A 139757-nucleotide genomic window follows, 5' to 3' on the forward strand; every position below is an offset into this window, starting at 1 on the left:
TTGGCTTTATTGGCAATTTTAATTTGGATTAATCGGGATTTCTACTATACTCTGCCTCGAATCTGAATTCATCATTTAACTTCCCTAAATATGGTTTCCAACAAGAATATAAAGGTAAAAAAAACCCACATTTAACAGGACATGTGATTTTTTTTAAAAGCAACAAACAAACAAAAAACCCCAAAACAACCCAACATTTTGATGTGCATATTGAAAAAGGCTCAGTTGTGAATGTCAATTATTCTTTGGTGTTTTCTATAGAATTTATTAATTCTGTATGTATTTAAAGAACTCAGGGTGGACAGTTTCAGTATAGATAATCAGTCCACACAAAATAATTATTGTTCTACAGCCTGTTCATAAATACTTGCACTCATATCTATAGCCTGGCATAGCCTGCATATACTATATGTACATTTGTAATATATTTATATTTGCTAAAGCACTTCTAGATGGATGCAAACTGCATTTCGTTGCTCTGTGCTTGTGACATGTGCAAAGTTGAATTCTAATTCTTGTTCTACTTTTGAGGCAAATTGGAATTGGAACAATCTTCTTGCTTTTTTTTCCCTGAGTCTTTGACGGCTGCATCGAGCTCATTTTTAATCCTCGATGTGTTTACATGCTTGTTTGCTGGATGGTGGTCGAGCCCATGCTGTTGGGTTATATAAGTGCTGGGCTAGGACTGTTTGTTTGAGAAAATCTTTTATTAAATCAAATCAAATCAATCTTTATTTATATAGCGTATACAATCAAAATTGATTCAAGGCGCTTTCCAGAATCCCAGGGCCTGACCCCAGGCAAGCAACAGTGGCAAGGAAAAACTCCCTTTAACAGGAAGAAACCTTGAGCAGGAGAGGAGAGGAGAGGAGAGGAGAGGAGAGGAGAGGAGAGGAGAGGAGAGGAGAGGAGAGGAGAGGGGAGGGGAGGAGAGGAGAGGAGAGGAGGGGATGGGCACAGAGCACAGAAACACATACAAAAATACACTATTTATACAGCGGGTCAGCGGGGCCCTAGTTCCAAATGTTGGGAAATTGTCCCACTTTTAAGATAATATTAACTAATGTTTAATGGTGTGGTGGCTTTTGTAAGGTAGAGCCATACTTGTGCCTCGATGCCCTGTTTCTGCTGTAGAGATATATAGGGGGGGGGGGGGGGTGTTTGACTGGTTCTAAAATTTCTAGTCTTTTGGAGACCCTTCTCTCTCTTTGTTTATACGTGCCCATGTGCACGTCTCTCTCTCTCTCTCTCTCTGACCCCCTCCCCCCCGTCTCTGTTTGGACATGCCCATGTACACGTGACCCTGTCTCGTGTTTGTCCACGCTACGACAACGCGGATGAAAATGGTAGGAAGACCAGCACGTAAGGGACCACAAAATGCTGCAGCGGCCTAATATGGGTGTATTTCTTTACGATTATGGTCCTAAAAGCAAATAAACCACATATAAAACAAAAAAATAATGGCTGTAATCTCCAAAACGCAGGCCGAATGCGCGCCTCATGAGCCAGTTAGCGGCGGCCGCTGCAGCCTGCCAGCCACGCCCACTGGCCCAGCGAGTTTGGTCTGCAGCCTGCCAGCCACGCCCACTGGCCCAGCGAGTTTGGTCTGCAGCCTGCCAGCCACGCCCACTGGCCCAGCGAGTTTGGTCTGCATCCTCCAGGCCCCGCCCACTGTCCCAGCGTCAATTTGCGTTCGGGAACATTTTGTTTATTCCAGCGGAACAGCATGTGGCTCTGCTGAGGTTGTCGGATTAACGCTCATCCGCCGAACCCGCTGGCGAAAGAGGTTAAGGATACACGGCGGGAACCTGCAGTAGTTTAGAGGCTGAGTAATGAGAGATAAACACGGCCTCGATACCTGCTTTCTTTCTACAGAGAAGTATGGACATGAGCAAAGGGAAGCGGAGACCGAGCAGAGGCGCCGTGCGTGGAAGCAGGCGGGCTGCGGTCCCCGGTAAACCCAGACAAGATGTCACGTCGAAGAAAATACTCCGGTCCCGGACGGTGGATGTCATCAATCTCAGGGCGCCTGTTGAGGAAGGCGGCGTAAACAGCTGTTTCGGAACAGGCCCGCTACAGGACGAGGGGCCGGAGCCGCCGTTGGTCATCTCCCCCAGGTACAGCCTCATCCGAGAGGTCGGCCGGGGAAGCTACGGCGTGGTGTTCGAGGCTGTAGCGCGGAAGACCGGGACCAGGGTCGCCATTAAGAGGCTCCAGTGCGACGCCCCGGAAAACGTGGAGCTGGCCCTGGCCGAGTTCTGGGCTCTGACCAGTCTGGCGAACCGGCACCAGAACGTGGTCCAGCTGGAGGAGTGTGTCCTGCAGAAGAACGGACTGGCCCAGAAGATGAGCCACGGCGACAAGAGGTCCAAACAGTACCTGGATTTGGTGGAGATGTCGCTCAAAGGTAAACCGCTTACTTCCGTGTTTCTCTTTATGTTTCTATATTTCCACGCAGGTCATTGCCGCCATTTAGGTCACTTTTTACATAAATGGCTGAGGTGTTGTCATAGTTACGCAACTGTAGAAAATAGGCCATGCAAAAGGTTTCCATTCTGTCTTTTGTTTGCCCGTAAATTCGCCAACCCACGTGTCCTATTAACGTAATTATTTGTTAATTTGCGTCTGTGGTGCCTTTTTGCTCACGGTGTTGCCTTCACGGTCCGCCAGCCAACACGGTAACATGGCCTTCTCCAAAAGAACACAGTGTACTTTCATGTGGCCTAAAGCAGGCTGGCAGAAGCGTCCTAAGCAGGAGCCTCGCACCATCATTGTGAAGAAATCTAACCATCTATAGTATGTTAAAGTATTAAAAACAAACAATACTAAAACGGCTTTTATATTTGCAAAGTGGCCAATGATCTGTTGCCTTTTTAATGAATATTTTACATAAATCAGTGAGTCACAGTGGCGTTTCGGAATGATTCTCTGCTGGCTTTTTATCTCTACATGACAAATTCAATATGATTGTCCGGTTGCTGAAAGTGTAACGTCTGTCTGTCTGTCTGCTGTAGGAGAACGCATCCTGGGCTGCCCGGAGAAGCCGTGCTACCTCTGGTTTGTCATGGAGTTTTGTGAGGGCGGGGACCTCAACCAGTACATCTTGTCCCGCAGGCCTGATCCACAGACCAACAGAAGCTTTATGTGCCAGATGACGAGCGCATTAGCGTTCCTACACAAGAACAACATTGTGCACCGCGATCTGAAGCCAGACAACATTCTGATCTCGCAGAAATCCGGGACACCCATCGTCAAAGTGGCCGACTTTGGCCTCAGTAAAGTTTGCGCCGGCCTGAACAAGAGCAGCAAAGACGTTCCAGCCTTTGACGAGGCCGACAGAGGCAGCAACCAGAACAGGAACATCATTAATCTGAACAGTTTCTGGCTATCGTCAGCTTGCGGATCGGACTTTTTCATGGCTCCGGAGGTGTGGGAAGGCCACTACACGGCCAAGGCCGACATCTTTGCCCTGGGCATCATCATCTGGTCCATGATCGAGCGCATCACTTTCATTGACGCCGGCTCCAAGCGCGAGCTGCTGGGCACTTATGTTCGCCAGGGGACGGAGATTGTACCTGTTGGGGAGGCTCTGTTGGAGAACCCCAAAATGATTCTGCACATTCCGCAGAGAGCTCGAAGCGCCATGTCCGACGGAATGAAGAGACTCCTCTTGGACATGCTGGCGTTCAACCCTCAGGACCGTCCAGATGCCCTGCAGCTGGACGCCAGGATAGGCCAAGTCACATGTGCTGCATGACGCCTTCCTCCGACGTCTGAGACCAGGACGGATGAAGCCATTTCTTTTCAAAGTAAGCCCCTCATTTCTTAACATTTATCTTCGGAAATGGCACCCAAAAGAGCCTCGGATGATTACAGCAGGATACTGGACCCTCCGCTCCAGTAGAAGCCAGGAATGATGGTTAAATTTAGCTGTAATTAGAGAAGGAAGAAAAAAGAACAGTGTTGTAAATGTTTCCTAATCCTGGTTGAACCTCAGACCAAAACCCCAAACTCTGGTTTAACCATCACTTCCTATTTGATATCAGACCTTCTGAGAGCAGAGCCGTGCTGCCGGTGTTTAAGTCTCTGTACTAAATAAGCACAATAGTTTTTACCTGCCTGTGTTGAACAAATATAAGAGTATTCAATTAACTAACCCAAAAAACCCATAAAGGATGTGAAACGTCTGTTTAACCCTTCAGACGTACACATTTTGATGAAATCATCACATTCAGCCCTCTGTGCTTCCCCTGTTAGTTTTAGGGGGGGGGGGGGGGGAGTCAGCTGATTTTCAAGTTGAGATTAAGGCGATTAGCAGAAATTCAAGCACGTGTGTTTTGATGTGTTTTGATCGTGCCCACGTTCTCCTCGCTGTCAGCCTCCAGATCTGAGTTGGGGAGATTCTCTCACCTCTCGGGCCAAATTCAGACTCGTATCGCTAGAACTTTTCCACGGCGTGTGTGCAGCGTACCTTAAAGAATAGTTTCCTGTTGTCACATCAGTGTGGTCCGGATCCGTGCCAGTCTGGTTTCAATTGGGCCCCAGCCAACCATCACATTTAACGAGGGCTGACTCCTCTAGGCATAAGGACGAGTCCAGTTACCAGTTATCTCACACCAGTTTAACGGCGGCCCGGCCCGGCCCAGCCCTGGTGCTGGTGCTGCCCAGAGCAGCGTGCAGTGGTTCAGCGCTGATCAAGTGCTTGTCCTTAGCTCAGGCTGCGGCAGCGTCCATGAGTACGTCCAGCTCTCTTCCCGCTAAGCTGATCCACATGCATGACGTGACATGATGTAACAGGAATAAAGGATAAACGCTGGCCGGAGGAGCAGAACGAACGTGGCCGATGGTCCGGCGCCGCGTTCCTGTCCACGCGAGGCTGGTGGACTCGTCTCCCCGTGCTGACCTGCCTGTGCTTTGTGTCTCTGCAGCTTTATTTACAAAGACTCAAAAGGACCTCGGACAAATTGAACTGTGAAAAATCCCTGTGGGAAGGAACGGACCAGTGCAAGATTCCCACCAAAGGCTGGGAACAGGAAGATTATATGCACATCAGACCAAAGAGCGGTTTCAGTCACTGCAGGGCTGGGGACTGCTCAGAGCTGTCTCACATGTTAGTTCTATTTATTTATTTAGATTTGTTTTTTTTTACCTGTTTATTTTTAAAAATGTACATTTTAATATGTCCTGTTGCTGTGGCACAGTTTATGGCAGTCGTCTACCTTTGTTTTGAGACACTTTCCATCATTACCCCCACCCACGCTATATTGATGACTAGGATCAGATGTCACTTCCAGGGTCCTCTGATGGTGATTGTCTCTCGTGCCTTAAAGACAACATACACAAGTGCAGGAATCTCTTTTGTCCTGCAGGATTCTGTCGGCATGAATGCGTCAGACAGGTCAGATACGGTGACGGTGTGTGTTCCTGTTGGTTTCTCCCTCTTGTCCTGCTGCCGTATGGGGAAAACATTCCGCCGGAGCTGAACTAGACTAGCTGATTCGTGGTTATCTGCACCGCACTCTGAGGACTTCCAGTGTGATATGGGGAACGGGTCAAGAACGCAGTGAAGCAGTCTTTGCTGGAGAAGTTTAAGCAGCCTTTGCACAAAATGCCTTTATGTCACAACCGACCCACTCGCATCCTTAAACTCGCGCACCATCTCTCACCTATAGTTCTTGCACCCTCGCTGCCATTTGGACACTTTCAGTCCTCTCCTTCCCAGGATGTATGGCGGTAACCTGTGTGCCTGACCTCGTCTCTCAGTCTCTCATCACCACACCAAATGCAGGAGCACAGAGTCCACCTCAACACGTGCAGCGTGTGCATATATAATGTTCCATTGCAGTACAGTAGCAAGTATTAGGATGGTGACCCCATGACCTTTCCCACGGTGATCATACATGCGTTGTGGTTTAGCTTTAAAAGCTGACAAGGTTTCACCGCGCTTCCTGCTCCCTGACAACTAGAAATGTCGTGCTGTATTTGTGCATACGGTTTTTCACTTGGCTCTCAGGATGAGCAATGAATCCGAGTTTCTAACACTATGCAAGATTCGCCTCACTGTGAATTGTAGAGCCACACTGTTGACACTGACTGTGCCATGTATAACGTGACTTTTTGCATATTTCCACTGTGCACAAACTGGAATTCAAATCCGTGGCGTCAGCAGGAGCCATTATTTGTTAAGAAAGGTGTCGTGTTTTCTTTTTTTTCGCTGAAAATATATTTGTAGTTTTCTTGGAATAAAAATTAATCCCAAGCAGAGATCTGAACAGGTGTTCTTCTCTTGTTTCCCTCCTGCATGGCGTGTGTGTGTGTGTGTGTGTGTATATGTATATTTGCCTTTAAGTTTTACACACATTGATTCAAATGAATTTCATTAATCAATAGGGTTTAATACGGAAACAGCTTCTTTTTTTTTTTAGAGTGGGGGGATTTCTGACTGCACCGGTGAGGTCAGGCTCTGACATTAGACCAGCAGGCCTGGTACTCAGGTGTTCTGTGCTGGCCAGTCAAGTTCCTGGGCACCAAACTTGCTCATCCGTGTCTTAACGGCTCTTGCTTTGTGCACTGGTGCGCAGCCATGTTGGAACAGGAAGGGGCCATCCACAAAGCCGTTCCCACAAATTTGGGAGCATGAAATTATTCAAAATGTCTGGTGTGCTGAAGCATTAAGAGTTCCTTTCAGCCAAGCCCCACCACTGAAAATCCATCCCACACCATAATTCCCCCAACAGCCTTTACACTTGGTGCACTGCAGGCAGGCACGCACGCTTCTCCTGGCAAAAGACAAACCCAGACTTGTCCTCCAGAGGACACGTCTCCATTGTTCCCTGCTCCAGCATCCAAGGGTCGGATGCAGCTGCTGGGCTGTGGAAATCCATTCCTTCAACCTCTCTATGTCCTTGAGCTAATCTTAAGTCAGCATCAAGTGCAGAGGACTGGACCTGCAGTGCAACAGAGGCTGCCTTCTCCACCGATAGTGTCTGACTGAAGACAGGATGAGTAAAGATGGATGGAGCAACAGGGGCTGATCTCTCCCCAGAGAGAAGTGGAGAAAAGCCCCAACCTGAATTTATTGCCATCATGAATCCAGTTATTGTATCACAATTTAGAATAAGAGTTCTCTTTTTATATTTCCATGGCAGAACATGGACTTGAATATTTCAGACAGTAGTAATGACACAGAACCACCAGCAGGTGCCAGTATTTGCATCACAATTGTCTCCTTAAAACTTTCCAAAAGCAGTTTATGCTGCCAAGAATGATTCCGTCTCTGGTAAATAATGATTGGAAGTTGTATTTTAGTCATTCCTAATTTACCTCTTGCTCCAAAGTCAGTGGAAATAAAGTGTGTGTGTGTGTGTAGGGTCATAGTTTATGCTCAGTGTGAAACATGAGCAAGGTCTTACACCAGTGACCAGACCACCCTCCCTGGTATTGACAGCAGACCATTGTGGTCGGGGATGTCCCTCCTTCAGGGCGCAGACGTCAGGTCTGTCCACTAGTGAAATGGGGGATTGTTCCAGGGGTTCTAGCACAGCACGTCCCAGTGAGACCCTTCACTCGGGTGAAGACAGGGTTAATTAAGATCTTAACCAAAGGTTTTACAGGCGCTTTGGTCAGATCTCTAAACCACCTGAGCCGTAATGATCAGGGTCTGCTCTTGTCAGCCGTCATGTATATTCACATATATATCATACATATATATATATATATATATATGAATATATACATATATATTCACATATGCTCATCTCAAACTGTCTAAAGATTCTCGTATGGAGTTAGATGGATTTCGGTCTCTTTGGCCTCCATAAACTGAAGACCTGTCCTCACCTCTAGCTGAAGGCAGCTGGGACAGGTTTCAGCCTCTCCGTAACCCTGCAAAGGAAGATGCACATACACATACAGTACATGGGCTGCAACCATGCTTAGTTTAGAAGTATATGTCCACATTGATGGCAGGATCCAAGGATCACCCATCCCATAGTGCATCCCGCTGTTGCCCAGGTTACCACCAGGCCACTCCTGGTGTTCCATGACCCAGTTCTGGTGCCTTTGGCAGCAGAGAAGTGGGTCAGAACTGTAAACAATTCCAACTCTTCATTCACAAAAGGCTGCAGGTGACTCACGATGAGCCCAGATCAGCCTGAGGTTTTGGACTCTTTTACTTACTGGGATGCACCTGTTGGGTGTCTCGGAATCATTTATTTATTTTAAAAAAAAAAAAAGCATAAAAATATAATAAAGTCACCCCCGCGTATGGTCACAACTTGCCATTTGTTGTGGATTAAAACTAGATAAAAGAGGCTAGTTTTTAACCGATAAACTTCCTCTGTGCTGCAGGCAAATGCAGCTGTGCCAATCAGGAGACAAATCTTTTTAAAGATTACAACGTTGCAAATGCTGATAAAGTCCTCCTGCTGATGAAGTGCCAACAGTCCTGACCAAATTGAGCAAGGCATTAGCATTTCCTGCTTGTGAAACACGTACAGAGCAAAAGCATAAAAAGTCTATTTAAAAACTCACTCGCAAAATTAAACACATAAACCTAACCAAGAAATAGTGAAGAACATCTCATGAGAAATAAAAGGTTGTTTAAAATGTCCGCTGTTTAAAATCACATTAAAAAAAAAAAAAAATCAAAAAAAAAATCACAAGATTCATTCAGAAAACATTTTATGAAAAGAAGAATGTCGAGTAACAATTATTCTATTCATACAATAGAAACACATTTCAGAAGTTTGCATTTGATCTGCATGTGCGATCACCTGGTGTGTATATATATATATATATAAAAAATATCTGTTTTTTTTAAAATTTATATATATATATATATATATATATATATATATATATATAAATAAAAAAAACAGATTTGCTCCTTCTGCTTCTGTGCAGCTATTAAAAATATTTGGCCTCCATCAAATACACTGTTACTGGGGGGGCTGTTTCCGCCTTGTCTAAATGTGCACGAGTGGGCAGCGGTTAACTAACACACACACACACACACACACACACACACACACACACACACACACACACACACACACACACACACACACACACACACACACACACACACACACACACACACACACACAACCAGTTAAATATTCGGCGTGCGAACGGTATAGAAGACTCAAATATCCAGCCAGTGATGAGGACTTGGTAAAAAGACTTGATAAAGGATCACCAATGCTGAAAAAGCGAGATGAGGAAATTATAAGATTGAGGAAAACACATTGGCAGCAGGTCATTGCAGCCTTTGCTGGTGTTTACACAGATAACGTCTAATAAAAGCTGCAATAGTGAAAATGGAATGGCACTTCTGTGTACATGATTGAAGAGCCTTGCTTAGTGTAAATAACATTAAAGCTGACTGATATTTTAAAACAAGGAATAATGACACGAGGATGCATCTAAAGTTTCCATGACTGGACTGTTAAATAAGTGACAATGGAACAGATGTTGATTTTTGTCACAAGAATCTTCCACCGTGTGTAAAAACCTGCCCATTTGTGTACATTTTGCCATTTCCGCCACACTTTTAAGTAAAGCCAGCAGGAAGAGATGCGTGGTTACTGGCTTCATGGGAATCACAGGATAAGCATCCCATAGGAGGGGAGTGGAAAAGGTCCTGAGATTTGAACTTCGCGTCAGGAAAATGGGTACATAATTACCAACGGTAGAGAAGTGAGATCCTATAAGTTCCCCTCATAGATTTGGGGAGAAACGTGTAAAGAGGGTCAAAATAAAAATCCTGCTGCCTATGACTGTGTCACGAGTGCACGTTAAGACAAGAAGGCAACAGCCCAAGTTCACCTTCAGTCAACAGAAGGCAAAGGCATTAAGTGAGGCGGAGGAGGAAACTTGGTGTGACGAATATGAGGCTCTACAAACACTTGAACCAGTGGAACAAGCATTCCCATCAGCATATTTACTATTGGTAGAGGCACTCGTAGTAACACAAAGACCTGCCTGCAGTAGCTCTCTGGGCCGTTGCCAATAAAAATAGAAACTCCAAGAACTTAATAAGCCCCCACCTAAAACAAACAAACAAAGAAAACAACCCCCCCCCCCGTCCTCACCAGCACAAGAAATTAAAATGCCCTCGACTCCTCAGCATCAGATGCTCGGCCTCAGGCTACTCATTGATACTTAGCTCCAAGGCTAAACATAAGCACATAATAAAATTAGCCATTCACACCGTGGACCTCTCACATCATCTCGTGTACACAGGAACCTCCTAAGACAATCGTGGACTGGAAAGTTTTGGTTTTTGTGGTGGTTCTAAAACGAGTGAAAGGTGTTCATCTCTTGCTTGATTTCATATAGGATGGTATGGCTCCTCGTGCGGTCAACCCTTCAAAGCGCTTGTAGGTGTAGTTGACGAAGACCCAGTCCTTGTTCTTCAGGTCAGCCTCTGGGGCGGCTGAAGAAGAGCAAAGAAAGGTTTTCAGCGTATCCGAGGGGGGAAAAACACACCAACACGCCAGAGTGAGTCTGTACCTGTGGGCGTGAGGATGTCAGAATCTGGGAATTCATCGAAGTTCGACGTGTCGTCAATGCTTTTGATCTCTATGGGAATGGCAGCAGGTCTCTCCCTAAAGAAAAAAGACACGGAAGCAGTTTGTTGGAAGCCTTGTCAGACACTTTTTATTAGCTCTCTTTTGATCTGACATACCTTATATGGTCGTAGTCCACCCCCTCAAAGAAAGGGTTGGCTTTGATCTCCTCCACACCCACAGCACCTATCCTGTGTTCCTCCTCACAGCAAAACCTGTTCACAACATGTCCTCATTTAAGATGGCGCAGGTTTGAAGCTCGTCTACTGTTAGAATGCTTATCATTCATACTATCAAACCCCTTAGCTTTGATCATTGGCAGATGAAATGTCAAAGTCACTCTGGAATCCAGGAGAATCTCCAAAATGTAATTAGCTGATAATCAGCTTTTTCTGAAAATGCCATCAAAATCTGTTGATCACTTTTTGGGTTATCAACAGACGGATACAGACGACGGCTTTCACATAACGTGGTTGAAGGTCATTACAATAACAATCGAGAGGCTGTTTTAAATTTACTTGTGGAACTTGTTCCAACAGTCAGTGGGGACAAAACAGCTGGTGAAGACTGATGTGCAGTTGTGATCAGGTCATTTCAGTTGGAAAAACTGAATCAACGCAGAAAGTTTCACCATTGTCAGAGTTCCTTCAACACGTCAAAGTCTCAGAGTAACCACACACATTTTTTACAGTGCAAACCAGGATTCCCATGTGCCACATTTACCATTTTCCTGAATCCTGCAGGTTTCCATAACGAGAGCACGGCTGACCTGGCTGCAACGTCTCTCCCATTTGCACTAATGTCAAACATACTGTATAAATAGACCATCAGAACCGTAACCCCTGAGAAACCGGCCCACATTCCTGGGCTGCAGAAACCCACAGAGAAGCTCTGGAGTAGGAAGGAGTATTGGTGCCAGCCAGCCAGTCGTACGCCTTCATGAATGTGAATGCAAGCATGCAGACCACTTGAAAGGCTCCCGACTAGAACGGCAAGATTATACTTTGCTGGAGAACATCTAATTAAGATTCTAACAGATCGACTTCTTAACCCAAAATAGAATCTATGCTGGATGTTGCTCAGCATGTAATGCTGGGCGTCAAATTTGAAGTCGTCAAGTCAAAAGTGTCCACGCGAGATTCCGCTCAGGACCCTACCCTATGTGGCGCCAATGCCACATTTGAAAACACTGCGACACAAACGTGATTGTTCCAGTTACTTTAAATAACGGCTAGAAGGGACAGGAGGGGCGAGATGGTAAAAACCAGCGTCACCATCCAGGAGAAGGACCGAGGCCAAAGTGACTCGACAGTTTCAGTGGCACGGACTCGTTTGGGAAGAGTTTAACTCTTTCACAGGCTTGTAGCGACAACCAAATGGGCTCAGTTTATTTATAAACCTGGATTTAGGAACATCCGGGATCATCTGATTGGATAACTGCAGTGCTCTAAGCAGAAAAGGGGCCAAGAGGAGCAGAAGCCACCAGGCTGCCTTCTCAGCTGGTTTACATTAGCACATGAACGATGACGCCGCTGCTCCTAATGGGATTTGTAGCATATATACAGAACTATACAAGGATGGACCAATAATAATAACAGCTCATCATTAACCTGCTATGATGTCACTCAATCAGTACATTTACGTCACTTTAAAACTCATTATCGCTTCAATCCGACCGTGACCGGAGAGCATGTAAACCTGTTAGACTGTTACTGGTGCTCTCCATGCCCAACTAAGACACCCAGATAGTGTGACTGGAGGTCATTTCCTCCTAAATCGGAGTTAAAATAGACAATGCATTTGGGCGCGATCCACAGCCACCATGACAACGAGGGACTTTGAGAATAAGTCAAGCACAGTTTACCTACAAAACGAAAAAAGCCGTACGATGAGCCATCGTTGTCTTATTTATAATGCTCATCTGCCACCTGACTCCCGCGGTTTGTTTTGTAATGCAATAGGTCACCTGGAAAGGGGCCATATTAACCCATTAACCTGAAAGAACACACACATATATATATATATATATATATATATATATCGCCACCTAGTGTTGAGGAGGAGCGTCCTTTCCCGTCTCTCATTCGATTTTCTCTGTTGTACACGCACAATAACAGCATAAACAGTAACAACAGCGTAGCCCATGTATAAGTACACCGCGTCTCGCCTCAAGGCAGCTAGGAGGGGCTCCAACACACCCCCACAAGGCCAAAGCAGCGAGACGATGGATGGATGAAGCGTCCCACTGAAGTCAGTCTCCAGAAATCTAAAGCATATTCTGTGTGCCTTTGACTATGGGAAGCCTGAGGCCTTGGCTCTGCTGCTCTGTTCTACTGGCAGAAGCCGCCATAATAACCGAAGTCTGAATTTCACACAGCAGCACAGGGACATCGAGATTAGGACAGTTAACTTGGCAATAAGCTCCTTTACCTACCAGGATAAGAGGACAGAGAAGATGGTGGATGGATGAAAAAGTCCTACGTATAATTTATAATCCTCCTAAATATTATTATTATTAATTTGCAGGATTAAAGGTCAAAGTCCCTCCAAAATATGGAACATCACCAAGATACAATAATCTCTTCCTTATCATTATATCCTGGAAACATCATTAAAATCCATTCTGTTGCTTACAGAATCAAAAAATGTTGGCATGAAAAGCATCAACAGACAGCCTGGAGGAAGCTCTCCCCCCATTTCATGCAAGTTCACACTTGTTTGGATCAATCTTCACCTTACAAAACACTTGTGATCTTTTTCTCTTTGGCTATTGTGGTGTTTGAATCTTTGCATGGTTTTACCCAGATTTCCAGTTTTCATGGGTATGTGCAACAATAAATGAGGGAAAAGTTGTTCTTTTCCCCCAAATCAAAGGTTTTTCCTGCTTAAAAACAGTCTAAATAGTCTGAACAGTCTAAATCTCTGATCTCTTTGGCTTGAAATGTAGTTTCTTGCAGCGTATGACCATGACTGACAAAACACACACCCACACACACCCAGTAATTATGCTACACAGAAACACAAGAGCAGAAAGTGGGTTCTTGCCTGAGAATAAGGTCTTTGGCCTTCTCTGATATGGGCACTTCTGGAGGAAAGATCAGCGTTTCTCGCCAGTTCATCACTTTTCTGTAGGTTTCTTGAGGAGTTTCAGAGCAAAATGGAGGGTAACCTGCCGAACAGCAGAATCATTCAGAAGATTCAACATCTGCCCACGTCTCACCCAGTCCAACACGCTGCAAGCAATAGCTTGTGTCGGCCTTTACCTATCAACATCTCATACATGATGACACCTAAGCTCCACCAATCACAGAGCTTGTTATATCCATTTTGCATGAAGACCTCTGGTGCAATGTAGTCTGGGGTCCCCACAGTGGAGAATGCCTGAGGAGGGAGAAGAGGGAAAGGAGAGAACCTTTTTACCAAGCTAGATCAGAGTGTTCTGTTCAGGTCTCAAGGCTAAATTTCATCTACTTCATCATCTACTTTAAAAGGAGCTGTTACTACTACTTGCATAGAAAGAGAATAACCCCAAAAGTCAGCGAGTGAGTTGTGAAAAGGCTGAAGGAGTGTAGATGTGTATTCAAGATTACCAGCTGTCTCCTGTTCCTCTTCCAGGTTTCTGCTTTCCTCTTGGAGTTCATATTCTGGAAGGCTGTGAAGAGCAGTCGAGACAGATCAGAAGTAACAAACCACATACATTGTTCTCCTTGTTCTATTTTCAGACTGTGGTTATATCAAGTTAAATCTAAAAGAATGAAGAAGCTGAAATTGAAAAAAATACTGAAATTAAAAAGGGTTGCCTGACTTTGCTTACTGAGGTCACTGGGAAGGCTGTGGTTCAGGTTCTTGTAGAACTCGGTACGATGAGCCCTTTTAAGTCCTGTGCAGAGCCCAAAGTCAGATAACTTCACGTGGCCCTAGAACCCAAGATACAAACCAACCAAGCATTAGTCAAGCACTACTCATGTGCTCACTTTTCACCTTTTCCTTACATGCATCTTTTAAGGTCTTTTATAAATACCCTTAGAAATCATTTACAGTCATTTTAATAGGGCTGACTTGACTATAACGTCAATCCCAAAAAAGAAAATCTGGGCACTCCTACATTCCTAATTTTACTCCTTACTGTGTACCTATTATATGTCTTCCTGATTAAGAGAGTAATCAAAGGTAAATGTAATTCATACCTATTAGACTAAAGCCCGAGTTTAATCTTAAATGAAGTTGCAAACTGTGTCCGGGACACAAGCAGGTGTGAAGACTGAACCGTACCCGTGAGTCCAGGAGCAGATTGTCTGGTTTGATATCTCTGTGAATGAAGCCCAGCTGGTGAATGGAATCAATGGCCAGAACGGTCTCTGCTATATAAAACTGAGTAGCCTCTTCGCTCAGGGTGTCTTTCTTCATCAGCAGGGTCATCATGTCTCCTGCAGCACAGCATCAGTAAACATGACCAGATGCTCAATTTTTTGTAGATACAGACCAAAATATCTCCAAGCACCACCTTCTGGCTTGTGTTTATGGAAAAACAAATGGGCATTTTGAGCCACACCATAACTACATGGTGGGCTGTGCAGACAGTTTGAGGCATGAGGGACAGCAGCTTACTTACAGCAGGACGTGATTAAAGTTGATTTGTACACATTTTTACGGTATCACAGGGTGTACAAAAATATAACATATATTCCATAATAATAAGGTGAATTGTTGCACAACATTTTAAGAGTACAGGAAACAGTTGTGTATCTGCTCTATCACCACACAAACTAATGTCCTATTCAGATGTTGATAAAAGGGATTAATTCAATAAAGGCAAAAGCAGAGGCCAAATTCTGGTGGACCCTCCCAACTAGGGCTGGGGTCTGGTTCTGCCTCCTCCGTACATGACAGCCCTTGAAGAGCCCTGTTGGACTCTCAAATCAACATCACCCCCTCACCAAAGTCAAATTAACGGTACCGTACTAGTTATTAATTAAAAAAGTGGACGGTTAATCAAACAAATAACTGAAATGAAGGTGGTGTGATGACAGAACGTTCCCTCTGGTACTGAAGTCTAATGAAGAAAGAGTCCACAAGAGAAGTTTGTGAACTACTGCCAATTCAACTTGTGAGCTGTAGAGAGGCTTTTCATTCCCAATCTACATGACCTATAAGTGGAATGGAAAGCCCAATGGCAAGATTTATGTCCAAGCGAGTTCAATTTCTTCCACAGACTCCATAATGTACATTAAGACAGCTTGATCCGCGCAGCTGTAGCTGCCGTAAACTGACGTCTGTTCGTTGTTCTGCTTGGCCGTCTGTCCCGCTGGATGCCAGGCCCCTGTGATCTTTTTTTGTTCCCCTCAGGGAAAAATAAAGCAATTCTGGGTACATTGGCTGTTTTACAGAGAAAGCTAATGTGGAGGGACTGACAATGTCAGAAGACAGGGCCACAACAGGGAGCCTGACGAGAGGAGAGAAGCGGATAATGCTGCATATGAGGGGCCGCAGCAGGTGGACCGTCCTCTGGGAGCACTTTCATTTAATAGAACGCAAGCCAGCTTATAGACAGCTCTCCAAAAGGCATAAGCTAAAATGCATCCCAATGCCTTATCTTTACAACATATGCGTCAACTTTCATTTTATGATTTAGTTTGATTTTATATATTTATCACTACAGTGAAAACTCAAACATGAACCCTGGTATTAGTCATGCTGTTCCGTGGATGTTCCCCATAATCAGACTGTTCTCCAAAACCCAACTAGAAATATAGTGGGTCACTTAGAAGTTATGAGATCAATGATTTATACCTCCGGGTAGGAATTCCATGATGAGGTAGAGGTTCATTTTGTCCTGAAAACTGTAGAACATCTTGACCACCCAGAGGCTATCAGCCTCTACCAGGATGTCCCGCTCAGCACGGATATGACCGACCTATGAGGCAGGAAGGGAAGCATGAATATGGATGCAAAGACGTCTGCCTCGTCACTGCCATGCTGTCTGGAGTGTCTTTAGCTGGGTTACCTGTTCTTTTTCGAGCATGTCAGCTTTTCGAAGGATCTTCATTGCATAGACGTGACCGGTGTCTTTTTTCTGAACCAGACGTACCTAGAGTCAAGGACAATCAACCAATTACTACGGTAATTAATGTAACCACCCAACCGTCCATTATGACAGAAGTTAAATCAAAATGGCAGAAAGAGTATCAGGGCAATTTAGAACCACATTATTGTATATTTCACTACAGTATATTGCAATTTATCATAGTTGATGTAGAGGCGAGGAAACAGGAGACCTTCAGGACGCCGACTAAATGTGAGAAACGTGATGAAGAAAATGAAAATAACTCATTCTCCTTGAAGGAGTCGAATGTATACTATTAACGATGTAAGCGACGTACAGATCCATCCATCCATCCGTTATCTAATGATCTCATTTAAAGCAGTCACCTCTCCAAAAGCACCTCGGCCAATCACTTTGAGGGATTCAAAGTCCTCCAGGCCAAGTCGAGTACGCTTCAGCCGCAGAAACTCGGTCTCTTTTCTTGCATGCTGGGAGCGTCGCATACGTTTCTGCAGAGATGGTGACGCACAATCATCTGTAACTGTTGGCAACTACACGGTTTTATACAAAGCATCTGGAACTGACACCTGCTCACAGAAACATTGTAAAGGCTTTATTACTTAATCTCTCGGTATGCAATCCTGTCACTCACCTCTTCATCTGCCAATCCTTCCTGGTCCATCACTTTCTCCAGCTTCTGCTGCCTATAAGGAAGTTTGACCATGATTACTCTCAAGCAATTAAGTGGAACCGTAACATCCCAAATCCTGAAAATATGGCACAAGAGTTTCAAGCACATGCAACTATATTTCCCACACTGTACATCATCTTAACCAGCGACCTATTCAAGGGCTACCTCATAAAATAATAACACCAATAAAATAAGCAAAAATGATTAATAAATCAACTAGTTCACTCAATCATGAAAGAATTTTAAAAATATATCAAAATCCCAATAATTATGGGCCAAAGTTGCAATACAAAAAAACAGACATTAGTACTTTAAAGTTGTTTTACAAGATACACATATATGCATATGATGATATGCTACGTGTGGCATTTAGGATCTATTGCCGTTCATCCATCCCAGGGAGCGGGATCCCTCATCTGTGGCTCTCCTTCAGATTTTCTTCTCCCTAAAAGGGTTTTCTAAGTTTTCCTGACCCAGTTTGTGGGTCTAAGAAGAAAGTGGGTCACAACTGTGCAGATTATAAAGCCCTTCGAGGTGAACAATGTTTGGCTCGAAATAGATTTGAATTGATTCTCTTGTTGATTGTAGCTGCACATTTTCAATGCTAACTCCTAATTACATGACTCTTATGCCCCAGCACAGGTAATCTAAAATGACAACCCTCACTCATTAAAATGTCACCACACTGGAAAATTACCTCATTTCTCGTTCCTCATGCTGAGTGATGAGGTTACTATAAAAGTTCTCCAAGGTCACTTTGGCCATGGTGACCCTCTCCTTAGTGTGGTTACTCATGGAAAAGCAGGAGCTCTGGCTAGTCATTGCCATGATGTACCTGCAAAGGGATGACAATCGGTCGATGCATCTTGTACACTGTGCAGTAAGGTCCCCCAGCTATTTCCCCTAATTATATTTTGTAACTCAAGGAAATTTCGTGTACATATTACGTCAGAGAAATAAGTTGTACATGTAAATCCACAAGTAAAGGCCAGGAGGGGTGTCATTCAAATGAAGCCGATTAAGTTTTATAAGACTTTTAAGAGGTCTCTTTGCATTTGGTAGCTGATAACTGCAATTATCCAAATGATATCCACTCAGGTATGAAAGCAACTGAACGGGCCACCAGAGAAACAAAGACTAGAAAATGTACTTTATAGTAGTGTTGACACTGAGGGATATTAGTCCAACCTAAAGGGTATTTCCACTAGAATTAGTCCGAGTTCCTTCATGCAGACACACCTAGAAGGTGGTGCCTCCAGCAAGCACAGGGCCAAACCCACAGAGCTGAGGGGCTCATTTGTCTGGAGCAACATGCATCAGGAATATGTGCAATGTTTGGATCAGTAGCTAGCGTCTAAAAACTGCAATGGCTCATCCGGGGTTTCAAAACTGTCGCGAAAAAAACTAATACTTATTTTCAAAAGGTGCCATATATTGAGAAACTATGCTTATTTCTGAAATTCACAGTGGACTGAAAGCCTGTTTTTACTCTCAAATCTAAAATGGAAACAAACAACCATTTCCTCTATCTTTACTGGGATGTGTCTTAGTAGAGAAATACTGGATTTTCATTTCAGAGGAATCGGATCCAGTTGTTTACAATGTTCGAAATACTGCGTTTCTTTCCTAAGCCATTGGCGATTCAATTCCAAAATCTAGCAGAAAATCGGGAGATATTATTCTTCGACAAAAGTAACGCCTTGGATTTCCTGTCCGTAAAGTTCTAAGCAAACTTACTTGGTACACTAAACATCGGTTTCACAAAAGCGAGTCCAGTTTTTAAAGTCGCCGTCGGGCACCGGTAAATTAACAATAAAGGTGTCGAAGTTCTTTGAAAAGTCAGCACATTCTCCACAGCTTGGTGGTTTTAATTTCTGTAAATATTGCCGTTTTTTAATCGCTTACCTTTGTCAAAACAGAAACACCTAATCGTCTTCCTTTGCTAAACTTCTTCCTCTTCTTCTGCGTCTTCTTGTTCTTGTTCTTCTTCTTCGCGTAAATGGCGGCTCCCAAACAACTCGCATGGTGCGTAGCGCCACCTACTGTACAAGACTGTGTCTGGTCAGGTCTACCTAATCTGCTGCCTCTACGATGGTCTCCATTTTCTCACTTTCCTTTTTCATCTGAGCTGAAACATTGATGGTACGACAGAAGAATGCACCAAAATCTACTTGATTTGCAAATATGGTGGAATTGTTGACAACACAACCACCTTTCCTGGGCACTTTGTGGTGTGTTTTCCTTCTGTGCTACACTTGGTCCCAACACATTGGCCACCATCAGGTTGTTCTGCTTCCTCTTTAGGGCCTCTGCACAGGACATCTGTTCCATTATTGCAAGTCTTTGCCCCTCTCCGGCTTCTCCATCACCTCAAGTTTTTAATTTGTACCTTTTTTTGTAGTGACCGGCAGTGCATAATAAAAACATACAGTAGGATAAAGCAGATGAATTCAAATGTCAAATATCAAAGCAGCATCCATGTGGAACACACATTTACAGCAAATGAAAATACTCCTTCAAGCCAATACTGAGAAATGGGGTGCAGTTTGTCCTCAACTCACCATGTGTCCTTTATCCAATGACAGTGGAGTTTCAAGGCAATGAAAAAAACTGCTCCATGCAGTCACACTGTCTACGAGCAAACGCATGGGTGCTCCATGTGAGATGTTCACAAAATGAATCGAGCCATTCGAGTTGTGATGGGTTGCTGAGTCGGTGCTAACTCGCTCTCCACCTGAGCATGGTCTTAGTTTGTAGTCAATGTAAACACAACAGCACACATTTGACCGTTTTGTTTCTGACATTTTAGGGGAGGAAGCCAAGGTTATGCAAAATGTTTGGTTGGTTTATGATTAAAGCCCCCAGGCAGGCAGACAGGCAGGCAGACAGACAGACAGACAGACAGGCAGGCAGGCAGGCAGGCAGACGGGCAGGCAGGCAGGCAGGCAGGCAGGCAGGCAGGCAGGCAGACAGGCAGGCAGACAGACAGGCAGGCAGACAGGCAGGCAGGCAGGCAGACAGACAGACAGACAGACAGACAGACAGACAGACAGACAGACAGACAGGCAGGCAGGCAGGCAGGCAGGCAGACAGACAGGCAGGCTTTTGACTGGTTATCTTTATGTCTCTTGTATCAAAGCCTTCTTGTTTGCATAGGTGTATTATTTTTTATTATTATTCCTTTAATTTGGCCTAATTTGATTGTCCTGTAAAATCCTGCAGTGCCGTCACACCTTCCTCTGTGTTTTAATACATTGTTTATAGTCTGTCTCTCTGTCTGGCTCAAGTTTGTCAAACTGTTAAGCACTTTGACCTTTTTTTGCAATCTGGTTAAATTCTGATTTATATGGGTGCGTAAAAACCTGATCACTTGGTAAGCTCAAATAAAAATAACAACCCAATGGAAACACAATTATGTTGATTTATGTTACTGACATAATAAAACTACAATACAATGTTGCAATACTTAAAGAACATCCTGTGATTTACATTTACAAAACATGTATCCTCCCCCCAAAAAAGAAAGCTAAATAAATAAGTAAAAAAAACTGTTCTTTTACTCTCTGTCAGGGTGCAGGTGTCTTGCAGTCTGTTTTCCTTTGATTGCAGAGGCAGGAGTACTTGTGGAGAGGCAGCTATACATCAGATCCAGCCTTAATTGACTTCCATGAGCGGTGGATGACTCCCTGGAGCTCAGATCGCACCAGTTTAAATGCATAGATGTGTACACTGCTTTACAGCTGTCAGACCATTACAACCTGACAGGTCACCCCAGGGACTGATGCATGGACGTTAGAAGGCCTTGTCATCCCAACAGTGAGACAGAGTTTCTGGTGAAGAAATATTGCTAATATTGCTCAACAATTGATTTGCTGAAGAAGCTGTTGGCTCTTCTACATCCCACAGATGACAGCTGAGCACTGTATCCAGGCCTGGCGTCAACATACGTGAAGTCAGCGATGCTTGGACAGAAAGAACCTCATTCTAAATCAAACAGGCTCAAAATATCTTCCAATCAATGCCGTTTGTGTTTTCTGCCTTGCAGTGGAGATATAAGCCAATGAAATGTTGGTTTGTTATCACACAGCTCTACTCGGTTTATATTCATTGTAAATTACATTTGCTAGATCAATTTCCTGATCTTTAAGGTGTAAACAATGCCCATAAAACTTTCTGGACATAATCTGCTCTGTGACAGGATTAATTTTCTTAAACTGTGAGCTCAATCCACCAAGAGGATCACACACACACACACACACACACACACACACACACACACACACACACACACACACACACACACACACACACACACACACACACACACACGTGATTATCCCCCCCCCCCCCTGTATTCCTAACAATTTTTACAAAAATATATTTGAAGAAATATAATTGTAAATTATTCTAAATTGCTTCGTCAGACTGGAACGAGCATCTTGGCATGATGATAGTTAGCAGTCCACCTCATCCCCTGACTGTTGGAGGTGCCATACCAGGCGGGTCAGCCCCTTCCCTGGGTGCCTCGGATGAGCTGTGTGAGCCATGGGTTTGGCGCATCATACACTTCACAAAATGTTCATGTCGATTCAGACTACTGAGTACAAAATATGAACAGCAAATGTCGCCCCCGTGTGGTCAATTTAGATCATAACAGGATATCCACCACCAATGTTCCCTCTAATTTTTCATATGTCTGGGCATACAGACAACTTCCCTGAGCACACTGAGGACCACTGTGAGCAACATCAGAAGTGCTCGCTGTGGCCACACACCAGTATCACACCTGGGATCATAGAAAGTTTCATAGCTCATTAAAAGAATCAAATTACAACTGCAATTTCCATTAGTTTATTTTTAATATAACTCATTTGGCCCACTTAAAATGAAAAAGACAAAACTCATTGATTGAAGATTGTTCGTGAGATCTGTAGTATGTTATGTGAGTGTCCTGCTTTGGCTTAGGTCGGTGAGGTCCAGTTTTGGCCTGGGTGAGGGTCTTGCTCTGGAAGACATGAGACATACACACCTTTTAGACATAACATTTTGTTCACATTAAAACATTCACATTTTCCACAATGACGTGTGCTGTAGCTTGTGATACAGTGTCTTTTATTAGCATTTCTACTACCCATAAATGATCTAGTCACAATAGAATTTAATTATTAATATCCATAAATAAAACATCTTAATAAATGACACTAGAATATGCACAAATCTGACTTAAATTTTACCTTATTTTTCACGTCTGTCCTTCTCACTTCTCCAATGGTTGTACACTTTGTCCAGGTTGATGACTCCGTCTGCTTCTTGCTTTGACTTTATGCGCATCAGCTGGTCCAAATGTGTCAGTGTTTGCCGGTTTTATTATATGGGGAGCTACTAGAACCAACATGACTCCAAATGAAGCTAAGGCTCACGAGGCCCGTGCGGGTCGTCTGTCGTTGGCTGAACATCTTCCTTCAAAGACCTCGATCTTTCTTACCTCGGCACCAACGACGATGCGCCAGAACTCTGCGTCGTGTTCTCCCTGTGTGGAGCCCGGAAAGCAGAAGCAGCTCTGAGCTCTTTCTTCACCAAACGTGTGCTAACGCCTCTGACCGACCGTTGTGGTTCTTCTCTTGCAGAGATAAAGTGCTGCGTATTATTCCAAAGAATGAGGCTCAGCTCTCCTTTCTCAAGAGCATGGAGGACATGCCCGAGGTCATTTATGATCCAGACAAAAGAAAAAAAAGGCACATTTAACAGGTGTGAAACATCCAAAATTGAGCATTTTGCTTTCAGATTGACGTCTGGAGGGGAGTGACAGAAGTGGGAATTCCTGTGGATATCAGAGTTCCCGTCCAGCACCTGCCTGTGGTTAAAGTCCACCTGCAGAGCCAGGACATCCAACACTCCACCATGATCGAGGACTTGCAGGTGCCGACACACTAACAATCTCAATCTCCAGTTTATTTACGGACCAATCTGGATCCGACGTCCTCGGTCGGGAGCGTTCCAGCTGTTTGCAACGGCTGGGGGCTGAGGAGTGACGGTGCTGGACTCTCTGCAGGTGCTGCTGGACGAGGAGCAGGAGGGGATGGAGTCGGCTGCTCGTTTCGCTGAGCCGAGGAACACCGACAGCTTCAACTACTCCAACTATCACACCCTGAGCGAGGTGAGCTCACTCAGTGATCTAGAGGGTCTGGCAGGTGTTTTCATGGGATGTTGGGCTTCACTGGGCGATGCACCAAACGGGCTCCTGGTCTAGAGTGAAAGGCTGTGCAGCCATAGGAAGCAAAAGCCCAGGGCCGTTATGGGGTCTCCACCGCCCACCTGAGCCATCCTCTCCAGGGTTTGCCCTCTCAGCTCCATCAGAACTGCGTTGGGGCTGAACCAGATTCACAAACTGTGGCTTCGTTTCAGATCTACAGTTTCCAGGACATGCTGGTGGCTGAGAATCCCAGACTGGTCAGCAAGATTGTGATCGGTCAGAGCTACCAGGGCCGCGCCCTGAATGTGCTGAAGGTGAGCGAAGCAGGATTCTTGATATCGAGTGTTTGCTCGGAGGTTTGTTTCATCACCCCGTTTGCTCCCTCGTCTTAGTTCAGCACCGGTGGAAGCAAACGTCCCGCTATCTGGATCGACACTGGAATCCACTCCAGGGAGTGGGTGACTCAGGCTAGCGGCACCTGGTTCGCTAAAAAGGTGATTTGATAATTGTGACGCTGCTACTCGGTTATTTTTGCGCTCTTGAGCGGCCCCTGGATATAAATTTGCTCCCTTGACTGTTACATCTTCCTAGATTCCGGCTCTCACTGCCATCCTGAACGAGATGGACATCTTCCTGGAGATTGTAACCAACCCCGATGGCTTCTACTACACCCACAGCAACGTGAGGCCACCGCTGTAGCTTTATTATCATGCCAACGATGAACCTTTAGGATATTTTAAATTCTCCAGGACCGTATGTGGCGTAAGACCAGGAAGCCCAACCCTGGATCCAGCTGTGTGGGAGTCGACCCCAACAGAAACTGGGATGCTGATTTTGGAGGTAATGTCTGCTTCAGCTCGTCCTCCTCCAGAAACGTTCTAAACATTATATACATGATATTGAGTTTTATTTGAATGTGTGTAGGACCCGGTGCAAGTAGCGACCCCTGCTCACAGCGCTACCATGGACCCAGAGCTCACTCAGAGAGTGAAGTCAAATCCATCGTGGATTTTGTGAAGGCTCATGGTAACATCAAGGCATTCATCTCCATCCATTCCTTCTCCCAGTTGCTGCTGTACCCTTACGGCTACACCAGAACTCCAGTGAAGGACCAGGCTGAGCTGGTAATATTCACTTTTTAAAAAAGCCTTTGGTCTCATATTTGACTGCTATCTGTGGATTTAAACATGTGCAGGAATCATACTGGAAACCATTTTGTGTTCACTCTCTTCACAGCATAGCCTGGCTAAGAAAGCTATTACTGACCTGGCCTCCATGTACGGTACTTCCTACAGATACGGCAGCATCATCAATATCATCTGTAAGTTTGAGCGCTTAAATCTAAACGGATTCACTAAATGTAAAATACAAAGTGTCATGAATAACTTCAAATGTGCGACTTTCAGACCAAGCTAGCGGGGGAAGCATTGACTGGACTTACAACCAAGGAATCAAGTACTCCTACGCCTTTGAGCTGAGGGACACTGGTGTATATGGCTTCCTCCTGCCGGCCAATCAGATCCTCCCCACAGCCATGGAGACTTGGCTGGCTCTCATGACCATCATGAATCACACCTTCAAGAACCCCTATTAAGTCAGTGGGTCAGTTCTACTAGAGTCTAGTTAAATAAAAAAATATTATGAAGGCTGCCATTTTTATGTTTTATTTCAAATTTTGTAGCATTGGAGCCACTTAAATCTGTCTCCTAAAGAGGAAGTTTACATGAAATACAGTATAATCAGTAGAGCGCACACGCCGTCACCCGCTATTACACGCATCGGCCACCAGAGGGCACTATAACCATCTCAACCTTTAACATTAAAATAGCCATTTCCAATTATTTCCAAGAATTTTCTTCCTCAAAATGAACTCGAATTTTCCCTCTTATTTAATAAGTATTAACCTTAATATGAGGGAAAAGTAGGATGCTTTCTGCCATAAATTGATTAAGTCTGTAGAGGGGGAATGTTAGATCCATTATATTAAAGTTATCTCTTATTTGCTTTCACCTTGTTATATTCCTTATTCTTGTTATATTGTCTCTCATTACTTAATGTTTCTTATTATTTGCTAATGCTTAATGTTCATGATGCTTGGTATGTCACCTCGAACTTCTCTGGTCGAGGGCGACAGAAATGCGGCGGCTGTTGGAGAAGTGGCATTGACTGGAGACAGAGCTGCAGAGCAAACCCAGGAGATGTTCTCTTAATCTGTCTGATATAGAAGAATGTGCTGTTTGTGAGCTAAGCTAATCAAATCAGTGAAGGTCTACGTATAATCTCACCATTATGATTTACAGTCTCTTGCTCTGTTTGAGACCTGCTATCTTGTGTTTTCCCCCTCCCTTAGACACATTTGACTTCTGTAACTAGGAACCTCCTAATAAAAGAAGGATGGCGGGAGGTGTGCGTCAGAACGTGTTGGAGATCTGTAACTGAGCACATCTCCCCGTTCTCCTTGCAAGTAAAATTCAAAACTGTTGTCTTTGCCTCATTTGTTTTTCTCGTGTTTCAGGTTGTTTGAACCTAACAGGGAAATAAAACATCAAATTTAATATCTAGTCGACACCACATTAGCATTCCAACATTCAAAAAAATTAAATAAAACACAGCAGTCTGTTAAAAATGTGCAACACGACCATCATCATTAAAACAAGCACTTCAAAGATCAAAAATGGGTTAGATTTGAGTGGAAAAACGCAGAAGTGCAATAAATTCACATTTTACAAAGAAGCTAATGTGCTTCACATCTGAGAATGACCCTTACGCATATACATTAAACCATTTTCAGTTGAAATTACGTGTGTGTGTGTGTGTGGGGGGGGATTTGCAGATAGTACACTCTAAATATGAAGTCATTCTCATCAAGCCTTGAGTTCATTAAAGCAGACCTGAAAATTAGCTGAAAATGTCCTCCGTGAAGCAAACAGCATTGTTTCCATGTTGCCAGACATTCAAAACTAGAACTCAAAGTGGTTATTCAGCTCTCCAAAATGTGCATATAAAATGTGCAGTGGGCCCGATCTATTCTGTAGGAGAGAGGAAAACCGCACATCTGACAACATCTCCCTTACCGCTGAGTTTAGGACAAGAGGAAAATGTCAATTATAGTCCAGGGCCTAGTCCTTTGACTCCACCTAGTTAACCCACATGTACGGTGAGGCATCAAAATTCCCCACAGCGTCACAACTGCACCCTCTCACAGACAGTTGCAGTTTTCACAATAAAGCATCTTCATGTTCTTCATGATTTCCTCACGCTTGAGGGGAATGCGCCCTCACAATGTTACCAGCCGGTGGCGCTATATCCACGACTACGAGTTGCAATATAGATTTATTTAGGCTGCAACCAGGAAAAAGATGTCCAGTTGTACAGTTCAAACATGAACACGATCCAATCTACTCCTTAGGAGGAGTTTGTTGGAATACACTTTTTCATTTGGGCCCTCAAAAAGGCAACTGATTTAGGGGAATAATAACAATAAAAATAAAAATAATGAAAAACAAAATAGGGTCTCGTGCCAGTCGGGGTTCCATCCTGCCAGTCGGGGTTCCATCCTACTACTGAAGCAGACGGCGCTTCCATCCAGGTCTGCTTTGACGTTCTATCTCCAGGGTATCCTCTGGACTCTGGTGCAGGGCCTCGCTGATGTCCGAGAGCTGGACGTCAAGTTGGTGGCTGAAGTGTCGCCATAAAACACGAGAACACACACGAGAACATCCTGCGGTAGACACACATGTGGACAAATCTGGCTTTTTCCTGACAGAAATGGTCTTACTGCTGCTGTTGCTGTAGGGGAGGAGCTTGTCCAGTCGCTCCTGGATCTTGACCAGCTCGTCTTCTGTGAACCAACATCTGGTCTCGGCTGCTGCTGGCTGACGCTGCGGCGGCGGCGCGGCGCTTTTCTTCCTCCGAGATGTCGGGGGAGAGGCCCAGCATGAGGCTGGGAAGGTTCCTGTGGTCATACCTTCTGGGAAAGTCTGAGCGACTACCTTCAGGCCTGGGAACAATCAGCAGAGTCTTTGAAACATGCCCGAAGGGTTCAGTCGTGATGCCAGTAGAGATGAACGTCCTAGCTAGAGTGACTCTCACCTCCTGATAGCATGAAGAGATTATCGATTCCGCGCTGACACATGGAGGTGGCTGCCTGCACGGCGATCCTTTTGTCCTCATCATAAATAATGATGATTTTCCCTGGTCTGTTTTTCTAACAAGGTTGTGGGTTAAGTTTGGCCAACTCATTTCAGGATATCCTTAAAAAGGTTTCACGGCAGTAGTTTGCATAAGGATACATATTCCAGTATTTCCTTTGTGAAGGGGTTCATAGTTCGGAGTAACATGACCGAGGGGAAACTGTGAGCTGCCAGAGATAAAAACATTTATCACAAAGGATCATTTTAGAAAATCAGAACCTGTTTAAATGACCCGACACCGAGGCTGTGTCTCATACCGCTGATGATGTGGCAGGAGTCGAACTCCTCCCGGTCCCGTAGATCCAGCAGCAGGTAGGGGCAGTCGGGACAGGGCTTCTCGGGGGGCATGTTTTTGTAGACCGCCTTGATTCCTAAATTGTCATCCTTCAGCTTGAGGTCCATCTCTCCCACGCCATTAATGACGCTGCCAAACGCAAAACAACTGTTGGCTACGGCATGAAGGCTTCGCTGTTGTCTCACAGGGTTCCAAAGTACCTGATTAGCAGCGACCTCTCAGTGGAGCAGACGTCAGAATCTTCCACAGCTGGAGAACACAATGGAGATGAGGCCTTCGAGGACTCTTCAGAGGGAGACTGTGTGTCTGACTCAGATGCCAATGACAGACTCTCTGCAAGTCAGTGAAAAAGAAATTACAGCCAGTAATAATCTGCTATGAGCACTCCCACAAATCCAGGTGTGTATGTACATTTTCGCAGTAATCACCTATATGCTTAAAACCCAGAAACAAATTCATCTCTACAGCAATGAAGTCAACGTTTAGGAAATTTATGTTACCTTCCGTGACTTGCGACTCAATTTCATCACTCTCACTCTGGTCTGATATGATGGATACCTGAAGTATCTGATTAAGAAAAAGCTGGTCCAAATGTGTCACTTCAAGACGATTTCTGGATGCTGTTTTGATATGATTCATCAAACTAAATCCTCTTTCACAATCTGCACTGGAAGCTTGAAATGTAGCACAAATATCCACAAGCTGTGAGATCTCCTTTAGCTCCTCACATTAAGTATGGCAGCCACCATATCTGAGAATGTGCTGATTGTCCCCTGTTTAAGTTTTTGCTTCATTATGTACTTGAAGTCAGCATATTGACTGTTAATGGCCTCCATAGACTGTGGGTGGTGGAGAATGGCCTCATACCTCTTTGCCAGTGTAGCAATGTCTGCTGATCCATAGTCAAAACTGATGTCTGAGCTCAGTGCTTCAATGTCAAATGCAGACCACTCCTTTAATTCATCCTCTGGAAAACGAGCATCCATGTGGTCACAGAGCTTACTAATAAAAAAAGTAATCTCATCAGTATTTCTGCCATCAGCTGATGAGGTCCCCATTGCCTCTTTGACACGGTCACTCCACTGCACATCCTTCTCCTTCAAGTATTGGGAACGTAACTTCTCAATCTTTGCTGAACTGACAGCATTGATGCAATCATTTTGATGGCAAGTCAAATATTATCAATGAGAACTTTAACTTTCTCAGGGTCAGATCTTTTTTTTCTTTTTCTCCCGGTCGTTTGCGCTCTCCCGCAATAATGTAGCAATCCCTTTTCCCATCTTGAGTCTTTGTATAATTCCAACAGCATTCAAATGACTTTTCTGCTGAATGTGTCGCTTGAGGTAGTCCAGCTTCCATTTTGTCCATATTTTTCCATCGGAAAACTCGTTTACAACTTTAGCTTCGCTGCATGTTTTGCAGAGCAGACCTTTCTCACTCGAAAAAGAAAAGATCTCACCCAGTTTCACCTCTTGTTCTTCTATTTGAACATACTCCGACAGCCATCCCAACTTAAAAGAACCGCAGTTCTTTTTTACTTTGGTTTGGGGAGTCGATGTATCACATTCACTGCCCGCTCGTTTGGCCATTATAAGGGGCTAATTAGCATTAGCGTCACTTAACGCCGCCGCCGGTACTGTCAGTACTTACACTGCGTAGCGTAATTGCATCGTATTGTATGATTGTCTGGACACCTGTCACTCACTGAATTACACAGCAAAAAAGTTATATATCTAATTGATTTGGATGGATAGGTTTTCTTGTGCGCTGAGAGTGTGCGACCAGTGCGCAATTGCGCAGTTGCGCAGCTTAGAGGGAACATTGTCCACCACGTGTCTTTTAGAGCCCATCCCAACACACCTGTTGAAGGACATTTTACCAATTATAGGCAGCTCTATCCTGGACCAGATCAATTGTTCTTTAGTGACAGGTTATGGACCCCAGTCTGACAAGGTGGCAGTGATTCAACTGGTGCTTAAAAAACCATCACTGGATCCTGATGTGTTAGCAAATTATAGGCCGATGTCCAACCTTCCTTTTATCTCTAAAGTTCTTGAGAAGGTGGTGGTGACTCAGTTACTGGAGCACCTGCAGAGGAACAGCCTATTTGAGATGTTTCAGTCAGGCTTTAGAGCTCACCACAGCACAGAAACAACACTTCTTAAAGTTACTAATGATCTTCTTGTAGCTTCAGATCATGGACTGGTTTCTATGCTGGTTCTGCTTGACCTCAGTGCTGCTTTTGATACAGTTGATCACAGCATCCTGTTACAGAGACTGGAGCATGGAACAATCCTCTTCACCTTGTACATGCTTCCCATAGGAAACATTATTCTGCAGCATGGGATAAATTTTCATTGTTATGCTGATGACACTCAGCTATATTTATCTATGAAGGATACACGAAGGACAGCAAGACTAAACAAAGAAACTGGACTTGGTTGTTAACAGGGTGCGAATAACAATGCATTGTCAAAGCAAAGCCAATCTGATCAGACACCACAAATGCAATCAGACTAAATACCACTTCAATCATATCAATCTCCATCTGTGACACCTGTTCAGTACAACCCTGCCTTCAGATGATACCAATTCTACCAGCAACTTTACCACGGGTGCCAGGACAAAAAGAGAACTCGCACAATTTTACAATCGTTAATCTTATCATTGGACAATTAGTTTAGGAGAAAAATGGGGTATTGGTTTGTTTCCTTTTTATGGTGTTGTATTTCTTGCCTATCATACTGACAATATTACTTACACTGTGCATGGTTTTGCCAATGAAACCATCAGAGGAGTTACAGACTTACGTTGTTGAAATATGACATGGCTTTAGATTACATCTTGGCAAAAGAAGAAGGTATGTGTGTGTCTTTGAATTTGACAGGAGATGCTTTTTACACTTTGATTCCAGACAGTTGTGATGATATAACGAGTGTGATTGACGCTTTGAAGAAGATAAGGGATGCATTTGGCCCTTCTGAGGCTGCAGGAACATCTGCGATGGCATGGCTCCAGGACAAATTTGGTCCAATGGGAGCTATGTTGATTCTGGTTCTCAGTGCAGTTGTAGTGTCACTGGGTGTGACGTTTTGTTTCTGTACTTTGTCATTGACCTGTGCCAAGGCAATGATATTCATTGGATGGATGTAGTGATGCCTGGCGATCAGATCCAGACGCCGCTTTTGACAACTATGTTCGAATGGACTCAGAAATTCAAAATGAACCGTGAAAGATGCTGGAGGCAGCGTCCGATTGATGCCTGACATTTCTCTCCAATAAACATCTCTTCAAACCAAGTCGGTGTCTGTGTAGATTCCTTCCTCATCAACACACCTGGGCTACCATCAGAAGAAATTCACCACAGTTTCTTCCTGTTAAAGGGGAGTTTTTCCTTGCCACTGCTGCCTGTTGGGGGTCAGGCCCTGGGATTCTGTAAAACACCTAGAAATAATTTTGATTGTAAAAGACGCTATATAAATAAAAATTGATTTGAATTAAACTGCTGTTCTTTTATCAATAATTATGGTAGTTGTGGGTGAATGTTCTGTACAGAATATACAAAAGTGCATTTTATTATTACCAGCATCATATACCTGTATGTGTAACCATTCTATCAACATTAAACATGGATTCAGTGAATGATGTGTAGACAATTAACCGGATCACCTGAGTTTGTACATTCTTCAGTAAGTCCCCTAACTGGGGCGTGTATTTAACAGCAGCTTACAAGCACAGTCCTAGTAAATAATGTCTAATGGCTGTCTAGCAACGGGTAAATTGGCCTATTAACAGCAACAGGAAGACATTTTGTGTCATCTGAAAGGTGTCTTCAGTTCTGAGCGGTTGGGGGGTTCATTCTAAGTTACTGATGTAGGAAAGGGTCGAGAAAAAAAAGAGTTAAAATTGCTATTAAATGTAAGATGTCTGTGTAGATTCTCAGTCATCCAGGTCATTGTATCCAAGGCAGTTTTCTCTGTCAACTGGACTGGGTTTCTTCTCTTGAAGACGTTTCGCCTTCTATCCAGAAGGCTTCTTCAGTTCTGAAATCGCTGGGGACAGAGCTTGAAAATATATAGCCCCTGGGACCACTGGCATGCTAATGATCTGGGTGGTCACCTGAGAGTCGTTAGCAGGGTCGATGGTCGGGTCGTTCACCTAGTTTCTGTTGAGGTGTCTCCCCTTTGTCTGCTGGATCACATGGTGGTGAGTCTCCAGGTCTCCTGGAATGGTGTGAATGTTTGTTTTGCTGTTGGTAGGAGTGGAGGACTGCATTGTATGTGGGTGATAGGAAGTGCCTCAGGCCACCACCTCTGTTTAAGGATGGTTTTTCCAATTTAACATGGATAGCTTCCTTGACCCCCCTTTCAAACCAGCGGTCTTCTCTGGCCAGTACCCGTACTTGGCTGTCCTCGAAGGAGTGCCCACTCTCCTTTAAGTGTAAGTGGACTGCTGAGCCCTGACCTGAAGAGGTGGCACGTCTGTGTTGTGCCATTCTTCTGTGGAGAGGTTGTTTGGTTTCCCCAATGTACAGTTCCTTGCATTCCTCCTGGCACTGTATAGCATAAACAACATTACTTTGTTTGGGTCTTGGTGTACTAACCTCTGTCTGAGAGTGTTGCGGGGTTTAAACTGCACCGGTTCTCTCCTCTCCTTTGCTGGGGTCTCCATTAAATGTAGGAAAACTGAATGAGCAACTTAGATTTTCCAATAATTCATGAGGACAAGATTATTGTGGAAAAAAGAGTTTATTTTTGTGTGATAGGAAAGGAATTCTGGTCCATCAACTCGCCAACTCTCTCCTGGAGAGTCTGAACCACCTCTGCTAATATAAAAAGGTGAGTTTCATCAAGGTCTTTGAGGATAAACTTCCTCCCGAGGGCCATAGTCTCATCCAGGTGGAGGAGGAACTCTTTCATAGCAGGATCACTGGTCCCATTGAACATAGGAGAGAAAAGAAAATAATGTTTTCACATAAGGACAATAATAATGTTACGCTTTTAAAAGGCCCCCCTACATTTTCTTTTTGAAAAACTTATAATGTAGTTATAAAATAAACTAATGTTTGCTGGCAGTATAAAGTTGGACTCACCATTCAAGAAGAACACCTTTGTGCACGTTAACCATGTTTACTGCTACACAGATGAGTGGATGGAAACTGAAGTGGTCAAAACCTGCAGATAAAAAGTGCACAAAGCTCTAATCAAGGGAATTTTTTTATGGGTTTTCACAACAGAAACAAAGTGAAAGGCCACTGGCAATGAACTCACACAACATGGCAACTTTCCTTTGACCCTTGGTATTTTAGCTCATATATTTAAAGTCTGACACAGGATTGTTATAGTGTGCAGGCATGGACAGGGGTTGTGCCTCGGGACAAGGAGCTTTGGCTGGAAGAAAATATGTACTCCTAATATTGATTTCAGTAGTCACGATGTCACCATTGGTGCTGGTTCCCTCCCACACACCACTGAAGTACTTCCAGAAGTTTGTGTCCGAAGACCAGATCCAGACTCAAAAACAGGACTAGTTTTCATAAGGCTGGGACTTATCTAAACAGGAACATAAGCCAATTATTGGCATGGACCTGAAGATGAGTCCGTAATTACTGGGAGACAGACGCACTATGCACCCTCAATTTCAAGCAGTTTTTTAAAACCAGTATGATAAATCAATGAATCATAACAATGACTTTTGTGTGATCGTCGACAATCGTCACTGCTAATAAAGCCAGATTCTGTTAACGTCAAGGCCAAACGTTGCACTATTTCAATATTCCTGTGGAAAAAAACAAGTAAAAGAACAAAATCTTCCAGTTTCTACAACAGATAAAAACCTGAGCGAAAACATTTATACGTTATTATTTTTCAATGTTTTGGGGGGACTTACGAGGTTTCACATTACCACAAAGTAAAACAAGTGTTCACACGGCTAAAACAGAAATGACAACATTTATCCATCTCATACAGACCAGCAATGAGCCTTATTTTATAACTTGCCGTGGTTCTCCCGGAACTCCCTTTTGTTCGTATTTGAATATTTCGGCACTTTAAGAGCGGTCTTCTCTGTTATCGCCCTCTACTGGTTAGAAAAAGAACAACTAGGATCGGAAATACGCAAGATCTGAAAGCGAACAATTGATTTGCCTGCACTCTACATAATTAATTATTTTTCCCCCTTGAACCTGCCAACAGTTATAATATCATTTTCGACCAAAATGAATCAGAAATATTTAAAATGACTAATTCACTTTTATTTCTTGATCTTGACAAGGGGTTTTGATCATAAAGTGACTTATGTTACTCAATCTTGTTTTAACTGTTGTAACTCCCCTTCACATCCGATTGTTAATAAACTGTTTTGGTTTCCATGTTCCAAGTTAAAATAAACATTTTCCTCTTGTCAGCCCTGCTTGGTTGAAGATCAGGCTCTAGGTTTCTGAAAATAGTCAAGATTACAGCAGCCTGTTTGACTTAAACAGATATCAGCTATCATGGTTATCATTACCGTATATATCATTATAATATATCATTAAAAAATTAACAAACCCCCTATCAATTGGGAGTCTGTACATAACATAGTATAAAATATATGCAAGTGTACCATGTTAAACTCCTACATAAAGCGGTTCAGTTAAATTAAAACCTGTCTTATTTTCTACTTTTATTCTTATCTTATTTGGATGTGGTGAGTTCTATTTGTTTCAGCGGAGGGAGACAGAGCGCTTTCTGAAACGCAGATGAATGACAATATTTATTCATTTATTCTCGTCAACAGCCCGTCGATATTTTTGCGTGTGGTAGGAAAAAGACGAAGATGCAATTAAAATGGTTAATGTCAGTAATAAACACTACACCCCACCTTGTGACCACGGAAGCCGCCGACAGCACAGCAGCGCCCCCACTGTTGGGTTAAAGGAACAACATTAGGCCAGGAACGACGTGAACTCACGTAGAAATGGTCAAGTAAGTAAACGCGTCTCTTAAAATACTTCCCAGTAGTGTCATTTAGCGTTATAAGCTGGTGCTATTTGAAGTTAGCAAATGTTATTAGGAAATTTCACGATTTTGTGAAAAGGTGTCAAGTTATTCCGCTTTCTTTTGTTAGCTAAAGAGCGAACCTTGGGCTTACGGACATTACGAGGGCGTTGCGTTAGGAAGACCTAAAACAAATATTTTTTACCTAATATAAAAACACTTGCATTGATGCAAATCATTTTGAAGTTGACCCTGCAAGCAAAGTTAACTTTGCAAAAATTAAATTCGTGTGAGTCAAAATACCCTGTCGAAGTTTGAATTCACAATGAAGTTCACGCAATGAGCCTTATTTTATTGCATTATAGAAGGTTCCTACTAAATTGTTACAATTGGTTCCGTTGCCTGAAATGCTATATTTTGTAAAAACGGGGGAAATCACTGGAATGGAAATGCTGCCGATGAATGATTTGTTGGCCTTATAATTGTCTCGCATTTTTTCTGCCTTCCCTTCCCCCGTTATGTTGGTCGCGCCCAGCAGAGGGAGACATAGTTCTGTTATTGCTCGAAAATGTGGTCATGTTTAATTTGTATTTTTAAAAACATTAACGTGCGAAAATTAAATGGCACAGCTGGATCGGTCTGTATTTATCAAATAACTTAGCGGATTAAACAGTTTAGTGACCAATTAACGCACAACTAGAATTTTAAACAATCGTATTATACGGCTGCCCATTGGACAAACCTACACCACGTGATCGGAAATGCACAACGCGGCGTTTAGGATCCTCGTTTTTTGGTGTTTCTAACGCAGCGCTAGGCTGTGTATCCTTTGCTAACGATAGTGGTGAATATTTAGTGTAATTTTCTCACATGTAATGTTCCCACATCTTTTAAAAATGCAAAACCCACGAGTCAAAGTCATAGTCACCGGAATGAGGTCCTCCCTTCACCAGTTCTGTGGTATCGCTTCTCGGCCTTTTGGCTAAGATCAAGTGTAGTATCTGTTCTTATCAGTTTAATATCTGATACGTCCCCTACCCGGGGACCATATATTAAATTGATTTTTGGAACAGGGAGATGGAATAGGGGCTTGCTCCGTCCACTCCACGCATCGACCTGGTATTGCAGTATCTCCAGGAACGGTGCACCCCCCTAAACATGTGGAAAGTTAAATAACTTGGCTTGCCTTGTTACATCTATAACATCTCTCAGATGTTTAGGTTAGTTCCTAAAGTGGCTTGAAACATTGTTATTACTCAGATCCTCTTCCATGCCTATAGAATAAACACTTTGCCACATGCTTTCCCTGTCTCAGCCAGTGGAGGAGCATAATGCTTCCCATCATTCATGTTAATGAGTCAGTCAAAAGATTTACTTTGAATGTCACAACTCTAATGGCCTGAAGGAGTATGTTTGTTTCAAATTATAACACAAGTTATCCAGGTGGAAGAGGTGTAATTGTACAAAGAGATATGTGGGGTGTCTTGAAATTGGAGAGGGAATCTCTTTTTTTGTTCAGCTTTTAAGACATTGAATTGTGTAGACCCAGCATTTATTTTCACTTGACATGTTTTTCAGCTTTATTTAAATAAACTACTATTTTCACCACATATATCTTTAACCTGGGTGTACAGTTAAAATGTTTCATTAACTTGTCAATTAACTTGTGTTTTTATTATGAGAGAAATCTTTCACTATTTTCTGCTGTATCCAAGGCTACATGCAGGATACAATATTTCACTTTCATGACAATTATTATTATTAGCTCAGAGTGTTTGTATTATGATTCTTATTACAGTCTTTTGTAGCTTTGGTGCTCTCTAACCTGCTGTTGCCCTATCACGTCTTTTTAGGTACACATTTATAGAAAATTGATGATTTCAGAAAGATTCTGATGTGGGGGAACAGCTATGCATTATGGGAAACACGGGTTTCGAGTAAAACGTTTTGATCAAATACAGAGCTTTCTGTATAAACATCCAGCATCTTGCACATAAATACCTGTATATGCTCCTATGTTTGTGATTGTGATGATTTCCTGCCATCGTGAGTCAGAATAGTGTTACTGTGAAAGACTTCCCCAAACATGCGCTGTACAATACTTACCTGGCAGGGGAGACACCATGATCAGGAAGGTGGTTCACCCAGGGTGAGGCTCTGCCATTGCACTGCGGCAGTGTTGACCTTTGCGAATTCCCCAAATGTGGGAATCTCGACTGCATAATTTCTGGTAATGGGGGACTGCGTCCGCGCTCTCCCCTGATATTTTGTCCAATATAAATGAACAGTTGCATAGAATACTTAATGCATGGTTGAAGCAGCCTGTGTGTTTGTATCTGGATGCTGTTAAACTCAGTTTGTGCTGCTTTGAAAAGCTGCTCCCCGACATGCAAAATGGGATGTAGACCAGTGTAGAAAAATTGTGGGAAAGTGACTTTTTTTTTATATGGAAGCACAAGTGTAAAGTGTCTAACTACTTCTGGCTTGTAAAAGTGAAGTAGTTCACTTATCATTGTAAATATTTGTCAAACTCTTTCACTTAAATTTAAGGCTTCTTTATGTTGCGTTTGCCCTATTCAGCCATCTGCTGGGCAGGAAAAATGAATGCAGGGGAAAGTGATGACGGTCTGTGTATGTTGTATTTGAACACACAACTGATGTTATTACTGTTCATGAGTGATTTGGTTTAGTCAGAATAAAAAAAAGTGGAGGAAAGGTAAAGAATACCCCAGGCCCATCGTGTTGAGGAACAACATTTATTTGATTTGTTGTGCAGCAAAAACAGTGACGATGCTATCAGAGATCCCTGACAGGTTCCTACGCTGTGGCTCAGAAGACTTCCCCAGCTGTCTTTGAAGTGGAAATGGATGCGTCGTATGTAAATTAATAAAGCACTGCGATTAAAGAGAGGTGGCCCCAGGTGACCCCGAAGAGCAAGAACACTTAATCTACCAGTGACTGCTACAAAAGGGTAAATACTGCATGTAATGGGAAGACATTAAAAAATGAAATGAACTCCCAAAAGAATGTCCACAGCCCTTTGAAAGACTGCAAAAGTTTCAAAAGTCTGGCCGTCAAGTCCTGTAGATGATGATGTTTTGTGTTTTGACAGTCTTTTTGTCTTTTTTCTGTATTTTTTGTGGCCTTTCGTTGGTTGACCACACAGTGCATAGATGTGTACTTTGAATGCGGTCGCCTCGGCACCACTGTGCTGAGGTTGGGATGTCTGGTGTTTGGGAACAGCAAGACGGACTATTGGAGGCGTTCCTTTGATTTGCCCAGATGAGCAGACAGGCCCAGGCTGTGGGACAAAAGTACCTTTGCGAGGTTTGGTCTGGGATGGTGCGAGTGATGGTGGTTCTGGCTGTGGGGGAGGAGAGGGGGATGTAACTGTGACTAGGAGGTGGTCTAGGTCGGTGGTTGAGGTGGTAAAAAAGGGGACGCATCTGTGTGACTCGGTATGTCAGTTTCCTGGTCCCTGCCAGAGCCGGAGTGACCTGAGGTCGACTAGTGTGTGGTCTTTCGAGAGGTAGCTCCAGTGCTGGAGGTCGACTGCATTGCACGATGCTCTGATTGGCCTCGGTCGGTCACATGGGCGGCTGACAAGGCCTCCTGACACGCTGGTGTAATCTGGTCAAGAGATGTTTGTGCGGTGACCCGCCAGCCACAGCTGTCGGACAAAGCAGTACACCAGCCTGTTCTTCCTGGAGCCCAGCAGGTGGGCAGCCCAACGTCGTTTGCTGAACTTGAGCTTTTGCACCAAAGACGATTCAGAGGGGTCTCCGTTGGTGTGGCCGAAGAGAGCGTTGCCCCAGCGTGCAGAGTACGGGCTGTCAAACTGGTGGAGGCTTCGTCATGGAGATAAATATCATAGAATTATGAATCACTTAACAGGACAAGAATGAGCAAAGATTTCATTTGTTTAGAACAGCACACTTACTATTTAATGTAATTTAATTACTATTTAATGTCATTTTCCACCAGCCAGTGGAAGCTTTTGCCTCGCTACTTCCAGTCAGAATTAGCTGACCCATCCACCGCACCTCTGAGGGGTTTTGGGTGACCAGGCGGCATCTCCTTTTAGCTGAAAACAAATGGTTATGTCTTTGATGCCAAGCAGACAAATTTGTACGTTTAGGGTGAGTCAACAGAGCGTTAAGACATATATTTAAACCTGATGCCAAGGGATTACCTTCGTCACAGGCAGTCTTAAGACATCTCAGTCCACTGTCATCAGTGGGCTGATGTGGTTTGGACTGGTCCCGTACCTCTTTTGAGGCCTTCAGAATGCACTGCTGCCCATCCTGTGGCACACTCGTGTCCAGAATACACAGCGATGGCATTAATGGGTCCATTGCAGAAGCTTTATCTGAAAAAACCAACCAAAGCAAAGTGTCATGAGCAAGCAAACAACTAACTAGCGCTATAAATAAGCAGGAAAGACGTAACAGTAAATAATAAAATCCCATTTATCAGGCCACATAGTTTAGTGCGGTAGTATGACCACTAGAGGTCGGTAGAGTTCTGTTGAAATTTTATGGAAAAGTCTTGAAAACGTAAACACGAGAACAGTTCAACGATATATCAGTGATAAATAAGTGTGTGTTTATTTCAGACATCTTAAATATGACTGCCAGTGTTTTATCTGACTTACATGGACAGTGGAAAGGTTACCACACACATTGAAAGGAGGTCAGGGTCCTCCAAAGTGGAGTTCTAACGGGCTTTCTGTGCTGAAAGAGAAGAGTGTCATGGGAAATCAGACGAGTGTTTCGGAATGAGAGTTTAGGTAAAAGTGGTTTATAAACAACACACAAGCATCAAAGAGGATCCTAACTGAGAGAATATTCGATTCAAACCTAAATTTCACTTCTGTCGTGCAGCATCGGACCATAGATTTATCCCTTGACTTAAATGGTCCTGTGTCAATGTTTGTAGTGTTTTAACATTAAGCTGTGATAAAAATCAAATGTGAGGAATTCCAACTTGTTCTACCAGCTTTAATACACACACACAGGGATTTAAAGAGAAGATTCCTGCCTGGTATAGAACTCTACCCCCCCTGCATGGTTCCTGCACAGATCTGTGACATGCTCTGGCCTTTCTTGGCTCTGGCTTCTTTCCATCTCCTCTTCAACAACAACTTATTAGGCTCTATAAGGCACTCGTGCCTTGGAGGAAGGAGAGTTTTCCTCTTAAAATACTTTTGCGAAAATAGTTTAGAATGATTTCATTGTATGGGAGTTAATGTGTGTGTTCTGTGCATTTAGTTTGCAACGAAGAGCTTTCCTCTCACCGTTTAGTTTCAATCATCGGAGCCTCATTGACTGCATCCTGTGTTTGTTCCTGTGTTCCTGTGTGTGTGTGTGTGTGTGTGTGTGTGTGTTGCTGGACCACTTTATGTTGATCATGTTCTAAAAAATACTTATATTTCATTTCATGGGATCAAAATCTTGATATAAATCTCACATCATTCGGTTGTGCATTAAACTCAACAAAGAGATTCTGATTTATAAATCATAAAAATGATTAATAATGTCATTCATTTAATCTTGATGCTAAATTATGACTTAAAAGAGGGTTTTTATAGAGCTACAGATAAAAATACAAACAAACTCAAAGTGCTGTTTCTTTCTTGTTGTTTCTGCCTCAGTTAAATTCACTTCAGTGGAACTTGAATTTGGTTGAAATGTCTAAGTGATGAAGACGTTTATTTACATGATAAGGATGAAATCCATACCTGATGAAATATTAATATCTGACGACTTGACTTCAAATCCTGCTCCGGGTTTGCTTTACATTTACATTTGTGAGAAAACATGAATCGATTCCTGCTTGGTGTGTGATATATTTTCATGCTAAATTGTAATGACAGGCTGTTTCATTCTCAGTAATGATGAGTTTGGTAGTCTCATCTGAAATTCCATCCATTTTGGCCTCTGACAAAAGCAAAACTACTGATGAAAACCATCCATTGTACTTATGGCTACCTAGTCCACCATTTGGGAATGGACCCTATCACAGCTCCACTACGGAGAACAAGGCAACAGATAAATAAACCCTTTTTTTGCTGTTCAGCTTGGAAGGATGATGCTTTTCCCTATTTTGGGTCTACAGCAGCAGACAATGTGGCTTTAGACGAGGGGAAAATTAATATAAAGGACGTTGGTAATCCTGCTGCCCATTTGCTGAATCTGCAGTTCTGGTTGCTTTACATGGCGTTAACTCCAGCATAATTGCTGCCTTTGTGCGTTCTCCACATGCTACATCTACACAACCCCATCTGTCCATTCCACCTCTAGGATTGGACCTTGCCACGGCTTGGCCGTGTTCCTGGGAATGATCCGTAATCTTAAAACAGATGTGGGCAGTGAAACCAGTTTGTTTCCATCTGTGGGCTAAAAGCGAGTTTAATCAAGCTAATTTTGGATTAGATGTGGCCAGGAGGCTGTAATATGACCAAATGTCCACAACAGAGACACAACTCACCAAGAGAAACTCTGACAAACATTTATTTGTGAATATTATGAGAAAGAAGAGGCAGTTTTATCTCATCTTACAAGCTACACCGGTCCGACAAAAACCCGGCTCCAGAAAAATCCAAAGAAATGTCTTATTTTACTCAGGAAAAGTGTTGCTGCCTTTCACTGTTGTCATTCATTATCTTTAAACGCCATATGTACAGAGGAGGAGTGGCGCGTAAAGAAGAGAGAGAGCTTCATTCTTCCACAGCAACTTGCTTCAAACTTGCTGTTGATGTTCAGCTTTTCTCTCCAAAACAACAGTTGTCTCTAATTACACTACAGAGAACCCATTTAAGTGGGTTCTTACTTTGTCTTTTGTTGCATTCAATCATTCAAGACTAAAAAAGACAATATTATATTGTATAAAGCCATCATACAGGCAGGTTAATAGTCTAGCTAACATGGAAAGCATTACTTTACATTATACTGGGATGTACAGTATATGGAAACGTAAAAAAAAAAAAGAGCTAGACCTTAAAGTCTTGTGTAGCTTCTTCTCTAAGGCTGACGGACACACAGGAACCAATGAGATGCTATGCAGTTTGTAAGAACTCTTCAGTCATTGGCTGGTGAGGCAATATAACCTGTAGGACCATCAGTCACTGGCTGCAATGTCGCGTGCTTACGTTATAACCTGAGGGTGGACCAGTACATGAGAAGACAAGAGAGGCAGGGACAGAACTGACCTGGAAATGATCTCAGTCTAAAGCTAATTCCACCATAATTCAGATCCTACTCGCAAATGCAAATGAGCAAAGGAAAAAATGCAAATTGGAGGAAACAGGCTTTAACTGGGAGTGTTACCCATCCAAAACACCAAATAAAACTACTTCAATTCAACTGTACAAAACCTGGAGGAACAACCCCCCCCACAAAAAACAAACATGGTCCCAAATTCCAACTATTTGCACGTGTCGTATTCGTCAGACACAAATTCTGAGCTCTGCTGGGTCGTGACACTTTTTTTTACAGCGCAGCTGGAAACTCTTGATGACAGTCAGACGTCTTCACCTCAGAAACGAGTCAGGGTTTTGGCATCATCGTCGTAATTAACGAGCCGGACACATTACAAAATAATGACTACAATCAGTTGTAGTTCATAGGCACAAGGTAATGTTCAGGAGGGAAACATTAGTCTTGTGTATTTCCTGATGTGCCCCACATGGAAATAAATAGTAAGTGTTTATAAGACAGAGTGGTCAGTGAGGACAATCATTGGAGAATCCCAGTAGGATTTCTAAAAAAACCCAAAAGATTGAAGTGTCATACAAAAGGCCCGTGTTGGTCTGTCTGCACTGCACCAGGTTTGTGCTTCTTTTATTTACATGTTGCATTTTCAACTTTTAATGGAATCTTGTACTGTGTTGGCTTCAATGATGCATTATTTTACGATGATAGATGACCTCTCGCTCCAGTGTAACTGTGACATCAGGGAACTAGAAAGGTTTATGTGCACTGTGAGAGAATTTATCTTCTTTTGTGGTGCTTTTTAAGGAGAGTATTTCATTATAACTGTATAACCATGTTATCTATTAAGGGTTTCAGCTGGGCTGGAGTGCCTTAGGTTGATAGTCTATATAGCTGCTAACAGATCACTGATGTTGTGTGTGTGACCAAGTGGCCGCACGGAAACTAAAAACTGGTTTGTATCTTTGTTAGCGAGTTCCAGTAGCATCAGAATATTGTTGGCAGTTTGCTTTGACTGTTCTGGACAGGATCATTTGTAGTTCATCAGTGACACCTTTATTACTGTGATTAACTATTCCAGTAATTACCACCAGTGTCAGTTTACTAGAAGCATGAAACTGTTTTAAATAGTGCAAAATCTGACTGACACCTTCAGGAATCTTCCAGACAGAAAGGTTAAATGATGCGACCTGACAGCTAACTGGTTAAAGACTCGGTTCCAGTTGGGTTTCCAGCACCAGTGAGGCCTGGACTGGAGCCACGCAGCAGCGTTCAGACTGCGGCTTTTCCCCACCGTGTCATTTAGCAAGCACAAACATCCTTTCACTGTATTACCTGATTTAAACCTGCTGAGTCATGGACTGGGGAGGAGAACTGGCCAGTGAAAAAAGGCAATTTTCAAACAGCTAAATGGGTCAGAGGCCTGGATAAAGCAGGCAGGTCCGGAGCGAATGTTGCAGAGTAGCACCACATGATGAAATACAACAGAAACAACAGGCTTATTTTTTCCAGCAAAAACATCCGTATAATAAAAAAACAAAAATAATTTACTTTCCAAAACCCCCCGAAAAAACAATATAATAAAAAAAGCATTGCCTTATATATCTGTAAACCATTTTGTCCGTCCTTTCCAATGGTACAGTACATTATTGGAGGTGTAGAGGTGTAGCTTGAAAGCATCAAAACAAATGGCCCGTTTAGAAAAGCTCGACTGCGTTCATCTCTGCGGCTTCGCGTGAGCCCAGTTTTGGAGTAAGTGGACCAGAATCTGGCAGGCACTTTAAATTTCAGTGGATTAAGTGGAATGACAACAAGACAGTTGCGGTAAAAAAAAACCTAAAAGACTTGTCAACGTGTAATTGTTGTTTGTGTGTCTATCAAATCTGAGTGACTTGTCTCACCGAGAGGCGTCTTTGCACGCGAACCTAGCGGCTGTGTGGCGTTGATGGAACCGTTGCGTGATGTATTTGGAATGCTACATGTTGAAAATGTGCAGAAAGTTCATCCTGTAGCCTGGTCAGTGATGCACACACACTGGAGATGGTTGCTGATCATGGATGGTGGGTGGACACCTTGAGTTTCTGATGATGATCGGGTCGTTGTTATCGAAACGACTCTTGGTTTTCATGCAAAGGTTGTTTTATACACCGTTGTGGAGGACGTATTTAACCGTTCTAGTTTGGGAGAGCAGTGTGACTATCCAGTGCCTGAGGAACTCTGCACACGGGCTTTTTTTTTTCGTTTTCAGAGTGAATATTGACATCGGTGGTAGAATATCTCTCAGTCTCCAACATTCTGCATGCTGTCATAGATACAAACTGAGATCGACCGGTTCATATGCCACAGCTAATGTCCCGTTTCTAAAAATGTTCACATATCTATTAAGAGTTCATGCTAATCCCAACGCGTTTAAACAGGTTTCACATTCGACACCATGGTTGCATGTTGACTTCATCGATATCTGAAGCAGTCGTGGTTCTTTCTGTTTGCATCTTCAGTGGGAGAGTGACGGATCGTGCTGGTAGCTTCTGGTAACTCCAGATGTGGTTTTGGTTGGGGTGGAATCTTTTGCCCTCGGTATGAGGATGGTACGGTCAAAGGCTACGACAAGATTACCTGGGAGGTGCGTGCATGTGTTATCGTCTGTGCGTAGGAGGCAGTCTGTGTTATGTGTGGCAGTGTGAGGCAGGTCGTTGGTGTCACCGCTGTGAGGGGAGGAAGGTCTGCTTCGTGTACAGTGTGTGTGCGTGTGCATGTGTTAAACGTGGCAGTGGAATTGTCATCAGTCATTGCATGTTTCCGCCTTTTCCTCAGGTGCTGCCGCAGAGTCTGGCGTGCGGTGCTTGCACTGTCCGAGCGAGAGGCGAGCCACGGTTCTTGATGGCCGGGCGGCGCAGGAAGACTGGCCGACACAGTCACAAGGTGCATCCTGGGAAATGGAACAGCAATTAAAAAGACATGTGGGTTTGTCACTGACAGTACTAAAGTAAAAAGCTGAAGCTTAAGTACGGGATTTGGCTTGTAGGTAAATTATAAAAATTAAAAAATATATATTAGATTTCACTAAGACTACAGCAGTAAGTCATCTTGGGCCTGTTGGTGTTCCGCACACAGTGAAAAATGTGCAGTCTGACAATGACTGAAGAATGTGAAAAGTAAAACTGAGCTTCTAATATGCTTGTGTGTGTGAAATGTCTTGAGATTCAAGACTCTTAAACATCAGAATTTTGACTGTTTTTTCCTCCTGAATTTGTTCATAAAGTTGCATCGGAAAGCAGGAATACAAAAGAAACTGAATGCAGGTTGTTGGGCTGCATTTCCTCATCCTCACACGGAGAAACAAATATTTGGTTTTCATCTAAACACTGAGCTGACAGCTTCAGATGAGGTCATTCCTAGAGATGGAACTACATTCCCAGGTCTCCTACCTCTGTCCAGGATCCCGCGGCTCCTGTGCTGTTCATTTCCTTCCCTCCTCCCATGATGCCGACCATCTCCTCCCCAACAGTCTGTCTCATGAACCTCCTATTCACGATCCTGGTCACGTTGTCGTTGCTCGCAGCCAAACACACCAGCGCCCCGTGGCCTCCGACTCCTAACGCCACGCACTCTGGTTTGGCCTCGCTGCTGCCGCCAAACCCACCCGCCAGACCCCCGAGAGAGTCTCTCTGCACCCTCTCCCCAGGCAGGGCCACTCCTTCCTGGGTACGGCTGCCGCATACATTCCTAAAGAACTCTTGGACGAGACCTCCGTACCTCTGAGAGCCGGTCTCGGGTCCACAGACTGCAGCAACGGAGGGTTTTCCCGCAGCAGGAGGCTGCCGTGCTGGACTGGCCCCCTGGCTGGCTCCTGAGGTTAAAAACATATGGCGAGAGGATAAGAACAACGCTGGAATCGCGTTTAGGATTTAGTATTTGCCAAAACCAAAATCTTTTCACCTCCGTCGACCCTCCAGAGCGACTCTGTGCTTCCTGAGTGTTCCACCACACTGAAGAGGCTGGACAGGCCGTCGGTGAGGCCGCTGAGGACAGGGCTGTCTCTGGTGGTGGTGGAGCGAGCCCAGGCGGAGCCCCCACCCCCACCCATGCTCCTTTGCTGTAGGTTCCACAGGCTGCGGTCCCTGGAGGTAGAGCTCCCATCCAGCCTGGAGGTGGAGCCTAAAATCAAAAGCGTGTGATTTGATCGTTGCTGCTCCAGTCCGAGGCGCTTCTAAAACACGCCGACTCCTGTTTGGTGCACTTGACCAACCTGAAGACACTCGGCGTTGGAGTTTTGGTGAGCCGTACTTGGGCGAGCAACAGGGCCTCTCGATGCGACCGTGGACTTTGTCCAGCGACGTGGATATCTGCCGGGTTCGGGCCGAGGCCAGCGTGGAGGTAGTGGCGGATGAGGGGCGAGGAGACCAGGCTTTGGTGTGTAAAGCCACTCCTCGGCTGCTGGGGAGATCCGTTTGGAGACCGACGCTGACGTTCTGCGACGTGGTCTGCGTGGACCTAGAGGACATGTTGACCATCTGGGTGGAAAATGGAAAGCGACAGTGAGGGGTCCTGCTCTGTGACTGAAGCGTGACCTCCTTTCTTAAGATGTGTCTTGGAGGTTACCCGTAACAGAACACCACCCAGATGTAACTACAGCGGAGAACATTCTACAATGAGATTATCTGGTACAGAACTCTGATGGGTTTAACTGTTCAAACATCTACCTGACTCCCAGATTCCTTGGTGGATTTCCTTTCTAGGGAGGAAGAGCGGATGGCCTGCCGGACACAGTTGGTCATTTCCTTCATATCATCACTCAAGTTGGCGGAAATCTCGCCGATCTCCAGGCTGTGGAAAGCCGGCGAGGGCGGCATTCCATCCACTAAACTGCTAACCGAGCCGCCAACACCGTTACTGACAATGCTGGGAATGGAGCCAGTAAAGCAGCCGCTCCTGCTCTCCAGCAGCTCCCTGTGCTGCGTGGACAGCGAGCTCAGCCACTGTTCGTACGAGGATGAGTACGCCAACGCGGGCTGCTGGGCCTCCAAGGATTCCATCCCATCTGTGCTCCTGAGTTTGACCTGCTCTTTGGCGCCTGTGGTCCTTCTCTGTTGCTCCATGCGTCTAATTGCTGGAGGGCTGTAGTAGATCCTGATGCCGGTGCGGTCTGGAGCGGTGAAGCTCCGCTGGACAGACTCCAGGTCCAGCTCTGATCCCACCAAGCTGCTGCAGGAGCCATCCCAGGTTTTGCAAGTGTTCTCAACCTCAGGGGCCTGAGAGAAACCAGTAGAAAAAACAATATTGGTCTGGGTTTGAGAGAAACTGCACAGTTCATAACTATAAAGGTTTAAAAAACACACCTGATTGCTCAGATAGGTCCAGTTCTTCTTGGACAGGTGACTTGTCTCTGGACAAATTAGAAGAGGTGGGAGCGCAAACGGAGTCCTGTCCCGGCTGCATGTTCTATTGAAGTGAATTGAGAACATTTTATACCAAGTTACAAAACTGCTCTCACCTTAAGTTCAACTAAATAATTGGAAGTTACCTTGGTGATCCGGCACCATTCTTGATGGCTATATCTGCAGAGGACTCACCAGATAATGGCTTTGACTGTAAGAGCAAAAGACAGCATTTAAGTTTAGCAACACGTAACTAATTTAATGAAGAGTCAACTTTGTGTTTGCTAATTTTCTTTAAATAATAAACTATTCAAATATGCACGTTCATCACTGCAAGTCTGCATTATGCTAAAATCAGTACATGTTTTCTAGGTACGTCTGTTCCCCCCACTGTCTTGATCAATTCCTCCAAAATGGTTTGACAAAAAGGAAATAAAGAGAGGAGAGTCATAGCTGTACCGGTCCGTAAGTCAAACCATGATAGTAAGGTAGTAAAAATGGTCGAGGTTGTCTCTTGTTATTAAGGATGTCAGTCCCTGACACGTAACACTGGGATTTGGGTCCTACAAACTGTGCCAGCTTTCCTGTGCAGTCCAGTGGGAGTGGGGCGGCATCATACGTGGGAAGGAAGAGGAGGGAGAAGCCGATGAAAAAGATCAGAAAGGAAAGAGGGTGAGAGTGGGAGGATACGATTATCCTCAGACTGAAAACCTCAAAGGAAGCTGGAGGAGGAGCAGTGACCTACTAACTGCGCCTCAAACGTCTGCGTATTTGTAGGAAAATCTCCCAAATAACGACCTGGATGCACGTGTCCTGGTGAGCTCAGGGTAACATTAAACCTCGGCTTGTACTGTAATAGCTGTGTGGTTAAAGTCACCATCAGTGGAGACGGTAAAGCTGAATTTAGCAACATGCGGTTTTGGGCCACAATTCGCAGCGATGACACAGCAAATCTTTCACTATCCAAAATACCGTCGATACACTGATGGGAAAAAAAAGAATTCCTATTTTCTCAAAAGAGAATGTCTCGATCTTTAAGTGACTGTTGTGTCGCCCCCATCTCATACACCACATACTCACAATCACAAATAATTACATTTAAATCAACTATCATTTAAATCAGCTACCATTTCTGGCCACACTTGTGCCCCTACTGGTGAAACACTGTAACAGCAAACCTTTAAATGGTAAACAGACTGCACACTGATACATATACACACACACACATATATATATATATATATATATTTTTTTTTTTTTTTGCAGTGACATAAAGTGAGCACCTTGTAACAATAATACTACCGTCGTCAGGATTACATTTTATTATATTCTAAAGAAATCTGGGAAATTACATGAGTCTAGAAATACACAACTAAATAGAAGATGCAATAAAATTTAGATAGCTGGCTGATTTCAACACATCGGACTTCATTTCTAACCTCCTAATTACACACACGCACACATGTGCACACACTCCTACCATGCCCTGCTGTGATGTGGTCTCTCTCAGTCTCTGCTCCCACTGAGCTCTCTCCTGACTCAATCTCTCCAGCAGCTCCAGCTTCTCTCTGCCCCAGTTCCTCTCCCCAATCTGCAGCTGAGGTGACAGATGAGACATCAGAAGGTGACGCACAGAACATCTGAATATCGACGCCGTCAAAGATTCAGGTTTGACTCCCACTCCTCTCCACATCTGCAGAACATGCTACCTGCTTCGTTAGATCCATCACAGCCGCGTAGGACTCAGCCAGGAGGTGCTGGTGCTCTTCGCGCTCCCTCTTCAGCGCCACCTTCAGGTCCGCAGGTTCCAGTGCGTCACTGGCAGACAAAGCGGCTGCTGCCGCTTTTCCTGTTTTTGTCTCGAGCTGGGCAAAAGCAAAAAGATCGTGACCTGGTTGACTCAGCCTGTTTCACACTGATAACATAGTAGGTTGTTTTTATGTGTTTCAGCAATTACGTCACCGAAAAGAAATGTTATTAATAATCACTGCATAATGGAAATAATAGTTCTCAATTACAACGATGTTTGATTATAAAGTGTTAAAAAGTGAGTGGCACCAAGGTGCTGTGCATATGTAATGAAGCACAATTAGGTGGAGGATGGGGACATCGTGGACAAACATTTGTAAAGGGAAGCCTCTGCCCCCCCTCCCCCAAGCGGGTGAGGCAATTCTTGGAAGATCGCGTTTCAAGAGGCAACACCCACGTTGTTTTGTCTTCCCCTGTTCTCTAAATCTCTCCAGTATCCCCCTCTCTCCCCCCAGGCATGGGATCCCACCTGTCGTTTCAAGCTCTCTTGTCCTTCTCTAACGTGCACTCTGTCACAGTCTTAAGGTGGAAAACCTGCATTCCCTTCTGTCTAGCTACCACACACACACACACCGGGCCCTCAAGTCACCCTCACATGGTGCAGTGTGCGTGCACAGCCCACCCATCTCCTGTGCTTTTTGGCTTGCAGAGTGTTTCTCTTTATTGACGAAGGGGTGCCATTAAATAACGCGGTTTATGGTTGGGGAGTTACGAGCAAAGCGATTCTTTACCCATTTCAGGTCTTTAACGTATACCGCCACTTACTGGAGCCGGGCTAGAGACGATCGTGAACCACTCATCAACATTAGTTATGTTTGCTCTGTCAAAACAATTAGTTCTGCTGTGTTAATTACTTTTCCCTGAATGCTTGTTTGTTTCACTGGCTCCAATAGTGAAAAATTCTTTTATTTATTTGTAAAACTTTAAAAAAATAAGACATATGCCTAAAAATAAGACATATGTCTATTCAATAAGGGACCAAAGCACTTTAATAAGGACAATATAACATGCATTAATTATTATCCATTGTTAGCAAAGTTAGAGGGCCAATCATACTATATATGATTCATGGGCAAGAAACTCACGATTCATAGCAGTTACATGTTAGATAGGTTTGAACTGAACAAAGTTTTATAAAGACTACAAAGAAACTAAACTACATGTGCATTTAGATTAAACGCTGAGGCCTGATTCATTCCAATGTACCAAAAGAAGGGAGAAAAAACCAAAACCCTTTCTTCTCGCCTTTCCATCTGCGAGTGAATCGGCTGCTCGCTGGTGCCATTGAGGAAACTGCAGTTGTTTGCAGCTCGTCCTACATACGACACGCACGGCTGATTAAATGCACGCGCGTGGAACAGAGGAGCGCGCTTTGGGCTTCCAGGGCTCGACTGTCTTGTTTATCAGCCTCTGCGGCGGGGATAATTTTCCGTCAGGTGGTTCCACAACTGGGACGACGCGTGAAATTGGGTCAATTTGACAGACGAGGCAGCAGCAGCTGGCGGGAACCTCGCTTAATGCTCGCGTGTGTTCTGATGTGATTCAGCACTGATGGATAAGCACATGCTACGTGCACAGTTTGCTACAAACACATCGTACCCATGTGTGATTCAACACACACATGTAACCTGGGAGATTCCTTTTGCCCACCAGCAGCTGCAGGTGTGCCTAGGTTTCATTAAAGTGTTAGTAGGGTTCGATTCCCGCAAACAAAAGCATTTCCGTTGTGTTTCCAGTTTTACCTGAGCAACGAGGCTCTTTAGCTCGTTCCTCTCGACCTCCCATGATGCTTTGGCCTTCGCGAACTGCTGGGTGAGTTCCTGGGAGCCTTGTTGTTCCAGTCGCAACTCCCCGCTCAGATCCTGCAGCGCCATCCTCAGGTCCGCCAAGGTGCTGCTGACAGCGCTCGTCTACAGGAGAATACAGGAAACACCTCCAGTAATCAGGCGTCTGGAAGATCCAAAATCCATTGGAAGGTGTTCTGGTAGCGGGGGGCAGGAATCCATCAGAGCATTGCCAAGGTACCCTTGAGCAAGTTACTGAACATCCAAAGGGCTCCGCAATGAGTTGGCCACTCATCCAGGGGTGTACTCTGCCTTTGCCCTTTTAAGCTGGGATAGGGTCCAGCCCGCCCCCGTGACCCCGAAAGGGATACAGCGCTTAAGACCAAAAGATTTCATTGTTTTAGGAACAAGTTAACGTTTAATTTAATCACCATTACATTAATTATTGCTACCTGAGAAGGCGGAGCTGTAGTAAAACAGCAGTAAAAGTTCATATGGGACGGAGGGTTGTGAGGTCTGATAGCTTGATTATCACCTACCTTGATAGTGGGGCTGAGTGGTTGTTCGTCTGAGGCCACCCTTTTGTCGCTCTGGTGGGCGGGGCTTGTCAGGTTCTCCTCCTCCAACAACAAGTAGAGGTCCTTCAGACTGTTCATCTAAAGAAACAACATATAGGATGGTGTCATTTTCATGGTCTGAATGAAGAGTAATTCACACATCAGGTTTGGTTGCGGGGGGAAGGCTCCTTGTTTGATGTTTACGTGGCACAACCTTTCCCACAGCCCCGTACCTCCAGAATGTCCTTCCACTCCGTGTCCTTCTTGCAGCCCAGCCTCCATTGTTTGAGGAAGCAGCGCAGTTTGAGGCTGAGCAGCAATAAGGCCTGTTTCAGGTGCTGGGACTCCTGCACCAGCAGAGTCCTCTCCTGACTCCACAGCTTCTGCTGCAGCCGAGCCTGGAGGCCCAAACTCTGCACCTGGAAATCCCTCCGCAGCAGAGCCTTCTGGTGCTCCTCCTGCAGCTGCCAGGTAAAGAACATTTCAAAGCAGTTCTTCATTTTAAAATAAAATATGTCTCATTGTAGAATATGATAGGAGCAGAATGTCCTCCCATGATGCATCAGATAGCTTGCATGCACCGAGCAGCTCATGAAATCTTATCTTCCAAACTTACTTGCATAAGCCTGAGTGTTGTTTCCATTTCATCATCCAGCTTCTGCAGCTGCCCGTTGGCTGACTCCTCCATGTTGGACTGACTACCTCGGAAGGCACTGGACTGGACATGCTGGAGATGGAAGTAAGAACAAAATATCATTGATTGAACAGGACTGGCAATACTAATAAAACAGGTCAGAGAAGCGTAGTGACAAGCTCGACAAATGCTAAGCATTTACGTGCTACGTGCTACCCTAACCTCCTCTTGCGCAACCTCCCCACGATCCATTTGGCTGCTGTTTGACCGCGACCCATCGACCCACCTCAGTACCACTAATGTCCTCTTTCCCCCTCCAGTGGGCTCCTGCTCAGCCCTCCATCACCCTCCACCCCACCCTCAGACGCTGCCATCTCACTTTTGAGGCGGCTCATTTACTGTGAAGAAGAGCGCAATTGCACTTTATCCATCATCTGAGCAAGCGTGCGTGCTTTAACGGCACCCCATAATCCAATAAATGAACGCATGCATCAGTGTGCGCATTACATTTTAAATGAGTGTTGCGATTTAAAGGGCTCCAAAATTAAAGTGCGAGAGTTAATTCCAGAAGCTCTCAGCTTGGAAAATATGCAGAGACATCCACCGTCACCATGGAGACACGCCATCAACCGGTCATCCAAACAAAAGACTTCTCTTCCTGTCCCACACCCGACAGTGAAGTCATTGTTTGCGCTTGTTTACGCTACAGCGTTGCTAACGCTAAAACCACGCCGGCTACAACACACGTGAGGGCCGTGTGTGCGCCTGCATCGCTGTAACTGAGCCTTTGGTCAACCAGGCCGCACGTACGTTGAATGAATCAGCGCACGACGTCCTGAACACAAGCGCTCTCCTTTCTCTGTTATTACTTTTGAAAAACTTCTGCAACTTATCAGACAGTTTTTTTCCTTCCATCAGTTTAGTTGTCGTCAGGCTGACATGTATATTTGTCCAAAAACAGGAAAACACCACGACCGACTCACGGGAATGCAGCTGTGTGAACCACATGACATCATTAGCAGAAGAAGCCAGCGGCTGAATCTCAGGGTTTACTGGATTAAAAAGTGGAGTGAGTGCTCTCTGTATCTCTAAGGGTTAGAGACAGCTCTGTCTGCGTGATGAGCAGCGATGCATCAGGCAGATAGTAAATAATAATAATAATAATAGACATGAGGTTAGAGAGAAATGACCTCAGAGAGAACCAGATAGTCTGTAAATCTTCCCTGTTATATCGGGAACATGTGTGCATCACAGTCAGACCAGGCAACCACTTTCTCTGTTTTCCTATTCTCATTAGTGTGTGTTCAGGGGGTTAGAAAGAGGATCATGTGAGGGTGAGAGGGTGAAAAGAAAACTGCCCTGGGGACAAGCCTGTAAGCCCCAGCTGGATAAGAACAACAGTACTTTGTACTTTATAGAGTGAATCAATCGTTTCCATAATTTCCATATTCCATATTTGAGGGAAAGGTTCCGGATGAGAACTTCATTAAAGTTCAACGGAGGGCACGACTATAGATTCACTTTTTCATTACTACAGCAGGCAGGGCCGTGTGCCAAAAGGAAATGAATAATCCTTTCCTTCTGCTGAAGGATTAGAAGGAGCCACAATTACAGGTGGTCCACCCCTGTAAACGCTTCAGCCGGCACGAGATGCACTTTAATGCCATCAGACTAGCAAACGCAGCCTCACGTCCTGAAACCAGAGCGCTTCTTTAGAGTGCAGTTTGGCTGCACGTGTGTTTGTGCAGTGACCCACCAGCACATCTGCCTCCGTCTCCGCCTGTCCCAGCTGGCTGTTGTCCTGTTTCTGCTGCTCAGTGAGGTCTGATAGATGGATCTCCTCGGGTCTGCTTTTCATGTCTGGTTCTGATTGGTCCCTGTAATCAGGCTGCTGCGTGCATGGGCAAGTTCATGAAGGAAAAAAAGGAAAAATAATGTAAAATCATAGAGGAGAAGAGGCGAGACGGGGAGGAGGAGGAGGAGAAGTCGTGGAACAAAATGGACAGTGATGGAAAAGAAAGAAAGAAAGGACAAGACGATACAAGAAGACAAAAATTTAAACCAAAATCGTGTCCGTGCGTATGATGAGTGTGAATCTCACAAGACGAAGAAAAGGATGTAGAGAAAAAAGAGCTTGGTCAGAGAGGAGAAAGACAGGGTGGAGAAGAGACCAAACAGGAGGATGAAGGGGAGAATGAAGGCCTGGAGAGGGAGAGGAGGACCCAGACATCGAGGTACGGAGAGAAAGGGGAGACAGCGATGGGGAGGGGAGAGAGGGGAAAACCACGGATGGACGGGGCAAGAGAAGGAGTAAGGCGGTTAGAATGACAGGTCGGAGCAAGCAAACGGGTGGGCGAGCAATTCAGTGAGAAGATACGGGTGCAGGGGAAAAAGGAGGGAAGAGCGCAGGACAAAGAGGGAGGTGAGGTGGGAAGTGGGGAAAGGTTGAGGCGTGAAAGAGGGATGGGGGGGGTGTGAAGTGCAGCCGGTGATGGTGCCCGTGCAGAGGGGAAGGGGGGAGGAGGGAGAGAAAAGAAAAGGGAGGAAAGATCGGAGGGGTGTTTGGACTCAGAACCGGCCTCTAATGGAGTCTTAACATTAAAATGTCTAATTCCATAATTAACTCGGATTTGAAGTTAATTAAATCCGTACTCCAGATTTATTTATTGAACAAACAATCTGCTCTTTCTGCCAAACAGACAAAAACAACCAACGCGGCGTTGAAACCGAATGATCAAGTCTTAGGTCAACAAAATCCCACATGACTGACTCACAGTAAAAAACTTTAAAATTGGGTTTGAAATTTAGACATTTAAGATAAATGCACATCTGGATTTACTGGTAGAACGATGCTTAAAAGAGTATACCTTCATTTGCATGATTAAAAGCTGAGAAAGTGTTAAAACATTCCCATCTGAAGGTCTATAAAACTGTATTAATAGAGGTAACGGGCCTGGGTTAGCTAGCTAGCATGTTACTCAGCTACTCAGAAACAGTGATCTTGTTAATTACCGGTAAAATAATAATTAAAACAGGAAGTTTCTTCCATTTTGTTTCCTTTTCTGCAGACTCTAAAAGAAACTGCACACACGAATATTTTCCCAGTCAATTTTCTGTTGGATTTGCAGAGAAATAAAACATTTTAATAGTCTGTCTGTTCAATCATCTACAGTTTTGGATTGAATAAAGAGCTAAAATAGAATAGGTCAACATTTAAAGTCATTTGAACCAAAAGAGCGACAAACTTCTGGAATGCTTGGAGCCATAAGTCATAATCATGCTGCTGCCTCCACATTCAGCGCAGTCACACATTTGGACTGCAGATAAGTAGAGATTATAATTGTTTTTACATTGTGTGGCGGACAATCTGCAAATGGATGGTGCCATATCAGTTCTTAAGAATTTTGCTGAATCCGCACAACCAGCAGGCTCCATTCGAGGCCCAAAGCAGCATATGCACACCAGGTCAGGAGCGGAGCGGCATGCAGACGGCACGGGTAAAACTGGGTGGAGACGTTTACACTAGCAGCTCAAATCTGAACACGTCCGAGCCAACAAGCACCGGAGGGTGTTTTGTTCATTCAGAGTTTCGTTTTTAACTCCATCTCTTGGGCCAAAGGTAATGAAAAGCCCATAATTTGCTTCGTGCTGCGGGCGAATCATCAGATTTGATTGTGTAGTGTAAATCCATACTCCAGATTTAAAATTAAAGCAGCGGTTCGGATGAGCATTAGGGGTGTTGTTCAGCCAAAACATGATAAAACTCTGAACCTTGAATAGAAAAAGCAATAGAAATTAAATTCCAGCAGAAATAATCGCTGATAACGGAAAGAGAAAGGGTGTGAAAGGTGTGAAGAGGAGGATGTCCTTCGCGTTTACCTTCTCTGCAGGGTTGGCTCCATCCTGGGTGTTGTCTGGGCAGGGGAGGGGGCTGCCGTTGGAGGCCGGGGGAGACTCTCCGCCCTCCTCAGTGTCCTTCCCTCCTGCGGCGGGTTTCACCAGGCCGTCCACCTGCTCCACGAACGCCTGGAGGTGTGCGTGCAGGGCCTGGAGCCTGCTGGTCAGAGCGGCGACCAAAGGCCGCTCCACCAGATCTGAGAGCTCCGAAATCTGGGCAACAGAAAAGATCGGTCAGTGGTTGTTGGAAGCCCAGAGGGCTGCTGAGAAAATGGAAACAAACATTAAAAGTGGAGGTCGAACACTTAAAAAAGGCCTTTCAAAGGGTGGTGTGACTTCTCTGGGAGGACGCCTACCTGGCTGTGGGGCTTGTCCAGGTCGTCCGGGGACGTATGGAGGCAGCTGGACTCCGGGGAGGTCAGGAGCTGTATTGCTGTAGAAACCAGACGAGCCTGGTCCCTCATGGCCAGCAGGACGTTGTGGTCCTTTTGCCCCAGGCACTCGTGGAGCGCTGCTGCTGAGTCGGCTGCGTTCTCGGCCTGCTTTCTCCGTTCCTTGACCTCCAGGGTGTTGTTCTCGCCCCCCACGGGCTCTTTGCGCTGGGATGGGCTGTGCAGAGGTAAAACCGCTTAGTCGGACCTGCTCAACCACTCAGGAGACCACCACGAGGAATAACACACTTGACAAAGGAAATCTTCGATCAGCACTGAGAGAACCCGACTACCTGGTGGGAAGGCACTCGGCTGAATCCCCGGCCTCCGCATCGGTGTCCAGGGCCAGACGCAGTGAGGATGAGGAGGGGGAGTGGTAGGAGGCCAGGTCGCAGCGCTGCAGGTTGGAGAGCAGCACGCGATTCTCGTACTGCAGCTTCTTAACCTTCCCGCTCAGTTCCCCGATCTGGAGCCGGGCCACCCGGAGCTCCTCGTCCTGGGCCGGCGCGTCCGTGCTGATGAGCACCGCCCCGTCCTGTAAGGCGTGGACGGGACTGTCGTTGAGCAGCCCGTCGGCCAGCGATGACAGGGAGCCGGGGGACAGCGCGGACGCCGGCGGCGGGAGGTCGGATTTGTAGCGGTTGATCTCGTTCATGAGGAGCTTGTTCTGTTCCTCCATCTCGATTAAAGATCTCCTCAGCAGCTCCGCCTCCTCCTCCACGAACTGAAGGTGCCGCTGGAGCTCCATGACGTTCTCAGAAGAGGCCCCTCCGCCAAGAGCCACAGCACCTCCAAGGCCGACGCCGGTGCCGAGACCACCGCTAACACCGGCGAGATCCTGAGGACCATCTAGACCCAAGACATTTCGGTGTTGGTGGGAATATGCAATGAATAAAAGTCAAAATGAGCCACTAAGCCGGGGCTAAAGGTCACCCTTTACATCGCGGCTCTCCCATTTTACTGTACTGGAAAGTGCCGCCTTGTTTCCTGCCATTGTTTCAAAGTACGACAACGCTACAATTAGACTGATTCATATCTATAAATAGAGAAGCTCATGTTTGTTTACCATATTTCATAAGACTGACTGTGACATCGCCAATGTTGTGCAATTTGTGCACACATTGAATGAAATCGTTTACTTTTTCACTCGTATGAATATCGGGAGTTCCATCTGACCTTGTGGTGCCTTCATGTCCTCCATCTCAGCACGGAGGCCCCGGTTCTCCACCTCGAGCTCCACAATGCGCCGGCTCAGCAGGTTGGCCTCCTCCTCCACCAGCTTCAGGTGAACCCTGATCTCCGCTTCGCGGGTGTGGGGGGAGTCGGCGACCTGTTGAGTGAGACACGCTAATCAACAGTCGGCCGAAGTCACAAACTCAGATCGGACGTGGGAGGATGTTGCACAGCCTGGAAAAGTTGGAAAAACCGTACCAGTAAGGAAGAAGAACCCAGCCTTGGACTTCCTGTTTCATGGTCATACCTGCCAATCTGTCGCCGCTAACGCGCTCAAAACTCATCTGGCCATGTTCCACGCTCCGTCTCACTCACCTCCTCCACGGTCAGCGAGGCGTTGACGTCCCCGTAGAGTGACCTGTACTTGGCCAGCTCCTCCTTCATGGCCTCGCTGTCTTTCACCAGCTTGGTCAGCTTCTTGCACATCAGCGCCGACTCCTCTTTAGCAAAATGGAGCTGACACTTCAGGTCTGAGCTGTCCTCCTGCAGCGGCGGGTGCAGAGACAGGAGAGCCAATTCAACCACACGACAAGAGGAGGCGGCATCAACGTCCATCAAGGGTGACATTTGACTGGAATGGTTTGAGGCGTCAGAGATACTAAGCCGTGATGCTAATCCTTTCGTTAATAGCTATTTATAAAAGGCTAGCGTAAATGTTAGCTTCACGCTGTTGACCGAGTTGAGAAGCAGCCGTTAAATCTTCCCCGAGGCGCTAAATTAGTCAGAAGCTAGAGGTCACATGTGAAGGGTGTGAGGATTTAGTCAGAGGGCTTTTTCTGCGGGCTTGTCTAAACCCTGAGCCCTGTGATGCTCGTCAGCATTGTGTTGATCTACAGATCTATAAACAATCAAACGCTGAGGTTGGAGCCACCTGGTTGCTAAAAGCTAGCAGTTCAGGGAGTCAGGACACAGTGATGCCACTTCAGTGTGCAGCGCTTTATCTGCCACTTGCTGGCTGACCTGCGCGTCTCTGCCAGTGGACATTTGCGTAATGGGTGCTCAATAATGCAAATGTCCTGTACTGTAGGCTTACATTAGCAGTCATAGAGTCCTTACCAGGGGACAGCGGTAGAACAAACAGACAGATGCAGCCTGACTGTATGTTATAAATTGAACTTTAATGGGTTTTTATCACTATTTGCATACATTTGCAGCATTTGTGCATTTAGATTTAATCATTGATCACTGATGCAACACCTGCAGCTGCATGTAGCAATAAAGGCTGAGTCACACTCTCTGTTGGTAGAGGTGTGGCCGACGGTTCTACTTTGTCTCGTTTTGTATCAAAAACTCATGAGCCCCCCCCCCCGTTTCTGCTCCCATTGGGTGTAGCTCTGTTTACATCATTGAGACCCGACTGGATATTTAGCACGCCAGATATCCAGCATCAATGTTCACACTTAAAGAACGTCGCGCCCCAATTTGGGGGAGGAGACCTTACGACTGGGCTAAAATCCTGTAGTGGGATCAGGGCTGAAGACGTGTTCGGATTTAAGTGTCACTCAAAGTGCTGAAAGCTCTCCCATTTTTCCACCTATAGCCGTGTATGTTCTTAGCTCCTTTTAAAACTCATGACCCCCCCCCCCCCCCGCCTGCCTGTCTCCCCATTGCTGCTGCCGCAAGCCCGCGCACACGTTCCTCGCGAGCGGCCCTGTTTGTTCTACACCCTGTGGAGTGTTTCCAACCGCATGAAACGAGCCGCGGATTTGAAGCCATTTATGGTTTGTGCTTTTGAGCGGAGGCACAGCCGGCTGAGAGAGACAGTGGAGAGTTACTGTGACTGTGTTTATGGTATATTTATAGCCGTCCTGTAAAACCATACACTTCTAATGCTGAGTATGTGGCAGGTAAGGTCACGAAAGTGGCATTTGTCTCCCCAAAGTGTTATGGCTAAATTCCACAACTCAGTCAATGTGTGGATTTGACTATTACTAAATGGTGTATTAAAATAAATGAACACAACATTTTTAGCCCAAGGGGACGATAACCACACGTGCCATAAACCCTCGCCTCCCAGCATTTCATTAAAGGTGAGTGTTTTTTACAGGTGAAAAACTCTTGACCAAGTAAACTGTCAGTTTGAGAAACATAGACAGAATAATGGATCTGGATAAATCCTGGGATCCCTGAAGGAAATGGGTCAAAGGGACGTTTCAGACAGGTGGCAGCACAAAAACCTGCTGCGTTTGGTCTGAGGTCCAGTTGTTGCGGGGCAGGAGAAGAAAGAAGGAAGCTGTTACAGACACTGAAGGAGACACCATGCGTCTAAGGTGCTCATTTTCAGTCTTCTCTCATGGGGGTGTGTATTCCACTTCGTGACCTTGCAGCATATTTACATCCCGTGTCCCTGCCTTCAGGAACTGCGCAGCTAACTAAAAAACTGCTCTGAGTCTGATGGAAGCGATCCCTCTGACGCTGTTTCAGCTACTGTTAACATGGTTACAGTTACAGAAAGATGGCAGCAGCCTCATCCAATGCTGACACACACGCGAAAAAACCCTCAACAAGCACCAAAAACACTAAATGTATTCTCACGCAACTAAAATCAAGACTCATGCAATGTCTGGACCCTGCAGTCTGCTCCAGGATCAGTTGGCTTCCTTTGTCATGTAATTGTGTGTGTGTGTGTGTGTGTGTGTGTGTGTGTGTGTGTGTGTGTGTGTGTGTGTGTGTGTGTGTGTGTGTGTAGTTCTGTTATCACCTGTGGACAAAGCTTCTTGTCGGGCTTGTTAGTCGGCCTTGCCGCTCGTTTCTTCTGGGAGTTCTGCAACAGAGAGTGAGATTAGTGAGTGAGAGACAAGGCGGCTGTTTGCCATCTCTGATTTAAAGCTTTGGATATCATTTTCATGCGTGTTCAATTCATCGGGGGTCCGAAAGAAGCAACTCAGGGAGCCGAGGCTAACGGAGCCAACGGTGCCGACGAAAGAGTGACGGAGAAAAATCAATGGAAATGACAAAAAAAACAAAGACTGGACTGAATCGTTAATGCTCACACCACTCAACCTCCCAATCAGAGCTAATCATGCTCTCTCTCTCTCTCTCTCCCACACACACACACACAGGAGATGCTGCAGTGTACCGGTAAGTGGCACTGCTCATAGGGATCCATCCGTTTCCATAGCAACAAGCCACTTTCTCTGCAATGAACAACAATAAAGGTGAGAACTCTCAGCCTCTTTCTTCAATACGTTCCGGCATGTCTGGGAGCAGAGCATCACCGCAGACAGCTGTTATTTTAATTCTTCATTCTCTTTCTTTCTGACCTCTCGTCAGTCCGTTTTCTGACCTTTGATCTTTATTTCTCTATTCATTTCCCTCTTCTCTCTTAACCCACTTTGCAAACATGCAAACAGTTTAATAATGGTCTGAAACTGATCGATCTGTGTGCCTGATCATGGAAGGCCTGACTGGCTGCAGGCCGTTGGAATGATCCATCCCATTCAGACGCAGACGCGTTGAAGCCAATGCTAACATCCAAACATGCGGAGGTCCTCTTGTATCGATGTTCTTTCAATGTTACACAGATGAAGTAAAAACCAAGCAATCAACTAATGGAATGCACGTCAGGCTCCGCTCATATCACTGTGCACACGTCGTATACACACACACATGCTAACACACACACATGCTAACACACACACATGCTAACACACTCATGGGTTCTCATATTTCAGGCTAAAGCTCTACAATTCCACTGTTCTACCGTTGCAGGTGAGATAACTGGCATCCGATCGTATCTCCAACCGCTTCTGCTTCTGTCTTCTGCCTCTCCATCCTCAGAGATTTTGCTCTCCCGTCTTCTTATCTATATTTATGGCCCTCTGAGCAGGGACGGGAATCTAATGGGAATATTGAAAAGACGGCTGGAAAAGCCTTCAAAAAGACTGGTGGAGAACAAGCAGAAAGAGACGGGTGGAAAGAGATCTTATCATCCCTCCGTCATGGACAAGGGAGCACAGCGTGACCTCTCCTCCCGCAGATCCAATCTGATCTGGAGCCTGATCGGCCTCCATGCTCAGAGTGCAGAGCAAAGACCTGACGTTACATGTTGAAGAAGGAAGGTAAAATGTGCCAAGAAGAAGAGGGAGAAAGGAACTCCTGAAGACAGAGCAACACTTGTACATGAAAACAGAGACAGATAGAAACATTCCCGGGCTGGGATGCAGGGTGACAGAGCGGAGAAACGTCCCGGGAGCTTTTACGGCCGGCCGATATTTTTAGCAACAAAAAGGTTTTAACAGCCTTGTCAGGTTACGGCCCGTCACACAGGTTCACCGCGACAGGAGATGGGACCGCCGTGGACGAGCCGGGAACAGAGGACGCCGCGCAGAACTAATCCGATTTTCCCTCACCTGAAGCGACCGGAGTACCGTGAATCCCAGAGTTGCTGCTTTACTATGTCAAACAATAGACGGTAAAGAAAATAGAATCATGTTTCATTCACATGCTTGTTGAGGCTTTTATTTGTTTTAAAGCTGAGGACAAAAGCGGCCAAATCTCTTATTTAACATCTAATCTATACAGACTACATAAATAGGAGTTTCATCGCTTAGTGAGTGGACGTTTATCTGTTAATCCGTGGAAAGAGAGACAAATTGGCATTCTAAAAGGAGCGGACACTCCCATTACCGCATCATGTCCACATGGAACCGTGTGTGTGTGTGTGTGTGTGTGAGAGAGAGAGAGTGACAGATGGAGCCAGAAAAAACGATGGGACTTTTGCTGATTTGTTCAGATCCAAACCCTCATATTTTGATGACAGCTTTTATTGAATTCCTCCGTCTTGGACGAAAGCAGCGCAGACGTCTCTGTGTCTCTGACTGCTCCTCTCGTGGCCAACACACTCCCGACTGCGAACGCTGCCTGCTTCCCTCGAGTTGTGAAAACATTATAATACCCTACAAACGCTGAATAAGGAAATAATCAGGCCGTCCGAGACTCCGGCATAAAGCTTCTCTGGCAGCTGTGGATTTGATAGAGGCTAAACTGGAAGATTCCAGCCTCCAGGTGTTGATAAAACACTGAGCCAGCATCCAAGATAAGACAAATCCTGAAGGTCAGGTCATTAATGGTCCTGTCAGTGTGTTTGGAAGAAAACAAGCAGCAACTGAGAAGTGCTGAAGCTCGTTGAGACAGATTGAGACAGGGAGACGGTCACGGACGGATCAAAACTCAAGGCTTTCAGTCGCGTCAACGTGAATGTGTGAAGCCTTAAACAGAGATTCTAATCAGATCAGGAACAAGTGGCTCAAAAAGAGCTCATTTATGGGTAAATATGACTGAACACTGACACTTTCACCGTGCTGCCGTATTGAACTAAATAACAATCCACATTGTTTTAAAAACTCCATTATTGAGCATCATCCTGGATATATAAAACCCTTTAACTCAGTATTATTACAGGACAATGGGATGTCAATTAATCCCAGATGGGTTTAACTGCTGTCATTAAACCAGTAACACAGGTATCACGGAACCACTCACAGGGCTACGGAGCCAAGTGTGTTAACAATCAGTTAGCATGTCATTAGCATAACATTAGCAGAAAAGCAAGATTTTAAGTGACTGTTGGGGACACTTCAAGCTAGCATTCTGTCTCTTCTCAGCTCTCGCTCCAGTCTCTGCCTTTGTCTCTCCTCCAGTAAGTAATCATCAGAACAACAGACGGTAGCTGAGACAGACGGACCAGTGTCTCCACGCTCCCCTGTTTACTCTAGCTCATCTCATACACACACACACCCTCTGTCTTCTCTGCCGTGATGTGCAAACAAAAGATCAAGAGGCGCAAAATTGAGTAAAAGAAGGACGAGTAGGAGACGGAGATTCATAGTTCTTTGTTCCAGGAACTGCTGCTCGACTCCAGCCACGTCTGAGAGAGAGAGAGAGATTCCAGACCCTGGGCTTATTAAGGCAGTGTGTTAGTGGGTGACCTTGCTCACGCAAACAAGTGCAGCTTTTATAGTGATCTGAATTATTCATGTGTGCGTGTGTTGTTTTCCAATATGCTCAGTTACATATACAGTATACACACACACACACACACACACACACATATATATATGTCGACTGTATAAGAATAAAAACATGACCCCCGTTTGCAATATCTGTGCAACATCCATGTATGTGGGTGTCTGTGGGGGTGTGTCTGGTGATGTTGGAGGCAGAACAGAGCTACGTCTGCAAGGAACTGTAAGGAATGTGTGTGTGTGTGTGTGTGTGTGTGTTGCAGATGTCAAGCCTCAATACCAATCGCCTTGTTCCCCTCATTCCTCCCCTTCCCCTCCCCCAGTTCCTTCCCCGGGTCCTGTTGCCCCTGGATAAGAGGCTTGTTTTTATAGATGCAAACAGTTTTCTCCATTGTTTATTTCCATGTTACTACCTGTATTATTTCTTCACTTCATGCTGGAACAACAAGGTGTTTTGGAAATAAAAGCCGCTTCGTTTCAAACAGGCACAAATTGCTGCCATTTGACATTTGCTCCATTTCCACAGGCCAAACGTGCACGTTATGATGATAGAATAAACCATAATATCTGAAAAACACTATCGTTCACGTCTTCCGCTGTGTGTCAGGCTCACACATTTGTCGTTACTCGTTAGTAACACGCAGTGAATCAACAATTCACATCTAAACTCTGTGTCAACATGAAACGAGGAGGGTGAGCTCTGCAGAAATTAATATTTGATTGTCTGATACCCCCCCTCCCCGCTACAGCAAAGGATGCATTTCCCTCCTCCTCTCAACAAGAACCACGGACCGCGATGTGTTGCCGTGGCGACGGCTTTAGCAGCCTGTCGCCGCTGCGCCGTGTCGGTGCCGGTGAAAAGTGGGAGAGGCGGGAGGGGGGGGGGGGGGGGGGGTGGATGAAGGTCGGGAAGAGATGGGAGAAAAGGGAGGAAATAAAGAACGCAAAAAGGGGGAGGTGGTAGAAGAATCAGGAGCTGTTATTACAGCTGGATGCTCGAACAAACAGTGGACATCAGCAGAAATCAGTCCGGTTTTATAGACGTCTGCAGTCAATATGAGGAAATGTAGAGTTTGGACCGTGGTCGGCCCCTGCGTTCCGGCCAAACTACGGGAAATGACGGAATCGGTGCATCGCCGCAACGTTTCTGGGGCTTCAGCTTTGTTCAATGTTCCTCCTTTGACCTCTGTGCCAGAGCTGCCCGTCCACCTCGGGGCCGATGATGGAGCTGACGGGGAGCATCACAGGACAAAGAGAGACATCGGCGCCATTTCTTAAGTCTCCTGCCCGTGGCGACGCGCCCTGACGGACGATCTGTCACCCCGACACTCACGGGCCAGATTGTGACCGTAATAAAACTGTGCTGACACTGACTCCCCCCATCGATCGGGCGCTCACGCCGCCTTCCTGGGTCCTCGTACGTCTGCTTTCACACTGTTTGACTACAGTCTCAAATAAAACCGCTGCACAGAGACAGCAGTTTAGTCATCTAACTGAAAGTCCCTCAGCGTTGCCCGCCCAAAAAGAAGCAGGCTTTAATCTCAAACTGAGCCAGGATCCTGACCAAAGCAGATGTTTTGGCATCTGTCCGAATGGAAAGGCAAATTAAACCCACGTGAGCTCATCATTTATCGTTTAAAATATCTCCCTTCAAATGGGGTGTGCTGTTGCCGCGCTGCGTGCGCACCCCTGGTTCACCCGCATCAGCGCGATGTCCTCACCGAGCACCTTAGAACACGCAGGGGCACGTCCGCGGAGGCGTTCCCTACTTTCCATAGTTGTGCTGTGGGTCGCCGTCGGAGATGATCGCGACCCCTCTGTGAGCGGCTACACGTGTTCGGGATGAACCACAAACCTCCTGTGCTTGTTGGGCATCGGCGAACGGCAACACGTTGCTAATTTTAGCTTCGGCAGCTAAATCTGCCACGTTTGCAGGAAATGCGGCTTGTTTACAACGCCGACAGAGTGAGACGTGCACGTTCATATAGTGAGGATGCTGACGGCTCTGTTCATACATTTTGTCAGTCCGTCTCCAACTTCCTTTCTGTTCTCACTTGCAGGCGCCTGAGCTGACAGCGACTGTCTCCACACAGAGAAACCATATGTGACACGAGTGCGACACAGGCCTTGACGCGGCGAGCAACCATCTGCCACGGACCTCGGCAGAAGCACGACGCCGCTCCCCATCGTGGCCTATTAATAGTGAGCATCCTCTGCAGTAACACCTCTCTGTTCTGCTGCAGATAACGGCGCCATCGCGCTGCTCCGTTAACCATTTGGGGGGCGGGGCAGCTCTCTGATGAGGCCAGATTACGACCTGGGTCATAATCCACCATATTAGAGGGATTTAATGCTGAAGCTCCAGTGAGGAAGTAATGGAGAAGTGGCTCTGGCCTGCCTCAGACAGTATTTTTAGTATCACACTGGAGGAGCAGCGGGAACCACTGTGCGTTTGATTAAAGCAGCCTGAGCCTTTTGTGTTTTGAATAAAAAGGATGTTTGAGCTCCCTGACGACAGAACAACCCCTTCCCCGGTGACCTTTAGCTGCACCTCATGATTTAAAGGTCACACGCATGGGCGCAAAGGTGATGCGGCAAACACAAGGTATCATAAATGGAATCATATTCTTCATAACAGAGCTGTTGTGACTGGATTTTCTCTGTTGTTGAAGGAGTGATAAAAGTCAGACTTCTGCTACTTCAGTGCTCCAGGAATGTGAGAAAATGGGTCATTTTAAGTCCATCAAGACTTAAATATTAACACTTGTGTTGATGCCATAAACACGTGCTGAAGCTTTATAGTTGGGGGGCAGCTTATGTTGGACACGCTGCTCTGTTTACTGGCTCTGTGTCGGTTGTCATCTTTCTCGCCCTCTGTAATCCTGGCAATCAGACAGGAAATCAAGCAGGATGTGACACGCCGACCTCAGCCTCGACCTCACTCTCTAAGGCAGGGGTGGGCAAATCCAGTCCTCGAGGGCTGGATCCAAGCCAGACTTTCTGTCCCATTTACCTGGTGAAAGCGGTTTCTCCCTGGTATGATGCAAAACCTGGCTGGATCCAGCCTTCGTGGATTGGACCTGCCCATCAGAGGAGGTCAAATCCATTCCTCGAGGGTTGAATTCAAGCCGGGATTTGCATGCTACCAGGCAGGAAATGCTTTCACCAGGGTAAATGGAACCTCAGGTGAAAGTGTTTACAGATAGGACAGAAAGTCTGGCTTGGATCCGGCCCTCCATGCCCACTAAGGAGAGTGCCGTTTTGTGACCCAGTCTGAGAAGGAAGTCAGCTCACGGGAAAACTGCCACAAGCACTCTTTTTATCATCTGTGGGTGTCATCCAGACATGAAATGTTAAAAATAGCGTGAATACTAAACTGTATTTGTCCATTAAAGCAACAGCTACACTCTTGGAGGGGGCTCCACTCAATATATATGAAAATTTAGTGACCAAAAATCCATATTACACGATTAAAAAACCCGCATCTGTGCATTCTACATTCTCTCTCCTCTACTCCAGCGACAACAGCAAACCTCCTCAGGGAGAACAAGGAGGAGCAATGATAATGATCGTGGCTCTTTCTTACGGAACAGCAAAGTGTCGAGTCACATTAATCCTGTGCAGAATGTGCAGGAAATGAGACAAGAATGGAGAGGAGAAGAAAACAGTTGAATTATGACCCGGTGACCTGCTGGGAGGGTGTTGGACACTGATACTGGTCCACCACGTATGAAAACGACAGGTGGCGAGCAGCTGTTCAGTTTTTTTTCACCAAAAACTGCCGAATTGCTAGAATAAATCTATTAATGCCAATTTAAAGGTAAAATAAAACCTTTTTACGCTTGAAAAATATGCTGCCTGTTGGATCTAAAAGGTAGAAAAATAAGCCCAGACAAGAAAAGAAGATGGACTGTTGCCACGTGGCCCCATTTCAGGAAAAAAAGTCAGTATCTTCAAAAGTCCATTTGGTTGTTTTTCTAGTTGCCTGAAATGTGCCATGGCATGACGAACCCAACGGGTTTCTAATTTCAGAATGAAAGACAGAGTTTGGCCAACCTGCGGGTCAGTCTCGATCCTCTCGGTTCCAGAACTTGTTATCTTTCCCCAGTGGATAGTGTTTCTTTCTTTCGCTTCTCTGCTGCGATAACCTTTAATTACGTGGGTGCTGCCCCTTCCAGAGCCCTCCGCCATGCTCAGCCGCATCGATCAGATCGTTTCCAGGCAGCTCGGAGGCAGCCGTTCATTTTGGGCCTCCGTTTGACAGAGTAACAGAAAATTGCCTGACAGAACTCTCTGAGACTGCAGAGAGAATCGCCAGAGTTCCAACTACTCACAAATGACTAATAAAGGCTTCTGTGGGCTTCAGCGCGCCGCTGAAATTATTCATCAATCAACCTAAACCAGCTTATCAAAAAATACCCCAAAATTTCAAAACGAGAGCCTTATCATCACTCTCCTATTTGTGATGTGGGTGCCTTCAGAGCGAGCAGCAGCCTATTGGAGGCTCTTCGCCTCACAATATCACTTCATAAATATATGTATATAGAGTATAAATGTACATGCAGATGGTGGCGCATCCTCTATTAATGAACACATATGGCACACGGTAGATTCACGCTGCCATGGGCGAAGTTTGGGCTAATTATGAGAAACCGGTTTAAAGGAAAAGCCAGAGCCTGTTTTAAAATGGGGATCAGCACTTTCATAATCAGCCTGGGCTCATTGTGCGAACGGCCAAGTGGGCGATTCATCCCATTTTCCAACTCGCTGTCTTCTGTTTTACGAACGTAAAACGCACCTTCAAAGGCCTCAGCTGTGTGTGAAACAGCAGATCGGGAGAAGGCGCAGGGTAATGAGCTCTGACAGGGAGCGTCTGGGCCGTCCTGCTCTGGCCTTGTGCGCGTCTGTAATGTTATCATTCCCACCATTATCCTTCCTAACAGTTGGCCCTGACGGGAGGGCTGAGGAACATTGAGAGAAAGCAGGTATATGCAGCCGTCCCTGACCCGGACATTCAACAAAGCACCAGTGCTTGACACACAATGACAACGGGATGCATTTAAATGACTCTTTTTACACCTAAAAGATTAAATATTGTGCAAGTACTTTTAACCCATTTAATCTTGTAAAGACTCTTTTGCCATGAATAAATTCTGTCAAAACATAGAGTGGTTGGTGACTCCTCCATAACGGTCCACCGGTGTCCTCTAACATACAAAAGGACAATGATAAATCTTTCCTACCGTCACACACTCCACCGAGCATGTACTCTGCCTGCGCCTCACACACCCTCTGCTCATCTCTGTATTTGATCTAATATGTTTCCATCACTGAGCGCCATCTTCATCCTGAATGAACCCTCTGTTCTCCGGGTGGACATCCTCGGTGTCCTTCACACAGAGGTGCCGCCGCTTCCTTTTTAGCTTACTGACCTCAGTCTCTTAGATGAGCATCCCCATGTGTTTAAGCAAAATTATGTTTAAATCAGATCAGGTTTGTCATCTTAGTAAAATAATGTGATGGTTGCAATTCTGTGAAATTTCTGTGTCCACTGAACATCTAACACAGGTAAAGGTTGTGAATGGCATCACGTAATGTTCAAAAACATCAGAATCTTGGTAAAGACAATGAGAGGCACAGCATTAGAGCTGGATCAAACCAAAGTTCAACACAATAGGTGCACAACTGCTTATGGATTGGACCTTTTTTTAAAAAAAACAACAACAACTTTTTATTTCTTTCATAATGAAACTGCACGTGTGAACGATGTAAACAATAGACAGGATTGCTCAGACATGTCAGCATCTGTTGCGTGCCTGCTGCAGCTGAGAAGTCTGATCCATCCCTGTGATTTGAAGCCCCACAGTAAACAGTCATTTTCTTCTCTCTCCCTCTGCCCCCCCCCCCGCGCTCCTCCTGCCCAGTTGTTAACATGAGGACCCTCGAAGGCTCTTAGTTCAGGCGCAGTCAGGAAGGCCTTGCCAGGCCAGTTCCTCCACCAGCATCTAATCCACACCGCTGGGTCAGACAATGTAATTAGTCGCTCAGTTAGGATCCGCTCTGCCTCATTAAGGCACCGTTTGCGGCTTCAAGCTTGCCGTCAGGCTACTAGTGAAGTCTGGGGGTAAAAACCTATGGAGAAACCACTACTCTGATAATTGTATATATTATATGTGATAATATTCACTTTGTCATTTAAAAACACCGTCAGAAAGTAAAAGTGGAAAGTTATTCAAAGCCTCTTTTGGGTTTTAATTCCAGGGTAGCCAGACATGATGATATCTATGTCTATTAGGGCAAAATCCAGGAAGACTTGCTCTAAAATACGTCAAGACTGATAAGCTGTCGCCCAATTTCAATCCCTCTTCTTAGAACTTTTCTGAAAGTTTTGAACTGACGTGTGATCGTTTGATGGAGTAACTCTGTTGTGGGTCCGGAGGAAACGCTGATTAAACGTTGCTGATTAAAGGTAGTGGGATTTACCCAGCAGTGGTTTATGCCAGTTAACTGGTGATCTCAACGGAACCTGCTAAAGCCTGAAATATCTTGGTGTGTGCGTGAATGGAAGGATGTCCTCCTGATCTGATGAGATCAAATCCTTTTATATAACCCGATGCGATGAGGTCAGGGGGAAACGTCATCCATCCACCATGATTTTAAATACATTTTCTCAGGATCACTCTCAGGAATTGCGTAACTTTATTGAAATACAGCAATGTCAGATGGTTCTTGCACTATCCTTTATCTCATCTTCTACCCCTTTACTTGCGGCTGTTCTCGATGCTACGAACAAAGAAGACAGATTCAATCAAACCATTTAAGTAAGAATAATGTAATGAGCCGTGAACAAAACAGCGGCTTTTCCTGGCAGAGACTGGGAACAGTTTCAGACGTGTTACTTAAATTAGTTCTGGTCCATTTTTTCCTCCCCCCACAAAGTTCCCGTTTGGGTGAGCAACTTCTATGGCTAAGTTAATAATGATATAGTATTTTCACCTGGATAAAAGCTCAAAATAAAACAAAAATACATCAATTTACACTTTGTTACACACTGTTTTTTCAAAGGCAAACAGTAGCTATCTGATGTTGCAGAGTTGTTCCTCTCAATTTAACAATCCATTAGGCGGTTTACGGCTGACGGCACCCTGACGTGTGGAGAGATCCTGTCGGGTATCGTGCAACACCGGCCGACCGTAACCATAGTAACAACAGCGCACTGGGAGCCGCGTCAGCAGGAGTTGCCAGCTACTGGTTTTCCACGTCTCCGCTTCCACATGGTAACCGGAGTCGGCAGCACAGTGATGATGTCACGCAGCCGTGCTCTGGGGCATGCGAGAAAGGGCGAAGGAAGGAGAAGAAGAGGATACAGACATGCACAGATGAGTGCTGTCACGGAAACCAGAACTCACAATCTGTCAGCAGTCAATGCTCCACATCCATCAGCTATCGTCAGCACCTGAACCGCTCGTCTCATCTCGTAGCCCTAAAAGCCAGAGGATAAGACCTCTGATCGAGCCATCGCCTACTTTTATCTGCTTCCCTCATATCTGAGCTACTGCAGTGCACGGTGAAGCATAATCGGCTCATTTAAAAGTTGAGGCGCTGGAAGATTATGGGCAGAGCAAGGACGTGGCTAACAAGGGGCCTTAAATGAACCACAGATGAGCAATCCCATCCAAACCATTTTATTCATCTGCTTCATCTGCTGGCTGACTACACAGACGCTGCTGTGATGTCCCGAGAGGGGGTGCTGAGACAGTAAAAGTTCTATAAATACACTTTATTTCCTCCATTCCTTCTGCATGCGAGTTACCAAATGACTTATTTTGTTATGATGACCGAGCAGTGAATCCTAACATGTCTGAATGGATGGAAAAAGAATGTCGATGATCCACTACTGACATCATTCTTCAGCTCAGTTAACCCTTCACCAGCATTATAATATAATATAATATAATATAATATAATATAATATAATATAATATAATATAATATAAGGACCTCATGTGATCTGACCTTTTGAAATGTGAAGCACAACTACAGATGAGGAGTAGAAGCTGCTGACTGGTGGTGTCGGGGTTTTACCCCCATGACTGCGTTCGTCATAATTTCTGGCCCTTTCATAGGGCATGAAGCCATTAAATCCAGAGGAGCTCAGTTCTTGTGAAGAATGCGGCGGCCCATATTGATCCGCCGCCTCTGTCTGTCTGCCCTGCTGAGAGAGCAGCAGCAGCCGTGCAGACAGCCGTGCCGGACCGGCAGAAGCAGATTAACAATTGTTCCGGCAGGTTTTCCCTTCCATTTCATTTATAAATGTCACAGTGGTGCAAATACTCAAATCAGTGAACCGCGCAGGATGAAATTCACTCAGTTATTCAGCTTTTTGGTAACTTTATTTTGATGGGGAACGGCCCAGCAGTGACTAAAGAGTAAATCTCATCCTCTCTTAGCGCCGTGTTTGGCTCCACAGTCGCACTGATTCAAACATCCATCTACTTCAGGCCATGGTTTATGATAATAAAGTCTCTGCCAACGTGCGGAGCTATTATGGAAAATGGGCTGAACGTTATAAACACATATGTCATCAGGTGTGCGGTAAATTGGCTCCCCAAGGACATCAGAGTGGAACCTTTTTTGAGATAATCTGCACTCTAGAGAGCTTAAAATGCTGCCCACCATTTACCAGACTAGTGTGTGTCCTCTTTCCTCCATCTGCTCTTTGGCATTGTCCTCATGTCTAAGGTGTGTGCCCACCTGCTGTGCTCTTCTCTTCCTTTGGCCCCATCCTCCTCATCAGGATGTGTATCTAGAGCCACAGATGCCTGGAGCGTCCACTCCATCACCATTGGGGCGAGAAAAATATGAGCTGTGTCAAGTTGCCGTGGCAACATTATCTGATTACATTTTCCCCATAGGCGTGGACCTTTGCTTTCTGGCCTGGTCTACCAGTGCAAATCCATAGATACAGTATATACACAAAATGGAGTTGCAGACGCCTCACAGCAGCATTTACAGGGGCTGTAAAGTAAATGCAGAGGAATCAGCAGATATGAAGCTTCCCTACAACGACGGCATTTTATGTTTTAGATTGACCGATTCAGAATATATTATCATCTATATGGCTTTAGTATATTATGTCAAAGGGAAGCCAATCAACCCATTTTAGCTGCATTAACACAAACATGTCCTGAGATTCATTGTAGCTCATCATCTGCAGCTACTGGGAAGCTGTCAGTGTTTGACCTGTGCCACGAAAATAATCAGCTTTGACATTTTTCATCACGTGTTTTTCGCCAGGCACCACTGCTTCAAAGCTAAAGGTGAAGCTCAGTCATTCAGTGGGGTTTCAATGCAAATAGTCCCCTAGGCGACGTTTGTTGATGGTGAAACGTATCAGCAGAAACCATATTCACGAGGAGGACAGGCGGCGTTCCTCCCGGCCCCAAACAAACTGATGATGCCATCAGGTGGGTCTTACATCCCCATTTTCTGTAATTGAATTGTAACTGTCATTTTGTGCTCGGACACAGCGTTGACAGTGACTCCTTCTGTCTTCACCCTCATACCCACAGCACAGCTGCGCTCTTGTAATCTCACATTTCCTGTAATTTAGTTGAGTATATCTGGCAAAATATTTGTCACATTTTCCAAATGATCAAAACACAAAGTGAAGCTGGTGTGTCCAAATGTAAAAGTCCGTGCAGTAGAGTAGAGGCTTATACAGGCAGTCACCTTGTGAGAGGTGGGGATATATAAGGTTACTAGCCCCCTGCCTGGCGCAGGTACACACAGTTGTACTTCTATCTTTGTGAGGCCTTTCCTTGGCATAAGGCATTTCCCTCCTCCCTACCCCTAAACCTAATTCTAACCTCAACTTTAAAACCACGTCTTAACCCTCAAACAAACCTGTAAAGATGTGATTACCACCCAAAATGTCCTCACTTCCCAAGAAACTCAATATGTAGCAAGAACAAGAACAAGAACACACACACACACACACACACACACCCTAGCCTTAGGCTGATTCACAGTGTCTGATCAACCTCATGTGCCAACTTGAAACCTTTGCTCAAACTGACTGCAGTACTGATGCCAGCTAAATGTCAGGGTTTTAAATGTTTTATTAATTCTATAATGTTAGGAAAGCAGGTTTAGTCTCCATTATAGATTGTTGAATAAAACCAATTTCAACATCCCACAGAAATGCAGCTCCTCTATCGATGTCTACTGAGGCATGAAATTACTGCCGCATCCCCGCCGGGGTTCTAAGAGATGTCCCACAATTAAAAAACGCAACACGAACACGATGACCGCTCCCACCTGTGCGTCCAAGGGCCGCCGCATCAAAGCGCTGCACGACTCTGAGTTCAGAACGGACTGAAAAAAACGAACCAATAACAGAACAATATTAGAGGACGTACGGCGGTAATGAGGCATCTGTGCAGAGAGAATGAGAAAACAGAGGAAAGGGATGGTAACAGCAGGGACACTGGTACATTCTTAACCAGGATTTCAGGTAACGCACATTGTGCTGTCGCACACTCATTTAGAATCGTTCTGTCAGTGACGTGCAACAACTGACTGTCAGTTACACTCTCTGCCTCCTCAAAACTGCACATTTCTCGGGGGGAGTTTGTCGTTCACACCGCTGGGCTCCAGCGTGGAAACACCCCCCACTGAAGAGCATCTTCAGTGGAATCCATCACTCTGACCCAAATGAATCTGGGTTTTAACCCGGCCCGTTCACGCTCTGACCCATTTAATAGAATGTGGGTGCCTGCTTTGATCGCGTCCTGGTGAGCTGCCGAAAAAACATGGCCACTTTGAATCGATGGCTTCAAAAGCGCACATGATCTAATATTCAAATCATCTAAAGATGGATTCCAGCAACTGGCAGCAAACTCCCCAATGTGAGCTCTCTTTGGGGTCGACATGAACATGAAAATGACATGAAAAGAAGTCTAAGCTCTGGAGCAGCAGAGTTAGCTCTGCACTCACCTTCTCTGTCCTCCACTCTGGTGAAGGACGTCACACTGGCAATAAAAGACACTCTTTCGCACATGCACACATGCCCCTTTCACACATGCATAAAATCAGGGGTTTCTGCAGAGATGCTGGCAAATGTTTGCATCGTTAGTCTCTGGTTTCAGATACCAGCTCATTCGTAAAACAAAAAACAAAAAAAAACCTCATGTGTGAACGGAGCCAACATGTGTGAAAACAAAGTAGTAAAAGTGAAAATAGTGGTTGCAGTCGCGGTTAGTGTGGGTGTTTGAAAGAATCTGCAAGTGTGAGAGGACACGCTCACAGAGGCTCGAGCGCCACATATCTTTACTCACTCCAAACAATCAGCAGCACTTCCTGAAAGTCAGAAATAACAGGGAACAATTTCCTTTAACTTTAACAGAGGATCACACACACACACACACACACACACACACGCACACATTACCAGTTATATTTGCATATTTACACAATGCTCAGAGGGATGTTTATCAACCATGATCATCGTTCGCGCAGATTCAAACAACATTAAACAGGCTTTGAGAAGTAATAGTTCTGAGATAATGTTTACCAAAAACGGTCGATCTCCGTGTTTACTACACCAAGGAGGGGGGCTGGAAAATGATCCATACGTGCTGCTGATTGTGCAAAACCCATTTGTGCATTTGATGAGAAATCTGAGGGCGGCCCGTCTTATTGCTCTGGGTTCTGCCGTGATGAAAATAGCAAAACAGGAGGATGACTGGAGGTCCTGCAGCCATCGCAGCCATCACATTTGAGAGGTCAGAGTGATACATGGTTAATTATTTAACGCAGCCCTCAAGGGATGTTCTAAAAAATTAAAAAAGCCTGTTAGCGAAAAGGTTCCCCATCCGTGACAAAGGCAGCCAGTCCAATGAAATGGCCAAAAAATGCCTGTATGTATAGACAGAATATGTATATATCCAGTAAGGAGTTTCTTTTCTGCTTCCAACTAGAAAGAATCTTTTTTCCATATAATGCTGTTATCTCCCCCGCCAGCCCTCCCTGCCAATACTTCACATGGTTCCTCGGCCCTATCTCTCCCTCTGGACTGCAGCACACTCCTTCTTTCCTCCCTGGCTTGTTCTCTTTCCTCCTTTGCCTCCTGGTTTTTTTCAGTGGTATATTTCAATTTCAGACACTCGCCCCGCTGCATCTACACCTCTCCTTCATTTCTCCGCTCTGTTCCTCGCTGGCATTGGCTGCCTCGAGGCGCTGCGGCCACAGCTGGAATAAAAGCTTTTCAACCTCACCTGCAGTCCCAGAAGAAAAACAAGCCTGTGGGGTCTTGTTCAGGAAAAAAAAGTGAACTGAGGTCAATTTTTAGTTCGAGTTAGCTGCAACACAATGACTGCACCACCTGTCTGTGCTCACAAGGTCTCATTCATTCACCTTAAAATCTCCCCATGAGATCATCCATCACCCCACCTGCTTTATTCTTCCATTTTGCCCTTAAGATGGCAGAGAAAATTTAAAATGTGGCCATAATAATAAGAAATACCTCCAGAAATCTTGATTTAAGCAGAATCTGCGCTTTGACTGGTTTTTACAAAATGAATAAAAACCTAGTTCCTCATAAATCCTCAAACAGCCTTTCTCCCCCTCCTCGAACTCTTCCTCCATCCTCTTTCGTCCTCCCAAGGTCAAACAGCTGAAACGGGTCGATGGAGTGGAACCGAGGAGAACAGAGAAACCAGAGGAGAGGTGCCCGGAAAAAATAGAGAGGTATGATTGAAAGAGGGGGGGAAGAGGGGGAGATGATCAGACAAGGGATTTTGAAAGAGAGAAGGGAGAGGCAGGATTAAATAAAAATCCCCAATTCAGCATTCCTGTGCATCTCCACAGCAGCAGCAGGCAGGGAGGGATGATGGGAGGCGATGAGAGAGAGGCAGGAGGAGGTGAGGACAGAAACAGTAATAAGAGGCAGCGTCTGCCATCCATGTCGGACCTGATTGCTTGTGTTGTTTCTTTACCCCCCGGGGTTAGTGTACATTGTGAGCAGGTATGTTTTAATCTGTATTACCTGACTAACGTGCAAAATAAATAAGGCAAGACCAGCATGAGCGGCGCGAGAGTAATGAGCCACGTAAGCAGCCAAGCATTTATCCACAGGTCTGAGGCAGCGCTGCACGACTGACCAGACTTGACACGACTCCAGCTGACACCGAGCCAGGATGCCCTGACTCATGTCCTGGGATGAAGAACATTGTTTGCGTAATTGTGAGACTCCAAAATCAAATGATATAAAACATTTCTTGGCGTTCCTCTTGCACCATCCAAAAATGGTCTTCTCCCCAGAGAGGTTGCGACAGCGAGATGGATGCAACTAATCTGGCAATTTGCTGTCACGTCAATGACAAAAGCAGCCCCTGGATCTTTAAGCTACGTCACTTGGTCAGATTTAGAGCTTTATTTTTTTGTTGATCTAAAGATTCTCTGTTGGTTCACATTAAATCCTACAACTTGACGCACCGACAAAGATAAAAATACCACCTGTCTACTACCAGTGCCCCCTGGTGGTAGACTCCAGTAAAGGAATCAGCCCCTCCTCCCCCATTATGTCAACCGGAAAATCTGATGACTCAAATTAAAACAGGTTTCTCATCATTTTCCACCAGTTGCCACGAACATGTCATGACTCACAGCCAGAATTAGACTCCAGTCGTGTCGGCAAAGTGTCATAATCCGTGTGTTTTCTTAGCAGTGCAACTGTGCAGCTTGCAACATATGCAACTGATAGCTGGATCTTGGTTACAGTTCGAACTCTGCTCCTGGACATGCTAGTAACTTAAAACAAAAATAAAATATGTAAAATCTATGATCAAGATCAAGACTTTTTTATAACATTACCATCTGATCGTCTTCACCCAAAGCCTTAATCCTGTTAGTCCTGTACAAGCTAATCCCTCTTTAGTTCACATCAGTGGCCCGCAGGTGGCAATAACACCAGGCAGCACATATCTGTAGTGTGTATATCTGTAAATATCAATATCAGGTCAGACTGGAGGCGGCGGCGGCCCTCAACACAATCAATAATTCACACACCTCCTATGAAACCTGTGAATCAAGAGGCTCCTCTCCCTCTGATCCTTTGTCTCCTTGTGCACAAAACACATTTGGTTAGCACATTTTTCCCTTTCTAGCCTGGTGTTGAATATAAATTTCAACCCTTGCATTTGCCAGTTTCCAGGCTAACCTGACACGGATGGCTGACACATTCCTGTGCGGCTGGGCACACAAGCAAACAGAACCCCTCCGATCAGCTATGTGAAGAATTCCCATCGCTCAAGTGAAGCATAACTCATAACAGAACCATCTTATGAAACCGGGTCAACCCTGCAGTTCAGCAGAGATCCCACAGACCCTCTCATCAGGTCATATAACAGGTTTCGTGGTGAAACCGTCGACGGGAGGGTTTAGAAGCACGAGCTTTGTGGAAGAACCGATGAACAGAAAGATTCCCTGAAAAAGAGGTTGGGCGAATAACTGACAATTATTGTAAATCTGGCTTCAGAAAGTGCCACGTAAGGTTTGTTTGTTGCCACTTCAGCTAGCTTGGACATCAAATTAGAATCTTTGGTTCCATAGCAGCGTTTTTGGCAGCACCGCCTGTAAGAGGCGAGTCTGTGGAGTGCTGGCGGAGCGGTGGAACACAGTCACACTTGCTCAGAAGTGAGACGGGCTCTCCTGAGAAGCGCGGGCACAATAAACAGTTCTTCCTCTTCTTCAACGGACCAGAAGAACAGTAAATGAAGATCTCTCTTAGCCGCATTGAGCTGCAATTTACAGCCCGGTCCAAACAGATAACCGTCCACTTTAAAGTGAGAAAGTTCCAGCTAGTCAACGACTCCACATCTGCACTTCTGGCCGTCATCTCCAGCCCTGCTCCGTTTCTACCGAGCCCCTCCGGTGTCGTGACCTCACCTTGTCCAGCTCCTGCTGCAGGACCTGCTTGGCCACCTCCAGGTCCTGCAGCCGCACCCTCAGCTCCTCGTTCTCCTGCTCCAGGCGACTCCTCTTCTTCTCGAAGCTGTCCAGCTGGCTGTGAAGACGCATGGACACGTCCTTCGCCACCTGAGAGAAGACCAAGAGATCAGTCCAGGAGGATTGTGGCTGTTTTGTGCAGTGTTTATGTTATTACTCATGAATAATTCACAGTATCAGGCGACCATGCAGCATAAAATAGAGTCTTTTAGAGCCAGCCTTTTTAAGATGCCTTTAATTTAATTTCACTCTCATTTCGGAATAATCGCCGTAGCGACTGTTACACAAAAGCCGTGCTAGCACACAAGCTAAAAACATGCCTGGCCAGCAGCAAAGTGACCGAAGACACCGATCCCCCTCACGCTGAATCACTTCCCGACACTTATCTGATTTAAGCGCTCTAAAATTAGCCTTTTAATCACTTTGTTTTCATATCAAGGAGCGACATAATGAATAACATGCAAATAACATTTCTATGGTATCTGTGACGGCTGACAAATGGCTTTTTGGGAGGCTTTTAAGAGCAGTGAGGGACTTTGTAGATAATGAAAACCAAATCTAATGTAATAAGTTCCCTAAAGCAGATGAGATTTTAAATATGAAGCAATAGTTTGATGTTACTTTATATTATTGAACAATATATTCACAGTGACAAGGACAAAAGTTAAATTGCTACATTAGGAATTAAATGCAAACAAATAAAATGTATGGGACGAATAAAGGGATTCGTGCGAATAAATAATATTCGTGCTTTATTTATATAAATATATGTAATGTGTTTTTAATTGGAACAGGGTCTGAATAGATTGAACGGAACAGAACTCTGACGACTCCCAGGGGGATCAGATACATCCAGCTCTGAGCCGGGTCAGGTCAGTCACGCAACAGCTTGTAAAATCAGATCCATTAAACTGTGCATGGCTGAAAGCTAGCTGGAGGTGGTCGACCACCCTTCAAGAGGTTTTTCTACCTTTACGGTGACAGTTGCATAGTGCGTGTCCACTTGTTCTCACTTCAATATACATATACATTTTTTATTTTTTTTTATTTAGTCATTTAAAAATGTAGAAATAGTCAGTTGCGGTCTGCACAAGTATGCGATCAGCTGGTGTCATTTGATTGCAGGGAAAGAGGAAAGGTTCTGCCAGACAAAGCCCAGGTGGAAACTTGGAGCAAATACAACTCGGCTCAGTCAGCGATTCAGTGTTGGGTGTTTACTTTTGGTGTCTGCAGGAAGATCTCCATTTGTTGTCGTGTTTACTTCTGCGCGTGCACGCACGTGTCTGTGCATGTGTGGGTGACTCTTTGTGTGCGTTTCAGTGCCCTCACAATGGCCCTCTGTGCACCCTCTCTTGCTCTGTCGCTAATGTTTTACTAATGTTTTAAGGCCCCCATGCTCTGGTGTGTGTGTGTTCTTGACCTTGCCAAAATGTGTATTTTACTAGAGAAATAAGGACATTTTGGCTGGGCCTTCAACTATAACTTCAAAGGAGTGTTTGAGGGCAAAGACTCAGTTTTAAGGTCGAGGTTGGAATCAGGTTTAGGTTATGTTAGTGGATAGTTATGGTGGTTAGTGTTAGAGTATTGAGCTAGGTGATGGACAACGATGGTCCTCCAAAGACAGAAGTACAAGGATGTGTGTGTGTGTGTGTGTGTGTGTGTCCTTTTGACCACGTTTGTAAATGATCTCACAAGTACACTTGATGAATAAACTGAGGAAGTGCTTCTGGGATTACACAGCCTCCGTGTCATTAATCTACAAATGATTCACAGTCATTACTGTCAAAGCTCTTCATGTCCTGTATCTCACCTGTTATTGGATTTGGTTATCAATAATGATAATCAAGAAATCCATATTATGTATTATTGTGGTGTTCATAAAATGACAATTGCCGCCGTAGACACAGGCAGCTGGGTCAACATTAGATGAGCAGCAATTCCTGGAATGAACAAGGTTTGACCCTCGGCGTGTGGCCGGGTTGTAGATCAATATCAAACATTGGTATAGACTTGATCATCAAAGTAGGACGTGGTACATGTCCTTCAAAGTCTGGCAGGCAGGTCGCCTCAGGTGGGTGCAGGTCTCTCACCCTCTCTCACATCAACACATTTAATTTGCATTTATAGGGAATTTATGGAGAATAAATTGGTTGGTAAAGATGAGCCATTTAGAGAATACTGTCTTAATTTAAGCATATGGCTGTTCTACATTTCCTGCTCCTAAAAACTGTGTTAGTCCTGTCGACCTTTGACTTAATAAATATTGAATTGTTCTTGTGTCAAAGAGGAACAGGAAGGAATTTAACCCACTGAATGTAGCCAGCAACAATATAGGATGTTATTGGTATTCAGTTGGGGTGCGGGCCAGCTGGGTTTAAAAGAGTGCACACACACACACACACACACACACACACACACACACACACACACCCCCAGAGGGTAAACAGCAAAATCACTTAAAAGTGGCAGTTTGTTATCAAATGGATCTCTGTGGCGCATTTCCCCTCACACACAGACACACACACACAGACACACACACACAAACACACACAATCAGTTGGTGTTCCTACAACTGTCAAGTTTTCCTCTATGTCCCCAAAGACTCTTTGGAACTTTTCCAAGGTTTTTTTGTGTTCTTTTCCTTGGTCATTTAAATTTAAGGCAAAGCAAAGTTGGCGTCAGTTCGAAAACGTTTATATTTGACATGAACGTCAATTAAAGTAACAAGAAAGGCAGCATATGATCACAAAAATCACGGGTGGGAAAAGTACTCTTCGAGTACATCACATTTAAATATGCATATTGTGCACAAATATACTAAAATGCTTTATAAACATTAAGCTTCCGACCTTCCCTGTTCATCCATTCCTCCCGTTTGGAGGATGTTACATCACAGGTCATCAAAAGCCTCACATCTCCGTCCCAAACCACGATGGGTGAAAGCATTAGTGAGCCACTGGTGTGACAGCTGTTCCAGTGCCGAGCACAACTCTCTCCTCTATCGTGCAGATGAGGAAAGAAGGAGGGGGCACCGTGGAACCGTGTCCCACCATCCTTAGCGTTCTTTTGTTTGGCAGTTGGAAGAGTGTGATCTCATCTCCGGTGTCACCGCCTGTCATCCATCAAGTACCGGCTTATAGTTCTGATTTAAATTCTCCATATATTACACACAATACATTAGATTACATGTTAAGTGAATAGGTTTTGCACACACGCACACACACATCCAGAGCAGGTTCAGAGCTACCGTTCATCTCCTCACCCATCACGGGTGTTCCATGACCTGCTAACTGAGCCTGTTTCCGTGGCGATATCAGATTATTCACTTGATCATGTAAACAGAATAATGTGATCTGCTGCTATCTGATTAGGAGAAATGGGATTAACACGCCCAGATTTCTCCCCAATGCTCCCAACTCTTTGTGTCCGCATTGATCTCATTTATTTCGTTCGTCTCTACATCTGCACAGGTGTAAAAAAAAAATGATTGTGACATTTCCACGACAATCACTGAGTAAAACCAACGAGAGCAGCTGCGTGCAGCCCACTTTGCAGTTCTATTAGCTCCCATGTTAGCAAAGCTAATGCTACGACTGTAGGGGTCAACAAATCAAGACTGGCTCACATACGCACTTTAGTCCAATATTTGGACAAAACCCAGTAAACCAGGGTTTTTCCATCTCATTTCTTTCATGCGTGTCAACATTACTCCCCTGTCAGATAAACTGAATCTGCACCAGTCCTCCCCAAATAATCCGATTTGAGTTCTGGCCTGCCTCTATTCGCGCGTCGCTCTTTGGATGTTAATGAGAAAGGCTAAGGGGACAGATCTGCTACCAACAGAGTTCTGCAACATTTGCTAACAGATGGCCTTGTGATTTTTTTTTTTAAATTTCAATTAAAACTACGAAACACACAGACGTGCGGGATGTAACCGAGCGGCAGGGCAAGAGCCTGCGTTTAATCCCTGGCATCTCCCAATTTTGTGACCCCTCCAGAGTGCATTTGTGACGCCAAAGGGGGCCGTGATTATCATGCTGCAGCAGTCAAGAGAAAATGAGAATGACAGTAATGACACTGCTGTCTGGATTAACATCAGGACGTCTGTCCTGCCTCACGATTATGATACATTGTTAACATTTAGAGTGAATACACACAAACACACAATGTGGGGTACAAGGGCAGTTCAGGGACGGACGATGATATAAATATAAATGCAGGTAGTTGGAGAAAGGTAAAGAGAGTTTGAATTCTCTTAGTTTCTCACACTTTGTATGAGAAGTCCATAGAATGAGAAATGTAACTGTTGACCCCATAAGAAACTTGAGAAGGTCTTCCTCTATTTGAGTGTGTGAGCAGAGCTCCAGATGTCCTGCGCCTGTGGGAACGAGCGGTGGACGAGAGCAGTGTGTGAGTGGGACAGGAAGTGATGTCAGACACTCTCCCAGGGCTTCTGACCGATGGTCGCTTCGCAGAAACGTGTGAAACAACCGAGCAGATGCTTCCACAGATGTGAACACGTGATCAACAAGACTAAAGGGACCACATTACACACGTGCTGATCTTTTCTTGACTCTGACACCTTGATTAGAATTATTTTAAGCCCAGTTTGCTGTTTTATTTGGGTAATTTAAGAGTACTGACAGTTCAATTTTGTTTTTTGCTACTTGAGTTCTAACTCATGCAGCTGAATCGCTGCTGAGTCACAGAATGAGCGTGTTTTTTTTGTAAGCTAATGACAAAGCTGCTAGAATACAAACAGTAGTAGAGGGGCTGGGAAAAGAAATGCTGAGCGTGCGTTTAAACCACAAGCAGACACAGCTGACGTCTGTGGCCACCGGCGCTGAGACAGAACACAAACATCCAGGCGGACTTGTCTGACGGCGGCGTGTTCTCGTCCCACATTCACTCAACATTTCCACTCTTCGCTGATCGCGGCACCGAGTTCACCTTAAAGAACACAAATCAACTCCAACTCCTTTCCGCTTCCTGGTTCCGTCCCTGCCTCATCCTGGCACCGATTGGCTGATTTGAATTTTCAAATAGTGGCCATCCTCCTGGCTTTTTTTCCCCTCTTTCCAGAGTCAACACGCGGACTCACTCCCGGAGACACAGGATGTACACTCATTTTTTCCTCCCTCCTTCCAGTGACAAGCGGGAGGGTGAGACAGGGGCTGAGAGACAGACAGCAGCAGCCGGTGGAGCGCCATTTAATAGTGGCATCGTCAGTCTCGCTCTCTCTCGGGGGTATAAAGGCCTCATTGTGTCCTCTATCACGTGGAAAATGTTGAAGGAACGCTGTGAATTTAACGCGGTGTGTCCACAGCCCAGGCTTAGCATGACAAGAAAGAGAGACGGGGGCCTTACCCTCGCTGTGTTTGTGTATAAGTGGCCTTTATCAAGGATTCCTGAAGTGACTGGGATGACTGGTGCATCTGGGTACTGCCAAGGACGCCAGGAAAAGTGGGTGCTAGCTTACGCCGTCCATATGTGTGTAAAATTGGAACATCTGGTCCCTGCCTGCGTGTTCGGTAACAGCGAGCGTGACAGTTTGCTACAACATACTTTGATCAGGGGAATTCCTGACAAACAGAAGGAACTGACCATAACAGTCATGTGACTGTGTGGAAATGGGTCATGAGGAGTCACACTACACATATGATGAGACACAACATGTGAGCAACCAACCCTGTTAGCGTTTCAGGCCACTGGGTCATATCTTTGTTTTGACTGTTTTTCCCTTAATGGTGCAGCCAGACACATCACCGCGTTTCAACATTTATTGATTACGTTTAGCCGCCTGCGGGGACATTAGCGACCAGCTCGCTTGCTACTTTCAGTTAGCATCTTAGCTTGCAGCAGTGCACCATCAATCTTGAGATTCATAAAATCTCTGCACGTTCAGGCTCTGGTGTCAAGCACGAGCGCGCGGTTACTTACTCTGACGTCTTGCTCCAGTGTTCGTATGAGCTCTCCGTCCACCTGTCCCGTTTGTGCCACTCGGAGAGATCGCCGCTCTGCCTTCCTGAGTCGGTACTGCAGGATGCGGCAGGTTTTATTTGCCTGGCAAAACAGGAACAGCACTAGAATATTAATGCTGAGTAACAACGTAAAAAGCCCGATGTTGCTTTTATCTCAGGACTAAGGTTATTTTGAGCGTCCTCCTGTGGTTACACAGCCCAGCATGTTGCCTGATGGATCACTGATGTGGGCAGGAAGCGTGTCAGCCTGCCATCTCACCTGCTCCAGCTGTTGCCGTAATTCCTGCAGCTGGTACACGTCATCCTCCATGTACATGTCTCTCATCTCCAGCATCTCAGACCTCAGCTCCTCCATCTCGTCCTGGAGACAGAGAAGAAGACTCTGTGAATCAAACTGTCACCGGGGGGGTTTAATGCACTTATGAGGAGCTCAACAGTTGCTAATGACACGTCTTTCAGAGACGAATCCTCTTCCACGGCCGCTACCCAATAAACCGTCACCCATCTTTGTCATTAGCAGGCTCACATTATAATTAATGGCCTCTCTTAAAATGAACTATGTAATAATCTCACAATCAGATGTGAGGGGCAATTACAGAGGGGTCCGAGGAATGCTACGTGATACCGTATCAATCGTCCTGTCTCTTGCGTCCATCACAGTGGAGGTCAAAAGTCAGGGTTGTTCTATTAGATTACATAAGACGATCTTTCGGGATTTGTCTTTCGGGATTTGGAACAATGGAGGAGGCAGATTCCCTTAACCCGAACCTTTAAATGTACAATTAAAACAAACCTGCCTACGCTAAAATCCATAAAATGGCAGAGGAACGCCTCAAAACTGTGTTAATTTACAAGAGTGGAGCGCAGTAAAGTTATGAATTATTGATTTCAGCCTGACGGAATGAATTGCATCATCCCGGTGTGAGTGCGTCCTTGATCAGAACCACACCCCGCTAAAGAGCGGCCCAGCCTGCTGGGAGCATTACACGGTCGTGCACTTCCACGTGTGTGTTGACATGAATCCCAGCACCGGTAAAAAAAAGAAAAAGGAGTGCGGCGGAGAGATCGCTGTCATGATTTACTCCAGCGGAGAATGTGGGTCAGCTCCTGCACGACTGTAGCAACTGGGAGCGCCTCCAGGGAACGCCGAGAGGAGGAGATGAGGTGGAGAGAACAGGAAGGAGAAGCAAAAAGAAAAGGAATGTAAAAACTAAACAGAGCGGCAAAAGGAAGATAAGACACAAGCAGAGAAGCCGAACAGAAAGGGAGCAGGAGGAGGAAGGATGGGGGGGAAAAATCCACCGTGATGGAGGAAGAGTGGGAACGCGAGGACACGGAGGGAAGGAGGAGCACGTTAATGTGCTGAGAGAACAGGAGGACAAATTGGCCCACTGACCTGTTTTTTACGTCTAACTAAAGAAGATGGTGGGTGTCAGGCGAGCTCACCAAGCCAGTCAGGAGACCGGAGCGACCAATCAGGTGTCATATTGTTGTGAGATGGTTCTGCCCATTGTGGGAACCATGACACCTTTTAAACTTTGATTCTGCGCCTCGGTTCAGGCTCCAGGAGCACGTTACGCTGAGCAGTTGATCTGATTAGCTGTAAAAACTAATATAAATACCTTTCACTCATAAAACCATGCTTTATAAAAAAAAAAAAAAATCTTCTGTTGCCAAGACAACAGCGGATCAAAACAAACAGCTCAATCTGACAAGTATGGAGCTACAGGTGGCGGCTGATTAGTGACAGCTTTAAAAAAGGGAAACTCCTGACTTGGACCCTGTCAGGCAATAGAAAAGTGCGCTTTCGGATAAGTTACGACCTTTAGGGAATGATCCTAATGTTTAAGTAACAGTCTAATACTCAGTCCGGGTGTTGGGGAGAGGAACACCGGGTGTAGGCCAACACCCGATGATCGCTCATCCATGTTCAAATGGTTCTGTGTGATGTTCAGGGACACTCTGGAGTTGATGGACTACGCAGTTAGCTCAAACCTCGAGGTGCCTCTTCGGCCTGTGGGAGGAAATCACCTGGATCCAGCTTCCTGGATCCAAACCCACGACCTTTTTATCCTATGAGGCAGCGGTGCCAACCTCCCCCAGTCTGCCCATCATGTGACCATATTGCAGGATACTGGGTTGCTAAGATTGAGGCAACATTGGGTGATTTGTCAATGGGCTATAAATGCATCCAAAATAGCATTTGTTCATCATGAATAGAGTCCACCCCCCCCCCCCCCCCCCCCCCCGCCTCCAATGGGGCCAAAACATGAAACACTGTGTACTAAAACTAAAAAAAACCAGTCAGACCCAGCACAGATTCTCAATTCTAGACCTCCTCTGGTGTCACAGGACACACATTGGTGGACAGAAAGGCCTCATTTTTTTGTGCGCGTTGCAGCTGCGTCGGCGGCAACAGACACATTCATGGTGGAGGCTCACTTAAGGTCACATCAGGTGGGATCCAGCTGCCTGCGTCAGCCAGGTGTGTGCGTGACCTCGGGCTCAGGTCTGACGCCGTGTAATGTATTGACTGTCAGATTGTGCCACAGCTCATCCAAGGGACTCCCATGATGCTTTATGGTGGCCTAACAGGGGCCGTTACGTGCTCTACGCCGCTCAGACGGCTCCGGGCCCAGACAAGGCGTCCATTCAGTCCAACCAACCGGTCGTGATAATAACGTCAGTGTTCTGACAATAGCAGCGAATGCGCCATGTCCGCACCATAATGGAACATTTCTCAAAGTTCCACCGGCTCCTGTTAAGGCCAAGTGCACTTAATCAGTCGCCTTCTCATATCAATCTCTGACAATTATGGCTTTGCTGGCTGCCTGTTAGTGCTTAGGGACACACTAACACAATCAATTTGGCCCTAATCAATCACCCTCAAGATGGGAGTCCAATATTACACTTTTAATTCCTGCACACCTGTGAGCACTGAGACATTCCTGGATTATCTCATCCAAATATTGATAATAATACCTTTTATGGTGGGTAGAATTTACTGGCATGAGTTTACACAGGCTAGACCTCTACTGTAGCAGGCTGCCACATTCTTGGATTTCTGTGACAGTTCCCCCAGATGTTTTGGGTTCCCATTCAACTTACTTTGAGGTAGTCATTCTCAGACCTGAGTTCCTCGATTTCTCGGGCATACTCCTCATGCAATCCATCCATAAACTCCTCCGTGAGGTCTGAGAAAGCCAGGGAGGTGCTGGCGGGCATCCTGCTGTCCCAGGAGGTGACGGAGCGCTCTTCGCCGGGAGACGCGTTCCCTCCACCGGCCTCCACTCCCGCGGAGGGCCGCTCCTTGAACTCCTTCTCCGCTGAAAGGGTCTTGGCGGCGGGCTGGTGGGGGACTCTGGGGCCGTCCCCGGGCGGCCTGTCTCCCTCGGGTCCGCCGCCCCGGCTGCTCCTGGATTCGGCGTCGCTGCTCACGGAGAGTTTGTTCTCCTCGGAGGCGCAGTCCGACAGCTCGGAGCTGCTGTCAGTGGGGGAGAGTTTCCCGGTGGGACAACCCGAGTCCTTGGACAAATCATCGGAGCCGATGCTCGCGTCCGACACCTTTCTCCTCGCAGCGGTGCTCTTGCTCGTCTTTCCGCCCGAGGTCTTGGTCGACGAGGCGGAAGAGAGGGAGGATTTGCCCGAGGTTTTGCTCTTTTCCTTCGCGCTCCCGGCCAGACTTCCCACCGGGCTGCGCCTGGAAACGCGGCTGCCCAGGTGGATCGCGCCGGGCTTGATGGTCAGGGTCGTGGTCCCAATCCCCCCACGGATCTTTGTCAGCGACCAACCGGGGACGTCTTTCGGTCTTGCCGGCGACGGAGCTCGGTTGATCTTCTTCTTCTCGCCCGGCGGCTGAGCGGACGGCGTCGCGGCCAGTTCGGCTTCAGCGTGCGGGCTTTCCGAGCCCTCCATCCCGCCTCCGTTTTCCATCTTCTGCCGGAGATGGAGTCTCCGTTCCTTGGGCGAGGCGAAAAAGACGTGAGTCGGAGAGTTATTAACATCAACCTCCTTTGTTTTTGTCATTCATTCCGTTTGGGTGCAAACGAGGGAGGCAGGAATCGAAACCGTCCGTTTCCACAAACGGGAGACAGAAGTTGGTGCGCGGAGAAGCGGCGACACAAAAGCGGGCAGGCTCCTGGCTGGCTGCCGGTCCCTGCGCTGCAACAAGAGGAACAGGAAGAGGAGGAAAACACGGAAATTCAAAATGCATTAATTCTAATGCGGTTCTCCGGTCGGTGCGTGCAGTCCGCTTTGTTCTGCTAGACCCTCCCCTTCAAGAGGTCCGTCTGGATGGGTCTGAATACTCTCTCTCTCTCTCTCTCTCTCTCTCTCTCTCTCTCTCTCTCTCTCTCTCTCTCTCTCTCTCGCTCTCTCTCCTGCATCCCGTTATTCTGAGAAAAGGGAGAGGGAGATAAAGTGTGCGTTCTGCAGCTCTCTGTCGCCACCACCGTAGGTGTGTAGATGGGGAAAACAAGAGGAAGCACAAACCCTGGAAAAAAAACCCACTGCAAATTCTTCTGTTTTTGCACAGAGATTGAGGATTTTCTTTGTAGAAGAATAAATGGCGATGCCTTCGGTTCATTTACACCTCTGGGCGCTCGCTTCTTGTTTGCCTGGAGAGAAAAGGATGAGAGAAGACTTAGTGCTTAGATGGCACGAATGAAAACTGTCATTACTCAAACCTGTGTGAGACAATCAACATATCAAAGTTTCAATTCAAAAGTGCTTTCGTCAGTTTTCTCATTGCATTTGAAGTTAATGCACGAAAGGAGAAGATGCAGGTTTTATCAGCTAACTGACGCTTCATGCTACTGGTTCTATGCTAATATTTATTTTTTTAAATCTGGCCCATAGTTATTTTAGCATGGGACACAACATTATCTGCATTTTTCCCCCAAATGCGACTAAACTGCAATATTTTAATATGGGACTTGCATAACTAATCCGGTCTCAGCATAAGCATCAGTTCAGTGAGCACAGTCTTGGCAAACATGAGCACAGCTGTGCTACTCATCATTAATTCAACTATGTTTCTGTCCGAGAAGGTTACAGTCTGCCTCGTATTCTATTATGTATATCTTGGTGACTAAAATAAAAGATCTCGGGTTCTTATGTGCTTAAATTAACTTTAACGCGCTTCTATTCTAAAAATAAACGTAAGCCTCTTTCCAAGGACAGCGTCATCACTACAACAGCACCCCCTGGCGGCGATCTTCTGGCGGTCAGTGGACCAGTGGTCCATCTCTTTACCCCATAAGGTTCGGAGATCGTTTGACTGTCGAATTTAAACGCACTTCGATGTGGTAATCTTGTGGGGGATTTGTTTGTATTTTTTACTGACTTCAGAAATGTTAAAGTGTTGGACCCTCCTCAATGCAAACAGGTGCTAAATGGACCTTCCAGGATTAAGGATTAGGGATTGGGAATTTCCTAAATTGCAGTTGTCCTGATCTGTCTGAGTCTTACTGCATGCATGAGGATTAGTACAGCAGTCCAGGAAAAACTGGCACCTCCAAATCTAACTCAGCGGGGTATTTATCCCTTCAGCCTGGGAGTCACTCCACTACAAATAGATGAGTAGTCGCTATAAAAGTGCTGAATCAGTCATATTGATTTTGTATTGGCTGTTCTGCCATTGCCTGACCTGCCGGCCGATGGATGGGAAATGAGGGATGGTCCTTGTATTTTGTCCTTGGTTCCACCACATCATGTAATACCTGATTGGATCTGAGGAATTTGGAGGTCAAGTCAAAATTTGGAAAGACTTGATGTTCCTTGACTAAAATTCCTTCACAAGATAGGTTCTGTTCAAGGTTTCTTCCTGTTAAGAGAGGATTTTGGATAACGTTGCCCCAGTGCATCCTCAAGGTCGAGTCAACCGAGTTCTGTAATTAGACGATTTTTACTGACCCTGACAAAGAGTAAAACCTGAAAGGGAACTGCAAACCAACAGCTAGCAAGTTTCTCATTCCCATATCCAGACTGGATGGCCATCAAAAAAGCAACAGAGTGGTATTCATTCATAATTAGTAAAGTATGTTGGTTGTTAATGAGTGTTTGCTGGTTGGTTGGCTTGGTGTCCTCCCTCCATCAACATGAGTGGGTGTGAAGCATCCTGGTGCCAGTAGCATTCATCACTTCAATTACGCCCACGTTCTTGATGAGGGGTCAGACGGCTTGCTGTTTTATTCATATGAAAAAAAGGCCAGTCATGAAACAGATTGAGGATCTAATTAAAATTCCCCTTTTATTGCAACCAGTGTGATTCATTATTGAAGAGAAAATCTGAGTAAGCAGATTTTATGGCACTTCCACCTACAGCAGTGATCCTACACACAGGCTCGATGGATGTTGTGAAGGTTTTATTGATAATGTTGGGTATTTAAAACAAATTCCTCACCTGGAACAACATCTGTGGCTTACATAATGTAGTCATGTAAACTGAGGCTGGTCTGCACATTCGAAACATGATCTTATTTGTATGGGATTATTGGATTTCTGCTGGGTTTTACTGTTAACCAGCACGCTAAAACAGTTTCGGGAAACATCATTAAAATGAGCAATAAATACCGCCTCATTAATAGCAAAGAGGGGATTGGTTCCTCTTTGAAACTAAAATATGGCAAAAGTGCTGCTGTTTTGAGACAGATAAAACAGCAGCGTATACTGACCTAATCTGTTTTTAAACCATTTCGTCAGCATAGTTTTGTAAGGTGCGCAACGAAATAAGGTCGTGTAGTGTTAAAAGTGAGGAAAAGCATATGATTCATCACTTTTAGGCATAATTCAAAAGAACCGTGTCTGAGGCATAATTCAAAAGATCCGTGTCACGTTTTTATAAAAATGTTAACTTAACTTCACTCCTGATGTTTTGGTTGATTTCACCTACCAGACAAAACTGTGCATGTTTCAGTATTTGTGGTCATTAATAAGCAAATACTCGCTGGAAAATTGTGCCCAGCAATGTAAACAATCCTCCTCAAAATAAAAGAATCGCTGGATTTGCCAGTTTTTATTCAGAATATTGCTCTGTTCTACTGCCCTCTAGTGGTCAACAGCGGCACCTGCATTCAAAAATAAAGAAGCGCGTCGTGAAACACGTGTGAAATGTTAAATGTTAATTTCAGTGGATACATTTTCAACATTCTTGTTTTAAGGCATATAATCTTCAATCCCTTTCTATGATTTGAACATGTCTTGTTTAACTAAACGGTCACTACAGCATAAGTATTATTATGTCGAAACTCTCCTTGTGATTCACATGAGTTTCCCTCCTCTGTCCGCCCAGCAGTGTCCCACAGTGACTCTGGGACAGGCTGGACCCACCTCCCCTCCACTGTTCTCTGCCTTTTCCCTCCGCCCCTGTTATTCTCTGTTGTTTCTTCTCATTACAACATCGATGTTATGCAACTGTGGGAAAAGAAGCACAATCGCACGTCTGTCCAGCGTTGCCCACAACAGAAAATACCGACTGGTAATTCTCTTTTCTCCACAAGCAGTCATGGTTAGAGTCTGGATTTTGAAGTAGATAAAAATCGAAAATGCACTTGAGCTGCAGGGCATAGACTTAATATTCTACTGAGTCGGGCTTATCTTGGTCTCTAATCAGGCAGCCAGTTGTATCAAGCATATCAGTTACTGACTACATAATTTATGAGATAAGATACTGTATATACTGGCCAAGCTGGTGATTAGAACAAGGTTGGGACAGGGTTGGAGCCAGAAAAAGATGTGGTTTAACTTTAAAAAAAATACACATTGACAGATAGTCACTTTATATTTATGATCCTCCTTTCAACAAAGCATTTTTTAAAAACAAAGTAAATACACAAATGAACAACCCAAGCAGTGTGATCCTAATCTAATACACTGCGACTAGTTTACATGATTTACACAATCATTAAGACAAAGATCATTCAAGTGACATTATTTTTTATATTCACACACATTTATTTGTGTTTTTATGATGGCGTTTAACTTTGAGCTTTCTATCTTGATCATTGAAGCAGGAATGATCAGTCCTCGTGGATAATTGCTTCCTCCCCGAGCCTCCGCCACGGGCCATGAGCTGCCTTCTGATTGGTTCAGCGGCACAAAGCTTACCTGTGATTGGCTGTGCTCAAACCGTCCTTCGCGTAGCCACGCCCCGATGGATACTGACTTCCGCTTCTGTGTCAATCTTCACACCAAATTCCCCTCATCTCTCTGTGGAGCTGTCAAAAATATTCACTCTACACATATCACGGAGGTAAACTGCTGATTTCTGTTTTCTACCTTGTACTCTGAGTTGAAAGCGATATTTTTCCGTCTGCCTTTTAAGATACGAGAAAGTTTGCTCGATGCGCTAGTTAGCCTGGGTTTGTTTTAGCCAACTCGCTAATGATAATGCCAGCTGTCAAAAAGCTCCCTGGCGTCCGGTCTTAGTTGCAAGTTATCAGCAAGGTGTGTCATTGGAAACAACAACGTTTGTGGGTCTATAATGTGTTGTCTTAAAGCCGGCCTGAGTTAATGTCGTCCAGTTGAAATTTGAAGCCGAATTGCTAATGCTACACAGTGCGTTAGCATCGGTGATGGGTTATCGTTGGGATTTAGCTCCACGCTGAAAGGAACGAAAATGTTATGAACATCGGTCTTAAGCGACTTATTTGCTGTCCACCACTTGTTCGCCAGCAATGCATGCGGGATTGGGAAATCCGGGAAAGCACGGTGTAAAATCCACACTTAAAAGAGTTGAGATCAGATCTGTAGAGGAGCTCCCGGCTCGACCCCCGTTGTTAGAGTGTAAATGTTCCCTTCCTATCGCATCTCACTGTCTCACCGCACCGACTGGGAATGTTCCTCGGCCTGTTTTGTCTCCTGCATCTCCTTTAGATCTGTCATTCAGAGTGTAGCAAAGCTCAGGCTCCATGTCGGTGTACTTTAGGTCATTGACACCACATTCGCACTTGCAGCCTGTCTCCTCTCAGTGATAAAAGTATCCTTGAGGGGCAGCTTTTTTTTTTTGAGGGCCCTCTAGACTAATGTGTGATGATACATAATGTACTTTGACCGGTTTGGGAACACTGCAGTGTAGTCACAATTGGGAAAATTACAAATATTGACAATTCATCCTGAGCCAGAGTCCCTGGATTTCTTTTTTCTTTTTGTTCTTGGACGCTGAAGCCCAACAGGACACTAGTAATCCTCGTTTTCTGGCTGCTTTGTGTGTTTCGTAGTTGTTGTTGTGTGTCCACAGGAAGGTGTGCTTTTGGTGAATTCATTGGAACATTACACCAGACACCTCTCCAAGGACTTCTGGCTGTTGTCATTTTATTGTACCTTCATCCCAAAGGTGTTTTAATTGCCCCTTTATGCCGTTGCCATGGCGCAGGTTTGCATCGGAGAGGGCCAAGCGAACGGCTTGTTTTCCATTCCAACCAGGAGCCGAGCGGCGGCGTTGTGGCGAGACAACGGCGTTCTGCCGACGTGTTGTTTGTTTTGCTGTGCTTTTCTTCAGCAAACACGCAGAGGGATACTTCAGTGCTGTCACGTGCACGTTTGAGTGATTCTGTGCAATATTGGGGAACAGGAAAAACATTTTGCAAGAGGCGGTGAAGACCGGGTTTCAGCATGGCAGTGAGGAATGTTGCAACGGCGGCATAGCAGCGCGCGTTAAAGCAGATGGAACATCAGCCCGGCTACAGATGTCAGTTATTTTGCAACCATGTTCCGGTTGTTTCTAAATTAGGGTGGTATTATTGTCTATTTCTATTCCCCATGTCATTTCCTGTGGCAGCAATTCCTAATGAATGAATCAACACTTTAGATTAGATTCTTGAAAGGTTTTTTAATAGATTTTAGTCCATTCAAAATCAGTCATGTGTTGCTCCGTGGGGGTAAGGCAGAGTGTGAGGTAACGCTATAGGCAACCAGCCAGGCAACAGGGAAACTCTATATATAATTTCTGGGACATGTTTATTTATGCAGGAGCCTGTTTCATACGGGGTTTCTCTATTGTCATATAGGAAGTGTTTATTTAGCAAGCAGCGGGTGAACCTTTAATACAAATAAACTTTAGGAACCAGTACTTTGAGCATAGTTTAGGGTCTTCACAAAAGCAGGAATTTGCAAGTTGAACCTAAATAATAGCTTGAAGGAAGAGTCTGTGTGTTTCTAATCACACATCAATCAAACAAGACTTTAACTGGCATCCAGACAATGGCCGTGAATCCTCTGGGTCCCCCCCCCCCCCCCCCCCCCCCCCCCCCCCACACACCCAAAAAAGAAAGAGTTGGAGGACCCTCAAACCTCTAAACCTAGACGATGGCCCAGCAGGTTGTGAGTTTGCTGCCCAGTGCCTGTGTGCCCTGGAGCACGGGTCAGAGCCAAAGCTCTGCCACCTGAGAGCTGCCTGACTGCGCCTGTTTTGACCAACAATATAAAAACACAGTCCATTATTTGGTTCAGTTGAAAAAGACACGATGACTTTGACACAATTTCAGAATCTGCTGATCTCTTGTCACCGTTGAGTTTCGAGAGTCCAGTTAAGCTGAAGCGCAGCTCTAATGTGGTAACCGCACGCCATTACTAATCTTTACCCACAAATGAATAAACGCAGGCATTAACAACCACTGTGGGAGGCCAGTGTAACCAGCGGGTTTCCAGACGTGTAAAGTCGGCACGTTTTGGGCAACAAACGCTCCAAAAGAAGCCAGATAGCAGAAGCTTTTCCTTTAGCCACAGCCATTTAGGCTGGCGCTCATGTTGTAGCTGCTCTATCTGAGCCGTGACCGTGAGCCTAACACCAAAGTAATGGCCCACTCATTCCTGAAGAGGCCGATAAGCCTCATCTCAATTGAAACCGAGGCGATAATTTGGTTTCCTCAGGATTTTCAATGATACAGGGTGAACCTCTGATGTCCCTGAACACCGATTAAAGCTTCAGCGGAGCCAAAAATCCCGTCCTGCCACATTTTTCTTTGTCAGCGGAGCCAGTTGTTTTGCAACTTGCTTCTGTGCAAACACGATCGGCCGTATTTGGACTCATTCAAGAAGTTTCGAAGCGAATTGGGGAGCAGGTTCTCATCGCCGTCCGCCTTTGTTCAAGCAAGCCTCATCCTAACAGGTCTGACCTCTTCGCAGGTATTTTTGGAACGAGCTGACTCACGCTGCGCTGATTGCTGGCGTATTTGTCGTGCGGACTCAGCACTCTGCCCGCCGTGTTCCCAGAGAATTTATCGCCTCGATCAAAGGCAACAACAGCAGATAAAGGCCCCGGGTCAAAGGGGAAAGATTGATCGTCAAGACTCTTCCAACAGTTGAACAGACAAATAATAAACGATTTGAGCTCTAACTGGAAATTTCCCGTATTGTCGGTCTGCCCTGGTGAAGCTCGCGGCGTGTTTATGGTGTGAGGAGGGACGACATTGATCGAAACCTTTAAACCTGTCCACAAGTTCAACTTTTTCTCAAAAGTATCTTATAAAGCTAATTATCTTATCTCTAGATAGCACCTAGCTTGCTAGTCTAACAGGCAACACTGATGTCTTCATTATAAATCGTACTTTTATAAATAGACAAATGAGAAATTGATGATTAGTATGAATTCAGCTTGTGGCACTAAGTTTATGCTGCCGATCGTTGCTATGGAGACATCAATCAGACCATCCCATCCTATTTCCGTGCATCTTTGGGTTTGTCTCTTCATCACAGACTGCTGGAAGGTTGCGGTCGCTCCTGATTGGCTACTGTCCTCAGAGAGGAGGAGCGTTCTGGTGGTGCGTGCATGGCTCCACCGTGCCCGTCACGGTTACGTAACAGCCCTGTTGTAACATGACTGGTATGATCCCAGGGACCTGAGCAACCATCTCTCCGTGAACATGAGCCGAATCTGAGTGTCGGCGCTCCCACGCCTCCCTTCGTCTGTTTCCATCTGCAGGTTCAGGGCCACGCGCAGCCTGGCGGCGCCGCTCAACCACTGCTCCTCATTCTCTTTTTTTAGTATTGTCAAAGAGTCTTTTTCATGAGCTGCGTAGTAGTGATGGGACGATGATACCTCAAGGAGTGTATTGACACACTACACAAACTGTGTCGGCACTGTATTGATACGGTGTTGGTCACCCGATAGTGACCCCTGCAGTAGTTATAAAATGATTGCAGGTAAAGGAATCCCTTGTTTGCTAAACTGAGTTGGTATGTAAAATATAGCAAATTTGAGTTACAATTCAGAGTTACAATTTTTACTTATGTACACACATTCTTTGTTAACTTAACTGTTAAATCATATGAAATAATACCAAAAAGTGACTAGTTTATGAATTTTTATTGAGGAACAAAGGTTTTTGGAGGCGATTTCTCCTCTTAGACACCAGCTCCCCAGCCTTAGAAAATACTCTTTCACACGGTGCAGATGACGATGGTGAGCAGAGTTTTAAGTGCAAGTTGATGCACTTCAATTCAAACCTCTTACTAGAACAGAGTAAAAACTAAGGTGGCGCATTGCATTCACTTGTTAAATAAACAGACACCCTATAAAATGAATAAAGCAACTGTAAGGCTCTTGACTTGACTATCATATGTATCACAGGTCATTCACTTGATAAACTGATAAAGCGCCACCGTTAAAAATTGTATACAACAGTAAACAATGCTCAAAGGAGAAAAAGATTTCCCTTGTTTGGAGTCACAAGATCAAAATTATTCCACACTGGGGAAAACTCCATAATTGCGCAACTGCAAAACTCCATCCAACAAACCCACGACATGTCGATACAGTTTGTTTCCTTATAAACACGTTTTGGCGCGGCACATCCAAACGATACAAGTCCTGTATCGGTCACGTGATTCTTTCTTAAAGCGATACACGCACCGATACGGGGTTTTTTCTTGAGCTCTCGGCACAGTGTTGACGCACCAGTGTCGCTCGTCCCATCACTACTGCGTAGCCTCTGCGTTCAAGATGTTTTAGCATTTATGTGCATGGACGAGCAATTTAAAACAAAGCAGGAGCCCAACGTGTTCGCTGAAGTGGTGGCTGACAACGTGATACTGAACAAACGCAGATTTGTTTTCGGCTCACACCCACAAACTTTAGGTATTCGGGTCCAACCCAACAGAAAGCAGTCAATAAAATGTTGCTTTCCCAGAAAACAAAGTTGGGATTTCCCCCTTTTTCCCCTCAAATCTATAGAAGCCAAATAGAACTGAGAGTGGGTCGGTGCTGGCAGTGCGCCTGTATCCTAAAGAGGTCCTGCGGAACCAAATGAAGAACAGGCGAAGAATTCGGACAGCTTCAATAACTCATGCAAATGCCGTTCTCTGGCCTATCGGTTATATGAACATTTTCATAGCAAATGAGGGGATCAAGTAAAGCAACTTTCCTCTAGAGGGAATCGTTGGGGCGTAATGAGACCACTTTTCTACCTGGACAGAACTAGAATGGATCCGCTCCTAATTACATTGCCGACCCACAATAAACTGCACCTGCTTCGATCCGACTGGAGGAAGTGGAGATGCATCAGGGATCTATAGTGTGCGTCAGGGCAACATTTGACCTGCTAATTTAATGATTACGGGGGGGAGGGGGCGCATCATTATCACAGCCAACAGAGGCGAAGGACGTGTTTGAGCCTTTAAAGTGTACAAAGGTCATTCTGGGTCTTGACTCGGAGTGTTTGCCAGACAAACTGAAGGTAACAAAGAGCAAGAATTCCCGTGGCGTCCTGATAACGCACTCAGATGTGTAGAAAGCTCGGTGTTTGCGTTCAGCGATCCGTGATATTCAGCCCCGCTAGACTAAGCAGGGTTTAAACTGGTAGATACCAGCAAATGACCTTTACCGCTTGGTTCATGCCATTTTCTTAAAATCCTTTTTCTTTATGTATAACTTTCAGCCAGAATCAAGCTTCACACAATTATCAGACCAATGTATGTTTGCTTTGATCCTTGCTAATGATCCTTGTTCCGGTTTGGTTTTTTTGGGATTTCTGTCTCTGCAGGTTACTCATTTGCTCCCCAAAAAAGCAGCAAACTTGATCAAACAACAGACTCCTGACCGTCCTCTCCCGCTGTCCTTCGCCGGCGGTCAGACCAGATTTGGTCCCTTTCCCATCTGGATATCGAAGGAACTCCGTGCCGTCCCCCAGGTGACGAGCATCGACGGACCCCCCTCAGGAGGCGTGCTGAGGGGCCGCCACCAAAGAGAACATGTGCTAGAGGTTGACCATCTGCTCTGAACACTCGTTGGCTTAGACTTTATAAAATGAGCAATGAAGATGAGTTCTTCGACGCCGTCACAGGTGGGTGTCCTTTTTTATTGAGCATAGTAATGTTTTTTTCCTACATGTGACTTCTGGCCAGTGAGTAAATGGATTCTGAGGAAATGTTTTGGTTCTGGAAGGTGTTTTGTCATAGTTTCATCTTCCTCTAGTTCCGTGGTGACTGTTTACACGAGGCGCAGCTTGACTCGCGTTCCAGGAGTTTGACTCACCCAATAGCAGAAACGAGGATTTTGAAGAGATTTGGTTTTATTTGGAATGCAGTTGACCAAATTTGGAACTCTAGAGAGGTGAAAGGCTGTCAGATTAGAGCGAGAGCCTCATTCTGAAGCTCGGGAGCCAGGCTTTGTGCTGAGCTGAAGGCTTGAAGGACAGAACGTAGCAGTTTATTCTCCCTAAATATTGGTATGCTAGGCATCATACAGATGGTTGCCTGAGAATCTGCCAGCACACAGACCTGCTTAAATGTGTTAACCTGTGTTTTAACGATAGAACGGATTGGGTCATGTTTTAAAATTGTTGTATATGATTTCGTGATATGACGAAATGTTGGACGAAAAGTGCTAATTTCAGGATTTCTCTAACTGTGAGAGGCTGGTGGTTCAAACCTATACAGGAATTTGCCGTGTGCTTAATGATTATTTCAGTTGGTACACGTTTGAGGCTTTGTTCTCAGACCTGCTGTGACCGGGCCCTTGTGTCCTCTTCAGGCTTGGATTCAGATGAGTCTTGTGAAGGGGGGTCAGAGTCCAGTTTCAAAGACGCCCTGGCTGACGGTGGCAGTCAGAAGAACAACGGATCAGTGCCACAGAAGAACGGCATGAAGAAACACAGGTACTGCTGCATTCCTGCCCAGCGTATTTGTTGGTCACAGGTGAACAGCTTGAAGGTCCTGTTTGGGTCACAGTGGAGCTCTGTAATGACTTCATCCCTCCCATAAAGGGTCATAGCTCATTCTTTTTCGTTGTTTACACATATTTCTACAATTCTCTCTTGGTTTGTCCTCATCCATTGTTCTCAAGTCTCCTCGCGCGTAGCGTTTCTCCATCCTCGGCTAACAGGCCCGAGGAATGAGGCGCTGCCTCAGCATATCTGGAGTCTCCCAGTCTGTTTTCATTCCCATCATACTCGTGTTTGTTTTGTTTTTAACGTCACAGTAATGCTGATAGCAGCATGTAGCCACAGAACAAAGCGTTCTATTAAGTAATGACAAACCAGAGAGCTGACATGATGTTTGACCTTTGTTATATTGTCGCTGTCTGGATGCATGCGTGTTTGCACGTGTTTTGCCTTCATCTTTTTTTTTTTTTTTAATATCATTTTAGGGAATCATTACCCGCTCCCATGTTTTCTCGGAATAGTGTCAGTATCTGGAGCATCCTAAAAAAATGCATCGGATTGGTGAGAACCTGCATTTCCTTTTTTACGCCCCCCCATCTCATTGTGTTAAAGGAGCAGGATCTGTGGAAAAATGTAAAACAAATCCCATCGGCAGGGAGAAAATGTTTTCACCTGAGATGTAAAACCTGGACTTGAGTGTGTGCTCTGTCTCACAGGAACTGTCAAAGATCACGATGCCCATTGTCTTTAATGAGCCCCTCAGCTTCTTGCAGAGGATGACAGAATACATGGAACACACGTACCTCATCAACAGAGCTTGCTCTCTGTCCGACCCAATGCAACGCATGCAGGTCAGACACCTGCGCACTCACATGCAGTTTTAGGTCACCTACGGAATGATGAAATGAACAGCTTTAATTTGTCATCACATCAACATAAATTAAAACCATTGAAAACTTTAAATATCGTGATCGCTTGTGTAGTTTTTTTTTTTTTTTTTGGTCTGAACACAATTGTGTAAGGGTGTGTTGAATTTTTACATGTAATACCCGCTGTGGCCAGGAGGTGGAGTGCGCGGGTAATGAATTAACTGACGGACATCGGAATATGTCACGCTCCTTCAAGAATACACGTATAAAATGTCTCAGTCTGATAGGACTTATGATGTCTGATGCCTGATTATCTTTAGACAGTAGCTGCCTTTGCTGTGTCAGCAGTGGCTTCCCAGTGGGACAGAACTGGAAAGCCGTTCAACCCTCTGTTGGGAGAGACCTACGAGCTTATCAGGTATGACACCCCCCCAACCATCATGCACACTCAGTGTTGGTTGATTTATTTACCTTTTTTTCCACTTTGTACAGAGAGGAACAAGGCTTCAGGCTGATATCGGAGCAGGTATCCCATCATCCCCCTGTTAGTGCCTTCCATGCAGAGAGCCTGGGCGGGGACTTTGTCTTCCATGGCTCCATCTACCCTAAACTCAAGTTCTGGGGCAAGAGCGTGGAAGCTGAGCCTAAGGGCACCATCACACTAGAACTACTCAAGTATGTCCAGAGCAAAGTGGAGAAAATCGCATCCTTTCTTTCACCTTTTTGTTGACTGTTGTGTTTCATGTTGGGATTTTTCCTGCAGGCACAATGAGGCATACACGTGGAGTAACCCTTACTGCTGTGTGCACAATATTATTATGGGGAAATTATGGATAGAGCAGCGCGGAAAGGTCGAAATAGTCAACTACAGGTAAACCCACAGCCTCAAACCACAGACCTCCAAAGATAACTATTAAACTGTTAAGTCCTGCATGTGCCCGTGTCTGCATCTGCCAGCACGGCTTGAAAGTCCTAAACTGGCTTCTCTTGTCTCCTGCAGGACTGGAGACAAGTGTGTGCTAAATTTTAAGCCCTGCGGGATGTTCGGTAAAGAGCTGCACAAAGTAGAGGGCTACATCCAAGACAAGAGGTATATTTGTCCTTTGGCGTCCGCATTCTTAGATTTTAGCATCTGCCTCCTCATTTGTTCTTCCTCTCTGCCCAGTAAAAAGAAGCACTGCATCATCTACGGAAAGTGGACGGAGTGCTTGTGGAGCGTGGACCCTCAGGTCTACGAGGCCCACAAGAAGTTGGAGAAAAAGGGAGACAAGACGTTGAAAAACGTGAGGAAATCCTTGCGCGTGTTCCTCTGCAGGATTGAGACCGGATTTCTTTCATGTTTCCTCTGTTGGCATCAGACACAGATGCAGCCTTTCTGGCTGTTTGTAGTGATGTAAACTGTAAAACTATAACTGAACCATGTGGGGAATAATGATGCGACGGACCGTAAACCTGCAAGAGGTTTGGTATGCTGGCTGTAATTTTTAAAACCTTGACACGTCTCTGGGACAATAGATCCATTTTAACCATTCATTTTGTCCAAACACATTTAAATAAATTCATCTCAGTTGCCTCCTGGCACATTTGACGATACGTTTAAAAATGATTGTTTCCAGGAGGAGAATCAGGGGGCAGAGAACGACGACGCAGACGACATGCCTGAAGTCCAGGAGACGGTTTCTGTAATACCAGGAAGCACTTTGCTGTGGAGGATAGACTCCAGACCACCACAGTCTGCTATGGTACCACAGCACACTCGTAATAACTGTGAACCCTCGTCCACACATGTCCAATGTTTTGAAATTCTCCTGAATATGTCTGTTAGTCTTTAAAATAACTGGTCTTAACTGGCTTTCTGAAACAATGTTACAGTCTTCTATTACACACCTGCGACCCCCACGCGTACGTACATGCGTCAATTGCTCCTCCTCTTTTCTGTTTCCCACAGATGTACAACTTCACAAATTTTGCAATGTCCCTAAATGAGTTGGATCCTGGCATGGAGGCCGTCCTGGCTCCAACTGACTCTCGCTTCAGACCGGATATCAGAGCCATGGAGAATGGAAACATGAGTAATGAAAAATCTCTTTGTCTCCATTTGGCCGCAACTCCCACCTAATACACCTGAAGCGCCCCCTGCTGGATGCATGACGTTATTTTGCGTTTGTAGATGAGGCCAGTACGGAGAAGGAGAGACTGGAGGAGAAACAGAGAGCAGCCAGAAAGGAGAGAGCCAAGAATGATGAGGAGTGGTCCACAAGGTGGGATAGCATGCAGCAGCATGGGTGCACTCCTATTCCTGTGACTCAACGCGGTACAGAGATGTAGATGTGTTTGGTTTGACTTGATCTAACTTCAGAAACAGTTGTAGGTTCTGGTTTGGGCAGAAATCATTAGAGGTAAATATAGAGACAGTACAAAGTTTGTGAATTCTGCTGGTTTTAATCTGCCTTGGTGTCATTCAGGTGGTTCAAGCTGGGCACCAACACACACACTGGCTCCCAGGACTGGCTCTACACTGGTGGCTATTTCAGTAGGAACTACCAAAACCTGCCAGAAATCTACTGACAACCAGCTTGATTAGCCTCAACCCGTGCTGGTCATCCACGATGAGCGTGAACCACCGTTCCACTCTGCACGCCCGCCTTCCTTTAAAAGCGATGACGCATCAGGGGCAGCTCTGTTACAGCTCCCAACAATCCACAGTCCTGCTCCTCAGGTTCCCCTTGACATCGGCCTGCTCCTCATTAGCATGGCCACACCTCCGAATCCAGGCCAGCAAATGTTTCCACAGAGTCAGCAGTGCTCAGTTCACTGTTCCCGTTCCTTCTTTACCTCTCCACATCTGGACAGCAACACTTTGAAACAGTCGTTGGTGGGATTCCCCAAGAAAGACGAGCTAGAAGAGCACATTTGAAACAGTAAAATCACAGCCTTTACAGACACCTGTATGCAGAGTCAATGTCCCTTTGAATGAGGACGGATTAAATGTTGCATCGGCCTCTTTGTTTAACTTATTTCTTGGCTCGGAGTGTTTGCTATTACTCGGCCCAGCATTCTGCTCCTGCCCACAGACGTCACGGCGGGACTGAGGAGCCCAGAAGTGGCTCCTCTGCTGACCAAACCCCAACGTGCTTTTATTAAATTTGCCTTATCAATGGGGGAAAAAGTGTAAAAAGCTTATAAAATGTGTGTGGAAGTTAAATAGGCTCGATTCCCATGAAGCAGATGAATCAGCTGACTGTATAAATAGTCACTTATATTAGTTTATTATAGACATTTGATGAAATTTTGCCTTTGATGTTAATCATCCAGTGGCGTCGATGTGATACGACGGGCGATATCGAATATTGCGCCGTGGGGAGTTCTGCCAGCTTGGATTTGACTGGATGGCTGATTGATCAGGCCAGAGGGTCCGAGGGTGATGATGTAAAGTCCAAGTGACTAAAACAAACAGACTCCAACAGAACGCTGCGTTGAAACGTGACGACGGCGTCGAGGGAAGAGGAGCTGTGGGCGACGCCGGACCGATGATGTCAAGTATTTTCGAGCCTCGTGTTCAGAACCTGACCAGACCTCCCGCGTGTCTCCGCTCTGCCTTTTTTTTTCCTGCTCTGTATTTCACTCATTCCTCCAGAGCCGGACCGTCCGAGTATCGGATGGATTTTTACGAGCGCGGAAAACTCGTCTTATCAGGAAATATTCTTTCATCGTCCACCATCGAAGCTGCAGTTTATTTCTTCACTACAGAAAGTGTCGGCGCATCAAGCTCCATGAGGTTTCCTTCTTTCCCAGACAGAATATGACTAGTTTTTAAGGGCTTTTGTGGAGAACATACAGATGCTATTTTTCGATAGGCATTGTAAAGTGCGTGATCTTGGTAATGTTGATGTAACTTTGCTTCAGGAGCTACCCTCACCATCCAGCCTCCTCAAACACACCCTCTCACCCTGAATGTGGCTCTGATCCGTTTCCTGTTCCTGTATCTTAATATAATCCTAATAAATGCATATTTTCGTAACTTGCTGGAGTCGTTGCCACCACACAGTCCTGTAACACACTTTTGGACCAACCTTTAATTTGTATCTTTGTGAGCTTTACCTCTATGTCTACTTGTTTACCCCTTCTTTGTAATTTATGCGAGTTATTTATGACATTTGCAGTTGTACACTATTCTTTCTGCAGCTCTTTCTTTTATGTGCTTGAACACAAATCAGAACCACTGCTGACCGCATTTAACCGGGACTAATACACCATCTGACTGCTGATGTCACACGCACAGATCAAAAACTATGACCCGGTTCTGAGTTCTCTCTTGCTTTGAGCGTCGGGTCTGTCTGCAGAACACGCCTGGATCCCCCCCTCCCTCCTGGACCCGATGTTATATAAATGTACATGTCTGCCATAGAAATGATGACGTACAAAACCGCCTATTATTTTGTGCAGTTGATTTATTTTTATAGTATTTAAACCTTCGTTGTTGTGGGTGCAAATGACGTTTTATTCTGGGGGTGGGGAGATCTGTAGGGTTGCATTCGAGATGCTTGGTAGATTCAAGAATGAGGGACCTTTACTAATAAAATTCTAAATTCAAACCTCGGATTGTGACTTGTTTTTGGAATATTTCAGTGACGAGGCAGCACACTCCTCTGCTCCTCAGTCTCTCCTTCGCCCTCGGTCTGTTTTCCTTTGTGTGAAGCTTCTTTTCATTCGGAAGTGAAACTGGCTTGAGTTTCGCCGATTGTTGAATCCGACCTGGTGGATCTTGAATGTTTATCCCCACACCTGCTCTTCCACCAACACGCAACAAAGTCTCTCTCCGTCTCTCCTGTGGGACCTCACGGCGGTGTTCGAGCTGAGTAACTTTCTCCAGCTGGATAGTTTTTCCCAAGGGGACGTTTCTGGTTCAGGTTCCCAGTTTTCCTCCTGTGGTTTCTTGGTCTCGCACCTTGTCTTCAGTGGTTCTCACCAGGCCGTCCTGTTGGGACGCGTTTACTGTCTAATCATTTGTGCTCAGCTGCAGAACCTGAGGGAACAAATCTGCTTCTTCTGCCTTCCCTGTTCCCTCGGCGAATCAACCGTCTCCTACTCTCACGCCACACGTCCTCACGTCCTCCCTACCTACATCCCTGCTCTCCTTTCCAACTTGCCATCCTTCTTTTCGCTGTCCTCTCAGTCTGTCCTCTCTGGCTTCACCTCCCAAATATCTAACATGATCCGTGCCTCCAATGTTCTACTCTGACCTCGTGTGCGAGTGAATATTTGAATTGGATTCCTCTCCCCTTGCGATGGCCTCGCCTCCACCGACGGTCTAATGACGCCCCGAGCGTTCTGCTAAATAAAAACCCACATCAAACTTCACCACTTTCACACGCTTTAATCATTCCAAACCAAAAAAGGCTGTTTATTTTTCAACGTGTTTATCTTTTATTCATTTTTCCTGATTGAGATGTATTGTAAGGTCATAATTTATCATTCATCACATTACATGGCATGATGCACCAGGTCTACTACACCCATTTACAGGAGGAATACACGGAAACATACACAAGGTTTTACAATGGGGAAAACAGGAAGTTTAGCTCATTGCACTTACAGTGAATGGAACACTCTGCAGTCATCTCCAGGCTCTTGACCCTCCTTATTGTCCTGAATTTGATTTCATTTCCAACCTCTTTACTTCCTCCGATGGGATATTTCATCATTTCTTGTCTCTTTTTCCCACTCCTCCGTCACCCGAGTGCTCCCTCTTTGCGCCCCTCTCCTCCAGAATTCCATGACAGCCAAAATTTCTTTCCCTCCCCTTTTTTGTTCTTCCTGTCATCTTGTTTTTTTTTACAAACACAACATGTATAGAAACTCTACACAGACCAATATGTTTTTAAATTATTCTTTTTTTCATATCCAAATACAATTCTTTTTTATGAGTCTTAAACAGTCCACACGAGCCAGCCACATACATACACAATGAATTTTTTTTGTGTGTTTTTTGTGTGTTTTTTTTGGTTTTTTTTGCTCATTAATTATTCAAATCATCCGTTTGAGGTGCAGGTTTTGGCGGTTTTCACACACAAAGCGCACACAATGTGAGCAGGGAGCTTCGGGGCTTGCATGCACGCCTCGTGTGCAAGGGCCTCTCACATGCCTGCATGTGTACCTGTGGACGTCGTGTGGTGCGCCTGCGTGTTTCAGATTTACATGTCGTACAGAGTGTGTTCTGAATGGCATTTACACGTCACGGTCCGGAGCGACCCCCCCCGGCCCGATCCCTCCTCTGGTATTTACATCGGAATGAAGACGGCGGCCGTGGGGTATGGGGACCGGAGGCGGTGAAAGGTTTAGGGTAGGGTCAAAAGGTCACCGGGGCGGTGGCGGCGGCAGAAGGGGAGGTGTTTGGGTCATGCACTTGAAATTTGACTCATCGTGCGTGAACGACGATGATCCCTGATGTGTGCGCGTGTGTTTTTCTCTCCTTTTTTAGAGGAAGATGGATTTTTTCCCTTCATGGCTTTACCTGGTCATCATCTCTGGGTTCGTTTTAAAGTCTCTCTCTGGTCCCTGACAACGGTGGGGGCAGCTCCTGCACAACGTGGTCCGCTGCCTTTTACGGTAGTTCCCCCTTCAGCGTACAGCTGAATTCAACTCCTTTTAAATGCCGCACAAAGAAGAAAGAAAAAACCCAAGTCGGACGCAGCACTGCGACATAAACCTGCGTAAATACAGCCTTATTGCTGAGACTTCTGAGCATGCATCAGTGGAAACGACCTCTCATGGCTACATTAATCTGAGAAAAACGCATCGGAATGCGTGTTCATTTTTAGCTCCTTGTATTTAGAAAAGTCTTTTTTCCCCACTCACGTGTGCGACTGGATTGGGCGGCGATTGTGGTCCGGATTAGCGAGGCCTTACCACTAATTGCTTATGTTCCGAATCTCTCCCCCTCCCCCCATCACATTTTGTGCTTCACATGCTGGGAAGTTGCTCTTGGGTTTCCATTTGCCGGGATTCAGACAGAGGACAGAACGGAGACCACATCTGGCTGCAGACTGGTACCAGGATGGCTTTCTTCACTGACCATTATAATTATAAAGCCCTTGCTGCTGTGCATATTTAAGTCACCTTCAGTGGATTCATCAAGGAGCAAAAACATTTAACTCGCCTCCCTTTTCATCCATATTGTAAAGTCCAATTGATCCCTCTGTCATAAACCTGCCCGTTATTGTTTGTTTTTTACATCCCGACTGCGACACTCCCTCTCTTGGGCTCTTTCCTGAGGCAAACGTGATCAAGAGGTGTCTCTGAATATTAATTTCTTCTGGAAAAAGCATGCACTTATTATCTCTGGATGTACAGAACTTCCAGTCTGTTGCTTGGATTTTAACTAAGCTGCTTCTAATCTTTATGAAAAATGACTTCCTACAACCTGATTAATGTGGCTTTCAACACTTTGAGTGTATCTGCATAAAGATAATCTCTTCATATCAAACCTAAATCTTTCTGGCTTCAGTCCCAGTCTCCCCTTTTTTCCCCCTCAGTAAGATAAAAAATAAATTCTGACATAAATAAATCATCTTATCTCATAACATTTCACAAAAAAATAAATAGACTGAACCTCTTGTACCACTGGAATGACTGTAAATAATGTCTCTGTGTCACAGTGTGCTGTCATGATACAATTTTACACCCCATCATGTATTTAACTGAGAAACTGATTATGTTTTACTTGCATTTCAGTTGAGTTTTAAATAAATATTATTGAAATATCTCTGTGGCAACAAGATATTTGTACATCGAACTCATTGGAATGTGACAATCAGACAATAAAATAGATAATAAATAAATAAGAGGGGGTATCTTTCTTCAGCCCTCAGTAGATTTGAAGCTTATTATCTATTTAAACTATTTTATTTACATATTTCAGTCTATGCTAAATAGATATCGCACTCGTTTTCTGCTCTAGTGCTCTTTTGTAATCAGTTTTGGCGATTAGTCGGTTAAACCCTTTTGACTTCACTTTCAAAACCAGAGTTTACAACAAAAAGAAAAGAAAAATCTGGAAACAACCCTATAAAAGAACAAGGCCGACAAGATGTGTTCATGAAAGCTGGGAGAGTTTCTGCTAGCTGCACAGTTCGGCAGTTGAAATAAATCGGGGGGGTGGGGGGGGTGAGGGCTGTCTTTTCACTTTTATTTCACAGCATCTTTTGCGACTTTTACGCCAAATTTTAGCCGTCATGAACACATCTTCACCCTGTAGCAAGAAAGAGGAGACCCGAACATGCCAGCCCATCCCTCAACATGTCCACTTTCTCTCCTCACCTACCTATTTCATACCCAAGCTAATTCACAGAATCACCTACACTTCTCTATGGATGACGCAAATGTGGAGCCGATATTTGCCGTGCATTAAACCGCGACTGGGTTGCTTCCCTCCATTTTTCCCTTCTTGTTTTTTTTAAAATTTTATTTAATGTGATTCATTGCATAGAAGGACTGGAGATGAGCGGACGCCTCTTCTAGCCACTGTAATTGTGGTTCAACTTATGTCGCTCTTGTTTTCTTTTCCCACGTTTGATGATATATTTTTTGTCTTTACGTAACACATACGGACCCTCACACACACACACATACCAACAATAGGAACAGAACAATATAGGGGTGACCTTTGAGGTTTTCTACGCCGGGCGGCATGCGAAGGTTCCCAGCAAGCGTTCACACAGACGATATACAGCAGAAGGTTGTCGGTTCGTTGGATTTACTCGAAGGCCTCGCGACGTTTGGCCTGAGAGTTCTGTTTTGAGTAGCGAACCTCAGATCCTGCAACGCACTGCAGGAGCAACAGCAGGGAGAACACTGACCTGAGAAGTTTCCATGACAACTGACAGTCCGAAAGAGAGACTTTTTTGGGGGAGAGGGGGTCTGAATGCCACCACGATAGAAAACGAAACGCTTAAAAAAAGGCGAGTGACTTTGTGACGCGACCGAGTGTTATTTTTGGTTCCGCGCTCACTTGAGCGCTGGTTTCAACCCCTTTTGTCTCTGTTTGACACCATTTTATTCCCGAGTGTGCTTTCAGGTACGTGGGGCACATGTGACTGACACGGAGACGCACGTGCTGACACACGCTGGAGCTCAGCAGGGCGTTTCATTGGCCCCCGCAGGTCACGTCCAGTTCTGCTGTGACAGATCGGCCTTCCAGTGCCTCTCTGCTGCCCTGCAGTGCTTTCAGATCAGACTCCAACCGACCAATTAGAGTAGAGCATCGTGGAAGAAGCAACGTCTCCGTCGTGGTGAGAGGAGATCCGGGCGGTTCCAAACTCGGCAGTAGTACAGTGTCAGAGCGTGTCTGTGGTGAAAAGTCTGAGTCGTCGATGGTAAAATAGACAGACGGAGGCAGCACGTTCCTCTTCCACCATCTTTCAAGCGCACAGGGTTGTGCCCTTCACTGTCCCAACTCTTACTCTATTGCTTTTAAAAGTTCAGATAAGTAACAAGTAATGATATTAAATACTAACCGATAGGGGGGCAAATGAACAGAATCCCTGCAAAACACATTAAAGAAAAAAAACCATTTAAACAATGAGTTAAATTAAAAAAAATATAAAATCAATCTCACTGTGGCCAGTGTTCTAACTGATATCACTACATTAAAAAAGGCAGTGGCCAAAATATATGTTCACTGGATGTATTAAAATATATCCCCTTTTGTTTAAAAGTAAATGTTCAGGAGTGATTAAGGCGATATTGGTCATCTGCAACAGAAAAACCAGGCATGTAACAGTGAAACTGAGCTGAGAAAGAAAGAATCCATGTGAGGAATGAGCGAGAGCCAAGTGTTGTGCGGCAGCTTTAGGAACGGCACAATCACTGCTGGCAAGTGTTGTCTTCACGGCTTCATAATGGCTGAAAGCCGGCGAACACACACCGAGGAAAAAAAATAAATACAAAAATTAACAAAAACTCAAACCATAAACAAACAAAAAGAACTCCTCTCCATGGCCTGGTGTTGCTCCGAGAAGAAAACCTCTCTTCTTCGTCACGTGACTCCCAGCGTCTCTATGGCCTCTGATAATGTGAACAGTGAAAGGTCTTGGATATAAAGTTCCATGCATTCCAAATTCCTACATATGTTTGTTTTTTCTTTTTAAATCCACGACACTTCTTGAAGGACAGGACCAGGCGAGGATCGTCAGACGGGGATAAGAAAGAATCGGCATTCAACAAATGCTGAGAAGTGAGGGAGAGGATTTTTTTTTTTAAACTGTTCCAAGTGGAATGTTGATAAAAACAGGAAGAAAACAAAAACTCGGAAAAAAAGACCCGCGTGCCGACGCGGTTCCTCCGTGTGTCAGCCCCGATGTCTTTGTTTCATTCATTCAGTGACATTTCCGTTAGATTTCCTCCTGACTGCTGAGGTCTTTGGTACCAGAAAACCCCGCCGTCGCTCGCTGACGCCAGTTTTCCCCTCCTTCGTGGTTTTGCTTCAAGGCGAGTTAGAGAAAAGAGGAGAGGGGCTAAATTTGCCGTTACTTTCATTTTGAGTGAAGGACTGTGAAACCAGGGGTCCATCGCACGCCACCGTTGCTTGGATACAGGATGCTCTTGCGCCTTTTATAGAAACGATGGCATCGGCGGTGTGGAAGAGCACAACGCTTTTCTGAGTGATTCATCCTTCATTATTAATACCACACCCACTGGGGAGTTGGTGGGTCACGACCTCTGATGCCGGTGCGGCCTTTTGCCACCAGTTTCACTCTTAAGAGCTGGATGCAGATGTGATCTGTCAATTATTTCATGGGCAGTAGTTTGGTGCGTTCGTTCTTTGGCTGGAGACACCTGCTCTAGGAGCGTCCTTAAGACGGATGTGAGCCGGGAGTGATCTGCGAATAAAACAAGAGGCAGTTAAAACCCTGCGCTGTTGATGCACATAAAAGCTATCAGTGTGTATCAGTGGGCCCATTAACATCTGCCATTGTTTACTCTTTGCAGTTTAGGAAATGTTGGCAGTGGAAGCAATAGTGACTTTCCTGCCAACACAAGTGGACATCTTGGAGAAAATGTGTGTGTTCCATGTAATTGACTTGATCAGCCAGGAAAGAAGCAAAAACAATGGTGCAGGACCGCCGTTGGCCACTAGGTGGCGCGTAGGGTCTCGTAAATAAGGAAAGGTTTTTGTCAGCCAGAGCTCTGCCAACCAGCAGAGACGTCTAAAATGATAAAATAACATCATCTGAAACAAGAGTTGTGTTTGTTCTTGATATCTTGATATTGTGTGCCTAATGTTGCCTTGATAAACTATACCCTCACTGTTACATAAGGGAGAATTCAAGGCAAGCGAAACTAGAAAAAACAGGATTCTCTAAAGAGCATTTATGATTTTCTAAATTATATTTCAGTGTGTTTCAATTAATATGCCAACACTTTATGGCTGCCCAATGTCATCTAATCCACTTTCTGCAAATATAATACATTTATTTGAATCTTTCCTGACCCATGTTATTCATGCTTTGACACTTTTTGTGATCCAAGTTGAACCCTTGTTCCGAAAAAAGTAGCGACAAGGTTTCCAGGTCTATGTATGAAGCGGGATGGCAGTGATCCAGATGTCCTGCATCATCCTGGGTGCCTGACTAACACGCACCTGGAAGCAGAGTCACCCGAGCTAAAACAGGCAGTTCACAGGGAGACATGGAGCACAAACAGCATCAGCAGCTGCTGCAGCAGCAGGGGGCGTCGCACCGAGGCATCGGACTACTGCTAAACCATAATACTAGTTGATTCTCTTGGTGTTTTCACATGATGCCCAACAAAAGCTGTTGTAAGTTAGGGAAAGTTTTTATCAACTCTGATATGAGCTGAAACAGGAGTGCAGCAGCTACCAGCAAGTGATCAGTGAAAAGACAAATACTAGCATTGTTTTAATATTAAGCCTTATTAATATATGTATGATCTATTTTATACCTTAGTGCATACTGTAAGTCACAGAGATGAGTTGCAGGATGTGATATTTATCTAGATTCTGTAGATATTTTGACAGGTTTTAAGACTGTCTTTATGTTTTCTTCCTTGTGTGTCTTATTGCTTTATAGTTAGGTCTTGTTTCAAATACACGTCAGGCGACTGTGATGCTGTTTTAAAGATCAATGTGCCCCAAAATACACACAAATATTTTTAGATTATGAAAATGCATTTTTCGAGCTCAGATGTGTGAATGAGTGACGACCAAAGACTGAAGCATTAGCCAATTGTAGCTCTCTGTTATGACAAACAAAAACCCTTCCCCCCCATTAATTAGATCATTAAAACCAGTTAAATGATTGTTCTTTAGATCCTGGGTGAGGTGGCAAAGAGAAGGTTCATTATACCTACAATGGGGTCGCTCAACATTTACGTGATTGCTTTTACTTAAATTGAATTTTAGATGATTTCAGCGTGCCAGATGGAGCAGCTGGCTGAACAAAACCGTGGCTTTACGGTGACAGAGTCCCACTCTGACTTACTGTCTCGGCTGGCAGAGAGGACGGTGTGTGTTCTCTCTGTCAGTGTGCGCTCTGAGGCATGAAGTGTCCACTGGATTCCAGTCCTTATTGGCTGCGGAGGGAGGAAGAGCGTTTCACACACACGCACGCACACGCACGCACGCACACACACAGACACAAGTTTTCATCAGGAGGAATAGACCACCTGTCATCCACCGAACACATTAACACATTAACTGTATTTACGCCACTTTCATTTTCTATCCAGAAATGGGTGAATGTCTCAGAGGGGGGCTTCAACAATCATTAAAATACAATTTGGTACAAAGTGTAATCAAGTGTCCCTCCCTGCTTTTTGTGTTAAAGAAGAGGAAGACTGGTTCATCCCATAGCGTGACCAGATCCCCGTGTGAATACTCACCAGTATGCTCAGCTCTCCTCTCTACACTCCTCTCTGTCTCTTCTCCCTCTCGCTCATAGTAAAACAGAAGTAGGGTGAACGTCGCGGGGTTTTCTGGTACAAAGCCTCATTTGTCATTTACATAATTCTGCAAAGTCACAGACAGGTTTGCTCAGTTTCTGCAGTTGGACCATCAGGGCTCACATCGCCGTTTACACCAGATCTAAAATCTTTTTCTTTTTTTTTTACATGCGAAGGTGTTGACCTCGTGCTTCCACTTGAGTTCCAACCCACCATAGATTTCAAACGGGAGGCTTGCTCATGGGCCCACAGTGATGACACTGGTGTGTCAATTAATCAGCTCCAACTCCATGACAATGATGGTAGTGGAGTGTGTGTGTGTGTGTGTGTGTGTGTGTGTGTGTGTGTGTGTGCGCGCGCTAACAGGCTATTGTGCCTGAGCTACACAATGAAGAGGAAGCGCAGGTCAACTTCATATTAGCCAACGTCATCCCTGACACACAAAGACGCACCGTGATTTCAGCACCTCAGAAGAAAGAGGTGAACTTCTTGCCAAACCCAGAGATAGCTGGAAGGGGGGAAAAAAAAGATTTGTTTGCAGCTGAATGAGTATGTTTTTCCCCCCCAGGATATTGCATTTGGACCTACCCTCTCCCAGTTTGCCGGCCTGCTCAGCTGCTCCTCCTGGCAGGATCTTGGAGAACATGCCGTCTCCCTCCATGCCAGGCTGACCCGCTGCTGCGCTACCAATACCTCCAGGTCTGGGAGCCGCCTTGGAGCCTGGACAGGAGCGTAAAGAGCAAAAGGTAGAGAACACAGGAAGAATGAGAAGAGAAAAAGGCAGACAAACAAACAGCCCATGCCTCATCTTCCTAAGAACCTACTTGAGCTTAAGCAGCTCTTAAAAATAGTTTCATTAATTCAACATTACGATGAAACTCTGCGCAGCGGCTGACAGCTTCAAGTTGCTGTGCTGACTTGAACCGAGCCTCCTTACTGTGGCATAATCTGCAGATTACCATCAGATTAGAAGAGCCAGCACATGTGGGTTATGAAATGCAGCCATAGAGGGCAGCAGCAGGTCTGTGTGTAAAGATTATACTGTACCTATGCCTGTGAGCGGGGGCTGTCCCACTTTTGAGGCCATCACAGGCGCCGCTTTCGCTCCGATGGCTGTTGCTGGAGGTGTGTCAATCTTGGCCTATAGAGAGATAAAACAGTGAGAGGGAAGCAGATACAATTTTTTTCCCTCCACCGGAATGAGAGGAATTCTGTTTTTATCTTAATTTAATCACCTGAATGGGGGGAAGGGGGAGAGGTGGTTGTAATATGGTGAGGAAGGAGAGATGATTACAGGGAAAAGATCGATAATGAGGAACTCCTGCCACCAAGGGCAGCTTGATCACCATAAAGGGAACACGCTTTTGGGAAACATCTCCTCAGAGTAAATATTTATAAGTGGTGAATCTTCGAGATGGCTTTAATATAAAATTTACAGCAGAATTCTAACTGTCCCAGCATTTAATCTTTAAACACAAAGACAAAGATCTCAGATGGTCAATCATTTCAATGTGCGAACTGTGATATGTCTTGAAAAGTGGTCCTGCATGTAAAAACAGACCTTACATTTAAGGCAGTCAGGATATTTGAGGGAAACAGGGTCAGGTCAGAGGTGATTGCCCGGCTTTTGGTGCTTCCCTGCCTCATTGTAGGAGAAGATTGGAAAATTGGAAGCAGCCTAAGGATTCCTGCCTTCCACCCATGCAACACCCTACAAACCCAAGCCGTCGCTTCGACTCAACTCCAACTGGCCAACCAGGATTGAGGAGATGCTATTAAAAGCTTCCTCTTGGTGAACTTGTTTGGGGGAGCTTTGTGCTGTGCCCTGGTTAGTTGAGACAATTGTTGGAAGACTGAGTGGTGTTCGGACGCCCTGTAGTTCCATGTCGTGTATTTCTTTTCTGCTGTCTTTTGTTCTTCAGAAAGTGGTGAATTGGGCTCTGTTGTTATCTCTTTCATTTCTTTGACACAACCCCCACAGTCTCTCCTCCGCACAAGAAATCTCACAATCATTTCCTGCACTGCTTTGACCTTATTGATCGCCAGTGCTACTGTTCCTTTTCCTTAAAAGAGATGTAAGACAAACACAGTGGTTCCAAGGGTCAGGGTAAATGCTGTAAATCGTCCCGCTTGCAAAGTCCCTGTGATTGGTTCTGTTGTTTCTGAATTACATCTTAACTGTTGGACAATGAAGCAAAATGATTGACAATCTTTGTGTCGAATTGTATGGAAACACAAGGGCGGGGGAAAAAACTGTAAATCTGCAGACCCCTAAACCTCACAGGCCCTCGCCGACCGTCTCGCTCCTGCACAGTCATTGTGAGTCTGTTTGCATTGCTCTGTGGTTGCTCCCACCACACCCTCAATATTTTGAGGAGCGAACTGAATCAGCTGCTTATCTAATAGTTCCAGACAATATGAACGCCAGAGCATTTGTGACATCCATCACTCCAACGTCTGTGCTCCAAGCGTAGTAAATATGGCCCACCCCGGCGTGATTGCTCTCATTTTCTGTCCTCGCCTCGTCATTTCTCTCCGAAAGGACTTCATAAATACGCGCACAGTGACAGACGCTTGGCTGACGAGCGGCTGTTTCCCTCGCACATGATTCATTGTCTTCCACGTGCTTTTTGTTATTTTCAGCGACTTCCTCATTGCCAGTAATAACAAACCGGACCTCATGCGAGTGTAAAATAATGCAGATTAAACAATAGTGACGAGGCACATTTTTGCTTCCTCTCAGTGTTTCCGCTGCAGAGATGCCAGGAAAAATGCGTGTTATACATCAAAAGCAATAACATAAAAATGCAATTACAGCTGAAGACACTACGTGGCACTGTCTGGGATAGACCATAGGTAATACAGGTACTGTCCTATTTGGGCCAAACACCTCAGAGTCAACAATGGTTAGATTAGTCAATAATGATTTAATTTGTTTGCGCATTTTAAAAAACATGTTGAACAAATATAATGGGATTTTGGACAGCACCGGTGGTGCAGCTGGGACCACAGCAAGAATCTTGCTGGGGTCTGGGGGCTTTTGTGAGTGGAGTTTCCATGTTCTCCCATGCGTCCATGTGGGTTCTGCCCTCCCGTGGTCCAAAGACAGGCATTAGGGGGACAGGCGAACTGGCTGGGGGGCATGTATCCTGGCCCTGAGATGACTTGCCCAGGAACTACCTCGAAGCTCAAAGGCAGCTGGGACAGGCTCCAGCCCCCGACTCCGTTAAGAGGAAAAGCGGTTAGAAGATGGGTGACTGGATCCCATCTTAAACAATAAAGTAGGACTTTTAGGACTGTGATTTTCAATAGAGTTAAATGGATTATGATTAGATAACGAATGCGCTGTTTAAAATATTCCGGGAGATGTTGTTGCATGTGCAGAAGCAGGTAATCGGCTCCATTCAGCTATCATCCGAGTGTGAATTAATCAAAGCATTTCACATATTCTGCCACCTGAAACTGAGCAGAATATAAAGAAACTATCTGAATTAAGAGGTGATTGACAAGCTTGTTTTTCAGGCAGCAGAGACAAAAATAGAAATACCAAAGTTCCATTTTGATTTTTTAAATTATGTCTTTTTTTTTTTAATGAATTAGTGCTCACCATTGTGGGTGGTGTATTTCCTTGAGGACCCGTCTGCCTTGTCTGCCCCATGGGTCCACCTGTTGGACCCATTTGACCAGGTTTAGCTTGGTTTGGCCCCATGCCCATGCCTTGTCCCTGGGTTGAGAGTTGTTGCTGGGACCCCGTTCCTGCAGGGGCTCCGGGCTGCCCTGGCCTTGCCGCTGATATCTGGGCTTGTTGTTGGAGCTGGGTCTTCTGCCCAGGACCCATCTCTGACTGAGGACCTGTAACACTCTGTCGTCCTGATCCCGCTGGTCCCCCTGCTGAGCCCTGACCACGGGTTGAGCTGCTGCCAGACCTAGAGGAGCCTGGTTGGGGGAGGGTTTTATGAAATGTTTGTCTCCTTATCACTCTCTTGTTGTTCTTTGGGTTCATTTAGGGATGAAATGTCCAGGTTCAACATTATCAAAATATTTTATATTAATTCAATCTAAACTGCGTTAAAGCAAGGTTTGCTTTCTTACTAGAAAGAACCCCTCCAGTTTACGTGTTATGTTATTAACATTATTTTTAATCATTATTCTGTATTTAATAATGTATACAATAAAAAGATAGAACTCTGCCCTGGGTAAATAAAAGTTTCACAAAAAAGTTACGCTTGTTATCATAATGACAACTGTTTATCCCTGAGGACTCAGAGGATTGTAAATGAACATCAAGTTAATTCTAAAAAGAGGCAATATTAGATATTTGTAACTTGGATCCAAATAAGAATTTCATAGGGATGTACTTTAGAAATTCTGGGCAGTTGAACTGAATGGACCTTCTTTTACATTCCTGAAGCTCAGCCAGACACAAGAAACATTACAAAATGACAGTGAGCACACTTAATGTCTAGTGGGGTCGTCACCTTGGAGGTGATTCTGGCTGACCCACCATGACAAATGGGTGTGAGATTTAACACCCTGTGCTGCTTGACATATGCTTGAATAAATCACAAAATGTCCCCACCAGCATGGCTGAAATGATGGCAGCATAATGGCCCCAACAGCAGAAATAAGTCAATGACAATGGTGCCAGCGTTACCAATGTGAGAGGTTCTTAAACTTGGATAAATGACAAATAATTGCCATTTATGTACATCCTCAGACATCATCGGTCTCATATTGCTCTTTAAAACATAGAAAAAATTTTGTTACAATTAATTTCATGTTTGCAAAGGTTCCATACCTGTCATTTGACCCTGCATGTCAATTCCCTGCTGGGACTTGCTGCGTGAGGAGCGATGTGGGTCCCCTTGTCTGGAGGAGCGTTGGCCATGGTGGTGACCAGAAGGATCTCGGGAGTAATCTGAGGAGTGGTATCCTCCAGACCTCGAGTCACCGCGCCTTCCTGAGGACGAGGATCGTCCCGATGGGTCATGGCGCACCGACGGGTCTTTGGGGTGCCCCTTAGAGGACCTTGATGACCTTGGCTCGTCAGAGTGACGTGATGAAGATGAATGCCTGCCAGAGCTTCCATGGTGCCGGTGATCACGAGATGAAGAGTGTCGCCCCCCATGGCCATACTCATCCTGAGGCCACAAGTCCTCCTCCAGAGGTTCATCATAATCTGGATAAGAGTGTTTGTACCCGTGCCGACTCCTCCCAGATGAATGGCTGCTGCTGTAGTGTCTGGAACTGGAACGGGGCTTCTCAAACCAGTCAGTTTCTTCTTGACCCAGATGGTAGGCTTTGGAAACCGAGAGCAGATCACAGTCAATCTCCATGTCGTTTGGAGACAGCGGCATGCAGGCTGCGAGAAGGAAGGAGGCAGGTAGAAGACCAACCATGCAAAAGAAAAGTATAGAAAGAAGACAGAAAGAAAAACAGAAAAACACACTTACATCCATGCAGAATACACATTACATCACTTTCACACATTACATGTAAATCAAATACTGCAAAACTGTCTGGTTTGAAAAACAACATATGAAACAGAGATTTTTGGGACCTAAAATATTACAAGATCATACAGTGTGTTAATTTTTCTATTTTGTTCTTCCAGTAAAATAATACTAGGGGATGATAATCGATTAAGAGTGACTGTTTTGCAGTGTAGAGAAAGAATTCATAAATCATACACAAAACAACATCAATTCCATAGTCATAATCAAATATAAATCTGTGGAAGAAAAACATGTATTTGTGTCGTGCAAATTGGACCTTTCGAGTGAATCAGAGTGTGGCAAACGAGGGAAACGACCACGCCGATGGACCATGCGAGTATTGGACAGACAGAAGACTGGACGAACGGCAGAAGGACGAACAGGCAGGCAGACAGACAGACAGCAGTCCACTGATAAGAGAGCTCCAAATGACTCTCAGGAAGAAGGAAACATTAGCATGCAACAGCTATCTCTGTCTCATTTTCTCTTTCTTCTTGTCATAGCTAGGCCTATAACCTCTGGGTGGGTGGGGGACTTTTAGATAAACAGTGGGAGTAGTAGTAGATAGTGAGACTGGGTGGGCATTCAGCTCCCACAATTACCTTCACTGTCAGACACAGCGCAATGATAATCGTCTATAATGTATGTATCATCTGACTTGTAGACATGTGTCCGGGGAAGGTCCCGTATATGGTCTTGTACATCTGGCAGCGAGTGGCTGGAACCATACTGGCCGTAATAGTAATATCTACTGCTGCGGTTGTCATATGGGTGGGGACCTAAACTTGATGGTCGCCCAGAACCCCTGAACCTCCCCAGGGGACTGAGTGAGCTCTCCTCTTCAGAGTACTGTCGAGTTGGTTGCCGCCCCCGGTTGTAGCCAGATCGATAAGATCGGTCATCCCTCTCATAGGATCTGCTCCGATACCCAGGGTAGTCCCTGGCTGAAATCTTGTCCATGCCGTAGCCTGTAGAACGGGAGCGCCCAGTGGAGGTGTAATAAATCCGATCGTCCTCGTCCACCACTGAACCACCATAGTATCGACTACCATGTGTGGTTGCTGGGGAGTCGTATGCACTCCTTTTAAAACCATAATCTTCAATTAGCTGGCGCCCTCGAATGTGAGAGGATGGGTAAACCCCGCCTGTTGCTGAGGAATAGGCGGCCAAGTCAGTCTCCACATCACGAGCCTCTTCAATGGGGGAAAACTTGGATATTTTCTGCTCCATATTTCCAAGTTTCTTGTGCTTGCTTCGCTTGGTTGACATGACAGCAGGAGCCAGAAGGCTTCTGGAGGAAGATGAAGGTTTCTGTACCCAGATGCTGCCATATTTGTAGTCATAGTCATAGTAATAGGGGTATCCCCCACCCAAGCTAGTGCTCACGCTGCTGCTGCTGCCCCCTAGGGGTCCGTGCCTGTAGCTGCTCTTACCCCTGCCATGGTGGTCGTACAGCTCTTCCTGCATCGCTGCTTCCTCTTCAGGTGCCCTGCCGTATGAAGAGCTGCTAGTTCCCCCACGCGTTGAGCTGCCAATGGTGCTGCTGTGGCCATGGATGTCACCAGGATAACGCCCACTGCTCCCATGATGCATCATGTCCCCTGTCGTCGTGCCCAGCCCATCTTTTGCCGTCAGCTCACTTACGTCGTCAATCATCATGTAATTCCTTGGAATGTTTTGCTCTAAGCCAGGAGCCCCATACATCCCTTCTGCAGTACCGTAATTGGAGGGACTGTCTACCGAGTGTCCATATGCATTGGAAACTGTAGAACTATATTGTCCATAAGAGCTTGCTGTAGTGGTTGTGTAGCCATACGTATTAGCAATGGTTGTAGTGTAGGGGGCATATGAACTAGCTGCGTTGGAAGTATACTGCCCATAAGTACTTGCTGGCATGGTAGAGTACCCACCGTAGCTGCTGGAAACAGGTGCGGAACCATAGGGGCCATAGGAACTGGCCATAGTTGTCGATCCCGTATACTGACCATAAGTGGGGGCTGTACTTGAATATGTAGCATCCTGGGCTGTTGTGGTAACCACGACTGTAGGGTTGCTGATAGTCTCATAGTTGGTAGGCATCTTGTGTTCTAGATCAGCAAGTGAGGTCTGCCTTGGTCTTCCTGGATGCACTGTCAGTATATCTGCTTGAGGCTGCCCAGGGTATGGGGTGGTTTGGCTGGGGTAGGAGGAAACAGCACTAGGATAAGGTGAGCTGTGGGTGGGGTAAGGGGGCTGGCCAGGTGGCGCAGGACCAAAACCTGTATGCCCTGGCTGTGGCTGCGGCTGAGGTGCTGCTGGTAACCCAATGTCTGTCTGAGGGTATGGGGGCTGAGTTTGAGGGTAGGAATGGGAAGGATAAGAGGTTTGAGGTTGATATGAGGGCCCAGGAGGAGGGACGTGGCTCTGGAGGGGTGTGGGCTGTGGCAGTGCCTGTGACTGAGACACTGATGGATAGGGAGGCTGATTGAATGCTGAAGATTGGTAGGGCACACTTGTTTGCTGAAGTGGTGCTGTTGGTTGGCTTTGAGAATATTGACTGGAGAGATAGGATGAACTAGGTGGGTACTGAGACCCTGTACTGAGATCACTGGTGAATTGACTGAGAGGTGCGGTGCTTGGCCTTGAGGACAGCAGCCCATTGGCATCATGTGATGCAGCCGCAGCTGCTAGACGAAGGTTATTCAACTCACTGTCAGACATATAGTCCCGAGTGTCACCCATACACCTCAGATAGGCAATATCTCTCCTCTCCCGCTCCTTTACTAGTGTCTCTTTTCTTTGATGGATCCCCAGTTCTAAATATCTCAATTTAGCATCAATTTCTTTCTCCTCCTCCTCAAGTTCAGCTTGCTGCTTTCTAAGCTTCGTTGACTCTTGTTCCACGGCCTTCAATTCATGGGTGAGGTCTTTCAGAAGGCTGGCTTTGGCAGCCAGGCCAGATCTGGAGCTGGGCTTGAGGCTGGGCACAGAGGGCATATACAACTGTTGGAGGTGAGCTGATGTAGTGGTCTCATCTGGAGGAGGGCTCGGCAGGGTTCGCTTGACTTTACGCAGCAGCGAGCTCTGTTGCAGGGCTGCCAGCTAGGGAGAGAGGAAGAAGAAAAGAGGGAGGGGGAAGCAGGACAGTATGTGGGAACAACAACGCATGGAAAAGGTTTTGGGGTGCAGAAAAACACATGGGACAGTTGAGCAAAGAGAAGGAAGGGATGATAAGTTGTCATATGAGAATAGAAGCAACAAAGACATTGTGGTTAAAGAAGAGGTAATACAAAACAGATGATATTGAGGAAAAAATGGAAGAATATATTTCAAAGATGAAAAAGACATAATTGGGGAAGTAAAATGTGAAGTATTTTAGAAAATATAATCGGAGCGATGATGGGCAGAGTTTGATGGAGTGCGGAGAAAGTTAAGGGATGGGGACATACATAGTGCATGACATGAGATAGATAGAACAGAAGGGGGAAAAAACTCGAAAAGAGAAGCAACAAAAGAAACCAAGAGAAGGTGACAGGGAAGAAACAACACGGATATACAAGGGAGACACAAAGAAACACATAGAGACAAGGACAACAAGAAACAAGAGTGGAGCTTGTGTTAGAGGACATACAGAAACATCTAGATTAGTGGCAATGGTGGTTATTTGATAACAAACTGACTGCAGTGCAGTGTTTACCTCTAAACAATTGTAATTAAACCTTAAACAGGAACTGAAAATAAGTTAGTAAATGATAATATGTCATCATATTTTCGAGTATTGTTTTGTCCAATAGGCATAGTATCATTATCATGATTGTGGTCAAAAAGGCTATCGTTGATAAATTACACATACATACACACTTATCTCCCAGTTCATCCCTATGTATGCCTCAGCTATAATTTGTTCCTTACAAAGATTAATGCCAAGGGGCTTTGATCAAAAATCAACCTATGTAACCTTTTACGTTATCTATTACTTCTGCCTTCATACCACTCTACTGATGTAGTCCCAAATGGCGCAGAAATGACCTTATTGGTGGAGGTCTGTGATCTTTCCGAGTTAAATAAGGAAAGGTGGACCTTCCTTTGAAAATTAATTTGTAAATCTATTCAGTTTTATCACATATTACAGAAACATTCTAAATGCTAGTAATTTAAAATTGGCTTGTGCATGAATAATAATGGACATTTCATTAATTAACATAATGGCAACCCTAAAAGTCTGGATTAGCTTTGACCATAAAACTCTACATTATAATCCAAGGTAGTTTTCTCTGTCAACTGGACTAGGTTTCTTCTCTTGAAGACGTTTCGCCTTCTATCCAGAAGGCTTCTTCAGTTCTGAAATCGCTGGGGAGAGAGCTTGAAAATATATAGCCCCTGTGGACCATTTGCATGCTAATGATCTGGGTGGTCACCTGAGAGTGACCCAAACAAAGTAATGTTGTCTATGCTGTACAGTGCCAGGAGAAATGCAAGGAACTGTACATTGGGGAAACCAAACAACCTCTCCACAGAAGAATGGCACAACACAGACGTGCCACCTCTTCAGGTCAGGGCTCAGCAGTCCACTTACACCAAAAGGAGAGTAGGCACTCCTTCGAGGACAGCCAAGTACGGATACTGGCCAGAGAAGACCGCTGGTTTGAGAGGTGTGTCAAGGAAGCTATCCATGTTAAATTGGAAAAACCATCCTTAAACAGAGGTGGTGGCCTGAGGCACTTCCTATCACCCACATACAATGCAGTCCTCCACTCCTTCCAACAGCAAAACAAACATTCACACCATTCCAGGAGACCCAGTGACTCATCACCATGTGATCCAGCAGACAAAGGGGAGACACCTCAACAGAAACTAGGTGAACGACCCGACCAACGACCCTGCTAACGACTCTCAGGTGACCACCCAGATCATTAGCATGCTAATGGTCCACAGGGGCTATATATTTTCAAGCTCTCTCCCCAGCGATTTCAGAACTGAAGAAGCCTTCTGGATAGAAGGCGAAACGTCTTCAAGAGAAGAAACCCAGTCCAGTTGACAGAGAAAACTGCCTTGGATACAATGACCTGGATGACTGAGAATTTACACAGACATCTACGTTATAATATATTCTCGATGTTTAACCTTTCCAACATTCAACAATTTAGTGAAACAGAATGTCTGGGACATTTTCATTAACTCCAGAAATTGTATTTGCTGCTCCGACGTCAGTTAGGTTTGTGAAATGACTTGCCAGAGGGAATAATGTTGGCTGCCTTTAGAAATTCAATTTTTTTTAGACATTAAAGTTTAGTGACTGAATATGGCAACCATGACTAGACCTTTTTTCTTTCTTATTTCTTTATTATATTATAAATTTAACAACAATCAAACAACAAATCTTCGGTGTCAAAATACATTTAAAGTATCAGATTTATCCTACAATGATGACAAATGGTTTAGGTTTTTGGAAATTTGGTAAATAAACAGCAGCCACATGGAAATCAGTTTAGATCAAAGTCTGACTGAGAGATATCGGGTCTCAACATTCAGTGATCACTTTTTAAAGTTCAACTCATAAGATTTGGTGAGAACACAGATTACATGAACCATGCGTGTTCTCAGTCCATTTTCAATGCCATTTAGGGTGGATCTAGGGAAACAAAATGTATTTTTCATCAAAGTAAGCATAAGTATTTAGGCTGCAATTGTACATTTAGACATTGCTATTAGGATTAGAAATGTGGTTTTTATGCTGCAAAGAATTGAAGAGGGCCTGTGTCAAACATAAATAATGTATTTATTGATAATGAATTGTGATATGCTATAAAAGTTTATTTTTAATTATGTCTATACTAATACATAAAAGTATTACACGCTTAATTTTTAACATATGTTACTTGCTGTGGAGAAAAGAAACAGATTTATTTGCTGACTTTACCTGGCTCTGGAGTGCTTGTTGTTGATAGAGAGCAAGTCGGGCCTTGGTGTGTTCATCTGCAGTTGGGCTGAGGGATTTGGGGTCTGACATGGACCTCTGGGAACTCTTAATTGGCCGGGGCATAGAAGGGTGTCGCTGCGGTGACTCTGCTGTGTAGGACTTCTGCTGAGGAGTGACATGGGCCTTATTCAGCCTCTCACTGGACAAAGAGGTCTCCAGCAGTCGGTGAGGGGACACCGGCGAGACTGGAGAGTAGAGGACATGTGGGGACTTGGGGGCTGACTGCTGCTGTCGGATAATACTGGAAATCGACTCGTTGTGCAAGTGATTGTGAGGCTGGTAGTTGATGTCGAGGGGGTCTGGGCGGCGCCGCTCAAATTTAGCCGCATTTGCTGTAGCATTCTGCTGCTGGCGCTGCTGTGTCAGGAGATCAACAGAACTGGACTGATGGGAACCAGAACTGGTTGAGGAAGAATATGGACTGACAGTAGTTGGTACACTAAGCTGGGGAGCTACAACGCCTTGTGACTGGGCTTCTGGGTCAGTTTGACATGCTAGAGACTGTCCTTTCTGGGTCCGCTCAGGTCCAGAGATGTAATGCACAATCTCTACTTTATTTGGGTCCGGCATGGTTACATGGATCGCTGGGGAAACCCGTCCTAGGTGCTCCACCTCTGTCTGGCAAGACATTTCCCTGCTAGTCTGGATGCCGATACTGGAAGACACCATCTTCAAAGCGTCACATTTCGTGTCGGTAGCTGCAGAGGCAGAGCCAGTTGTAGTGGACTCAGAATGCCGGGAGAAGCGGGAGCGTCTTCGGCGGACAGGCTGCTCTGTTACTGCCTTGTCCTCATCGTCATCAGTCTGGACGGAACAGTCAACGCTGCGGCCACGCCTCCTAGTGCGATGACGCATCATGTACCTGGTGATGTTGAAAAAGAGGGAGGAAAAATAACATTTCGATGCAAAATAGTGGAAAAAACAAATACTGAAGAAAACAGACAGAGACATTTTTGTTGGAGATTTTTGAAAAGAATTAGTAATAACACATAAATGGTATTACATTGATCCAGGAATCTCATTTGGGGAAGGGAAGTTTTCTATGTACCTGTTAGTTACAGTTAGGGTTTAAGTTAGCAAAACATAGCCAGTATTTCCAGATACAGTACCTGTCAATGATTTTATCCACGTAACCTACTACAACCACCATCAGTGGTTGATACATTTTAGGGACAGAGATGTTGTTTGCATGAACTTCATCAACTGCTACTTTAACACAACCCTAACCACCCTAACTGCAGGTCATAATAAAGTACTTGTACACTATGAATTTGTATTTTGTGAAAAACAGGCTGAAAATGTGTTCACAGCCCAGCACTAAACCTGTTTGCATCTGTATAATTTTACCACACTGACCTCTCCTCTCGGTCCTCGTCATCTGTCTGCACACAGCTATCCACAATCCTGCGGGAGGAACCATAAAACATAACACCGTCTCCGTCCAGCCTTGTCATGGAGCTGTGTTTCCTTATGTTGCTCCTGGTCTCCATGTGATCTTCTTGACTCCTCAAACACATCTCTGATGAGGAATTAGGGAGAGAGCGGGTTCCCACTTGTGAGTCCATGTAGGGATGAAGGGGTTGTCCATTCATGTCCAGCTGATGAATAAATCAGAAGTCATTTCAGATATGGGCAAAGAAAACACCAAAACCTCCAAACATCTTTAGGTTATATGTAAGAACTCCCACCTGTATGGGCTGACCCACAGTTTTGTGTCTCTTCTGTTCTTCAAGCTGCACCTGGAGTTGGTTCTGTAAAGACTGGATCTGGTCTAACTGAGACTTCTGCTGAGCCAGTTGCTCCCTCTGGAGAATAAGTTGTTTCTCACGCTCATGTTGCTGCTGCTGTAGAACCTGTCACGTTGGAGGGAAAAACGATGCAAAGTTTGACAAGACAGACGACAAAACAGAGAGATATGGAGTAGGGATAGAGGTGAGGCAATGGGTTAATATGATAAAGAAAAATAGACAGCACAGACAGAAAATGTTAACTTTCAGTGTTGCGTAAAAGATGACAGAGCTTCTTTGTGGCTGAAGATGACATTGAATTATTTTTAAAATGAGATTGGTTTAGAAACAGGTCTAAACTAATCAATATACATTGCAAATAAAAGAGAATGGAAGCGCAAAATAAATGAATTTCAGCATGTGGTAATAGTCACTGGTGCCAGTCTTACAGTGCTTCTACGAGTTTATTATTTGCAGCATAAATGACAGGCTAGTGCTGATATGGTAGGTAGGGATTTTTTTTCTTTAGGTTATGAGATGCATAATAAGCATTCCATTGTTAGCTCATTCTTATTAAAGAACGCTTCCACACCTGTTTAACAGAGTTTACTTGAAAGATTTTCAACTGCTTGTTCTATCGAAAAGAAGAAAATCGCCATGTTAGCGCACTTGTTAAGACATTTTATCTACATTGAGCTAAGAAGCAACATATTCAAATATATCGTTCCTAGTTTCCCACCTGCTTACCTACTCTAAGACTATTGTCTATCAGTTATGACTTTTGGTGGAATTCAGATGGTTTTGTTTTTTTTGCAAATTCAAATAAACATTTATGAAAATAAACCGGTAAATTATGTATTTTTTTGTTCAGCTATAAAACCAAATGTAGAACACAGCTTGACAAAGAAATGAACATTGAAACTTTGCAAACGCATAAATATTTTCTGTCACACATAAGCATGCACACTTTAAATACAGGAAATATGTTTAACGGAAAAATAAATAACATGCAGGCTTTCAAACTTTATTCTGGATAGCAAGCCATATGCAAATACCTGAGAAGACATGGTTGATTTTAACAGTTACACAATTTTTAACAATTTTCTAAACCGATGTGTAAATGTCAATTCAGGATCAAATATGTTACATCCATTTTGATTTAAGAAACATGCATTCAAATGCATGCAGATGATGGTTATGCTGTGTACTGTTATTAGATCTATTAGCTACATGTACATCAAGGATGTAACATACTGAATCTACGCACACAAAAGCAGAAAACAACTTCCAAAGTCAAAAAAGACAGAAAAGGAAAAGTCAACACGACATTAAGACACAACTATAAAACTCATTCCATTTTCCCCTCTACCTGTTCCTTGATGTTCTGCAGCTCTTGTAACTCTCTGTGGACCAAGATCTGCTCTTTCTCTCTGTGCAGCTTCAACTCTATCCTTTCCCGTTCAAGCTCTTCATGCAAACGCAGTTGCCTGATTTTCTCCAGCTCTACACGCTCCCTCTCTAACTGAAGAAGCTGCTCTTGTTGCCGGTGTAGCCTCTCGGCCTCAGTTTCACCCTCTTTATGAATGACACCTGGTGGAGGGAAGGGAGGAAGACCTCCTGGAAGTCCTTCGCCACTAGCTGAGGCAGAGTGACCCGCTGGGGGTTGGGTATAACCATGAGAGTGCGAAAGAGTTGAGTGTGGGTGAGAATGAGCTGGCGGTGGTTGTTGTGACTGCTGAGTAGTTGTCAGTTGTTGGCTGTTCAAATGAGCCTGGGACAGGTTTAATGGCTGCTGCTGAGGCTCTGTTGGTATTACGACTGTTCCTGGTACTGAGGTAACCTCCGCTGATGCAACGCCTTTGCCGAGGTAAACTGGTTGATCCTGGACTGTAGAGCTAGATGTTGTTAAAACTGGAGCACCAATTGGTGCTGAGGTTGTTGCAGCAACACCAGTTGTGGCAGTGACCGATGTTGTTTGAAGAAGACCTGGTGCTGGGTAACGAACTGGAGCTTGTCCAGCCATGGGCATTCTGGGGTTCACTGGTAGCCTGCTCAGGCTAGCTAGGGGCACAGGTGTCATGTTGGCAGAGGGATATGGTCTGTATATACCTCTCAGTAGTGGCCGTAGTAGAGATGCAGGCTGAGTTGTAATGGGAAGTGTAGAAGCTATTGGAGTCTGAATTGTGGAGTAGATCATCCCATCTGAAGACCTTATAGCTGCTGGGTACATTGCTCTCAGGCTTGCTTGTCTGGCATTAATAAGATTGGTTAGTGCTTGACTGTGGGAGATCGGTTTACCATCTAATCCAAGGAGGAAGTTTTGTCTTATTCCAAGACCGGCTGCAAGTCTGGAGGTCACTGGCCCTGTTCCTCTCCCCAAGCTGCCAAATTGCAATAAATCTGGGTTACTTCCGTACCGATCCATGGAATTTAGAGCTGCACACATTCGGCTGATCTCCCTAGCAGTTGTGGCACTGTACTGAGCCAAGTTAGCTTCTTGGAAACTGGCAATCTCACGAGCAGTGTAACCATAGTCTGTGTTGATATTAGACAATGAGTTATATCGTCTTATAGGGAGCGTTTGGGCTGTAATGTCTACTCCATGTCGAAGATCCGTGTAGGAGCCATACTGCAGACCTATATATCCCCCATAGCCCTGTTTCATAGCAGATGGATCCACAAGTTCTCCTGGGGCTTGGATGTGTGAATGGTAAGACTGGAGCCCAACATCAGCTAAATTTGTATCCGACAATGACGGTTGTAGCTTGCCTGGAAAAGGTAGTGTGTAAGCCTTGTGTCCATCCATTGGGTATTCATGGTAACTTCTAGGTTGTCTTTCTTGGTCAGATTCGTACGTGAGCGGTGGAGCAGATGGAGGTCGTATCCCCTCTTTCTCTGCACTACCAACACAACTTCCGCCAAAAGGAAGTCTGTAAACATCACAGCAAACTGGTTGGTTGTCAGTTTTAATTTGGCCTTCAGTTAGATCCATGGCATCCTGTCCTTCTTCTACCTTTACCAACTGAGTCAATGTCCTTGTCTGTAGCTGTCCTCCATCAATTTGGACCACCATGCTATGTGGTGATTTGCCACCTGACATCAAATCAGGGGAGCTGGGTTTGCCTTTGACTTCAATAGGACCAGTACCATACATGTCTTGGTTAATTACTGGGGACACTGCACTGACCACAGGTGAGGCAGTGCTTGTCTGGCTGACTAGCATATCTTTTTTCAGTAATGGTGAGATCTGACCAGTGAGGTGGTACCTGGCCAAAGAAGATGCTTGTTGCTGTTGATGTTGCATTTGATGATGATGCTGCAACTGATGTTCAAGAAGCTCCTGTTGCTTCTGAAGTTTCTCTTGTTGTTTTTGTAGTTCTCTCTGTTGAACACTGAGGTCTTGCAGTTTGGCATCAATTTTTGGTATTGATGGGTCAAGTGGAGGAGAAATTGGTTTGTTCTGGGAAAGGCACACAACTGAACCCATGCCTTGACCCAGATCTACTCGGCTTTGGTGAGGATCACCATAAACTGTTGGTTGTTTGGGCTGTGTCATGAACATTGAGGCAGCCACGGTGACACTTACAGTAGTGGGTGTGATGGTCTCCTGGGTGTTTAGATTCATTATCAGTGGCTGTACAATTGTTGAATGTCTACTGCCATCGGATCCACCATGATATCTCCTGCTTTCAGTTGCCAAAGATGTGAGATCCATTCCCTGGTCAGTCATGATAATTGGAGCTGGTTTACTGATTGTTCTGAGGTCCACAACACTGCCCCCTTGGATCATACGTCCCTGTTCAACTCTAGATGTTCCTGGAACTGTAGAGATTCGACAGAGGGAGATGTTATCCATGGACATAGATCCTCTAGTGTAAGTGGTGGCAGTGGTTACCATACTTGTTCCCACGTTTACCTTCTCAACTCTTTGTGTACGATAGAATGTATGTGCAGGAGACTGCTGGTATGGCGGTGTATCTGGAGGGCTATCACATGGAGAATAGGTGTCAAATGTGGACTGGCGACTAAAACGTGTTGGTGACGACAAAGGGGAAGTTGCAGTATTGACTGTCATTGGCCTTGCTGGACTTGATGGTGGAGAGTAGGGGGCGTCCTGTGAAGACTGCTGTCGATGGAGTCGTGGGGAAATTGAATGATGTGACGTTTGGGTTCCCTGAGCCATGACTGGAGATGAAGGCCCAGAGTGTGCTGACTCCATTCTTAATGCTGAACTAAAAGTTTGTGTGGAGAACTCAACAGTACCTCTTCTGGAAGGTGAACGAGTGGGACTCTGTGGTGGTGGAGATGGGGACAGGGGAGGACTGGTGCTCCTGTAATAAGTTGTATATTTTGGAGAACGTGGCTCAATAATTTGCTCAGTTGAACTATCTCGGACTTGGGAACCTTTTGTGTCCCCAACCCTTTTAGTGATCACTTCCCTCTGACTATAAGCCTGTGTAATCTCTGCAATCTTGCTGCATACACTTGAGACTGTAGCAGAAGATGTGGCAGGACTTCCTGCTTGTCGTCCATATAAGCCTGACTGAGAAGAGGTGATAGTGTGGGTTGATGTGGTCTGAGAAATAGTCACTGCATCTCTAGCATAAACTCCATAAGCTGCTATGGTGGTAGCCGCAACTATTGGAGTTATTCCATTCTTTCCTGCTTTAATCCTGTCTTTGTGTCCATCCTTTGCAGAAAAATGCTGTGTTACGCGGACATCAGGAATCCGCCCTCCAGTCTCAGCAAATGAGACAGGAGCTGATATTTGGGTTGGGCTAGTACCAGGAGTCAGGAGAGCATTACTCTGTTCAAGTAGTTTTGCAAAGGCTGAGCCAGTATCTAAAAGTTGCTTGTCAGGGTAGGAACACTCAATGTCAATTTCTACTTGCTCATCAGTGGCCAGCTGCATTTTGGTGATGTTCTGAGATGTCTGTCTAATTTCTTCATAAATATCTGTTTCTGTCTTCATGGACTCATTGTCATATCCATTTTGATCTTGTTCATATTCATACTCATCATAACCTTGTCCATTAATATCCTCTTCGAAGTACTGCCCCTGCCTCCCGTGCTGTTGCTGTTGCTGCTGTTTCTGTTGTTTTTGAAGCATCTCTGCCTTCCTCATCATCTCCTCATAAACTTCCTCTGCACTCTTTAGGGGTTTGGAAGTTGAAGATGGTGCTGTGGTGGTTGTTGTAGTTGATGACTTCTCTACTGGAGAGTACAAAGACATAAAGGTAGGCAGGTTGTACTCACTGCCTGACTTGTAAATTTTTGATTCATATCCCTCTGCCTCTGAGTCTAGACTCTGAGGGGAGTATTCAGAAGCTGAAGAACGATGAAGCTCTTCCATTTCGGCTGCCTGTCTCAACTCCTCAGTTGGAGAAGCATCTTCAATTGGTGACAGATTGCTAGGTGGGGTTTTGGACCTCTCTCTGCGTCTCTGAGCCCTCAGTTCCTCTTTATCCCTCTTTGTCTTTCGTGCTGTGCTCCTTATTCTTTGTTGTTCCACTTCCCTCATCTTCTCCTGCTCTCTGAGAAGTTCTTCTTCCTCTCTCAGCTCGTCCTCTTCAGAAGAATCTTCAATCGTGGGAAGAAGTGGGCCATGAGAACGGTGACGTGCTTTCCTTTGCTGCTTGGCTTCTTCGAGCCTTTGCCTCCTGCTGGGACTGCTGTCACTGTCCTCTTCCATCGAGGAGATGGAAGTAGGAGACTGTCCTGAGCCATATGAGGAGGAGGTGGCTGGTAGTGTGGAGGAGTAATCACCTCTGGAACGCTCTTCGGGAGATCCCGTCAGGCTCTCCATCTCTAGCTCTGGTTCTCGATCAAGACTCAAGTCATTTTCAGTGCTCAATTCCATGTCTCGGCTGTAACTGTTGGTGTTATTCAGTTCAATGGTTTTGAAGCGTCTCAGTCCTCCCTGTGATGCCATCACATCTTCCTCACCTTCCTCCACCGATCCTTTATAAATATCTGTGGAGCTCTTAGTTTCCTCCTCAAAACTACTGGAGTGGTGCTGAAGACGCCTCTTCTCCTTTACTGACTCAGAGATCATGTGCTTATGATGACTTTTCTTGGGTTTCTGATAGCCATATCCTTCATCTTCCTCATATTCGTCTTCCTCAATTTCTTCCTCCTCCTCCTCCTCTTCTTCCTCAATTTCCTCATCTGCACTCATCTCCATTATTTGCCTCCTCATGAACTCCTCATCTGTCATCTCTGTGGGATCCAAATCTTTTTCCTTCTTTTTCTTGTCTTTTTTGTCCTCCTTCACATCTTTCCTTTTACTCTCCCAGTCACCTCCACTCTCCTCTTCCTCCAGAATATCATCTAACTCCTCGTCAGAGTCGTATGCATCTGGTGGGATCGACAGGGAGCGTGGTCTTTGCTTTCCCCTGTCGTCCAGGTCCCTGTGCCTCCTTCCTCTTCTGTCTGGTTTCTCCTCAGAAAGACTCTTTTCAAGTAAAGGCCTCATGGAGCTTTCCAGTTTGGTGATTTCAGATGGGCTCGGTGGGGAGCCTCGCCCACTAACCCCCCTCTCACTCAGCTTCATTTCCTCTTCTTGAATTAGACCGGTAATTTCACTGTGAGAGCTTGAGATGCCGTCAGAGGAGTAGCCAGTGTCACTCAGGCTCTGAGGGCTGCGTGACAATTCATAGGTGCTGTTGTTTTTTGTATCCTACAGAAAAAAAGAAGATTCATTAAATATAATTAAACTATTATCTTTTGGTCATACACATATTTTGCAAACCTGTGCAAAATATTTGCCATATTATTTCGCCATATTGGTTAAAAACAGAAAATTTAATAAATCTTGTATCATGGCAACTTGTATCATGCATGTAAAACCTGTATTATGCAACCAATAAAGTTAAATATAGACAAAATACATGTAGTTAAAATATGAAATGCTCCTATTTGTCTCTCCATAAAAAAAAATATATTTACTGATTATACCAACAGTTAAGGGTGACCTTCCAGGATTACTGAAGTAAATATTCACTTACTTGGAAGTGGTTTATGTCACACATTAAAGTAAAGGTGACATTCAAAAAAGTATTGAATCACAATCTATCTATCTATCTATCTATCTATCTATCTATCTATCTATCTATCTATCTATCTATCTATCTATCTATCTATCTATCTATCTATCTATCTATCTATCTATCTATCTATCTATCTATCTATCTATCTATCTATCTATCTATCTCAAGGAAATAGGGTATATAGCAATCCGCTTTGAGCCTGAAAGAAGGCTCAAAGCTGTTGAACAGTCTATTAATCCATTAATGATCATCAAAAAGGCTTTTGATGGCTACAATCAGGATTCTGTACTTTAAATTCCTCACAGCTCCTTAAGCTAGGAAGGTTTTGCTTCACAAAAGACCCAAAGTTGCAAGTTTTGAGGAGCGACGACTATCACTGAATAGCTAAAGAAATTCTCTCTCTCTCTCCCTCTCAGAGCGTCCTGCTGCCTCAGCACTTCGTGAGCATTATATCAATTGCATGCAACAGCCATGAACGTCCATAAAGAAAGTAAGTGATTCAACAAATACTTCAAACTGTCCTCTCATATTTCAGCCTTCATGGATGGTTCTTTGAGGATTTAAAACCTCAGCACACGACATTATACGCAACATTCTTGATTATACTTTAAAGCTCAAAATGCTGCTTGAAAAATTGAATCACAGCTCAATCTGCTACAAACTTGCTGCTTCCTGTTAAATAAAATGATTCTCTAATAGCCCGCAGCAGCAGAGAAAATGGAGGAAACGCTCAGGAGATGTGTGGTTTGCATTGAAAACACAAACAGAAACAGAAAAATAGCTTTATTGACTTTGCCAGGAGAAGACCATCACTGTGCGGCCCAAAACAATGATCTTATCCTCCACATCTATTTGGATCAATCCGTACATGCTCTAAAAATACTGACTTCAACTTTTAATGTATCAAAGCAATGCAAATTAAAGGAGCACATCCGGTGATTTTTTTCATCCATATTTAAAGTTTATAATAGATAATAAACTTCCTCCTGACTCTGTTATTGTTGATCCGTGAAGGCAGGCTGGTGTGTCTGACCACAGAGCCATTAAGGCGCCCTATCCTGCTCTGGCTCCCACAGTGTCTCCTCACGTTAACGTCAAAGCAGCTCTCCTGACAGCTTTCATAAGGCCTTCACCACTTCATCAGCACATAGCCCCAGCTCAGTATGTCATAAATCTTCAACAATGTACAGTAGAGCGCCCACAAAAATTCCACTGCATCGCTTGAGGGAACAATAGTCGGGGAGGCGCTGATGCAAATGTGTGGAACTTAAAGAGGTAATTATCCGAAAAGTAAACGAGACAGATCCTCCAATTTGTCTGTGACCGAACCAAAGGATTACAGGACAGTCCTGTCTTTCACAAACACAACCGCAAGCTTCTCCCTGAGTACAGCATCTGGGCCCATATTGTTGATTTAAAGATGTAAACACGCTTGGTATCTGCTTCAGTATCAGTTTTAACATCTGGGCCACATAGATCTGGAATTTTGCATTCAGCTGCAGAGAATCTGAGGTGTTTCTGGCTCTGGGAGGAACCCTGTCATTTAACAAAGGCATGTGGCGTTTGACCAAAGCAAGCTGATCAAGCTGGATGGAAAAGTGAAGAAGAAGCAGCACCTGGTCTGGACCAGCCACACGATCACCTCTGTACATGCAATATTTCAAAAAAGCTATCTGACTTACATCATAGTGTCTGGACTTCTTCAGATCCTTGATGGGTATGATCTGCTCCCCTTTCTTCGGGGTGGGTTTGCTCTCTTTGGCGGTTTGGTTCTCAGGCTCGGTTCTGATCTTCTCTTCTGTTGGTTTCGGTGGCCTCTGAGTCTCTGTAGTTGGTGCAGGTCCGGGTGCCGTCGCCGGCGTCCCAGTCTTGGTGTCGGCCTGCTGTTTGGCAGCAGTTGGAGCAAACGGGCTGCTCCCGTCTGTTCCCATAGGCGGCTTCTGCACCTGCGCCTGGGCTGGTTTTTGACCTTGCTGACTGGTGGGTTTGTGGAGGGGGCTTTGCTGAGCGGTTGTTGCCTGGTGACGGGGCGAGCCCATCGCTTGATGTTTGGGGGAAGGATGAGGAACAGGGAGGGGAGGCTCGTCGAGACCCCCTCCAGACATCAGCCGTTGGGTTTGGCAGGTCAAACACAACCATTCCTTTTTCTGCAACACAGACATGAAAATGCAGAATGGGCCTTTTTAATATGCAAAAATTGCTTGTTTCTACTGTTCAAAGGCAATAAAAGACTGTTTAAGCTGTTATATTTTTATTTAGACCAGGTTGCAACAATCCAGAGAACAAAAATCCTGATTTTTGTAGCCATTGGTAGTTCATGTGCGATGTGCAGCATGCTGGTGTTTTGATCCCTCTCCGATGCAGCTGGGTAAAATCATTTGTTCCCAGCACGCGAATATTAAACGACACGCACATCAGCCGTCTTCTAACCACTACGCCCAACTTTCATCACATCAGCTTCTCTCCGTTCTCACCCCGCAGGGCCGACTGACGACACCGCTGGCGCACGAACGCACGCTCTTCGCACACACGGTTTCTATTTTCAGGCTTCTGCTTGTGGATGATCAAAGAAGCAGCCGAAAGTGAGCGACGGCTGCAACGACTGAAGAGAGGTAGATCAATGAATGATAGAACATTCCGCATAAAGACCATTTGTGGTAGCAACGTAGACAGAATCATGGTGTCTAACATTCTTATCCACCCGTTTGGTCTGTTAAGTCTTTCAAAATTGAAAACGAGGCATTTGAGCAGGATTGAAAACACAACTCAAGTAGGAGCCTGCGATGGACAAACTGATCATCACGAGCCAGGCGGATGTAGGAACCCTTTCTTTTTTGGAACACACATAAATCAGTAGAAAGTTAAAGCGATCCCAAATAAAAAAAGCAAAGCAATCGAAGTGCAATATCAGGCACCTTAGAGGACCACTCGAAGAATGAGGTACTCCCAGTCAGGAAACAGTAATCAACACGATTGAGTTCTTTCTCTGTGTATCGCTGGTAGTCTTGGTAATTTACGCCCTTTTTCTTTCACACATTTCCATCCAGTCTTTTTCTTTCTCATTTCCTCTCTTCGTCTTTCCCTCCCTCCAACAGAGGGAAGGCTATTTTTACCCAGAGTTCCACTGTTCTGCTTGAGCAGCCTAACGTTGGCTGACACACACACACACACACACACACACACACACACACACACACACACACACACACACACACACACACACACACACACACACACACACACAGCTATAGGGACGATGGGGGAGGCAAAGACTAACCAGAAGGGGAGAGATAAGTGCAAACGTGCTGGTTTGATTCAGCCCAGAGTCTCCTACAACTCTTTAATGCTGATTTGAACTGGAATTTGATTGGTCACTAGGCAAATTTATTTTTCTGGAGAAGATGGCTCCTTTACTCAGGCCGCCAGAGTGTTGTCAGGTTATCAGACCACCATCCTGTCTGCAGTCCACTAACATTTGCCATTATTATATTGTAGAGAGATGCACACAATCTGATTTGCAAAGGCGGGAATTAATACCACTGAATGCAGAGTGATGACTGTAACTCTAATACAGCCGCAATGAAAATCCAGAGGTGATTAATGGGATTAAAGGTGAAGGAAGCGAGGGAGCAGACTAAGGAGCCATACAGTCGATGGAGGAGAGTTTAGAGACTGATGGTTTAAAAGAGGAAACCTGGAATAAATTATGAGATTAGGTTTAAGAGGTTGCAAGGTGAGTAAGTAATGGACAGATATACTCAGAAAACTAGAAGAAGAGGAAAATCTGAGCTTCAAACAGCACCTGTTCTTACCGCTGTTTTACCAAGGACAGCACGTGGACATGTTTGTGTCACTCCTGTCTAACCACAGATGGAGCCAACCCACCTCTGTTTTCTGCTGATGCCAAGAGTGGGACCATCTCAGCAAATATCTGCATGTAAAAGTTAAAATTTTAAACATAGGCCATTCAATATTTCAGTTATCATTTCAAGAGATTTAGGAGAATTTGGATTTTTGCTTCAAAACAGCTACATCCCACCTGTAAACTGATAAATATGCCGACAACAGGTTTTGGAATCTTACTCGGTGGCACTGGAAGCCATCTGAAGCAGAGAAAGTGACCAGACGGCTGACAAGCAGGCATGGAACCACACCAAAGGTGCGCAGAAGTTTATTTGACCCACAAATCTGTCATGAGAGCTAATTTTAAAAAGACAGCTGACACATGCTGAGACAGGAGAACATGACAGCGCTAAAACCCAGTGAACCATGGTGGAACCTTGTTGCAAGTGTTTATAAGTGTCTCCACACGTGCACAGTCCATGGAAAACATCTGTGTGTGTGTGGGTGTCTGTGTGTGTGTGCATGGGCTGCAGGTTTATGAGGTGGCAGCTCTCCAGCAGCAAACCAGAGCAGAGGCTGCTTATCTCAGCTGGGGGTCACTGGGGAATATGACAACAATCGAGACGGTTCCACAACTGCTTAATTACAGTTTCACCACTGGAACAAATCACATCAGTGGGAAGTCCATTTGTCCTTCGCTGCTGGAGCTCCTTCAGGCCTAAATTCAAAATGAGCAACAGTGCAGCGTCGCTGGCTTATCAAAAGGGAAAAAAAAGAAAGAAACGCAACAAAAATTGTTGGACATATTATAAAACCCATGAACTAACCAGGAGTCCAAACAAGTTTTGATGAAAAGAGTTCGGAGAGGAGTTCAGGGACCGAGTGAACGGCCGTACAGGAACTGTTTCTGTTTGCGCTGACTGTGCGTGTGGCCGCGCCTCTGCTAATGTGGCAGCTCATGCACATTTAAAAAAGGCAAATGACAGAGTACAGCGGAAGGGACAAGCACGGCCTGCTGTCTGCAGCGGCTGGCCTGAAATATGCATGAAGCTTGCAAAGTCTTTCATTTTTCATTCAATAGGCCCAACTTGAACTTCTGGTCCTAAAATAAAGGTTTCACTTCATAAAAAATGATAAAACAAAACAAATTCCAAGCTGGCTAATTTTAGCAGGTCGTATTTTTATCCATTTTCTGAGCAAAATTCAAGTTAATTGAAGTTGTCACGTCACTTCCGATCCAGGTTTGAACCTTATATTTAGCTGGATATTATTAGGGTTTAATTGATCGCACTTTAAGGAAGCCTGCAGCCTTTGAAGTGCTGAAGGCAACGATTTGGACGGGAGCATTACGGGCGCAGGAGATTGCTGGTTCATCCCTCAGGGTGAGGAAACAGACACGAAGAGACAGACACTGGAAAGGAACTCGGAGGAACAAATCTGCAGGAGAGCTGAGCTGAGAGCTTAGAGCGAGCGGAGGAGAGGAGACGGAGCTCTTACAGAGGGAGGCGAGGGAGCTGGAGGGAGGGGGAGCAACCGGGAGGGAGTGGGCTGGAAATGAGGAGAAGACTTATGCAGGGAGGGAGACCATCTGGAGCAGAGAGGGAAGGACTCGTGAGAATCCAGATTTGACGTTGCTGAAGGAAAAAGTGAACCAGGAAAGGTCAAGTACAGCCTGCACTGATTCCGAGATGACTCGGAGAGGAGTCACTAACTTTGGCTCAGCCAGATGTTAAAATAAAATAAACCTTCAAGCAACAAAACAATTATGAACTTTATTTGTCCCAAATACAACTGCACCATGAAGTTTGACCTCTGACCTCAGAGCTGTGACAAGGGCCTGCTCCAAGGATCTAACTGGAGTGGCTCGGCTGCAGGGGGTTTGCGAACTGGAATTCAGAACCAGG

The 139757-nt window shown here is 45.1% G+C and overlaps 8 protein-coding genes, 3 long non-coding RNA genes and 2 other non-coding genes across 23 annotated transcripts in view; 7 read left to right on the top strand and 6 right to left on the bottom strand.

Annotated features, from left to right (window-relative positions):
* The first annotated feature begins 1656 nt into the window (after window positions 1–1656).
* Window positions 1657–6272, top strand: stk35 (serine/threonine kinase 35). The gene is made up of 3 exons (XM_003963014.3): window positions 1657–2407; window positions 3015–3809; window positions 4929–6272. Exons 1-2 carry the CDS (start codon window positions 1882–1884, stop codon window positions 3755–3757), a joined length of 1269 nt encoding a protein of 422 aa, XP_003963063.2. The 5' UTR covers window positions 1657–1881; the 3' UTR covers window positions 3758–3809; window positions 4929–6272.
* A 2378-nt stretch (window positions 6273–8650) lies between these two features.
* Window positions 8651–19310, bottom strand: stk38a (serine/threonine kinase 38a). 2 transcript variants are annotated; one of them, XM_003963041.3, is made up of 14 exons: window positions 19211–19310; window positions 18003–18140; window positions 17267–17318; window positions 17001–17123; window positions 16576–16659; window positions 16362–16485; window positions 14844–14998; window positions 14386–14488; window positions 14162–14223; window positions 13835–13952; window positions 13617–13740; window positions 10691–10786; window positions 10516–10610; window positions 8651–10438 (listed from the first exon to the last, which is right to left on the bottom strand). In XM_003963041.3, the coding sequence occupies exons 2-14, from the start codon at window positions 18131–18133 to the stop codon at window positions 10317–10319; spliced, it is 1389 nt and encodes a 462-aa protein (XP_003963090.1). In that variant the 5' UTR covers window positions 18134–18140; window positions 19211–19310; the 3' UTR covers window positions 8651–10316. The 2 variants fall into 2 exon arrangements, with proteins under 2 accessions (XP_003963090.1, XP_011620122.1); XM_011621820.2 differs by having other exon boundaries at window positions 14377–14488.
* A 2830-nt stretch (window positions 19311–22140) lies between these two features.
* LOC115249235 (uncharacterized) lies at window positions 22141–22681 on the bottom strand. The gene is made up of 2 exons (XR_003887928.1): window positions 22540–22681; window positions 22141–22310 (listed from the first exon to the last, which is right to left on the bottom strand). It is a non-coding gene; the product is annotated as an uncharacterized lncRNA (long non-coding RNA).
* Window positions 22682–22693: 12 nt separating this feature from the next.
* LOC101068207 (carboxypeptidase A1-like) lies at window positions 22694–25339 on the top strand. Its single transcript, XM_029834231.1, has 10 exons — window positions 22694–23008; window positions 23090–23224; window positions 23358–23462; window positions 23711–23812; window positions 23891–23992; window positions 24090–24179; window positions 24248–24338; window positions 24423–24622; window positions 24735–24819; window positions 24905–25339. The coding sequence occupies exons 1-10, from the start codon at window positions 22709–22711 to the stop codon at window positions 25090–25092; spliced, it is 1398 nt and encodes a 465-aa protein (XP_029690091.1). The 5' UTR covers window positions 22694–22708; the 3' UTR covers window positions 25093–25339.
* A 1700-nt stretch (window positions 25340–27039) lies between these two features.
* On the bottom strand, window positions 27040–28902 carry LOC115249234 (centrosomal protein of 41 kDa-like). The gene is made up of 7 exons (XM_029834230.1): window positions 28854–28902; window positions 28187–28319; window positions 27949–28115; window positions 27791–27858; window positions 27591–27705; window positions 27277–27498; window positions 27040–27219 (listed from the first exon to the last, which is right to left on the bottom strand). The coding sequence occupies exons 1-7, from the start codon at window positions 28885–28887 to the stop codon at window positions 27059–27061; spliced, it is 900 nt and encodes a 299-aa protein (XP_029690090.1). The 5' UTR covers window positions 28888–28902; the 3' UTR covers window positions 27040–27058.
* Window positions 28903–32715: 3813 nt separating this feature from the next.
* Window positions 32716–34057, bottom strand: LOC101067977 (general transcription factor IIH subunit 5-like). Of its 4 annotated transcripts, none has more exons than XM_011620478.2 (3): window positions 33986–34057; window positions 33079–33160; window positions 32716–32915 (listed from the first exon to the last, which is right to left on the bottom strand). In XM_011620478.2, the coding sequence occupies exons 2-3, from the start codon at window positions 33111–33113 to the stop codon at window positions 32735–32737; spliced, it is 216 nt and encodes a 71-aa protein (XP_011618780.1). In that variant the 5' UTR covers window positions 33114–33160; window positions 33986–34057; the 3' UTR covers window positions 32716–32734. The 4 variants fall into 4 exon arrangements, with proteins under 4 accessions (XP_011618780.1, XP_011618778.1, XP_011618779.1 ...); XM_011620476.2 differs by having other exon boundaries at window positions 33958–34031; XM_011620477.2 differs by having other exon boundaries at window positions 33876–34004.
* A 790-nt stretch (window positions 34058–34847) lies between these two features.
* On the top strand, window positions 34848–49399 carry LOC115249116 (uncharacterized). Of its 3 annotated transcripts, none has more exons than XR_003887793.1 (4): window positions 34848–34951; window positions 44989–45096; window positions 49105–49176; window positions 49252–49399. It is a non-coding gene; the product is annotated as an uncharacterized lncRNA (long non-coding RNA). The 3 variants fall into 3 exon arrangements; XR_003887792.1 differs by having other exon boundaries at window positions 44989–45134; window positions 49108–49176; window positions 49252–49398; XR_003887794.1 differs by having other exon boundaries at window positions 44989–45134; window positions 49252–49367.
* Window positions 35926–36116, top strand: LOC115249370 (U2 spliceosomal RNA). The gene has a single exon (XR_003888071.1). It is a non-coding gene; the product is annotated as a U2 spliceosomal RNA (small nuclear RNA).
* Window positions 37062–37225, top strand: LOC115249358 (U1 spliceosomal RNA). The gene has a single exon (XR_003888060.1). It is a non-coding gene; the product is annotated as a U1 spliceosomal RNA (small nuclear RNA).
* Window positions 41458–89155, bottom strand: mtcl2 (microtubule crosslinking factor 2). Of its 2 annotated transcripts, none has more exons than XM_011621815.2 (24): window positions 87962–89155; window positions 85113–85214; window positions 84813–84935; window positions 78813–78962; window positions 60599–60661; window positions 58213–58380; window positions 57841–57994; window positions 56958–57513; window positions 56590–56842; window positions 56216–56446; window positions 54093–54224; window positions 52319–52429; window positions 51936–52166; window positions 51685–51801; window positions 51104–51271; window positions 49262–49417; window positions 49033–49149; window positions 47699–47763; window positions 47514–47616; window positions 46878–47426; window positions 46424–46688; window positions 46114–46332; window positions 45603–46024; window positions 41458–45103 (listed from the first exon to the last, which is right to left on the bottom strand). In XM_011621815.2, the coding sequence occupies exons 1-24, from the start codon at window positions 88877–88879 to the stop codon at window positions 44957–44959; spliced, it is 5520 nt and encodes a 1839-aa protein (XP_011620117.2). In that variant the 5' UTR covers window positions 88880–89155; the 3' UTR covers window positions 41458–44956. The 2 variants fall into 2 exon arrangements, with proteins under 2 accessions (XP_011620117.2, XP_011620116.2); XM_011621814.2 differs by having other exon boundaries at window positions 54093–54227.
* LOC115249117 (uncharacterized) lies at window positions 52041–66443 on the top strand. 3 transcript variants are annotated; one of them, XR_003887796.1, is made up of 4 exons: window positions 52041–52173; window positions 52358–52441; window positions 53298–53405; window positions 65924–66443. It is a non-coding gene; the product is annotated as an uncharacterized lncRNA (long non-coding RNA). The 3 variants fall into 3 exon arrangements; XR_003887797.1 differs by lacking the exon at window positions 53298–53405; XR_003887795.1 differs by lacking the exon at window positions 65924–66443 and having other exon boundaries at window positions 53298–53436.
* Window positions 89156–92950: 3795 nt separating the features above from the next.
* LOC101064389 (oxysterol-binding protein-related protein 2-like) lies at window positions 92951–105415 on the top strand. Of its 2 annotated transcripts, XM_011621813.2 has the most exons (14): window positions 92951–93104; window positions 98833–99132; window positions 99822–99945; window positions 100437–100512; window positions 100668–100802; window positions 101141–101238; window positions 101313–101495; window positions 101584–101691; window positions 101821–101910; window positions 101986–102103; window positions 102437–102562; window positions 102769–102892; window positions 102991–103081; window positions 103286–105415. In XM_011621813.2, the coding sequence occupies exons 2-14, from the start codon at window positions 99096–99098 to the stop codon at window positions 103386–103388; spliced, it is 1413 nt and encodes a 470-aa protein (XP_011620115.2). In that variant the 5' UTR covers window positions 92951–93104; window positions 98833–99095; the 3' UTR covers window positions 103389–105415. The 2 variants fall into 2 exon arrangements, with proteins under 2 accessions (XP_011620115.2, XP_029689633.1); XM_029833773.1 differs by lacking the exons at window positions 92951–93104; window positions 98833–99132; window positions 100437–100512 and having other exon boundaries at window positions 99816–99945.
* Window positions 105416–106182: 767 nt separating this feature from the next.
* The window catches only part of bsna (bassoon presynaptic cytomatrix protein a), an 82313-nt gene continuing 48738 nt past the window's right edge, over window positions 106183–139757 (bottom strand). Inside the window, exons 4-17 of the mRNA XM_029833906.1 lie at window positions 135693–136157; window positions 128331–133640; window positions 126923–127087; window positions 126591–126832; window positions 125175–126096; window positions 119878–122356; window positions 118579–119079; window positions 117388–117716; window positions 114828–114921; window positions 114369–114500; window positions 114233–114288; window positions 113721–113847; window positions 113321–113411; window positions 106183–111700 (exon numbers count right to left, since the gene is read on the bottom strand). Of these exons, the coding sequence (XP_029689766.1) occupies window positions 114248–114288; window positions 114369–114500; window positions 114828–114921; window positions 117388–117716; window positions 118579–119079; window positions 119878–122356; window positions 125175–126096; window positions 126591–126832; window positions 126923–127087; window positions 128331–133640; window positions 135693–136157 (10680 nt within the window). The 3' untranslated portion in view covers window positions 106183–111700; window positions 113321–113411; window positions 113721–113847; window positions 114233–114247. The remainder of the gene's footprint in view (window positions 111701–113320; window positions 113412–113720; window positions 113848–114232; window positions 114289–114368; window positions 114501–114827; window positions 114922–117387; window positions 117717–118578; window positions 119080–119877; window positions 122357–125174; window positions 126097–126590; window positions 126833–126922; window positions 127088–128330; window positions 133641–135692; window positions 136158–139757) is intronic.

This window comes from Takifugu rubripes, chromosome 3, assembly GCF_901000725.2.
Source record: "Takifugu rubripes chromosome 3, fTakRub1.2, whole genome shotgun sequence".
NCBI classification, from domain to species: Eukaryota; Metazoa; Chordata; class Actinopteri; order Tetraodontiformes; family Tetraodontidae; genus Takifugu; species Takifugu rubripes.

What these genes read in the sequence shown, in the direction of transcription:
- stk35 (XM_003963014.3), top strand. Translation starts at nt 1,882, where the DNA reads ATGGACATGAGCAAAGGGAAGCGGAGACCGAGCAGAGGCGCCGTGCGT. An exon ending in GGTGGAGATGTCGCTCAAAG is followed by an intron (nt 2,408 to 3,014) that starts GTAAACCGCTTA and finishes TGTCTGCTGTAG; the next exon opens with GAGAACGCATCCTGGGCTGC.
- stk38a (XM_011621820.2), bottom strand. Translation starts at nt 18,133, where the DNA reads ATGGCAATGACTAGCCAGAGCTCCTGCTTTTCCATGAGTAACCACACT. An exon ending in GCCGAGGTGCTTTTGGAGAG is followed by an intron (nt 16,660 to 17,000) that starts GTGACTGCTTTA and finishes CCTTGACTCTAG; the next exon opens with GTACGTCTGGTTCAGAAAAA. An exon ending in CATGTATGAGATGTTGATAG is followed by an intron (nt 13,741 to 13,834) that starts GTAAAGGCCGAC and finishes GCTGTTCGGCAG; the next exon opens with GTTACCCTCCATTTTGCTCT.
- LOC101068207 (XM_029834231.1), top strand. Translation starts at nt 22,709, where the DNA reads ATGAAGCTAAGGCTCACGAGGCCCGTGCGGGTCGTCTGTCGTTGGCTG. An exon ending in GCGCCCTGAATGTGCTGAAG is followed by an intron (nt 23,813 to 23,890) that starts GTGAGCGAAGCA and finishes CCCTCGTCTTAG; the next exon opens with TTCAGCACCGGTGGAAGCAA. An exon ending in TCTACTACACCCACAGCAAC is followed by an intron (nt 24,180 to 24,247) that starts GTGAGGCCACCG and finishes TAAATTCTCCAG; the next exon opens with GACCGTATGTGGCGTAAGAC.
- LOC115249234 (XM_029834230.1), bottom strand. Translation starts at nt 28,887, where the DNA reads ATGGATCAGCAGACATTGCTACACTGGCAAAGAG. An exon ending in GAGAGGTCGCTGCTAATCAG is followed by an intron (nt 28,116 to 28,186) that starts GTACTTTGGAAC and finishes TGCGTTTGGCAG; the next exon opens with CGTCATTAATGGCGTGGGAG. An exon ending in TCTCTTCATGCTATCAGGAG is followed by an intron (nt 27,499 to 27,590) that starts GTGAGAGTCACT and finishes GATTGTTCCCAG; the next exon opens with GCCTGAAGGTAGTCGCTCAG.
- LOC101067977 (XM_003979021.3), bottom strand. An exon ending in AAAGGTGTTCTTCTTGAATG is followed by an intron (nt 32,916 to 33,078) that starts GTGAGTCCAACT and finishes CAATGGGACCAG; the next exon opens with TGATCCTGCTATGAAAGAGT.
- mtcl2 (XM_011621814.2), bottom strand. Translation starts at nt 88,879, where the DNA reads ATGACAAAAACAAAGGAGGTTGATGTTAATAACTCTCCGACTCACGTC. An exon ending in CACTGGAGCAAGACGTCAGA is followed by an intron (nt 78,963 to 84,812) that starts GTAAGTAACCGC and finishes GTCTTCTCTCAG; the next exon opens with GTGGCGAAGGACGTGTCCAT. An exon ending in TAAAGAGCCTCGTTGCTCAG is followed by an intron (nt 49,418 to 51,103) that starts GTAAAACTGGAA and finishes GCTTTTGCCCAG; the next exon opens with CTCGAGACAAAAACAGGAAA.
- LOC101064389 (XM_011621813.2), top strand. Translation starts at nt 99,096, where the DNA reads ATGAGCAATGAAGATGAGTTCTTCGACGCCGTCACAG. An exon ending in ACCCAATGCAACGCATGCAG is followed by an intron (nt 100,803 to 101,140) that starts GTCAGACACCTG and finishes GATTATCTTTAG; the next exon opens with ACAGTAGCTGCCTTTGCTGT. An exon ending in GAGACCTACGAGCTTATCAG is followed by an intron (nt 101,239 to 101,312) that starts GTATGACACCCC and finishes CACTTTGTACAG; the next exon opens with AGAGGAACAAGGCTTCAGGC.